The sequence below is a fragment of the Pelophylax lessonae genome, assembly GCF_965119305.1.
Source record: "Pelophylax lessonae genome assembly, chromosome: 1".
Classification (NCBI taxonomy): Eukaryota; Metazoa; Chordata; class Amphibia; order Anura; family Ranidae; genus Pelophylax; species Pelophylax lessonae.
In genome coordinates, this window is record NC_138768.1 from 885,504,653 (window position 1) to 885,648,831 (window position 144,179).

Below are 144,179 nucleotides of genomic sequence, written 5' to 3' on the forward strand. Positions count from 1 at the left end.
TATAGGTGAACTCATATGGTCTAAGTCTTTTGACCCCCGAAGAAGGGTTTTTGCCCGAAATACATAGGGTCTTTCCTTACCATACACTCCTGAGTTCCTTCCAACTTTTTATGAGCCGTGATCTGTATGTAATTTTATATATATGTTTTTGGTCTGTGTGTCTTCACCAATTTTTATGTATAATTAATAAAGTCCTTTTTATGTTTTGAAAAACATTATCATTGTCTTCTTTGGGTGTCCAGTTGCCTACACAATCCCACCTCCATTGGGGGATTCCCTCTTTTCCAAGTTCTTTGCATAAGTGATGCTTGAAAGGAGACTTTGAGAACAGTTTAACATTCTTTCTCCAGAGGTAGATAGGTCTAGAGGGATGTATTTCTTCAATGATTAGTGAAATAGGAGCGTGATCAGACCATCCGATGGAGTGAATCTTAACAGCTGACACCCTGGTTAGGAGCTGTATATCAGTCACAAAAAGGTCAATCCTTGAATATAACTTGTGTGGAGCTGAATAGTATGTGTAGTCTCTCTCTGTAGGATTATGACATCGCCACACATCGTACAAGTCTGCTTTGTGAAGGAAGGGTTGAAGTTGGGTGTGTGTAAAAGGGGACATAGAAGTGGTGTCCAGAGTTCTGTTGGGAACTGCATTGAAGTCACCAGAGAGCAGGAGCATGCCCCATTTTATTTTGTTGATTTTCTTCAAGAGGGAGCGTAGAAAAGGCAGTTGGTGATCATTAGCTACATATAGGTTTGCTATTGTGTAGGAAACATTATTAATGTCACACAGAAGAATAATAAATCTGCAATTAGAGTCCGTTATTAAGTCATGTTTCATAAATGCCACAGAGTTGCTGAAAGCTGTTAAAGTTCCTCTTTTTTTCACCGCTGCGTTTGCTGTAAAAAGATGGGGAAACTTCCTTTGTACACAAGTTGGAGGAGCAGAGGCCTCGAAATGGGTTTCCTGCACACACAAGATATCTCCTTTAAGGGTCAGGGCTTCTTGCCATAATGCCCTTCTTTTAAAGGGGCAGTGCAAGTCATGAGCATTAAGCAAAATAATTTTAAGTCCCATGAAGACTATTGAGACGCTGAAGAGGGGAGTAGCATATATTACAATAGTGTAATGAAAGTCTTACAGTACCTGATCCAGAGCTATGAGAGATCAATTGTATAAACTTTCTGCAGTCAGAGCCTTATTCGTAGAAGAGGACTTGTAGTGCCAAGGGAAGGAAAAGAACATGTCTGAGTAGAGAAAAGAAAATGAACAGTCAAACGAGTAAAAATTTAGAAAAACTTCTCGAGATGCGGGTGTAACCACATTATACCCGGGGGGGGAATTAGTTAGTCCGAGCATAAGTTCCACCAACAAATTTAAACACATCTTCAACAGGGTAACAATTATAGTGAGGAGATTGTCTGTAGATTAGTCGCTCAGCCGGGAACATTTTCCCATAGGGATTGGATGGAGATTTGGCCGGTCGGTGGTCAACCGCAAGTAGGATTCCCCATTGGCGGGCTAAGCGCCTACCTTCATCTACAGATGATACTGTGACAGTTTTGTGTTCCCAGAGTACAAGCAATTTTGCCGGGAACCTCCAGCGGTAAATTATATTGTTCCTGTAAATTTTGGTGAGGTTCACTAACTTTTTCGGGCCAACACAGTGTACTTAGACAGGTCAGCATATCGTATTATGCCAGAATATGGTAGAGGCAGCTTGCTTGGAATATTGCATAAGTTCCTCCTTGACATGATATAAATGGATTTTTGCTATAACATCACAAGGTACATTATTGGGGAGAAATGATGGCTTCGGAAGTCTGTGTGCTCTATCCACTGTTATTTCCCTTTCAGGGATGTCAGGTAATGAGTCAGATATGAGGCACTGAACATAGCTGCGAAGCTCAGAGGGCGGGATGGACTCAACAATCCCCCTGAATTTGACATTATTTCTTCTTGAGCAATCCTCAAGGTCAGCTAACTTCAACTTTAGGGCCTCCATTTCATCAGCAGTCTCATTATGCGCATCCACTAGTTCAAAATTCTGTAGAAAATTCCCCCATCTTATCTTCCACATGCTGCACTCTCTCCCCAACTTCATCCATGTCTGATTTAATCTGTGATATCATAGACATCATATCTCTATGGAGGGACCCCCTCAGTGACACAAGCATATCTTTGAGCATCTTATCAGATAAGGGTTGTCCTACTGTGGGGTCGTCATCAATGCATTCAATAAATTCTCTAGTACTGTCCCTTGAAGAGCCCTTGTCCCCTACATAATAGTGGGTAAGTGAAGTTTTGGCCCTGGATATAACTGGGCTTACCAGCGGTGAGTCTTCACTTGCAGAACACATGTTTTCTTCTGTGTTCGGGTCCCGCGGGGAGCAGCTTGTGGAGGAAGCTCGTGGCGGTCCGGCGCCATCTTGGTGGCTCTGAGCTCTGGCGGAGCCGAAGAAGTCGGACTGGGGCTTTAGTTTCCCCATGAGTGCCTGGGGGTTCCCTCTGCATGGAGGAGGCAAAAGGTGAGTTCAGTCGGGGTCCAATGTTGCTGGAAGTAGCGGTGGGAACTCAGGGGCTTGGGAGCTCTCTCCTCACGTGGCCATACTTCTCGGCTGCCGACTCTGCCCCCCTCTTTTTTTCCTTCTCACTTTCTTTCTTCTTGTTCTTTTTGCCCATACATCCATGTCTCTGCTGTACCATTTTGGTATTTTACAGATATTTCCATTTCCCTGCTACCATTATTACTTGTGATGCAGTTTTTTTTTTTTATATTCCAATATACTTACACACATCTGCTCCAGGGGCACACTTGGATAGTGATAGACGAGCATCTTCTGGGGCAGTTTGCGAACTCGCACAAATGACCCCATTTATTTTAATGGCAGGCGAACATGAAAAACCTCCAGGTCATATTTGCAGCCACAAAATACTTAGTAGCTGTGCACACATAGTCCCACAACATGGACACTGATATACCAGAAGTATTGCTATTGGAAAGTTGCCATACATTTTTTTGCTGGAAAAAAAATAAAAAATTTCTAAATCAGCCAGAACTGACAGCAGCCGGTAAATACATGTCAAATACATATAGGGTCCATTCACACGTCTGTAAAATGGGTCCACATCCGTTCCACAATTTAGCGGAACGTTTACAGACTCATTGATTTTCAATTCCAGTCTGAAAAATTAGGCATTCATAGGATAAAGAAGAAAGTGTCGGCCAGTAAAGGGCCCCAAAAATTAGCCAACAGGCGTTCACCTGACAGCAAAGAACTTGGTTTTCTGTGGCTGGAGGTACATTAGGCATTCACAGGATAAATAAGTGTCGGCCATTACAGGCCCCAAAAATTAGGCATTCAACGGACATAAAAGGCCTTTTATGCTGCTGTTTTTAACTAAGACAGGGACCATGAATTGTTATGGGTGGTGGCTGATATTTGTGGGCTGTCATGAGGAATTTGAATCAAATATGGTCTACTGGTCACATGTGTTGAATTCCTCCGATATCCATGCCTCATTCATTTTTATAAATGTGAGGTAGCCAACACTGTCGTGAGCTAGGCAAGTGCGCTTATCGGTCACAATCCCCCACCCCCCTGCTGCGCTGAAGTCCTTTCGGACAGGACACTGGACGAGGGGCAAGCCAACAGTTCCATTGCAAATTCTGCAAGCTCTGGCCAGAGGTCAAGCCTGCCTACCCAGAGCTGGAGACACCCCTAAATCAGCAACAGGTAAATAAAATTCTAAGACTGACACATAAAACATTGATATCAAGCAGATACCAAGAGATTAATTACAAAATTTTGACCAGATGGTACCGAGTACCAGCTAAACTACATAAAATTGATAGAAAACATCAGGATAGATGCTGGAGATGTGGAGAGGAAGGTGGAACGATGCTGCATATATTTTGGACGTGTGCATCGATGGGGGGTTTCTGGGACGAGGTAGCTCGCTTTACCGAGAATTTAACGTTGACTAAGATACGGGAGGATCCCGTGCTATGCTTACTACATGGCACGAGGAGCTCGGTCAAGAAATACAGGAACTCCTTATTGATGCACCTCCTGAATGCAGCAAAAGCTTGTATACCAGCTTTATGGAGACAAACACACCCACCCACAGTGCAGTTATGGTTTGCCAAAATTAGGAAATATACAGGATGGAAAAGCTAACAGCAGCTCGTTTATGTATGGAGGAGCGATTTAGGGTAAGATGGCAGGCATGGTCCCAATTTACATGCTCGGAGGATTATCTAAGATTGATAAGTTAGAGGGGATGCCGTGAGGAAGGGACGCTCTAGGAGATGGGAAAGGAGATAAAGATAAGGAGGGTGGGGGGAGGGTAGGGGGGTGGATGGGGGGGAGGGTGCTATTTGGGGGGGGGGGGTTTTTTTTTTTTTTTGCTTGTGTCTTTCCCAGACACCCCTCTTCGCTGTGAGCCAGAGGAGGGATCTTTAGGAGGCCTGACGAGTAACGTCAGGAGGGATAGTATGTAATGTATATAAGATGTACATAATGTAATAATGTGTTGGTATGTCTTGGAGGAAGTTAAGTATTGATTTTGTGATATGGAACACGGCTCCTCCCCCCAATATAAAAGGTTAAGGGGGGGTGGGAGGGGGGTTTCACAGGGATATATTTTCACAATTTTTTTTTTTTTTTTTCACTTTCCCTTCTCTGAATGAGAAGAGGGGTCATACATTGTTCACTTATACTCCCTTATGAGGAAGTCTTACAGGATGGAACACGATAGGAATGGGACCCCCTCCTTGTGCTCGGGAAGTATAGGGGGGGGGGGGAAGAGCACGAATATACGGGTATCCTTCCCTCAATATTTTTTTTTTTTTTTTTTTGCACCTAGAGTGCGATCACGAGGTTTGACATGTTTGGCACGGTTTGGGGTGTGGGAAACATAGGGAACACTCTCACGTTTCCTCTGTGTTATGTTTGAAGGAATTTCTACACTGAGGGTGGGGCGTGGTCTTGGGGAAGGATACGTGTGTGGATATATATTTTTATTTTTTTTTCCCTTCTCACTTTGAGTGTGGGCACGAAGGTAGCCTAGTATGTCACGGTTGGGGGAACACATGAACATGCTTTTTGCTCTATGTTTCCTCTGAGCTCTGTCTGGAGGAATTTTTACACTGGGGGGGGGGTTTTGATATAATAGGTGAGATAAATGGGGGGGGGGCAGGAATATGTTTTGGATTGTGAATGTATGTTTGTAAGTAATAATATGTAATGTATTGAAAATAATAAAAACTTTTGAATTAAAAAAAAAGCCTGCCTACCCAGTAGTCCAGGGGTTCATCACTACTCAGAGCGTCCACATCGGCCGTTAATGCGATGCAATCAGGCACCTGTTGGTCTAGGTCTTCCCTGATGCTGGATCTGGAGGACAGCTGTGGATGGGTCGGCTGAAAGAAGGATCTCAAATCAGAAGTGACCAACACATCTTCAAACCGCCCACTTCTTGCAGGCGCTGTTGGGATTGCTATCCGCAACTGACTCTTTTTGAAAAGTTTGGTTCGACCAGAACACCCGAACTTCCCAAAAGTTCGGCCCGGATTTCAGAACCCCATTGGCCCCAGGGACTATTAATCACACAAAAAAGTTCTTAAAAATTGTAATTTTTGATAGAGAGCCAATTATTGAAAAAATATAAAAAAAAACATGAGATTTTGGATTTAGGGTCTGGGAGGTCTAAAAAGTGTACCTGTGAAGTTTCAGCTCTGTAGCATGTCCAGAACCATAAAAAAAAAGATTGTTTGTATTTTGTCACTTATAGAACAGGGATATGGCTCTGCTATTTTCACACCTTGCCGGTTTAGTATCAAGCGTTTTTTTGGGCATTTTTGGGGGGTTATTGGCAGGCATAACATCAGAACTTCTGTGTAGGGGTAAATATACACACATACTTATATGTATATATACCCATACACATATATAGGTGTGAAAGTAGCAGAACACTATACTTGCGCTAATGAAATAATTAACACCAATATGGCTCCGCTCCTATCACACCTATATACTGTATGTGTAAGTGTAAAATACATATAAGTGTGTGTGTATATATATACCCCTATACAGAAGTTCAGATGTTTTGCCTGCCTCCAAAGAACCCAAAAAAATGCCCAAAAAAACGCCTGCGCCAAAAAAAAAAACGCCCAGGTGTGTTTTTGCAGCAGGCGTTTTTTTGGGCATTTTTTTGGGGTCTTTGGAGGCAGGCAAAACATCTGAACTTCTGTATAGGGGTATATATACACACACACTTATATGTATTTTACACTTACACATATATAGGTGTGATAGGAGCGGAGCCATATTGGTGTTAATTATTTCATTAGTGCAAGTATAGTGTTCTGCTCCTTTCACACCTATATATGTGTATGGGTATATATACATATAAGTGTGTGTGTATATATACCCCTATTCAGAAGTTCAGATGTTTTGCCTGCCTCCAAAAAAATGCCCAAAAAAACGCCTGCTCCAAAAAAAAAAAAAAAACGCCCAGGTGTGTTATTGCAGGGTTTTTTTTGGGCATTTTTTTGAGTTCTTTGGAGGCAGGCATGACATCTGAACTTCTGTATAGGGGTATATATACACACCTACACATATATAGGTGTGAAAGTAGCAGAACACTATACTTGCGCTAATGAAATGATTAACACCAATATGGCTCCGCTCCTATCACACCTATATATGTGTAAGTGTAAAATACATATAAGTGTGTGTGTATATATACCCCTATACAGAAGTTCAGATGTTTTGCCTGCCTCCAAAGAACCAAAAAAAATGCCCAAAAAAACCCCTGCAATAACACACCTGGGCGTTTTTTTTTTTTGGCGCAGGCGTTTTTTTGGGCATTTTTTTGGGGTCTTTGGAGGCATGCAAAACATCTGAACTTCTGTATAGCGGTATATATACACACACACTTATATGTATTTTACACTTACACATATATAGGTGTGATAGGAGCGGAGCCATATTGGTGTTAATTATTTAATTAGCGCAAGTATAGTGTTCTGCTCCTTTCACACCTATATATGTGCAGGTGTATATATACAGACATGTGTGTGCATATATACCCCTATACACATGTTCAGATGTCATGCCTGACTCCAAACATGTCCTCAAAAAATCCCTATAAACGCCTGCAGCCAAAAAGCAGGCTGACAGGTGAGAAGCCATATCAGTGCTCTGAATGTGACCTAAGAGAAACGATCTTTTCTCTATTGCGGTCACCCTGATATGGAAGGGTTTGGTCACCCTGCCATAGCAGTCAGAGTTAGTTAACCCTACACTAGATTTTTGCATCTAACTAAAGTAGAAAATAGCACCCTAACTACACTAGATATCCCTTTCCTCACACTAATAAATGCTAAATGACACTTTTGAAGCAAAATTAACAGAACTGCTTCCACTCTCTTCCATGTCCCTGTATTACAATGCTAGGAATTTGGCGGGGGCTATCTTATATACTGGGGGGCATATTCACTAATGATTGGCCTAGGGACCCCCTAGTCACTCCAATCACATTCCTAGCATTCTCCTGCCCCCTCAATTGGCTTTTACTAATGGTTCTGGTACAATCACGGGCTTTAAAAGCCCATTTCCTGTCCCATTGCATTTTGGTCGGTTCTGGTTGCCGAATTCTGAACTTTTTCAGCAAAAAGTTCTAAATTCGGCCGAACCTCGAACAGCCAATGTTCGGGTCGAACCGATGGTTGACCCGAACCGTTCGATCATCCCTGTTTGTGAGTGGAAATTCCTCTGCCAGCGCACTCAAAAGCAGAATGCAGCATTTCTCGAAGCAAGACCTGGAAGTGCTGCATTCTGACAGCCCTCTGTGATGGTGGTAACATTTCCGCCATTTTTGGTTTGTACCAGGGGTCTAAGTATGTTGCCACCCAGTACAGGTCCTTGCCCTTTATGCTTTTATACGGGGGTCCCTCTTATGACACTGGAGCATGAAGGCCCCCTTTCGCACTAAACTGGAAGCGGTGTAGTGGCCTGACTCCTGCTCATCATCCAGGATAATGTCGTCCTCGTTCCCCTCCCCCTATCCACGGACAACACCAGGGATCCCAGAAAGGTTTAAAGCATGCTCTTCTTGCTCCTCCTCCTCATCCACCACCAGCACCATCCTCCTCTGACTCCTCTTCAGACTCCTGTTGTTGACTTGTCTCATATGGAGTAGCCCCCCCTGGGAATTCATCCAGCATCTTCCTGCTCCTGCTCCTCGACGGCTTGATCAATGACACAATGCAATGCACACTCCAGAAAGAAGGAGTAAGGTACGATGTCACTGATGGCGCCCTGGCTGAGACTGACCAGTTTGGTGACCTCATCAAATGCATGCGTCGCCTATAATAGGGGTTACATGTAGGTGAATATCTTATAAAGGTAGCAGCCGGTGATAGCACCAACACATGTGCACTGCGCTCTTATTGGATGACATACCATCCATTCAGAGAGCTGTGTTGTGACCATGACACCCGTGCGCATGCGTGTGAGTTACATCATCATAGTTTGCCCAAACGACTGGAGCCCAAGAACCCAGAGAGAAGACCACAGGAAGATGGAATCCATCTTAGTAGTGACAGCCCACCGCTGGAGAGATCTGTTTTTTTAGGTTAGAAAAATATAATAAGGGGCTCAATCCCCACAGGTACTCTGGCTGTGTGAAGGAGGGGGTTGGGCTGGAGCCGCCTGTCATTGTATGGGGATGCAGCGCCTGTATGAACACAGCCGCAGGCCCTAATTGGACAAGTGTGCAGGTGAGCGCCCACCAAATGCACACTGTCTGTGTTTGGGCCATACACCTGCACCCCCACGCCTGTCAGATTAGGACCTGCAGCTGTGTTCATAGAGGTCCAGGTGGCTGAAGCCACATAAATAAACCCCTGATTCCCACTGTACAGACCACACCACCCATCTGCATGACCCCAACACCCCAACATTTTTATTTTATTTTATAGCTATAATATTTTCTTGGGTGGGGGGGGCTGTCAGGTAGTCTGTACGGGGCCCCGCGATTTCTATCAGCAGCCCTGGATAAATGACTCATAACTCAGAGAGATGGATTCCTGCCATAACAAAGAACGGACTTTTACATATCAAGAAATGTGACAAAGAAATATCCCAAATTCCATTTTCTTGGGAAAGATCTTTATTATTTATTTATTTATTTATTTTGCAGAAAGAAAAACAGCGTAAATCTTTTGTAAATCCTAATAACACTCAGAGCTAAGAATGAAGAATAAAGACATTCCGAAGTGTTGATTGCTGAGCAAATAATTGGTTGAACAATACAGGATTGATAATCTATAATACAAATATGAAATGAAGCCAACAGACGTTCTGAAGAAATGAGGAAATTTCCCGTACAATTGTATGGCACTATGTAGCATGGTATTTCTCCATACACCATATCATCAGATTTCCCCAACCAGCTTCTACATGAGACAAGATGGATTCTGGGAGCTCACCCTTTCATAGGAGGGGGTGCCTTCAGATTGTTGGTTACAAGTGACTCCAAAATGTGTCCCTGTTTTCTCTCGGGTGGGGACTTTAAAGTGATTCTAAAGGCTATCGGTTTTTTTTTTTCAAATATATTTTATTGTGAAAGTTGAACCAAAGGCAAGTACAGTACAGGGTAATCAAGACGTGCAGGTCACAAAGGCAATCAACAATGGAATAAACTACACGTCTTATGTAGGAAGAAGGCTAATATAGAAAGCATAGCAAAACCTGTAACATCCCTAACCTCATGGAAATGTCAGCAAACACAGTGCAAATGACAAAGGCACTAGGCCGTGTCTGGGGCACTTGAAGGTGCGTATGTAAACACTAGGATAGAGGCACCATCTAGGATAACCTTGGTTGCTTTGCAAAAAAAACCATAATTGAAAGCGCATATGGCACAACTGGAGTAGAGAGAGTAAAAAAGAGAGGAGAAAGGAACAGGCAGGAGAGGTTAGACAGAAGGGCCAGAAGGGGTGAGGGAACAGCTCCGTACCGGGCCCCGTGCTCCTCCCAAGGAGGCATCCCGCCTGTATTTAGGAACACAGCAGGGACTTCCCTTTATCAGAGAGGACGAAAAGTATCCCCAAACCTTTTCATATTTATCACGTCTGTGGAGGGCCGTGAGAGACAGGTCCTCCATTTTGTTTATCTCAACTAGTCTCTGCATGCAGTCCCTGATGGTAGGCGACCAAGAAGTTTTCCAATACAATGGAATACAGGACTTCCCTGCACAGAGGACGTGTGGGACAATCGACTTTTTGTATTTTTTCAGCGGTATGCTGGACAGTTGCAAAAGAAAGAACGCTGGCGAATCCGGAACAGCGTGGTCAGTGAGATCCCGTAGCAGGGAGCCTACTGCTGACCAGAAGTCCTGGATCTTAGGGCAGGACCAGAATATGTGGAGAAGGGTACCCCTCTCCTCCTGACAGCGCCAGCAGGTGTCCGAGGTCCCCGGAAACATCCTGCTCAAACGGGACGGTACCCGGTACCATCTCATGAGAAGTTTATAGTTAGATTCCTGTAGTTTGGTACAGGTCGGTGTTTTCAGTGCGATAGTGCAGATGTTCAACTCCTGCGTCGGGGTGAAGGAAATTTAAAGATCCTGTTCCCATCTGGAAAGAAAAAGAGGGGTAAAGTCCTCTTTCGTGGATGCCAGGAGGCAGTAGGTCTGAGATAGCGTGTGTGGCAGTTCCCCATCACCTTCACATAGAACCTCATAAGGGGTCAATTCCCGGTTAAAGAGGTTCGGAGTTGGCAGAGATAGAAGGAAGTGGTGTAGCTGTGCCGCAGTCCAGAAGCTCAGAGCAAAACGACCCGCGGGGTCTATCAGTGCCTCAATGGAGGGCCAGCCTCCAGGGCACAGAAAATGAGATATCACTCTTTGATTGTGACTGGAAGGCCCGATCTGATAAGCCCGGTAGAAAAGCCGGATTCCCCAAAATTGGGAACAGGGGGGAGGTGTCCGTAGAGATGGCAGGATGGGAGAAGAGCGTGGCTACCACAGAGAGGGTGACCCCAATCATAGGGTGGGAAGTAAGAGAGGGTGGACAATGGTCTCTGCACCAAGGGGCACTCCCTAGAGGAAATGTCAATTGTGCCAGTTCCAAGCGCACCCAAAGTTTGCTTGCGGCGTGTCTACGCCAGTCTAGCAGGCGTCCAAGATGGGTCACCTGATAGTATTTATGCACATCAGGCAGGGCCACGCCCCCACATTGCTTGGGCAAGGTCAGGAGTGACCGGGACAACCGTGGCGAGCCCGAAGTCCAGATAAAACGTATAAATAGGAAGTGTAGTTGTTTGAAAAGGGCCAATGGCAATTTGATCGGGAGAGCTTGTAGTAAGTACAACACCTTAGGAAGCACCGACATTTTAAGAAGGTTGCACCTTCCAAACCACAAATGTATGCCGGTCGACCAGGAATCAAGAAGTTGACGCATCGTGACTATCAGCGGAGCGAAGTTAAGGTCGTAGAGTTTCGAGACAGCTGGAGCCATACGGGTGCCCACGTAGGTGAGCGCTACATGGGTCCAGCGGAACGGCAAGGAAGAAGATATGTTGGCGAGTAAGGCTGGCGGGATGACAACCCCCATAGCCTCCGATTTACTGAGATTGATCTTGAGGTTGCCGTAGGTACCGTAAAGTGCCAGCTCCTTAAGGAGATTGGGTGCAGAAACGACAGGGTTGGAGATGGAGAACATCATGTCATCCGTGTATGCGGATACCTTACATTCTACACCACCAACCGCAAGACCTGTGATGTCCGGGTTGGCTCTTAACCTGCAGAGGAAAAGCTCCAGAGAGAGAGCGAAAAGTAAGGGGGAAAGAGGGCATCCTTGCCGTGTGCCATTAGAAATCGAGAAAGGCTCCGAGAGGACTCCGTTGCACTTCACCTGCGCAGTCGGGCCAGAGTACAGGTGCCCAATCCAAGAGAGCATGGTCGAACCGAGACCTACAGACCGCAATGTAGTTGTCATGAACCTCCAGCTGACCCGATCGAAGGCCTTTTCGGCATCCGTATTGAGAAAGACGCAAGGGGTGTTAGACGTCCGTGCAATATGGATGAGGTTTAAGACCTTGGTCATGTTATAGCGGGCTTCCCTGGAAGGAATAAAACCTACCTGATCCAAATGAACCAGGCGAGACATGTACACCAGGCAAACACCTTCAGATCCACGTTCAGCAAAGAGATCGGGCGGTAGCTGGCGCAGAGGGAGGGATCCTTCCCCTCCTTCGGGATGAGGGAAATATGTGCCCGGAGAGAGTCACGTGGGAAGGCAGAATCTCTGGAACCCAAGAGGTTAAGCCAGGCCACCCAGTGGGGGCTGAGAAGGGGGAAAAAAGTCGTATAGTAGGGGAACGTAAAGCCATTGGGTCCCGGGGCCTTACCCACTTTAAAGGAGCCGAGGGCGCCCTGCAGCTCCAGCAGGGAGATTGGAGCTTCCAATTGTTCCCTGTCGTCCAGAGAAAGGCATGGCAATTGCACGGAGGCTATGTAATCCTCCAGGTGCGACGCTGGGGATGACGAGGGAGGTAGGTTGTACAAGGTGGAGAAGAATTTCCGAAAGGGCGCGGCGATCTGCTTCGATAGGGCCATCCGACGTCCTGATGAGGATTGTATGTGGGGGACATAGTTCCCCAACCTCTGAGCCCGAACTGAGGACGCTAATAACCGACCACATTTGTCCCCCGAAAGATAAAACGTTTGGCAAAATCTCTGGAGGTCAGCCTTCGCTTTCATGAAAAGAATGTCGTGCACCTTCTGACGTAGCGTGACGAGTTCCTGTTCCAACTCCCTCGAGAAGGAGCATTTGTGTCTCGTTTCCAAGTCATGAATCTCACCCAGCAGTTGTTCCAGCATCTGCAGGCGTAGCTTCTTAAGTCGGGAAACATGCTTGATAAAGAGTCCACGTATCACCGTCTTGTGTGCCTCCCAAATCATCCCTGGTTCGCAGTCCTCCGGGAGATTCACTCGGAAATACTCCGTGAGTTTGCGTAAGACCTCCGCCTGTACCTCTGTGTTTTGGAGTAGCGAGTCACTCAGACGCCAAACTCTAGTCCCAACCTGTGGTCACGTGGTCAGAGAAGGTGATCGAGTCTATCGTGGTGGACTTCACCGCATGAAGTTGGCGATGAGGCACCAGGAAATAGTCGATGCAGGAATATGTCCTGTGGGGAGGGGAGTAAAAGGAGTAATCCCATTCTCCACCATGTTGAAGCCTCCAGACATCTACCAGCTGCGTGCTGTGAAGGGCTTGGAGAAACTTCTTCCTGATCCCGTGAGGGATCGAGGATGTCCCAGAAGAAGTGTCCACCGTCGGTACCAAGGGGATGTTGAAGTCCCCTCCCATAATTAGCTGGCCGTCTTGAAACGCGGTCAACTTCTCCAGTACACTCACCAGAGGCCTGTCCCTCATTGGGGGCATAGATGCATGCAAAGGTGAGACGGAAAGAGCCCATGGTCCCCTTGAGAAACAGGAAACGGCCCGCTGGGTCTGCCAGAGTTCCCTCACAGTTCCAGGGGACCCTGGCAGACAGGAGAATGGAGACTCCCTTAGACTTCGCTACAGCATTGGTAGCATGATACGTGAGTGGATAGAAACGGTTTTTGAGGAGTGGAAGGCGATCATCTCGAAAGTGGGTCTCCTGAATGAATGCCACGTCAGCTCTGTTGCGGTGTAACTCATTGAGTAGGACCTTCCGCTTTTCGGGGATGTTGAGCCCCTTGGCGTTCAGAGAAACCACGCAGATAGTGTCCATGGCCCAGCACGGAGCGTAAGACACACAGGGGAGGGGAAGGGTAGAAGGGTGGAGGGTAGGGGGGGGAAGAGGGCAGTGGGGAAAGAGCGGTAAGGAAGAAGGGACAAAGAAGGACGGTAGAGTGAAAAGCGAAGGGGGGAAGAGAGGATGAGAGGAGGAAATAAAGATTTAAGAGACATAAAGAGCAGAAAAAACTGCACAGACGTCGGTAGATAATGAGTCCACCGCACGTCAACCTATTGGGGGTCGAGAGTTGGAATGGTACAGCCCAAGCAATAAGAGAAAGCCCGAATCCGGCTGTCCGACCCGCCTTCTTAGAGTCTTAGAGTATAGCTGGAAGACAATGGAGCAGACAAGATATCAACAGTAACAAAGTGGGAAAGGGAACTGGTAGAGGGGTACATGGAGAGAGTACAGGGGCATAAAAAGAACAGTCAAAAACCTCCTAAGGCAAACATTCAATAGGCAATAACATCAATAAAAACAAAGTTAGTGCAAATAAACCTTTCTGGTCACCTCGTAAGCAACCAATGAGAGTTCAGGTGAGTCCGGAGCAGCCTCCCCCCAGCCCCAGCTCACCCATGAACGTCTAGCAGCCCGCTAGGGGAGCACCACCCGACTTAAAAGTACAGGTACGGTCCAGTGAGGCCGGACCACTTGGAGCATCGGGGAATCACCTGTGGTGAGGCACAGAAACCCCCCCCCAAAAAAAAAAAAAAGGTGGGGGGGATGAGGGGGAAGCCTCTTCCCACCGCGGAGGGAAACAACGTCCCGGCTCTAGGTAGTTCGGGTCACCCAAAAGTAAGCAATGGTGAACTAAACTGCACCCCGTTAGACACATCCCAGCATCACCCACACCGGACCCTCCCACACCTCCCCCCCCCACCAGGTAGACATGTAGGAAGCCCAAGAGCACCCCTCCCAGCGCCACCCGGTGAAGCAGGAGCTCAGCAGTACAAAGGTCTTCAATGTCCGAAAGGGTGAGGGGGATAGATCACCTCGCATGCCTGCAGTCATAGTCCGGTTACAATCCCGAGTGGGTGCACAGCGGTTGCTGTATTAATAAGCAGTGAAGGCTAGGCAACCGATAGTATGGACTGCAAACTGGGGACAACGGGGACACCCGGCCACTCTGGAGCAGTCTAGCGGCTAAACACACGGGTGTATGGATTCAAGTCTGCGGCCCGGTCAGTAGGGGGGAGGGGGGGTACCCAACATGCAAACCTGATCTGCGGGGCTGTCCAAGGGGAGCAGTGAAGACACTGGAGGCCCGTTCCTTGAGCTGTAGAGAGCAAAAAACATGGGTAAACAGTTAGGGTTCCCTGGGCACTTCTGGTGCCCGGGGTCTGGAGCCGCGCCGGGCCCGCTGCGGTCGAGGAGATCTGACAAAGCCCCCGGATGTGGGTATCTTGCGGTCCGATGGTCTCGGTAGACGGGCTCTACATCCAAAAAGGCGAAGAGGGCAGGCAACTCAGCTTGGGATCGAAGTGTAAAGGGTGAGTTGGGTTTGCGGAAGGTGAGGGAGAGTGGGTATCCCCACCTACAGGTAACTCCGCTGCGAGGAGCCAGATCCAGGAGGGGCCGGAGCAGAGCCCGACGGTACAGTGGGGCCCTGGATAGGTCCGGAAGCATTTTAAGGGTAGCTCCGTCAAAGTCCAGCGTGCCCATATCCCATGCCTTCCGAATGATGAGTTTACGGTGGGCGAATCTGTGTAAGCGGCAGAGCACGTCCCGCGGCCTGTCCGGATCTGGGGAGCGGGGGCCCAAGGCCCTATGTAGACGGTCAAATTCAAGGTGTGGGGGCAGGGCGTCCCCCAGCAGTTGGGCAAAAATAGCAGACACTGTCGCCGGGAGGTCTTCAGCACCCGTGGCCTCAGGCAGCCCCTTGATCCGGACATTGTTTCGCCTGCTGCAGTCTTCCAGGTCCTCCATGTGGATCTGCATGGCCACAGTCACCTCCTCTTGGGATTTCTGTGCGGCCTCCACCACCGCCAGGCGTCTGTCCATAGTTTGCACCGCTCCCTCCCCCGCCGACACTCGATCAGCCACCCGCTATACCTCCGCCCGAACCTCAGTCACCTCACGGCGGTGAGTCTCCTCTAGGCGGCCCACAATTGCCTCGATGTCGGCTTTGGTCGGCAGGGCACGCAGCAGGGCGCGGAGCTCGGCATCCACCTCCACCCTAGTGAGAAGCTGGGAGGGGCTAGGTCCGGGCACGCAGAAAACAGCAGGTGTGTCCGACAGCGACTCCGAAGCTGCAGAGGAGGCCGGAGATGCCGGGTGAGGGCTCGCTCCCTGAAGCGAGGGAGGACATACGGCCACATCTTGGCTGCAGTGGCGGGAGCCGAGGTTAGCGAGGAGAACTGTTGAATCTCGCCACGTACCGGAGTCCGACGGGGGGTTGTCGAGGTTCCAGCTGTTCCCCTTGTCTTCCTGCGTTTCGCTGACCTCATTCCAGTTGTCTGCAGCAATCGTCGGCTGGGTAAAGGGTGGACAGGCACGGAGCTCGGGGAGAACACAACTTCAGCCGGCCATGTCCAGACCACGCCCCCGGCTATCGTTTTTTTACCTCAATACATTCCCAATAAGGAGAATACAGAAGGTAAAAAAAAAAAACACACTAAAGGTCCCCCCATCCCTAAATATTTACCTGCCTCTTCTGCACAGGCGCCCCCAAAGAGCATTGGTGGGGAACCATAAAAGTAGAGGAAAGGGACCGCTCTGCACAATATCTGTGCACAGATGAGGTACATATAAACCTATTTTTTATTTCAATAAAAAGTCTTTACAACCAAAGGCTTTACTAGAACCTACAGGGCCCCAGGTGTAAGAAATCATAAAGGTCCCCCCTGGCCCCTTCCCTCTGATCCCATGGCCCTTTACTCCCCTCATGGGACCCTTCATTATGGTCCTGCAATGGGCCACCTTCCTGCCGTCTCACAGTGAGGGAATGCCAGAGCCCAGTCGCAACTGCAACCCTGGTCGTCCAGCCACTGGTGACAGAAGTTATTTTTGTTTTTAAACTTTTTACCATTTCATTTTTTTTTTTTTAATATAATTTTATTTTTTTTAAACATTTTATGAGGACCCCCATTGGGGGGCTTTGTTGAAATATCAGGGGTCTAAACAGACTCACTTTTGAGACAGAGAAAAGGAATGAGGGCAGATTCATCAGTCCCTTTCTCTGCAGCCTCAACTGCACAGAATGAATGGACAAGAATAGCTCTGTACAGAGCTCCGTGTTCATTCATAAACTGAAGCATAGTAAACTGTGTTGCTTCAGCAAAAAAGGAATTAAAAAAAAGAAGCTTGGTAATGATCACTGACTCAAAACAAGGAAGGGGGGCGGTAAATGAGACATTTACTGACTCCTTCCCTGCTCTCCCTCCTGACAGATCCCCTGCAGCAGCCGGCAGGAGTTGGGAGGGGGAAATCTGGCAGCATTGCGGGGAAGGTGAGGGGGGACCAGGGAAGGACACAGGAGCCCCAGTAAGAAGGACAGGCATAGGGAGGCAGCCGGAGCGACATGTGAAGGAGCTGATGCCCTACATTTCCCTCCCACAGCTACTGAATGTCTGTGGGAAAGAGAGGAGGGCTTAGCAGCTGCATGGATGGATCAGCTCCTCTACATGCCGCTGCCCCCGCAGCCCTCCTATCTAAGGAGTATAGGGGGGCCAGCTGGAGCAGGGGCCGGGTCACCCTGGCGACCTCTGGGACTCCTGTACATACGCCCCAGTTTACAACCACTTTAAATGTGCAAGATATAGAAATGACATAATTAAAATAGTGTACTATTAATTATACAAAAGATTAAAAAGAGATCCTAAATACCATTTTGAAGACACTCCTTTTATTGGTATCCTGAGTCCCTTTCTCCCTTTCACATATGCAAGTAATCGGTGGCTGATATATATATATATATATATATATATATATATATATATATATATATATATATATATATATATATATATATATATATGTGTGTATATGTATTTTTTTAATTCTTTTTATTGCAAAATTTTTTGGTACAAAACAAAACCTGTGGGGCATACTCCGATTTAAACAAACACAATCACTAACCACTAACACTACCAGTACAAAAACAAGTTGGAGGTCACAACCGTAACCTCCCAAAAGCATACTGCTCAGAGCCCAACAAACAGATAATAAAAATAAGTGTAGTCCTGCCCCCTAGGGAGTGGCTTATTGCATGTGTATCCTCTTCACTTCTTGCACTCTGACCCTGCTCCAGCCCGTCTGACACCATTAGTTCTGTGTGTCATTGTGAATAATTGAGACCACAAGTATTGCAGTGAATAGTAGGGATCCCCTTGCGGTTCACCCATCAGTCGGTTCGCGGCGAACTTTGTTTGTTCGCAGCCCGCCGATTTTGCGAACACATGGCGTTGTTCGCGGCGGCCATATTAGTTTACATTGGGGAGAACTTTGACCTATGACACAGCCGTCAGGTGGAACGGGACAGCCAATTGAAACATTTCAGCACATGGACACACCCCCTACCCTATAAATAGACCTGAGCTAGCAACCATTTCACATTCTGCTTTTTTGTAAGCGTAGGGCGAGGTTTGCTGTGTGCATCAGGGACAGATTGTCAGTGACACAAATGGCTCTGTTAAGGTCCACAAAAGTAATTTCAAGGACTGGTATTTGGTATAAGTGTGCAGTGCACTATATAGGGGTATAATACACTTATAATATACTTTGTAATATAGAAAGCATATTATAGTGTATTTCTATTGTGCACTGTGCAGCATTGTGACTGGTGTGTTGAGCGTTTCTGCAGCAATACTACAAACAGTGACAAAAGCACTTTTAATGTATTATAACTGGTGTGATAGACCAGTGCCCCCCCCCCCCCCCAATACCACATATTGAAACGGGGTGTTATCTGAGTATACTTGAATAAGTGTATTTGGGTCCTGCAACAATATTGCCTTTTGCTGCATTTACTCTGCTACACACAGTGCCAAACTCACTGGCCAATTTTTTGTACAACTGGTGTGATAGACTAGTGGCCCCCCAATACCACAGATTGAAGTGGGGTGTTATTTAACAGTATACTTTTCTAAGAGTGTATTTTAGTCCTGCAAAAATGTGGCCTCTTTTGCTGGGTTAACTGTGCTGCACACAGTGACACCAGTTACTCTCCAATTATTTGTAGAACTGGTGTGATAGACCAGTTGCCCCCCAATACCACAGATTGAAGTGGGGTGTTATATACCTTGTTCCACATATACTGCCCTACTGTGAAGTTTAAAATGTGAAGTTTCAGAAGCTGCGTTTGATTAAGTCAAAGAACGCACCAGACTTGGTTGAGTGGGTCACTCAGCCTTCCTCTTCTGCACCCTCCTCATCCTCTCTATCTGCACCCTCTTCACTCTCTGCTGTGTGCACCCCCAAAGACACCACCACAAACACCACCACCACCACCATATACCCTCTGATTGAGTCACTGGAATTATTTTCCGATCCATTACAACTGACATTTGTGATGCGCAGCCATTGTTGGCATCGGATCAGGAAGAGGAGGTAGCAACAGCCACCAACTCAGCAGTCTGACGACAGTACCCAGATCAGCCCAAGGAGGTTGGTTCCCGCTGTTTCTGCCTACTCCGAGATCTCGAATGTTAGTGGTGGGAAAGGTGATGTGGATGATGACGTGTCTATGGAAGTCCCATGGGTGGCCACAAGAGAGGAAGAGGAGGGGAATTCAGAGGGAGAGATGGACCAGCAGATAGGGAGGAGAGGCATGCGGAACTTACATTGCACAAGAGGTACAAAGCAGATTGCAAATGTATCAGGAGCGAGCCATCAACCATGTACAGTCACATCTGACGCTCCCAGGATGCCAGCACATGGCTCCGCAGTGTGGGCTTTTTTTAATGTGTCTGTTGCTGACAACAGTGTTGCCATCTGCAGCCTCTGCAGTCAACGCATAAGTTGCGGTAAGCCCAAACCTCACCTAGGGACAACCGCCTTAAGAAGGCACCTGAACTCCCATCACCGAGCCCAGTGGGGGCAACACCGTCAGAACCCACAAAGCCACACTCCAGGTTCTCACCGTGCAGCTTCTTCTCCTTCTCCTCTCTCCTCACATTTGTCCTCTACTCCACCTTCCATGATGCTGTCGTCACGTTGTTCTGGAAAAAGGCAGGCTTCTGTGTCCCAAATGTTGGAGAGGAAAAAAATGATGACGCCGGATAACCCTCTTGCCCAACGTTTGCCTGCTGGCTTGTCGGAACTGATAGCCCACCAACTACTACCATATCAACTGGTGGACTTGGAGGCCTTTCTAAAATGTGTGGCCATTGGAACACCACAATAGAAGGTCCCAGGCAGGAAATATTTCTCGCAGAAGGGCATTCCAGAGCTTTATGGTCATGTTCAGTGGCAAGTGAATATATCTCTGCCACACAGTGTTGGTGCCAAGATATATCTGACCACAGACACATGGTCTAGCAAACACGGGCAGGGAAGGTATATCACTTTTACTGACCACTGGGGGAACCTCCTGATGGCTGTCAAGCATGTAACCCGTGGCACCCGTGTAGATTTGGTTGTACCGCCATGGATTGCATACAGGCCTACCTCTTCCTCTCCTCCTCCATCCTCCCTCTCCTCCTCGGCTGACTCCTCCTTTTCCGCTGCTACCGTCTCTTCCACTGCGCCGCCCAAGATCCCTAGAACCTATTCCATATGCCAGGTGAGACATTGCCATGCTGTGCTGCGTCTGTTGTGCCTGTAAGCCAAGAGCAACACTGGTCCTGCACTCATTTCAGCTTTGCGTTCACAGGCAGATCAGTGGCTGACACCGCTCAATTTGACAGTTGGTAAAGTGGTGTGCGACAACGGTGCCAATTTGCTGAGCACGCTGAAACAGGGAAAAATAACACACTTGCCATGCATGGCACACGTCCTGAACTTGGTCGTGCAGCGATTCATTGCCAAATACCCTGGGGTCCAGGACGTCTTGCGGCAGGCCAGGAAAATCTCGGGCCATTTCAGAAGTGCTTACACAGCCATGGCTCATCTTGCTGACATTCAGCAGAGACACAACCTGCCCATCAGGTGTCTTATTTGTGACTGCCCGACGCAATGGAACTCAACGTTGCATATGCTTGATAGGCTGCTCCAGCAGAAATGTGCAGTTAATGAACTCTGCGGCAGGACAGGTTCTGGGGAGTTTGGGTTTTTTTCACCTCTCCAGTGGCTGCTCATGCACAACACATGCATATTTCTGCAGCCATTTGATGAGATCACCAAACTGGTCAGTCACGGCCAGGGCGCCATCAATGACATCGTACCTTATGCCTACTTTCTGGAGCGTGCATTGCATCGTGTCATTGATCAAGCCGTCAAGGAGCAGGAGCAAGGAGATGAGGAAGTCGCAAGGTTGGATGAATTCCCAGGGGGTGCTACTCCATCTGAGACAAGTCAACAACAGGAGTCTGAGGAGGAGTCAGAGGAGGATGGTGCCGGGCAGATGAGGAGGAGCAAGAAGAGCATGCTTTAAACCTTTCTGGGACCCCTGGTGTTATCCATGGATGGGGGGAGGAGAATGAGGACGACATTATCCTGGATGATGAGCTGGAGCCAGGCCACTACACCGCTTCCAGTTTAGAGCGAATGGGGGACCTTCATGCTCCAGTGTTTTAAGGGGGACCCCCATATAAAAAGCATATAGGGCAAGGACCAGTACTGGGTGGCAGCATACTTAGACCCCCGGTACAAACAAAAAATGGCGGAAATGTTACCACCATCACATAAGGCTGTCAGAATGCAGCACTTCCCGGCCTTGCTGCGAGAAATGCTGCATTCTGCTTTTGCGAGCACTGGCAGAGGAATTTCCAGTCGCAGAGAGACATTTGCGGGTAGCAATCCAACAGCGCCTGCAAGAAGAGGGTGGTTTGAAGATGTCTTGGTCACTTCAGATATGAGATCCTTCTTTCAGCCGAACCATCGACATCTGTACTCCGGATACAGCATCAGGGAATGCCTAGACCGTCAGGTGTCTGACTACATTGGGTTAACGGCCGATGCGGACGCTCTGAGGAGTGATGAACCCCTGGACTACTGGGTGGGCAGGCTTGAGCTCTGGCCAGAGCTTGCACATTTGCAATGGAACAGTTTGCTTGAACCCCATCCAGTGTCCTGTCCGAAAGGACGTTCAGCGCCGCAGGGGGAATCGTGACCGATAAGCGCACTCGCCTAGCTCATGACAGTGTAGACTACCTCACATTTATAAAAATGAATGAGGCATGGATCTCTGAGGAATTCAACACATGTGACCAGTAGACCATGTTTCATTGAAATTCCTCATGACAGGCCGCAAATATCCCCCAGACCGCCATCCACCCACAACAATTCCTGGTCCTAGTTTTCGCTAAATACAGCGGCATAAAAGGCATTTCATGTCCATTGAATGCCTAATTTTTGGGGCCTTTCATGGCTGACAATTAATTTTTCTATCAATGCCTAATGTTCCCCCAGCCACAGAATACAACGTTCTAAGCTGTCAGGTAAACCCATGTGGGCTAATTTTTGGGGCCTATACTGGCCGACACTTATTTATCCTGTGAATGCCTAATGTACCTTCAGCCACAGAATACAACATTCTTAGTTGTCAGGTAAACCCATGTGCACTAATTTTTGGGTCTATAGTGGCCGACACTTACTTCTGTATCCTCTGAATGTCTAATGTACCTCCAGCCACAGAATACTACGTTCTTAGCTGTCAGGTAAACCCATGTGGGCTAATTTTTGGGGCCTATACTGGCCGACACTTACTACTTTATCCTGTTAATGCCTAATATTTCAGACTGGAATTGAAAATCAATGGGTCTGTAAACGTTCTGCCAAATTGTTGAATGGATGCGGACCAATTTTACAGATGTTTGAATGGACCCTATATGTATTTGACATGTATTTACCGGCTGATGTCAGTTCTGGCTGATTTAGGAAAAAAAAAAAACATTTTTTTGCTGTAAAAAAAAAAATTAATAAAAATAGTTTAGGGCAAATGTTTCAATTGCAATATTTCTGTTATGACATTGTCCATGTGCTGGGACTATTTGTGCACAGCTAGTAAGTCTTTTGTGGCTGCAAATATGACCTAAATGTTTTTAAAGTTTGCCTCCCATTAAAGTCAACGGGGCCCGCCGCAAACTTGCGGTTTGCAGACATTTGAGAAAATTTGCGGCTGCCGTTCGCGAACCGCCCCAGCCGATGTTCGTCTATCACTAGTGAATAGTCAATTTACTGCCTTTAACTTTTGATGAAAACAAGAATACACAAACAGAATCAGAGAACACAAATGTTGCTACAAAATAGATCCTGAATTCCCAACCAAGAATTTAGGCCTTTTAGTTCAGCACCCAGGATCTAGAACACAGGCCACACATGCATACACAACTAAATGTGTATGTATGCTAGAGGATTGCGTTCAGCAGCAATCTAATACTTTAACAATGTAGTGTAATTTGAGAGTGACACTTGGTAGTTTGGATGCAAAGTAAGAAATACAACAATATTGAAACAACGATCAGAGTGCACTCTGTGTAATGACGGGGGCCCCCTTTATGAGGAATTGCAAGCGTCTCCTGAAGAGTGAGGTCTTCACCGGCAAGGAATTCCCAACAATCCAAGGAAAGTATTTGTAATCCAATAAAGGTAGAATGATGAACTGTATTCCCCAAGTCAATCAATAGTAGTTGTAATGCACAGAGAAGCAAATGTGATAAATCATATATGTCACAACAGGTGAACAGCCTGGACCTGAATAAAGGGCTTAAGGCCTAACCACTTCACACTTTTGTATATCTGCAGTGTCCAGTGGTTTGCTGAGTGTAAGTAGGGCCTTAGGAAAGTACATAGTCTAATGGCACTGCCCTGATTCAGCCTAAGTCTGTGTTTACTAGAGATGTAGATACTTGAAGTTTCTCACCCGAGAGCTCTGCTCTCCTCTCTGACCAGGCCCCGCTCCTCTCAGAGTCTCCATCCGCCTGTGAGCTATCTTCCGCTCGGCCGCGCCACCGAGGCTCCTCAGCCACTTACACCGCCAGTTTCCACAGCAGCTCTTCCCCTTCTGTCCAGTGCACTGTCCTCGAGGCAAGAGAGCTAGATGGAGTCCCACCTCCCTTTATATAGACACTCCCAGCAAGCCCCACGCATCCCATTGCTCCCTGGGAGAAGGGTCTCTCTGTCCCAGCAGTCTAAGATCCTGATTCCTCCCATACTACATCTCCCATAATGCCAAAGTCACTGTCTTTGCAGAACTTTAATAACAATAAACAGCTTGGACAATACCAGCCGGGTGACCCAGCTACATCCTCCCCCCACTTGAACATCTTTGGTCCTCCAAATGTGAGGAGATTCGTCTTTGCAAAATAACAAAAAGAAAATGAAGGCTGACCAATATGAAAAGTCTTAATCAACCATTTAAACTAGCATTATTGTAACTAAAACTGATTAATAAAATCACTATCTAGTAATTTACTGTACACGCTACCAAATAAATCTGGGTCACTCTCACAGAAGGCTAACAAAAAGTCTACAGCCAATTTAATATTGTCAGTGGGCAGAATAGAACTTTCCCCTTGAGAGTCATCAATAGAGGGAAAGATCGATGATATAGACCGTTGTGCGGTAGAAATTTTTTCTTCAGAACTTTCCCCCAAGGTACTATAGGTCAGTCTTTTGGGAATATGAATCTCTCTCCGTAGCCTAGAGGATATTCCACTATCATTCTCAACAACATTTTCCTCTGCCGAAGACTCAGGGTCCATTGACACTTCTTGTCTATCTTCAAAAAATTAAATTTCCTCAGAAGATAAAAATGTTTCAGGGTCTTCAATTGGTTCTAACGGAGGGTCAAGTTGCATATGATGATACCAGTGTACGATCGGCCCAATGGCCCAGGTGGAAAAGATCTTCTCTAGGTCCTAGGGTTGATTAGCAATGGTAAAACAGGGGGTGGGGGGGGCAAAAGCATAGGAGAGGGGACAAAAAACCTACATCACAGAGGTATTAACCAGTATCTGAGTAGGTAAAAGCATCCTGCAATAAGGTCAGCCAATCATCGTTCGGTAGAGAGCAAAGAAAATCCTGCCACTTCGTGGAAAAGCGGGTTGCAGATGTCTTGCGGTTAAAGTCAGTATTGAGCTGGTCATGGCGGAGAAGGCACAGGAGATCCCGTTTGATTTGGGAGATGGAGGGGCATGTCTGAGAGATCCAGTTCTTGAGGATAGCTCTGCGAGCAACTAACAAACATGTTAGTGTCCAACTACGAGAAGTTGGGGTGGAGCGATTTGACCATACCTGCAGCTGTTTGTCCCAATAGCCAAATATCAAGAGCAGTGGGTCTTTGGGGAGATGGAGCAATGTGATCTCGCTGATAAAGGAAATAATTGGTCCCAAAACAAAGAAATAGAGGTGCAGTCCCAGAATCTATGTTTCAACATCGGCCTGGGTGTAGAACAATAGGGACAGGTGCTTGTAGGAGAATCGGTTTTCCCAGATATGAAAGGGATGTAGGCTCTGTGTAGAATTTTCAATTGGGTTTCACGGCAGGTTTCATTTGGAGTCAGTTGAAGGGTTGTTCTATATCCTTGGAAGATTTTGCCCACAATGCCGTCAATGTCAAAGTCCTTGGCCCAGTTACAGGCAGTGGATAAGGCTATGCGAGAAGATGTCAGCTTTAGTAGAGGTACGTAGATGTCCTTGATACTGTATGACCCTTCTTCCATAAGAGGGTTCAAAAGCGGATCACAAAACCTCCATTTGGGGTCACCAGCCACAGATTTAATAAAGCTGAAACACTGCAGTAGAGGGAATAAGTGTGATTCCGGTAGACAAAATTTGGTAAGTATCGACTTAGGAGAACTAGTTTTGCCAGTGTCCAGGTCGCAAAGATCTGAGAAGCGGAGAAGGCCGTTCTGTTCCCAGAGTTTGTAGGCTGGGGAGTCCAAACCTGGGGGAAAGTGAGAGTGAGGCCGGAAGCTGTAGAAGTTTTCTAGTCTCTCTCCAGGGAATGACCGTATCTCTCAACAGGATGGTCTGTCTCAGGTGGGGAAACATATCTTTCCATTTAGTGTGAAGCAGAGCAGCCAATGACAGGGGGTGTGACAATTGGGATTTCAGGGCAAAGTCCGAGAATTTTGAGGATCCGGAGATCCAGTCCACAGTTATCCGTAGCAGACAAGAAAGATTATACAGCCTCACATCTAGTACATGTAGCCCACCCTCGCCCCTGGGAAGAAAGAGCTTCCTTGAAGATATACGGGGTCGTCGTCCCCTCCATATGAATTTGGAGATGGCATTATGTAGCAGTTGAATATCCTTATGTTTAAGTAAAATGGGAATCGTTTCCAAAGGATAAAGGAGGCGGGCAACGCCGACCACTTTAAATAAATTACATCTTCCCAGCAGCGAGAGCGGCAGATCCATCCAACCATCTAATTCCTGTGTGATCCCAGCAAAGACGGGAGGGTAGTTTAAGGAGTAAATTGAGGAGGGGGTCCTACCAATTTTGATACCTAAATATGTTATAAGTGACTTGGCCAGAACGAAAGGAGACTGTTGGGCCCTACGTGGAGTGGAACCACGGCCCAGTGGAAGTATTTCACTCTTGGAGTAATTAATCCGTAGCCCTGAACATAACTGAAACCGATCAAAGACAGATATTACAGTGGGCATATCGGCCGTGGGGTTCCGAGTGAAGATCAGGATGTCATCGGCAAAGAGGGAGGTCCACAGTTCCTTATCACCGATGGGAATCCCGTGGAGGGGGGCCACCTCTAGGAGATACCTGGAGAGGGGTTTAAGTGCCAGATTAAAGAGCAGCGGCGACAGGGGACATCCCTGCCTCGTGCCCTTAAAAAGACGGAATTCATTGGTGAGGGACCCAGCCACCCAGAGCCTGGCCGCTGGAGAAGTGTACATGGCCTCTATGATGTGTTTGAAAGGATCATCAAAATCCATTTCCCTAAGGACCATGGAGAGCCAGTCGAAGGTAACATTATCAAATGCCTTCTCCGCGTCCAGGGAAATGATGGCCAGGTCCAACCCCCCCCCCCCCCCCGATTGCATTGAGGCAAGATTCAGCGCCATAAGCACCTTTCGGATGTTAGAGGCCACCGATCTGCCCTTAGTGAAACCTGACTGTGAGGGATGTAGTAGGGTAGGCATAATACTGACAAGTCTAGTGGCCGGGATCTTGGAAAGGATCTTGACATCTATGTTGAGAAGGGATATGGGTCTATATGAACCTGGTTCGAGGGGATATTTGCCTTTTTTGGTGAGAAGTTTAATAATAGCCTGGTTTCCAGTAGGGAGGTAGGGGCCACCCGACCAAATTGCTGAGTACACTTCAAGTAACGTTGGAGCAAGAACTGTGGAAAGGGTTTTGTAGAACTTCCCAGATAGTCCACCCGGGGCCATATTTGGGGCCAACATTTTGATCGTGTCAGTGATTTCAGGCAGTGATATGGGGGCATTCAGTTGAGCCAGTTGGCCAGGGGAGATCTTGGGTAGGGTAACTCTTGCGAGAAAAGATGTGGCTACCTTCGTGTCAATGGGGTCGGGGGAGTAGAGGGAGGAGTAAAACACCTTACCCGTGGAATCCCTAAGAAAGGTAATATGTGTAGGGCGGTAGGGCGCACTGCACAGTCTTGCCAAAAGCTTACCAGCCTTATTACCAAATCTGTGAAGTGTGGCCAAGAGATGGGCCTTCTTAATAACTTCAACTTTTTCTGACCAAGCGTCAAATTCCTTTTTTTCCGCCGCCCATTCAGACCTAGTGACCAGGGAATCGTGAGATACTAGCCTACGTTGGGCGCTACAAAGCTTCTCACTGGCTTGTTTATAGCTACGGGAGGATGATTTCTTGAAGGCTGCGGCATAGGCTATAATACGGGCAGGAAGATACGCCTTGCCAGCTTCCCAGAAGAGAGTCGGAGTTGAGGTATGGGAGATGTTGTTTGTGGAATATTCTTCCCAGGCTCTGGTTATAAAGGCTTGGAAATCCGCATTATCGCGTAGAAAAGATGGGAAACGCCAAAGAGGAGTAGTAGCTTGTAAGTCAGGGGGATCGAGGGACAGAGAGAGGGGAGTGTCAGGATTCGACCACGCCCACGGCAACTAGCTAACCAAGACGTGATGAATCGTGACTGGGGAGTATAAGGGGTTAACGGAATAAAGAAAATTCCTACTAAGTAATTAGATTGGCTGCAATACTTTCACAGCCTGCACTGCCTTCGGTCACCACTAGAGGGAGACTCCACTCCAATCCAGCTGGCTGACCACACACAGGCAGATACAAATCTTACATACAATCTGATGCACTGTAAGGGTTGGGGAGTAGTCTAGCAATTACCACACACTACTAGGATTCCTCCAGCTATCCTACAAGCCAGAAACCCTGTGTTAATCACTCTTCCCACTGTCCCCACACCCACACACCACAAACGATAGCCTGCCACCACCCAACAGGTTGTCCACAGACTGGTCTGCTGGGACACCACACACACGCAGATCTCCGTCTGGTGTACAATCTGCATGCAATCTGCCAACACACAGTGCAATTGCATACAGATTGGCATGTAGCATATATCAAGCGATTTAGGCACTAAAATGCAAACAATCTCTCTAGAGGTATGAGTCCTAGCTTAGTACACAGAAGTCACTTATTAATTTTATAATTTAATATCCCGAAAGTAGGCAGTGCATAAAAAATATATACAAAACAAAAGCAGTTACAAAAAATACACAAGAGATAAAAAGACACACAAAATAAAAGGGAATAAAACAGAAATAAACTTTACCTAAGCTTATCTCTTTGGCAGAACCATGCCGGAAATCGTGCAGGAACTCCTCAGTTCAGAACTGGCTTCAAGGCAGAAAATGTGCAAATCTCAGATTCCCAATTTATTGGAATATTGATGTGGGCTGGACTTTAGCCCTTAACGAATCAGCCACAAGGGGTTGCCCCCGGCTCAGCCCACCCGAAGTTCTGTGTTCTGAACTGACCAGAGTTGAATTGGCCCAGAATGGCGCTGACCGCTGGGCCAGGGATAGGAGTTCTGACACCAGCGCATCGGTCTGATCGCGACAGTACCAAACACTGCTTGCCTGCCGCAATCAGGCGCCATACAACTGTTTTGTGCAATTCTCCAGGACCCCACCCATGCCACAGACACAAATTTATATGTACTCGTAGCCCCATATGTGAGCCACAAGAAGGAATTATTTTCATCTCTCTGCCACTAATATTTTAACTTTTATGAGAGATAAAATACATTCCTTTGATCTGACAGCTCGCAGACTGTTGGGAGCCTTCGACCGCACCCCAGCGGTTTTCCGCAGCCAAAATGACTAGCAGTCTCCTTTGAAGCTTCCCGGAAGGTGACAATTTTTGTTCAATTGCATGGAAGACCTTAATTGGCAACCAGGTGTCAACTCTATCCCAGAGACCAGCTGTGTCCTTTCAAATGCTACTAACAGGACATGTGTGTAATAATACATTAATTAACCCAAAATGACATTATATCTACAATTCACTACATATTTCTACAGATCACTTCATATTTCATATTTCGCTAACGCAAAGCTATTCCATATCTGATATTTATGTTACATCTCCCCTCTTCTAGATGACGCACAGCTGAGCCTAAACGGGTCAGCTAACGCGTCTACATGGAAGGTTCTGCCTGGCGGGACAGACCATCGGCATTTCCATGATTGCTTCCTTTTCTGTGCTGAATGGTGAAATTGTACTGTTGCAGAACTAGGCTCCAGCGCAACAGTTTCCCATTGTCCCCAGCAGCTCCGTGCAACCAGCTAAGAGGGTTGTGGTCCGTGATCACCGTGAATTCACAGCCATAGAGATAGTGCTGCAACTTTTGTAAAGTCCAAACAATTGCCAAACACTCCTTCTCTATGGTGGCATAGGCCACCTCCCTGGGCAGCAGCTTTCGGCTGAGATACAGAACAGGGTGCTCCTCCCCAGCCGGGTTCACCTGGCTCAGCACAGCCCCTAGGCCATAGGCCTAGGCGTCTGTCTGAACCACAAACCTGCGGCGGAAGTCTGGGGCCTGCAGTATGGGAGCATTGGCCAGAGCCTGTTTAAGACCTGCAAACGCCTGTTCACAGTCTGCTGTCCAGCAAACTTGCTTTGGCAGCTTTTTCTTGGTTAAGTCTGTCAAGGGTTTGGCCAGGGCACTGTAGTTAGGAACAAACTTCCCCGCAGTCCCCAGGAAGGACATGACCTGCTTCTTTGTCTGGGGAATGGGCCAGGAGATGATGGCATCTACCTTCCCGGTTTCAGGCTGGACCATGCCTCCCCCCACTACATGTACCAGATAATGTACCTTTGTCATACCGACCTGACATTTGTTGGGCTTAATCGTCAGCCCGGCTGCGGTGATCTTTTCCAAGACTTTTGTGAGATGTTCTAAGTGTTCCTCCCAAGTTGCACTGAATACCGCAATATCGTCTAGATAGGCCACCGCACAGTGTTCCATCCCTTCCAGCAGACCGTTCACAACCCTTTGGAATGTGGCTGGAGCATTCTTCATACCGAATGGCATAACATTGAATTAGAAGAGACCAAAGGGTGTGATGAAGGCAGACCTCTCTCGAGCCTCAGCGGTCAGGGGGATCTGCCAGTATCCTCGGCTTAGGTCCATGATTGTTAGATAGCGGGCACCAGCCAGCTTGTCCAACAATTCATCGACCCTGGGCATTGGGTAGGCATCAAAAACTGTGATCGCGTTCAGTTTCCGATAGTCTACGCAAAACCTGGTGGTCTGGTCTCGTTTGGGCACTAGCACTGCAGGGGATGCCCAGGCACTCTGAGACTTCCGTATCACCCCTAGAACTAGCATTTCCTTAATCTCTCTTTTAATGTCTACCTGAACCTCAAGGGAGACCCTATATGCTGCCTGCCTAACAGGCTTATGGCTCCCGGTGTCCACATGGGGGACGGCTAGGCTGGTCAGGCCAGGCCGGGAGGTGAAGGTATCCTGATGGGGCTCCAGCACTCTAGCCAGCCCAATTTGTTGCCCTGCAGTCAGTTGGGGGTTGAGTTGCAACTCCCCAAGGTTTTCCGCCTCCTTGGTAGCAGCCAGGAGATCCACCAGTGACTCGGCCCCACCCTCGGATAACAGACTACAGACTGGGAGAGCCCAGGCTGATCTGTCATGGTGCGCCTTCATCATGTTCACGTGGTACACTTTGAGATGCTTACCATGATCATCAAGCCATACGACGTAGGTTACATCGCTCTTTTTCCCATGTACAGTGTATGGTCCCTCCCAGGCAGCTTGCAGCTTGTTCTGCCGCAAGGGAACCAATACCCAAACCTTTTGGCCTACCTCATGCACCCTCTCCCGGGCAGTCTGGTCATACCATTGTTTCTGGGTGGTTTGGGCCTGCGTAAGATTTTCCCGCACCAAGCCCACCAAAGTGTCTATTTTCTCCCGTAGTTTTAGTACGTAGTCCACTACTGAGACTTCTGGACCCACATTCTGCCCCTCCCAGGCCTCTCGGATCAGATCCAGGGGTCCGCGGACCCTTCTCCCATACAGAAGCTCAAAGGGGGAGAATTCGGTCGATGCTTGTGGTACTTCTCAATAGGCAAAGAGCAGGTGGGGCAGATACCTTTCCCAGTCCTTCCCCTGAGATTCCACAAACACTTTAAGCATCTGCTTTAAAGTGCCGTTTTATCTCTCACACAGCCCATTTGTCTGTGGGTGGTAAGGACTGGCCATGATATGCTCCACCTGCATCTTCTGACACAGAGATTCCATCAGGTGAGACATAAACTGCGTGCCGTGATCTGTGAGCATTTCCTGGGGAAAACCGACTTGGGAAAAGATGCTCAACAGCACGTCTGCAACTTTGTCTGCCCAAGTAGAGCTCAGGGCCACCGCCTCTGGGTACCTGGTGGCGTAATCTACTACGGTAAGTATGTAACGTTTCCCTGAACCAACGGGTATAGCTCAGGGCCCTATAAGGTCTACTGCCACCCTCTGGAAGGGCTCCTCAATAATGGGTAAGGGCTTAAGAGGCGCCTTGCTTGTGTCTCCTGTCTTGCCAACACGCTGACACGTGACACAGGACCGGCAATAATTAGCAACATCGGTACCCATATGTGGCCAGTAGAATCTGTGAGCAAGACGGGCCTTAGTTTTTTGTATCCCCAAGTGCCCAGCGAGAGGAATCTCATGAGCAATTCGCAACAGTTGCTACCGGTACTTGTGGGGTACAACCAACTGCCTCTCTGTCACTCTGTCTTCAGATGGCTCACAGGGAACGGCCTCTCTGTACAGTCTGCCCTGTTCCCAGTATACTCGTGCCCTGTCATCCCCAGCCAGCGGTCTGTCAGCCAGACCTCTGAGTTCCTCCAGGCTGCTGTCAGTTTTGACAACCTCAAGGAACTCAGAGCCATCGGCCACAGGTGCCAGAGGGACGACCGTCTGAGGAGGCCTCAGGCCTTCCGGGCCAGTGCCACAAGGGCCCGACCCAGTTGGATCAGCCCCTTCTGCAGACAGTTCCTCTGTAGCAGTGGGCAGTGGCCTGTCTGGGGAAGACTGGTGAGCACTGCGGGTCACCACTGCAGCAGAGGGGAAGTCTGCATTGCACAGATCATGACATTGTACATTATACAATACACCATCACTCTTAGAGTCCACCAAGTCTTTAAGTTCTATTCCAGGCCTTGGCTCTGGAGACCCACTAGGGCTAGGGCTAGGGCCTTGCGCACATTAGCCCCTTGACCCTCCCCAGAGTTCCCAATGTGCACTGAGTCACCCAACAGTACATTGCATGAATCCAGGGCTTCTAGTGAAGATTCGGGTTCCAGGGGGGCTGAATTTGGCTCATAATGGGCTACCAACCCTCCCAGGTCAGTGCCCAATAACACATTTGAGGGAATAGCATCTGTTACCCCCACTTCTCTCATTCCTCTTCCTGCTCCCCAGTCTAGATAAACCCATGCTGTGGCTATGGCTGAGTTGACACCCCCAACACCCTTTACAGTCATAGTCTTACCAGGGATGAGGTCCTCAGGTTTCAGCATTTCAGGGCGCACTAATGTCACTTCAGCTCCACTGTCCCTTAGGCCAGTGGTAACTTTGTCACCTACAGTGACAGGCTGTAGATTATCAGAGAGCCCCCCTGCATTCCTGGAAGCACACAAGACAGCAGGCTCTGTGCTGGTTGGCTTGGTAGAGGGAGCAGCCTTCTTTCTCTCTGGACAGGACATGCTGAGGTGACCAATCTGGTTGCAGACAAAACATTTCCGGGTATTCACACCTGTTGGCTTGGCTCCTGGAGGTCCGAGTGGCTTGGTCCTCTGGCTGTCCCGAGAAGAGGGTACATCTCCTTTCACTCCTTTCCCGCTGGATGCATTGGCCCTCCTGGTGTCTGCCATTCTGTTAGCCGCATAGGTATCGCCTATTTCCGCTGCTTGATCCGCCGTCTTGGGATCTCGGTCCAGCACAAACTGCCGGACCTCAAAAGGACATGTATGTAGGAACTGGTCTTTAATCATTAGCTCCTGCAAGGTGTCAAAGGTGCTTACAGACAGTCCCTTTAGCCACTGCTGGAAAGCAGTGCGCAGACCACAAACAAGGTCACCATAGCTGTCATTAGGACCTCGATGCAATGTCCTGAAACACTTGCGGTACACCTCTGGCGTGAGTTGGTACCGTTTAATAATGGCTTGCTTAATGGCCTCATAGTCCCTTCCTTGACTCTCTGGAAGACTCACAAGCACGTCCAGGGCCTTACCTCTCAACCCTGGTGTGGGGTACTGGGCCCATTGCTCCTTGGGCAGGCAGTACTGACGACAAGTCCTTTCAAGTCCCTGTAAGAAAGTGTCCATATCGCCATCTTTGTCCATGGTTGGGAATTTGTCCAGGGGAATTTTGTGTATTCGATCTTCCTTGGACTCAGCGTTGCCAGCAGGCCTGTTCTGCTGCAGCTGAAGTTTTGCTAGCTCCAGCTGATGCTTATTTGCTGCTTCCTGCTCTGCTTGTCGGCGCCGCAGAATGAACTCAACACGTAATGAGTAGTGTTGAGCGAACACGGACTGTATTATTTGTGTTCGTACCGAATAATTGGATTTTTTGTACCCGAACACGGACACGGACACTTTACTGTATGTTCGGGTAAAAATCCGTGTTCGGTCGTTTTATTTCCGGGTTTTGCATGCTTTGGCGCTCTTTTCATGGCGGGCTTTCAACAGCCAATCAACAATCGTTTAACTGGTGTGCCTTAAGCCATCCCAGCCATGCCTGCAAATGTCTCAGTAGCTGTGATTGGCCGTCTGAAGCATGTGACCAAGTCTTTATAAGTTCGAGGCAGCCGCAGCGGCGTCATTCTGCTGCTTAGATCAGGGACAGAGCACACATCAACGTGCTGGCTGCTGATTAGGGAAAGACAGGCAGGAAAAAAACATTTGTGTCCGGATAGAATTGAGGGACAGGTCGGAGTGTTTAGGCAGGGCGAGTTGTAGGCATTTTAGGGATAGAGTCTGCTGAATTATTGGGTCAGTGTCTTCTACAAAGTACAATCGATATTGCTGTGTGGGGGGTGGGGTCTGCACTCAATCCTGATCTACGATCTCTTCTCAATCCTGTTAGGGAGAGGCTGCTGCTGAATTTTAGGGAAAGTGTGTTCTACAAACTACAATCGATATTGCTGTGTGGGGTGGGATAGGAGATAGGCAGGTGTCAGTGATCCACATCCATTTTTCTGTGTGTGGGCTGCAGTGAACACAATCTTTTTGGGGTGCAGTGAACACAATCTTTGTGGGGTGCAGTGAACAATCTTTTTGGGCTGCAGTGAACACAATCTTTTTGGGGTGCAGTGAACAACATCCTTTTTGGGGTGCAGTGAACAACATCCTTTTTGGGGTGCAGTGAACAAAATCTTTTTGGGGTGCAGTGAACAAAATCCTTTGTGGGGTGCAGTGAACACAATCTTTGTGGGGTACAGTGAACAGAATGTTTGTTGGGTGCAGTGAACACAATATTTGGGGGGTACAGTGAACACAATCTTTTTGGGGTGCAGTGAACAAAATCCTTTTAGGGTCCAGTGAACACAATCTTTGTGGGGTGCAGTGAACACAATCTTTTTGGGGTGCAGTGAACAAAATCCTTTGTGGGGTGCAGTGAACACAATCTTTTTGGGGTGCAGTGAACAAAATCCTTTGTGGGGTGCAGTGAACACAATCTTTTTGGGGTGCAGTGAACCAAATCCTTTGTGGGGTGCAGTGAACACAATCTTTGTGGGGTACAGTGAACAAAATCTTTGTGGGGTGCAGTAAACACAATCTTTGGGGGGTACAGTGAACACAATCTTTTTGGGGTGCAGTGAACAAAATCCTTTTAGGGTGCAGTGAACACAATCTTTTTGGGGTGCAGTGAACCAAATCCTTTGTGGGGTGCAGTGAACACAATCTTTGTGGGGTACAGTGAACAAAATCTTTGTGGGGTGCAGTGAACACAATCTTTGGGGGGTACAGTGAACACAATCTTTTTGGGGTGCAGTGAACAAAATCCTTTTAGGGTGCAGTGAACACAATCTTTGTGGGGTGCAGTGAACAAAATCCTTTTTGGGGTGCAGTGAACACAATCTTTTTGGGGTGCAGTGAACAAAATCCTTAGTGGGGTGCAGTGAACACAATCTTTGTGGGGTGCAGTGAACACAATCTTTTTGGGGTGCAGTGAACAAAATCCTTTTTGGGGTGCAGTGAACAACATCCTTTTTGGGGTGCAGTGAACAAAATCCTTTTTAGGGTGCAGTGAACAACATCCTTTTTGGGGTGCAGTGAACAAAATCCTTTTAGGGTGCAGTGAACACAATCTTTTTGGGGTACAGTGAACAGAATCTTTGTGGGGTGCAGTGAACACAATCTTTAGGGGTACAGTGAACACAATCTTTTTGGGGTGCAGTGAACAAAATCATTTTAGGGTGCAGTGAACACAATCTTTGTGGGGTGCAGTGAACACAATCTTTGTGGGGTGCAGTGAACAAAATCCTTTGTGGGGTGCAGTGAACACAATCTTTGTGGGGTGCAGTGAACACAATCTTTTTGGGGTGCAGTGAACAACATCCTTTTTGGGGTGCAGTGAACACAATATTTTTGGGGTGCAGTGAACAAAATCCTTTGTGGGGTGCAGTGAACACAATCTTTGTGGGGTGCAGTGAACACAATCTTTTTGGGGTGCAGTGAACAAAATCCTTTTTGGGGTGCAGTGAACACAATCTTTTTGGGGTGCAGTGAACAAAATCCTTTGTGGGGTGCAGTGAACACAATCTTTTTGAGGTGCAGTGAACACAATCTTTGTGGGGTGCAGTGAACACAATCTTTTTGGGGTGCAGTGAACAAAATCCTTTGTGGGGTGCAGTGAACACAATCTTTGTGGGGTGCAGTGAACACAATCTTTTTGGGGTGCAGTGAACAAAATCCTTTTTGGGGTGCAGTGAACAACATCCTTTTTGGGGTGCAGTGAACACAATCTTTTTGGGGTGCAGTGAACAAAATCCTTTGTGGGGTGCAGTGAACACAATCTTTGTGGGGTGCAGTGAACACAATCTTTTTGGGGTGCAGTGAACAACATCCATTTTGGGGTGCAGTGAACACAATCTTTTTGGGGTACAGTGAACAAAATCCTTTGTGGGGTGCAGTGAACACAATCTTTGTGGGGTACAGTGAACAGAATCTTTGTGGGGTGCAGTGAACACAATCTTTGGGAGGTACAGTGAACACAATCTTTTTGGGGTGCAGTGAACAAAATCCTTTTAGGGTGCAGTGAACACAATCTTTGTGGGGTGCAGTGAACAAAATCCTTTTTGAGGTGCAGTGAACACAATCTTTGTGGGGTGCAGTGAACACAATCTTTGTGGGGTACAGTGAACACAAACTCATACTTCTGAAGATTTGAGGGTGCTGCCTGTTCCATACTCCTCCTCCTACTGCTCAACCATCCTTTTAGGGGTACAAACAATAGTAATTGGGGCCTAGTGTGGTGGTGTACATGTGAGATACATACACTTTCTTTTTGATCATATTTTCTATTCCGCTATTCAATTAAATCCTTTGGGGATCAATTAAATTTCGTGATAGTCTGTGTCGGTACGTGTGAGATCCACCTTTCCAAGTTTTTGGGGTTCATCTCATACTTCTGAAGATTTGAGGGTGCTGCCTGTTCCATACTCCTCCTCCTACTCATCAACCATCCTTTTAGGGGTACAAACAATAGTAATTGGGGCCTAGTGTGGTGGTGTACGTGTGAGATACATACACTTTCTTTTTGATCATATTTTCTATTCCGCTATTCAATAAAAACCTTTGAGGATCAATTGAATTGCGGGATAGTCTGCGTCGGTACGTGTGAGATCCACCTTTCCAAGTTTTTGAGGTTCATCTAATACTTCTGAAGATTTGAGGGTGCTGTCTGTTCCATACTCCTCCTACTCCTCATCCATCCTTTTAGGGGTAGAAACAATAGTAATTGGGGCCTAGTGTGGTTGTGTACGTGCGAGATACATACACTTTTTTGGATCATATTTCCTATTCCGCTATTCAATAAAAACCTTTCTAGGGCAAGATCTTAAATTACAGAAATATGAGGAGACCGTCAAATAAGGGCCGTGGCCTGGGTCGTGGTGCTGCTGGTAGAGCTCCTGTTGCAAGGAGAGGACGTGGTCAATCTGTGCCAGCTACACGCACAAGTGAAACACCTTCCTCAAGTGTGAGTAGGCGACAGAACCTGCATCAGTATTTGGTAGGGCATCATACACCCCTAGAAGTGATGAGGCCAGAACAAGTGGAGGCGATAGTAGATTGGTTTGCTGCTGACAGTGCCTCCAGTTCCTTCACATTGTCTCCCACCCAGTCTACTGCAGAAAGGTCACAGTTGGCACCTGCAGCCGATGTCCAACCGTCTTTCACCTCACCCCCTTGCAAATCAGGCAAGCAGTCTGAGCCCCAAGCCATACAGCAGTCTCTTCTTCTTTTTGATGACTCTGTCAGCAGGGTTTACCAGGGCCATCCACCTAGCCCTGCCCCAGAAGTGGAAGAGATTGAGTGCAGCGATGCCCAACCACTTATTTCTCAAGATGAGTACATGCAAGGACCATCGCAGCACGTCTCCGATGATGACGAAACGCAGGTGCCAACTGCTGCGGCGTTCAGCATTGTGGAGACCGACAAGGAGGGCAGGGGTGAAGACTGGGTGGAAGATGATGTGGAGGACGATGAGGTCCTCGACCCCACATGGAATGAACGTCATGCAGGTGACCTGAGTAGTTTGGAGGAAGAGGCGGTGGTCGCACAGAGCCACTAGCACAGCAGAAGAGGGAGCAGGGTGCAGAAGCGGAGCGGCCGTGCCCTAGACACTACGCCCGCTACTGCCCAACGCAGCAAGGGAACGAGCGCACCAAAGTCAGCTCAAAGGAGTTCTCTAGCGTGGAAGTTCTTTAGAAAATGTGCTGATGACAGGACACGAGTGGTTTGCACCCTGTGCAATCAGAGCTTGAAGCGAGGCATAAACCTTCTCAACCTGAGCACAACCTGCATGATCAGGCATCTAAGTGCAAAGCACGAGCTGCAGTGGAGTACACACCTTCAAAACCAAGAAACGTCTCTGGCTCATCCTGCTTCCTCTTCTGCTGCAGTCTCGGCCGCTCCAGCCACATCTGTAGTCATACCGGCACCTGCCACCCCGCAAAAAGACGATCTGTCAGCAACACCACCACCTGGGTCACCAACAACCATCTCCACAATGTCCCGTGGAAGCGTTCAGCTTTCCATCTCCCAAACACTTGAGAGGAAGAGGAAGTACCCCCCTACCCATCCACGATCCCTGGCCCTGGATGCCAGCATTTCAAAATTATTGCCCTTTGAAATGCTGTCATTCCGTCTGGTGGAGACGCACAGTTTTAAAAACCTTATGTTGGTGGCTGTCCCACAGTAAGTCGTGCCCAGCCGCCACTACTTTTCCAGGCAAGCCATCCCTTCCCTGCACAACCAAGTGGGGGAAAAAATCAGGTGTGCACTGCGCAACGCCATCTGTGCCAAGGTCCACCTAACTACCGATACATGGACCAGTAAGCACGGTCAGGGGCGTTATATCTCCCTAACGGCACACTGGGTAAATGCAGTGGCGGATGGGCCTGAGGCGGATAGCAATTTGGCGCATGTCCTTCCACCACCGAGGATTGCAGGGCGCTTCAGTTTGCCTCCTGTTCCTAACTCCTCCTACTCCGCTTCCTCATCTTCTACCGCCTCCTCATCCGGACAGCGTAACACCTTCACCACCAACTTCAGCACGGCCAGGGGTAAACGACAGCAGGCAGTTTTACAACTTGCCTGTTTGGGGGACAAACCACACACCGCGCAGGAGTTGTGGAGGAGCATGGAACAGCAGACAAATGAGTGGTTGCTGCCAGCGAGCCTCAAGCCCGGCCTGGTGGTGTGCGATAACGGGCGAAATCTCATAGCAGCTCTGGGCCTAGCCGGTTTGACGCACATCCCTTGCCTGGCGCATGTGCTGAATTTGGTGGTGCAGAGGTTCCTTAAAAACTACCCTGATATGTCAGAGCTGCTGCAGAAAGTGCGGGCCGTTTGTGCGCACTTTCGGCGTTCTCACCCTGCTGCTGCTCGCCTGGCAGCGATGCAGCGTAACTTCGGCCTTCCCGCTCCACCTTGCACATGCTGGAAAGACTGTGCGAGCAGCAGCAGGCCATAGTGGAGTTTCAGCTGCAGCACGCACGCGTGAGTCGCTCTGCGGAACAGCACCACTTCACCACCAATAACTGGGCCTCCATGCGAGACCTGTGTGCCTTGTTGCGCTGTTTTGAGTACTCCACCAACATGGCCAGTGGCATTGACGCCGTTCTCAGCTTAACTATCCCACTTCTATGCCTCCTTGAAAAAACAATTCGGGCGATGATGGAAGAGGATGTGGCACAGGATGAGGAGGAGGAGGAGGATGAAGAGGTAACATTTCCAAGGCTTTCAGGGCAGTCATTTGCAAGGGGCTCCAAGGGTGGGTTCCTGCACACACAAACGCCAGGGACACAATTGTCCAGCAGGGGCACAGTTCTGGAGGATGAGGAGGATGAGGAGGAGGAGGAGCTGGAGGAGGAGATGGAACCATGTTCACAGCAGGGTGGCACCCAGGCCAGCTCATGGCCATCACTGGTGCGTGGCTGGGGGGATACAGAGGACACGGACGATACACCTCCCACAGAGGACAGCCTTTCGTGGCCTCTGGGCAGCCTAGCACACATGAGCGATTACATGCTGCAGTGTCTCCACAACGACCGCCGAGTTGCCCACATTCTAACTTGTGCTGATTACTGGGTGGCCACGCTGCTGGATCACCGTTACAAGGACAACGTACCGTCCTTAATTCACTCACTGGAGCGTGATCGCAAGATGCGCGAGTACAAGCGCACGCTGGTAGACGCCATGCTGCTGGCATTCCCATCTGACAGCGGGGCCGCAGTGGAAGCACAAGGCAGAGGAGGAGGAGGAGGAGGTCGCCAACGCAACCAGGGCACCGCCAGCACCTCAGAAGGCAGGGTTAGCATGGCCGAAATGTGGAAAAGCTTTGTCAGCACGCCACAACAAACAGCAGCACCAGCAGCTCAGATGGAACGTCTTAGCAGGAGGCAGCATTTTACCAACATGGTGGAGCAGTATGTGTGCACACGCCTACATGTAGTGAATGACGGGTCTGCCCCCTTCAACTTCTGGGTCTCCAAATTGGGCACATGGCCTGAGCTTGCCCTTTACGCCTTGGAGGTGCTGGCGTGCCCTGCAGCCAGTGTATTATCTGAACGGGTATTTAGCACGGCTGGGGGTGTTATAACAGACAAGCGCAGCCGCCTGTCCAGAGACAATGTGGACAAGCTCACGTTCATTAAAATGAACCAGGCATGGATCCCACTGGACTTTTCCGTACCTTATGCAGAATAGCAATGGATACCGACCTTACCCACCCATTGTTCCATTTTTGCTCTTTCTCACTCTTTTGGGGTGTACCCTCATTTAAAATTTGTGAAAAGAAGCAGTGTTGGCTACCTCGTCCTCCTCCTCAGGGCCAGATTAACGTAGGGGCTATTGGAGCTGCAGCTCCAGGCCCCTACCTTTTATATAGGCCCCGGGTTGGCCATATTCACTGTTACCGCTCTTCTGTCACTTGTAAACACAGAAGTCTGGCTTCTATGCTCGCTTCCCCAGGCAGCACCCTCAGAACCTCCCCACACAGCGCGAAGGCCGGACAAGGAGGGACAGTTGCCGATGCATGGATGTGTTTATGGGCTTCAGAGACAGCATCCCATGTTGAATTAGGCATGCATGGCTGCACCGTTCCTCCTCTGGGTGCATGCCAAGGCACGGCCCTTAAGGCCCTTCAAAATCCTCAGCACCAAGCCCATGATGCTCTTAATCCGGCCCTGGTCCTCCTCCACCGCCGCTTCCACCTACACCGCCCATAGGTGTGCGCAGCCTATTGCATTAAGGTGTGCACCCCAAAGTTGAAATACACATGCATGTGTTTGCCTACAGGTACATGGCCCCGATACATTACTCTCCCTGCTGGCAAAGAGAAATAGAGCAGAGCAGGTCCGAGGGAGATCTTTCCCATCTCCTCACTGGCAATGCTATGTGCCCTAGGTGATTAGGGTGTGCCCAGGCACACCCGGCACACCCTGTGCGCACGCCTATGTCACCGCCACATCCACCACCACCTCAACCTCCCTCCTACTCCATATGGGCCTCGTCCTTCAGAGATGAAGAAGAACATTGTTTTATTTTTCTGTTTTTTTTTGTTGTTTTAAGTTATTTCCCTATCCACATTTGTTTGCAGAGCACTTGCCATGCTCTTAATTACGTTTTGCTGCCATTTGCAGCACTCTAGCCCTTTCCTTTGGTGTTTTAGAGCCATTTTAGTGCCTTAAAGTTCGGGTCCCCATTGACTTTAATGGGGTTCGGTGTCCGGGAAAAGTTCGGTAAAAGTCCGGGACACGGACCCAGACTTTTTTTTAAAGTTCGGCCGAACCCGTCGAACATGGACATCTAGGTGTCCGCTCAACCCTAGCCTTAAGCCCTTTATTCAGGCCCAGGCTGTTCACCTGTTGTTACATATAGGATTTATTACATTTGCTTCTCTGTGGATTACAACTACTATTGATTGCCTTGGGGAATTTAGTTCATCATCCTACCTTTATTTACAAATACTTTCCTTGGATTGTTGGGAATTCCTTGCCGGTGAAGACAAGTGAGGCCTCACTCTCCAAGAGACGCTTGCAATTCCTCATAAAGGGGGCCCCCGTCATTACACAGAGTGCACTCTGATAGTTATTTCAATATTGTTGTATTGCTTACTTTGCATCAAAGCTACCAAGTGTGGTCACTCTCAAATTACACTAAATTGTTAAAGTATTAGATTGCTGCTGTGTATGCATGTGTGGCCTGTGCTCTAGATCCTGGGTGCTGAATTAAAAGGCCTAAATCCTTGGTTTGGAATTCAGGATCTATTTTGTAGCAACATTCGTGTTCTCTGATTCTGTTTGTGTATTCTTGTTTTCAAGTTAAAGGCAGTCAATTGACTATTCACTGCAATACTTGTGGTGTAAATTAATCACAATAACAGAACTAATAGTGTCAGACGGGCTGGAGCAGGTTCAGAGTGCAAGAAGTGAAGAGGATACCCATGCAATAAGCCACTCCCGGGATATCCAGTGCCAATTCTGCCCTGAGTGCCCCTCCCAGAGGGCCAGTGGCCGTAGAAGCCATGAACCCTCCCCTTGCCCAGTCTTGGGCACTACATCAAGGAGCCAGTTTAGATCAGGCTGTGGTCCTAGAAGTTACAGGATATGAGCACACAGAGACTGAGATCAGACGTTGGGTTCGAGTCCTAACATTGCGGCAAGTGGCCTATATCCTGGATGCACGGGCTGATTACGCCCTGGATGTTGTGCAAGTCCTGGTAGAATGGAAGGGAGAAGTTCCAGATATTTTTCAAACTGACCGGGTGATGCTGGAAGAGACGGTCCCGACTAGAGTTTTGTCCTTTATGAAGAAGAAGGATGAGGACAGTCAGGGGAAATTCCCCTCCCCTCCAGGGAGCCCTCGCCCGGGGCCTAGTTCTGTGAACAAAGTCGGGGACAAAGCTGCTATTCCCCCTGCCTCTTTTTATGCCGACATGAGCAGGTTAGTGAATAGCCTCGTTTTAAGTGGGGCTGCGCAAAACTATCGCAAATTGCACTTTTTTTGTAAGCAGTCGCTCACCCCCGCTGGTGAAGAGAGTTTTGAGAATTGGATGACTCAGGCTACCCAGGCTGTGGATGAATGGAATGTCACAGAGTCTGTGAAAAGGCAGAGGCTGAGTGAAAGCCTAAGGGGCCCTGCAGCTGAGGTGATCCGAAACCTACGGACGGGAAATAGCAACTGTACAGCCAATGACTATCTGAAAGCCCTGTTGGACGTGTTTGGTTGGGTGGAGAGGACCACTGATCTTCTCTACAAGTTCAGTCATAGCAGTAGGGAGAGAAGTTATCAGAATACATTGCAAGTTTAGACAAGATGTTACATAAAATTATCCTGCGGAAGGGTGTCGACCCTAATGCCCCGTACACACGTGCAGATTATCTGCAGACTTTTGTCTGCAGACTTACCTTTTCTATGTAGTGCAAGGGCCTGCCGGATTGCATACAAATTGAAAGTGTTTAGGTTTGACCTCATATTATATGGTTTTGGTAAGTCTGCAGACAAAAGTCTGCAGATAATCTGCACGTGTGTATGGGGCATTAGGATACTGACCGAATACGCCTATATCAAGTATTACAGGGCGCTCTGCCCAATCACCTGATTGCCTTAAAACTGTTACTAAGAGGGGTCAAGGATACTCCCACTTACTCAGAACTCATGCGGGAAGTCCGGGAGGAAGAAGCTTTGCTTGCAGAGAAAAATTACGGGGGGAAAGAGCCGTTAAATAGTGACACGAAAAAAAAAATGTTTTAGCCCAGTTGCTACACGTGGAAAATAGTTTTTCAGATGATGAGAGTGAAACTGAAGTGGAATCAAATCATTCTAAAGAAGTCCCGAGAGGAGGAAAGTTGAGGAGAGTTCACCGTCCACTGACTTAATGCTGCAAGTAGCTCAAGCCCAAACACAAATGTGCCAGACATTGATGCAGGTCATGGAAGCGCAAGGGAAAGTTCCTGAGGTGCGATAGTCACTTAGGGGATTCAATCTTTTCTCCCCTCGGGATAGGGGTGCTTTGCTTGTCAAATGCCCGGAGTGGGTATTTAGTCCTGAGACCATGGACGAGTTATTGAAGGCTATGCAGAAGTTCTTCCTCAACAACAAGGGGGAAAACTTCAGGGGACCTCTGTAGGAGCCAATTGAGAGTCCCGCTAAAAGCCTGAGCTCCAACAGTTATCAGGGTAGTTATGGTCAAAATTAGATGGGATGTGCCTCCCCATCCACCCCCGAGACCTCCATGTTCTGGCTGGGGATCTCCCGAGTTGGGCAGAGAGGCACAGGGGGTCGGTACCTCCACTCCTCTTCAGCAGAAGGAGCTTAGAACACCAAATACGAAGTCTGTCAAGGTGCAAACCATCAAGCTTCCTGTAGGAGCCAAACTTCAGAAGGTGGAAAGCTTCAGTAACAAGGTTCGCTGAAGATTATTCTCACCCCGCAGGGAGGTGGTCCCCATGAGTTTAGTGGGGCCATCCCCAGTGATGCCCCTGCAAATGGAAGGCATTTATACTAAGGTCTTGTTGGATACGGGTGCCCAAATGATCTTGTTGTACAATGACTTTTATTGGAAGCACCTGAAACACATCCCTCTGTGTAAACTAGACGAACTGCAGATCTGGGGTTTAGGGACCCAAAAGTTCCCTTATGATGGGTATATTCCCATGAAGATATCATTCCAGCCAAAACAAGGGGCAAAGATGGAAGCATTTGACACTTTGGCTGTGGTGTGCCCTCGACCCCCAGGTGCTAAACAGAACTCTTTGATAATTGGCACCAACACGGATTTGGTCAGACGGATGCTCATCCCTTTAGTGACTCAAGGGTCTACCGAGGAAGAGGTACATCCTAAGCTAAGGGCAGCTTTCCAGCGAGTCCTGCAGGAGCAGAAGACCCCATTTGAAGAAGTGGGGAAGCCAGGAGAGAGAACCTGCATGAAGGCTGTAGTGAAGTTGTCATGGAATCAGCCAGGGCCTTTTGTGATGGTGGAAGGGGATCTGTTGGCAGAAGATAGTGGGATTGAACTGGTGCCGGAAGTGGTCCTGACCCTGTTCACCTGGCAGTCCCCCTCAAGTGGGGGGGAGCGAGTGAAGACCCAGTTGTCTCATTGGGAGAAGTTATTTTCCAGAAATTATTATGATGTGGGGTGTGCTAAAAGGGCCCAACATCGGATCCGCCTCAGCGAAGACAAGCCCTTTCCATGAGAGAGCTCGAAGAATACCTCTGAGTGACTTAGAAGATCTACGGGAGCAGTTGGCTGAACTGCAGCGGTTGGGTGTTATACTGGAGTCCCGTAGTCCCTATGCTTCCCCCATTGTGGTGGTTCGCAAAAAGAATGGGATCCATCTGGATGTGTATCGACTACCGCACTCTGAACTGTCGAACCATTCCGGATCAATACACCACTCCTCGGATAGAAGATGCTTTGCAGTGTCTGTCAGGAGCCAAATAGTTCAGCGTCTTGGATTTGAAAAGCGGGTATTTTCAAATACCCATGCATCCCGATGATCGAGAGAAGACTGCTTTCATCAATCCTTTAGGCTTTTTCGAGTTCAATCAGATGCCCCGAGGATTGGCGGGGGCCCCGGCGACCTTTCATAGGCTCATGGAGAATACAGTGGGAGACATACACTTAATTTAAGTCTTAGTCTACCTTGATGACATCATCGTCTTCGGGAAGACCTTGGAGGAGCATGAAGCGTGCTTGGAGAAGGTGTTCCAGAGGCTCTCTGAGGAAGGGTTAAAGCTGTCCCTGGAGAAATGTCAATTCTATCAGACCTCTGTCACTTACTTAGGGCATGTGGTGTCTGCTGCTGGGGTATCCACTGATCCGAAGAAGTTGGAAGCTGTTACTACTTGGCTGAGGCCTACCAATGTGACCGAGTTGCAATCCTTTTTGGGTTTTTGTTCTTACCACCAGAGGTTTGTGAAGAACTTCTCCCAGATAGCTGGTCCTCTGAATGAGCTGTTGAAGAGGGAGACCGAAAAAGAAGGGCCGGCCCCTCGGAAGACAGAGGCACTCAGGAAAGGGCCCAGAGGATCCAGAGAGTCCATCCAGGCCCAGTGGGATGTCAAACGTGAACAAGCCTTCTGGAAGTTAAAGGATTACCTCCAGTCTTGGCTTATGCAGATCCAACAAAACTGTATGAGTTGCATGTGGATGCCAGTAGAGATGGCCTAAGAGGGGTGCTATATCACGAAAATGAAGGAAGACTGCGACCCATTGCTTATATCAGTTGTAGTTTATCCCCCTCAGAGAAGAATTACCCCATCCATAAGCTGGAGTTCCTGGCCCTCAAGTGGACTGTAGTGGACAAGCTGAGGGAATACCTCAACGGGGCTTACTTTGTGGTCAAAACTGATAACAACCCCTTGATGTACCTACTGATGCCAAGATAGATGCCACTGGTAGAGTTGAGAGAACACCTGGATGTTCGGCTTTGGCGGGTTCAACCGAACTTGAAAAAAAAGTCCAGGTTTGTGACCCGGACTTAACCCGAACTTTGTCCCAATCCCGAACCCCATTGAAGTCAATGGAGACCCCAATGTGACGGAACCGTCGACCCACACCGTGCTTGTGGTCTTCCGTCAGTATACGGCTTCCTCCAGTCTGGACATATAGAGATATTCCAGCCGCCCCCCATACAAAAACTAGCCTGAACTTAGCTTGTATGTCTCTGAAAGCAACTAACCCCTTTATTAAAACAAGCAGTAGACTTTTATACACTTGAGAAGCATTACAGTCACTACATGAACAATGGCCTGAATATTTACATAAAAGCATCACATAATGAATAGATAACGAGGTACAGCTGACTCATGGCTAATCCCCATCTAGACAAGGTTATCATTCACATGCTAATTAGCTCAGCGTACTTAAGTCAGCCTGGAAGCCCAGACTGCCGGCACCAAAAGTAAAACAGATACAAATACACATATTATAGTGTAAATACTGAGAACCCACAGTAAACAATAGATGATCAAATCAACATGATTTACAATCCATGGAAGACAGGTGTTTGAGCTGATGACATGCATCTGTCACAAGTCTGATCAACTGAGCAGTCCAAACCATCAATTTATCTGTCACATAGTTTTTTTTCAGTCTCAGTGACGGCGAGTACCGTCACATATCTTCCCCCCCAAAGGTAGATGAACCAGGTACCAGACCCCCAACTGGTCTGTGCCTGAGTTCGTCGGGTAACAAGTCCCAAAGAGTCAATCCATCATGGCAACTTCCTTGACAAAGTTCCACATAGCTTGTAAGTTTGTCCCGGCAGGGCGCATGGAGCTCTCATAGCCAATCAGTCTGTTGAAGTCTGGTTTGGGCAGGCCAGACTGGGCTTCTTGGTCACCCTGTGTCCCTAAAAGACACAGGGTGATTTAGACATAAGAAGTGCCTAGGGGGTTGAGAGAGGTATTTCCCAACCTCTCTAAGGTAAGCTGTGTTCCAAGGACCCCCCAACCAAAGTGACTACCGTCACATCTCTCTGCTTCTGGAAGGAGACTAACACAGGAGGGGACCCCAAATGGGTTGACTTTGAAGGTAGTCTGTAGTTCCAGCCCCCCAATGTCTATACCCACACAGTACCCCAAGCAAATTGTCCCAAAGGGAGCATTACTCACCCAACCAACCTCTGCCTCTCTCGCAGAACATACCCGCTGTAGGGAAGAAGCGTGGACTGGCCCTTCTCCCTGGAGTCCTTTCAGAAGACAGGGTGGCTGGGCTCACTCCCTCATGCTGTTGGGGATCTGGGCCGACTGCCCAGCATCCCTGGGGTATACAGGTGGGGATTGTAGTCTCATCCAACTGCTCAGGAAATCCATCCCTTGTGAGTTGAGGGCAGAGGCCAGCAGCACTCTGCTCTGTTGCCAGCACTTCTGCTGGGGACTCCATGTAATCTTCTCCGGCAACCTCTTGTCTCTTCTCCCCCTGCATCCTGATCTGCTGCTGGGGAGTGACCACCACCTTCTCACCCTGGGCCTCCGGGACTGATGCAGGTGTGGGGCAGAGGTCTTGGACCCTCTGTCCAGTTGTCAGCGCTTCTGCTGTAGAAGTTTCTTGTAACTCCACACATGCTGCTGGCCTGAAATCCCATGTCCCTGTCAGAAGTGTAGCAGAAAGGTCAGCTGCCTCTTCTCTCTGGGAAGCTGAAGCTGCTGTTGGTGTTGGGCAGAGCTCAATAGTGCTAGGCCCTGATGCCAGCTGTTCTGCAGGAACATAAACTGAAAAGTCAGTGGCCTTGCACATATCTTGCTGGGTCACCAATTGTTGCATCCAGAGGTCAGCAGCGCTAGGCCTGGATGGTTGCTCATCTGCTGCAGGCTCACTGGGAGCTTCCTCCTCAGCAGAAAAGTCTAATAAATCTCCAGTCTCTGGAATTGCTAAAAGTCCAGGACATGGACTGGTGGCACTTGGGCCCAGTGCCAACACTTTTGTAGGTGATTTATAATCCAAATCATCTTCCAATGGAAAGTCCATTAAATTTGTAATCCGTGGTTGGGGAATGAAGATGGCTTCCTCTTCTCCCATACCTTTATCCAGCGGCTGAACAGATGCATTCCTCCATCCAAGCTCGTCCTGTGCAGAAACACGTTCGTCCAGGTGAGTCAGCACTTGCTGCATCCGCCATAAGACCTCCGCATCCAAAACCGTGGGTGCAGGTGAGCAAAGCACACTATTACTGTGCCACATTGCCGACTCTTCAGTCAGGATTTCTGGACTGTCAGCTGGTACTTCTGGGTATTCCCAGGCAAGGGGAGCCCAGGCCTGGCACTGAGCAGAGTCTAGCAGCTGTCTGTAGGCGATCTCCAGCTCCCATTCCTGATTGGCTAGAAATTCCAAATCTTCCAGTACCCAGTGCACGTCCAAGACATTCAGCATCTGTTCTCTGTATTCTAAGATTTCCTCCAAACGCCACTCCAAATCGCTCCCAAAGTCAGGGTCCTCAGACAGCCTCTCTAATAACAGCCCCAGGCCGCCGTAGCAAAAGCCTTCTGTTGGGCTGCCATCTGCTGTCCATGGGCACACTTGGGTTACATACCAGCGGAGGGCTCTATAGCTCTCATCCAACCGCATCTCCACCTGGACCAGCCTGCTTAACTCAGCTTTCCATTCCTTATGCGGTAGTCTCCCCAAAAACACCATTCGCACTTCGTACTGTGACCAGTACCTTTCCTGTAAGGAGGGGAGGATTTTTCCCTGGTGTCGCTGCTCACAGGCTAGCGCTTCCTCCCAGAGTTCCAATCGGATTGAATCGTGCCATCCCAGCAGGACCTTCTCTGACACCGGTCCCCTGTGCTGTATCCGCATCTCTCGCAACCTCCTTCCGAATTCCTCTTCCATGGCGGCTGATATCTGTACCTCTCCTCTTCTGCTCCCTGGACCTTGGATCCCGGTGGAGGTTTGGATGTTCCAGACTGCAGGAAGCATCCCACCGCTTGCCACCAATGTGACGGAACCGTCGACCCACACCGTGCTTGTGGTCTTCCGTCAGTATACGGCTTCCTCCAGTCTGGACATATAGAGATATTCCAGCCGCCCCCCATACAAAAACTAGCCTGAACTTAGCTTGTATGTCTCTGAAAGCAACTAACCCCTTTATTAAAACAAGCAGTAGACTTTTATACACTTGAGAAGCATTACAGTCACTACATGAACAATGGCCTGAATATTTACATAAAAGCATCACATAATGAATAGATAACGAGGTACAGCTGACTCATGGCTAATCCCCATCTAGACAAGGTTATCATTCACATGCTTATTAGCTCAGCGTACTTAAGTCAGCCTGGAAGCCCAGACTGCCGGCACCAAAAGTAAAACAGATACAAATACACATATTATAGTGTAAATACTGAGAACCCACAGTAAACAATAGATGATCAAATCAACATGATTTACAATCCATGGAAGACAGGTGTTTGAGCTGATGACATGCATCTGTCACAAGTCTGATCAACTGAGCAGTCCAAACCATCAATTTATCTGTCACATATTTTTTTTTCAGTCTCAGTGACAGCGAGTACCGCCACACCCAACTTTTAAACACTAAAATGCCTCTAAAACAAACATGGAAAGGGCTAGAGGGCTGCAAATGGAAGCAAAATCATCTTAAGAGCATGGCAAGTGCTCTGCAAACAAATGTGGATAGGGAAATAACTTAAAATAACAGAAAAAAACTGAAAAATAAAAAATAATCATCTTGAATGATGTAGGAGGAAGACAAGGCCCATATGGAGTAGGATGTTGAGGTGGATATGGCGGTGTAGGTGGAAGCGGCGGCGGCGGTGGAGTAGGAGGACGAGGTAGCGAACACTGGTTTTGGTTTTTAATTAAAAAAAAATGTTTAAATTCGGGTACACTCCAAAAGAGTAAGAAAGATCAAATCCAACAATGTCTGGGTAAGGCCGGTATACATGTCTATTCTGCACAAGGTACGGACAAGTCCTGTGGGATCCATGCCTGGTTCATTTTAATGAACGTGAGCTTGTCCACATTGGCTCTGGACAGGCGGCTGCACTTGTCTGTGATAACGCCCCCAGCCGTGCTAAATACATGTTCAGATAATACACTGGCTGCAGGGCAGGCCAGAACCTCCAAGGCATAAAGGGCAAGCTCAGGCCATGTGCCCAATTTGGAGACCCAGAAGTTGAAGGGGGCAGACCCGTCATTCAGTACGTCTAGGCGTGTGCACACATGCTGCTCCACCATGTTAGTGCTGGGTGGTGGTGCTGCTGGTGGAGCTCCTGTTGCAAGGAGAGGACGTGGTCGATCTGTGCCAGCTACACGCACAAGTGAAACACCTTTCTCAGCTGCGAGTAGGCGACAGAACCTTACAGCAGTATTTGGCAGGGCCTAATGCGCCTCTACAAATGTTGAGGCCAGAACAAGTACAGGCGATAGTAGATTGGGTTGCTGACAGTGCCTCCAGTTCCTTCACATTGTCTCCCACCCAGTCTTCTGCTGAAAGGTCAGAGTTGGCACCTGCAGCCGATGTCCATCAATCTTTCACCTCACCCCCTTGCAAATCAGCCAAGCAGTCTGAGCCCCAAGTCATGCAGCAGTCTCTTCTTTTTGATGACTCTGTTAGCATGGTTTCCCAGGGCCATACACCTAGCCCTGCTCCAGAAGTGGAAGAAATTGAGTGCACCAATGCCCAACCACTTATGTCTCAAGATGAGTACATGGGAGGACCATCGCAGCATGTCTCACATAATGACGAAACATAGGTGTCAACTGCTGCAGAATTCCGAATTGTGGAGACCGACAAGGGTTGCAGGGGTGAAGACTGTGTGGAAAATGATGTGGAGGACGATGAGGTCCTCAACCCCACATGGAATGAACGTCATGCAGGTGACCTGAGTGGTTTGGAGGAAGAGGCGGTGGTCGCACAGAGCCACCAGCACAGCAGAAGAGGGAGCAGGGTGCATAAGCGGAGCGGCTGTGCCCTAGACACTACGCCTGCTACTACCCAACGCAGCAAGGGACCGAGCACACCAAAGCCAGCTCAAAGGAGTTCCCTAGCGTGGCAGTTCTTCAGACAATGTGCTGATGACAGGACAGGAGTGGTTTGAATGCTGTGCAATCAGAGCCTGAAGCAAGGCATAAACCTTCTCAACCTGAGCACAACCTGCATGATCAGGCATCTAAGTGCAAAGCACGAGCAGCAGTGGAGTAGACACCTCAAAAACCAAGAAAGGTCTCTGGCTCCTCCTGCTTCCTCTTCTTCTGCTGCAGTCTGGGCCTCTTCATCCACCTCTGTAGTGACAGTGGCACCTGCCACCCCGCAAACAGAGGATCTGCCAGCGACACCACCACCTTGGTCACCAACAACCATCTCCACAATGTCCCTTGGAAGCGTTCAGCTTTCTATCTCCCAAGCACTGGAGCTGAAGAGGAAGTTCCCCCCTACCCACCTGCGATCCCTGGCCCTGAATGCCAGCACTTAAAAATTCATGGTCTTTGAAATGCTGTCATTCCGTCTGGTGGAGACACAGAGTTTTAAAAGCCTTATGTCGGTGGCTGTCCCACAGTACGTCGTGCCCAGCCGCCACTACTTTTCCAGGCAAGCCATCCCTTCCCTGCACAACCAAGTGGGTGACAAAATCAGGTGTGCACTGCGCAACGCCATATGCGGCAAAGTCCAACTAACTACGGATACGTGGACCAGTAAGCATGGTCAGGGACATTATATCTCCCTAACAGTACACTGGGTAAATGCAGTGGTGGCTGGGCCTGAGGCAGATAGCAGTTTGGCGCATGTCCTTCCACCACCGAGGATTGCAGTGTGCTTCAGTTTGCCTCCTGTTCCTAACTCCTCCTACTCCGCTTCCTCATCCTCTACCGCCTCCTCATCCGTTCAGCGTAACACCTTCACCACCAACTTCAGCACAGCCAGGGGTAAACGACAGCAGGCAGTTTTAAAACTTGCCTGTTTGGGGGAAAAACCACACTCCGTGCAGGAGTTGTGGAGGGGCATTGAACAGCAGACTGATGAGTGGTTGGTGCCTGCCAGTGAGCCTCAAGCCCGGCCTGGTGGTGTGCGATAATAGGAAAAATCTCATAGCAGCTCTGGGCCTAGCCGATTTGACACACATCCCTTGCCTGGTGCATGTAATGAATTTGGTGGTGCAGAGGTTCCTTAAAAATTACCCCGATATGTCAGAGCTGCTGCAGAAAGTGTGGGCCGTCTGTGCGCACTTTCGGCGTTCTCACCCTGCTGCTGCTCGCCTGTCAGCGCTGCAGCGTAACTTCGGCCTTCCCGCTCACCACCTCATATGTGATGTGCCCACAAGGTGGAACGCCACCTTGCACATGCTGGCCATAGTGGAGTTTCAGCTGCAGCACGCATGCATGAGTCGCTCTGCGGAACAGCCCACTACACCACCAACAACTGAGCCGCCATGTGAGACCTGTGTGCCTTGTTGCGCTGTAACATATGCAGACCAGGCCGCAATGTAATTTGTTTTCCTTAAATGGGTGTTTATTGAATAGCGGAATAGAGCAACAGTATCCAATGAGTGTATCTCACAGTAAAATATGCAGACTAAGCCACAATGTAATATTTTTTCCCTAAATGGGTGTTTATTGAACAGGGGGCTAGAATAACAGTATACAACGGGTGTATCTCACACGTACAGATACAGTAGGCTGCAATTTAATATTTTTCCCTAAATGGGTGTTTATTGAATAGCGGACTAGAACAACAGTATCCAATGAGTGTATCTCACACGTACAGATACAGACAAAGCCGCAATTTCATATCTTTCTGTCCCCTAAATGTTTTTTTTTTATTGCAATGCGCAATACAACAGTATGCAATGGGTGTATCTCACTGTAGCATATGCAGACAGGGCCGCAATCAACTGTTTTTGCCCCTAAATGTTTTTTTTATTGCAAGGCGCAATACAACAGTATGCAATGGGTGTATCTCACTGTAACATACGCGGACACGGCCGCAATCAACTGTTTTTGCCCCTAAATGTTTTTTTTTTATTGCAAGGCGCAATACAACAGTATGCAATGGGTGTATGTCACTGTAACATATGCAGACAGGGCCGCAATCAACAGTTTTTGCCCCTAAAAGTTTTTTTTTTTTTTTTTTATTGCAAGGTGCAATACAACAGTATGCAATGGGTGTATCTCACTGTAACATATGCAGACAGGGCCGCAATCAACTGTTTTTGCCCCTAAATGTTTTTTTTTTTATTATTGCAGTGCGCAATACAACAGAATGCAATGGGTGTATCTCACTGTAATGTATGAATGAAAAACTGAAAAAGAATTGTCCCCTTAATTGGTGCTTGTTGAATAGCAGATTAGAACTGCAGTGTCTAAACGCTGTAAGTCACAGTAAAATATGAAAGAAAAAAGTTTTTTTTTCTTTTTAAAATGCAGATTAAGCAGACACATATGCACTGAGGTTGCAGGAAATGCCCGCTACACACCGCACTCCTAACAGGTTGGATACTGTTGTTGTTCTATTCCGCTATTGAATAAAAAAAAAAAACATTTGAATGAAAAACTGAAAAATATATTTTTTTCCCTAAATACTGACAAATAATTATTTTCCCCTTACATTGGTGCTTTTTGAAGAGCAGGTTAGAAAAGCAGTGTCTGTCTAAACACTGTATGTCAAAGTAAAATATGAAGGAATTTTTTTTTCTTTTTTAAATGCAGATTAAGCAGACACATATGCACTGAGCTTGCATTAAATGTGCAGCACCGCACGCCTAACAGACTGATATTTTTTTTTTCTCCTTTCTCCTCCTCACTGGGCTCAGGTCAGGGCATAAAGATCGTGCACTGCACCCCCACACAATACAATCAATGTAGATCGCTGTCTGATTAAAGCAGATTGTTCCTATCTATGCTTTCCCTACAAGCAATCTCTCCAGTCTGGCCCTACAGTAAACTCCTATCTCTCCCTCCGGGCAAAAAGATTGTGCACTGCACCCCACACAATCAAATCAATGTAGATCGCGGTTCGGGTTCGGGTACCGAATACCCAAAAGTCCGGTACGAACACGAACAATACCGTCTGGGTTCGCTCAACCCTAGCCACCGGCCATAGGTGGTTAGCTGCTCTTTCCGAATTTCAGTTCAGTTTGAAGTATCAGCCTGGCAAAGAAAATTTAGATGCCGATGCTTTGTTCAGACGGCCTCGTCCTGCTGAAAACAAAGAACAAGAATGGGCGCATCTTACCTCTGAAGGAGTACAAGCTGCTTGTCAGGGAGTCGAGTATCGCTTGAAGGGAGCCATGGGGGCTGAAGTAGCTGGAGTTTCCCCTTTAGTGGTGCTAAAGTGTTATTGCGACCTGACAAGTGAGAAGCGAAGAACTTCCTCAGTTATCTAAAGAAGATGTGAGGAAAGCACAAAGAGAAGATCCCTTGGGAGCAGTAATACAAAAAGCTTTGAAGGCCAACAATCCTAAACTCTTAGTGGAGAGTCCTGTAGTGGGGGCCAAGGTAGTCCATCGAGATTGGGTCCGGATGAAGCTTAAGGATGGAGTGATCTACCGAGTAAATGCTGTAGAAGAGTCTAATGGAGTGTGTCAGCTATTCCTGCCGGAAAAGTATAGGTTGACTGTCCTTACAGCTTTACATGACTCCCATGTATACTTAGGACCTGACAGGACTTTTCAGTTAGTCAGGGACAGATTCTACTGACCCTTTATGAGGAAAGAAGTGGAGGCCTATTGCCACTCATGTATACGCTGCATCCAGAGGAAAACTTTACCACATCGGGCAGCTGCCATGGGTCATCTACGGAGTCATGGTCCCATTGAGTTGGTGTGTATCGACTTCCGGTGTCTCAAACCTGATTTGGGTGGGCAAAGAAATATTTTGGTAGTGACCGATCATTTCACCTGATATGCTCAGGCTTTTCCAACCAGAGATCAGAAGGCTAATACAGTGGCCAAGGTGTTAGTTGAGAAGTTCTTTGTCCACTATGTGCTGCCACAAAGATTGCATTCTGATCAAGGAAGAGATTTTGAAAGCAAGTTGATAAAAAAAACTGTGTGGGCTGCTGGGTATACAAAAATCCAGAACGACTCCCTATTACCCTCAGGGGGATCCTCTGCTGGAGAGATTCAATAGGACCTTGTTGAATATGCTGGAGACACTACCTCTTGAGAAGAAGCAGAAATGGAGTGAATATGTTCCAGTGCTAATTCATGCCTACAACAGCACTATTAATGACTAACAGCACTATTAATGACTCCACATGGTTCTCCCTATATTTCCTTATGTTTGTTAGGGAAGCTAGACTGCCTGTCGACCTGGCTTCTGGTACCTCTGTGGATCATACCTCGCAGGCTTCGCAGACTTCGTCAGAATTTGAAATTGGCTTACGAGAAGGCGATGGAAGCTTCTGCAGGAATAAGAAGAATTTTGATCTGAAAGTGAGTACAAGACCTGCAGCCGGGTGATAAGGTGCTTCTGAGGAATCTGGGAGTGCCGGGGAAGCACAAGTTGGCTGATCGCTGGCACTCTCAGCCCTTTGGTACCTCTGTGGATCATACCGCGCAGGCTTCCTACAAGAGTTATGTCGACAGACTTCAACGGAATTTGTAATTGGCTTATGAGAAGACGATGGAAGCTTCTGCAGGTAGAGAGCAACGGAATAAGAAGAATTTTGATCTGAAAGTGAGAGTACAAGACCTGCAGCTGGGTGATAAGCTGCTTCTGAGGAATCTGGGAGTGCCGGGGAAGCACAAGTTGGCTTATCGCTGGCACTCTCATCCCTTTGTTATTCCCTGGAAGCTTCCTGGGTTACCCGTCTATCAAATTCATCCTGATGGTAAAGTAGGTCCGCTTAGGACTTGGCACAGGAACCACCTATTGCCTGCAGTCAGGTCGATAAATATTGGGACATCAACACAATTCTAATCTTTTTTTTTCTATACACCACCACAATGGATTTGAAATAAAACAAACAAAATGCACTTTAACTGCAGACTTTCAGCTTTAATTTGAGGGTATTTACATCCAAATCAGGGGAAAGGTGTAGGAATTACAACAGTTTGTATATGTGCCTCCCACTTTTTAAGGGACCTAAAGTAATGGGACTATTGGCTTCTCAGCTGTTCCATGGCCAGGCGTGTGTTATTCCCTCACTATCCCATTTACAAGGAGCAGATAAAAGGCCCAGAGTTAATTTCAAGTGTACTTTTTGCATTTGGGAATCTGTTGCTGTCAACTCTCAATAAGAGATCCAAAGAGCTGTCACTATCAGTGAAGCAAGCCATCATTAGGCTGAAAAAACAAAACAAACCCATCAGAGAGATAGCAAAAACATTAGGTGTGGCCAAATCAACTGTTTGGAACATCCTTAAAAAGAAAGAACGCACCGGTGAGCTCAGCAACACCAAAAGACCGCGGAAAACAACTGTGGTGGATGACCGAAGAATTATTTCCCTGGTGAAGAAAACACCCTTCACAACAGTTGGCCAGATCAAGAACACTCTCCAGGAGGTAGGTGTATGTGTGTCAAAGTCACCAATCAAGAGAAGACTTCACCAGAGTGAATACAGAGGGTTCACCACAAGATGTAAACCATTGGTGAGCCTGAAAAACAGGAAGGCCAGATTAGAGTTTGCCAAACATCTAAAAAAGCCTTCACAGTTCTGGAACAACATCCTATGGACAGATGAGACTAAAATCAACTTGTACCAGAGTGATGGGAAGAGAAGAGTATGGAGAAGGAAAGGAACTGCTCATGATCCAATGTATACCGCTACATGGAACGGTTCCTGGAGAAAACCGACCCGTGTGCTCCTCCCGGGCACTCCGCAAATCTAGCCCGCGGTCGCGGCCCTCACTGCCGGCCCTGCAGATTCTCCACTAATGAAGATATCCTCCATGGCTGCCACTCTGCCTGTACATGGCGACCCGCAAGTAAACCTCATTGCACAAGCGGTGGTTACACTACTCGCCCCCACCATAACAGACTCTGTGGAAAGAGCAGTTGCAGCAGGCATGCAAGACATCAAACGCCAGCTGGGGGGAAATTACACATAGACTCAATGATGCTGAAAGCCGCATCTCTAATATAGAGGATGAGCTCTACCAATCTCATTCCTTTAAACAGGCTCAAGAGAACACTAACCAATTTATTTCACAAAAGTTAGAAAACTTGGAGAACAGGGTGAGGAGGAACAATCTGCGTTTTATTGGGGTCCCGGAAGCTATGGCCCCCTCTGCCATCCCTGCTCTCTGTGCAAAGAAAATTCCAGAGGCTCTGGGCCTGCAAGGTGTGTGTGTAGTAGAGAGGGCACACCGAATGGGTATATATTCCTCAGGCCTCACTTTGCCACGCTCGATCATTGCCAGATACTTAAACTATGCCGATAAAGCGGCCATACTCCAGAAGTTCAGGCAAACCAAGTCCTTCCAGATCGATGGCACCAAAATCCTGATTTTTGCTGACTATTCAGTCGAGGTAGCTAAACGGAGGAAAGCTTTCCAGACCGTGTGCTCGAAACTGCATCATGCACAGATCAAATTCACACTGGCCTACCTGGCTACCCTTTGACTCAAATCTTCCAGCGGTGAACAACTTTTGTTTCAGGATCCGGCGGATGCGGACTCTTTCTTGTGCTCCCTATCAGCTGATGGACAATTTTTTACGGCTTGACCCCATCTGTTCTATCATGTGGTCATGGCCTTGTGTTCTCTTACTGTTGTTGTTCCGCATTACTGCGGGCTGTATATAAGCTCTGGTTCTTTTTGACTGCCTTTTACCTCTTGCTGTCTTTGTGCTGCTAGGGGCTTTCTCGCCTGGGCCTCCCGTTGCTCCTTCACCAAGTTCTGTCGAACCAACGATGTTGTAACTCCTTGTTCCCTTTCCTCCCCTGCTTGGGTCCGTGGCTAAGGTAAAAGCATGCGGAAAAAAGTGAAGTCTCTAGAAGATTATGGTATGCTCCGTTGTGTTTATTATTATTTTGTTATCCTCCACCCTACCCCAATCCTCCCTTGCTCCCCTAGGGTTGCGCACCAGGTCCTCCTCCCACCTGGCTTACCCTACCCACCTACACACACAGTTTCACCCCATCTCCAACTCCAGCTGCTAGGCAACCATTTCCCATGTGGGTCACCACTGCTGCGCCTATATCTCCTATTTCTGAACCCACCCCCATGCGAGTAGTCTCTTGGAACGTTAGGGGCCTGAGATCCCCCATTAAGCATATGAAAGTCCTGCGCCACCTTAAGAGACTTAAAAACGGACATTGCCCTAATCCAGGAATCCCATCTGTCTTTGTCTGACTTCTTTCGCTTAAGAAAGCTTTGGGTGGGGACAGTCCTAGGTTCGGAAGCCCTCGGCCGGAAAGACAGGGTTCTCCTTCTTATCCACAAAAATTTCACCTTTGAGCTGCTTTCCTTGACCACTGACGACAAGGGTCACTACATCTCTGCCCATGTCAAACTCAATGGTAGGGAACTGGTTTTGACCAATGTATATGACCCCAACACCCCTGATCCCTCATTCTACCGCGACCTGACGACTTGCCTCCTTCGACTTCCCCACTCCCCACACCTGATAGGTGGGGACTTTAACTCCACTCTAGATCCCCTTCTGGATATATCCCGTGGCATTCCTTCTACTGCTCGTTCAGGGACTTCAGAACCCACACTGTTACTGACAATCTGCGGTTGACCGATGTTTGGCGCCTATACCATCCTGCTGATAGGGAATATTCCTTTTATTCTCACCCACGCAATTTTTTTACCCGTATAGACTATTTTCTATGCTCAGACACACTTATTCCCAGACTGGAGGACTCAGAGCTACATAACATAGCTATATTGGACCATGCTCCCTGTAACATAAATATAAGATATGGAATAGCTTTGCGTTAGCGAAATATGAAGTGATCTGTAGAAATATGTAGTGAATTGTAGATGTAATGTCATTTTGGGTTAATTAATGTATTATTACACACATGTCCTGTTAGTAGCATTTGAAAGGACACAGCTGGTCTATGGGATAGAGTTGACACCTGGTTGCCAATTAAGGTCCCCCATGCAATTGAACAAAAATTGTCACCTTCTGGGAAGCTTCAAAGGAGAATGCTAGTCATTTTGGCTGCGGAAAACCGCTGGGGTGCGGTCGATGCCTCCCAACAGTCTGCGAGCTGTCAGATCAAAGGAATGTATTTTATCTTTCATAAAAGTTAAAATATTAGTGGCAGAGAGATGAAAATAATTCCTTCTTGTGGCCCACATATGGGGCTACGAGTACATGTAAATTTGTGTCTGTGGCATGGGTGGGGTCCTGGAGAATTGCACAAAACCGTTGTATGGCGCCTGATTGCGGCAGGCAAGCAGTGTTTGGTACTGTCGCGATCAGACCGATGCGCCGGTGTCAGAACTCCTATCCCTGGCCCAGCGGTCAGCGCCATTCTGGGCCAATTCAACTCTGGTCAGTTCAGAACACAGAACTTCGGATGGGCTGAGCTGTGGGCAACCCCTTGTGGCTGATTCGTTAAGGGCTAAAGTCCAGCCCACATCAATATTCCAATAAATTGGGAATCTGAGATTTGCACATTGTTCTGCCTTGAAGCCAGTTCTGAACTGAGGAGTTCCTGCATGTTTTCCGGTATGCTTCTGCCAAAGAGATAAGCTTAGGTAAAGTTTATTTCTGTTTTATTCCCTTTTATTTTCATAGCAAATTGCCAATTGTGTGTCTACTTATCTTTTGTGTATTTTTTGTAACTGCTTTTGTTTTGTATATATTTTTTATGCACTACCCACTTTCGGGATATTAAATTATAAAATGAATAAGTGACTTCTGTGTACTAAGCTAGGAATCATACCTCTAGAGAGATTGTTTGCATTTTAGTGCCTAAATCGCTTGATATACGCTACATGCCAATCTGTATGCAATTGCACTGTGTGTTGGCAGATTGCATGCAGATTGTACACCAGACGGAGATCTGCGTGTGTGTGGTGTCCCAGCAGACCAGTCTGCGAACAAACTGTTGGGTGGTGGCAGGCTATCGTTTGTGGTGTGTGGGTGTGGGGACAGTGGGAAGAGTGATTAACACAGGGGTTCTGGCTTGTAGGATAGCTGGAGGAATCCTAGTAGTGTGTGATAATTGCTAGACTGCTCCCCAACCCTTAGAGTGCATCAGATTGTATGTAAGATTTGTATCTGCCTGTTTGTGGTCAGCCAGCTGGATTGGAGTGGAGTCTCCCTCTAGTGGTGACCGAAGGCAGTGCAGGCTGTGAAAGTACTGCAGCCAATCTAATTACTTAGTAGGAATTTTCTTTATTCTGTTATCCCCTTATACTCCCCAGTCACGATTCATCACGTCTTGGTTAGCTAGTCGCCGTGGGCGTGGTCAAATCCTGACAGATTGGCGGCAGCGAGCAGGATCTGCTTAGTACATTAGTGCATGGTTTATTCGTTTAACTCATGTCCTAAAGGTTGGAAGCTTGTTAGAAGCAACTGACCTACAGAAGCTCACTCAGTGCATAATTTTTGTTTTGTTGAAGACACACTTGGCTATTTGCTCCCCTCTTGTTTTTCTTTTCTATCTTTTATTTGGGCAAAGACGGTGATCAGCTACCTAAAGCAAAGCCGAGATGACCTGCTGAATCTGTGTGAGACCAGAGGCATCCCGACCACACGGGGCCAGACGATAGATCAGATGATATGCGCCCTGGCCGAGAAAGACAAGGAGGAGCGAGCCTCTGCTATGGGGTCATCGGATGGGACTCATGACGCCCCAGAGGAGCAGCAGTCCTCCCCACCAGCTGATGTTGACAACGGTGATGTCCAGGAGGACCAACGAGAGGTCCAGTCATCATCCTTGGAGGCTGATTTACAACTGCTAGGCCCAGTCAGTGACTCATTACTAGGGTTGAGCGGACACCTAGATGTCCGTGTTCGACGGGTTCGGCCGAACTTTAAAAAAAAGTCCGGGTCCGTGTCCCGGACTTTTACCAAACTTTTCCCGGACACCGAACCCCATTAAAGTCAATGGGGACCCGAACTTTAAGGCACTAAAATGGCTCTAAAACACCAAAGGAAAGGGCTAGAGTGCTGCAAATGGCAGCAAAATGTAATTAAGAGCATGGCAAGTGCTCTGCAAACAAATGTGGATAGGGAAATAACTTAAAACAACGTAAAAAACCAGAAAAAGAAAACAATGTTCTTCTTCATCTCTGAAGGACGAGGCCCATATGGAGTAGGAGGGAGGTTGAGGTGGTGGTGGATGTGGCGGTGACATAGGCATGCGCACAGGGTGTGCCGGGTGTGCCTGGGCACACCCTAATCACCTAGGGCACATAGCATTGCCAGTGAGGAGATGGGAAAGATCTCCCTCGGACCTGCTCTGCTCTATTTCTCTTTGCCAGCAGGGAGAGTAATGTATCGGGGCCATGTACCTGTAGGCAAACACATGCATGTGTATTTCAACTTTGGGGTGCACACCTTAATGCAATAGGCTGCGCACACCTATGGGCGGTGTAGGTGGAAGCGGCGGTGGAGGAGGACCAGGGCCGGATTAAGAGCATCATGGGCTTGGTGCTGAGGATTTTGAAGGGCCTTAAGGGCCGTGCCTTGGCATGCACCCAGAGGAGGAAGGGTGCAGCCATGCATGCCTAATTCAACATGGGATGCTGTCTCTGAAGCCCATAAACACATCCATGCATCGGCAACTGTCCCTCCTTGTCCAGCCTTCGCGCTGTGTGGGGAGGCTCTGAGGGTGCTTCCTGGGGAAGCGAGCATAGAAGCCAGACTTCTGTGTTTACAAGTGACAGAAGAGCGGTAACAGTGAATATGGCCAACCCGGGGCCTATATAAAAGGTAGGGGCCTGGAGCTGCAGCTCCAATAGCCCCTACGTTAATCTGGCCCTGAGGAGGAGGACGAGGTAGCCAACACTGCTTCTTTTCACAAATTTTAAATGAGGGTACACCCCAAAAGAGTGAGAAAGAGCAAAAATGGAACAATGGGTGGGTAAGGTCGGTATCCATTGCTATTCTGCATAAGGTACGAAAAAGTCCCGTGGGATCCATGCCTGGTTCATTTTAATGAACGTGAGCTTGTCCACATTGTCTCTGGACAGGCGGCTGCGCTTGTCTGTTATAACACCCCCAGCCGTGCTAAATACCCGTTCAGATAATACACTGGCTGCAGGGCACGCCAGCACCTCCAAGGCGTAAAGGGCAAGCTCAGGCCATGTGCCCAATTTGGAGACCCAGAAGTTGAAGGGGGCAGACCCGTCATTCACTACATGTAGGCGTGTGCACACATACTGCTCCACCATGTTGGTAAAATGCTGCCTCCTGCTAAGACGTTCCATCTGAGCTGCTGGTGCTGCTGTTTGTTGTGGCGTGCTCACAAAGCTTTTCCACATTTCGGCCATGCTAACCCTGCCTTCTGAGGTGCTGGCGGTGCCCTGGTTGCGTTGGCGACCTCCTCCTCCTCCTCCTCTGCCTTGTGCTTCCACTGCGGCCCCGCTGTCAGATGGGAATGCCAGAAGCATGGCGTCTACCAGCGTGCGCTTGTACTCGCACATCTTGCGATCGCGCTCCAGTGAGTGAATTAAGGACGGTACGTTGTCCTTGTAACGGGGATCCAGCAGCGTGGCCACCCAGTAATCAGCACAAGTTAGAATGTGGGCAACTCGGCGGTCGTTGTGGAGACACTGCAACATGTAATCGCTCATGTGTGCCAGGCTGCCCAGAGGCAACGAAAGGCTGTCCTCTGTGGGAGGTGTATCGTCCGTGTCCTCTGTATCCCCCCAGCCACGCACCAGTGATGGCCATGAGCTGGCCTGGGTGCCACCCTGCTGTGAACATGGTTCCATCTCCTCCTCCAGCTCCTCCTCCTCCTCATCCTCCAGAACTGTGCCCCTGCTGGACAATTGTGTCCCTGGCGTTTGTGTGTGCAGGAACCCACCCTCGGAGCCCCTTGCGAATGACTGCCCTGAAAGCCTTGGAAATGTTACCTCTTCATCCTCCTCCTCCTCCTCATCCTGTGCCACATCCTCTTCCATCATCGCCCGAATTGTTTTTTCAAGGAGGCATAGAAGTGGGATAGTTAAGCTGAGAACGGCGTCATTGCCACTGGCCATGTTGGTGGAGTACTCAAAACAGCGCAACAAGGCACACAGGTCTCGCATGGAGGCCCAGTTATTGGTGGTGAAGTGGTGCTGTTCCGCAGAGCGACTCACGCGTGCGTGCTGCAGCTGAAACTCCACTATGGCCTGCTGCTGCTCGCACAGTCTTTCCAGCATGTGCAAGGTGGAGTTCCACCTTGTGGGCACGTCACATATGAGGCGGTGAGCGGGAAGGCCGAAGTTACGCTGCAGCGCTGCCAGGCGAGCAGCAGCAGGGTGAGAACGCCGAAAGTGCGCACAAACGGCCCGCACTTTCTGCAGCAGCTCTGACACATTGGGGTAGTTTTTAAGGAACCTCTGCACCACCAAATTCAGCACATGCGCCAGGCAAGGGATGTGCGTCAAACCGGCTAGGCCCAGAGCTGCTATGAGATTTCGCCCGTTATCGCACACCACCAGGCCGGGCTTGAGGCTCGCTGGCAGCAACCACTCATTTGTCTGCTGTTCCATGCTCCTCCACAACTCCTGCACGGTGTGTGGTTTGTCCCCCAAACAGGCAAGTTGTAAAACTGCCTGCTGTCGTTTACCCCTGGCCGTGCTGAAGTTGGTGGTGAAGGTGTTACGCTGTCCGGATGAGGAGGCGGTAGAGGATGAGGAAGCGGAGTAGAAGGAGTTAGGAACAGGAGGCAAACTGAAGCGCCCTGCAATCCTCGGTGGTGGAAGGACATGCGCCAAATTGCTATCCGCCTCAGGCCCATCCGCCACTGCATTTACCCAGTGTGCCGTTAGGGAGATATAACGCCCCTGACCGTGCTTACTGGTCCACGTATCGGTAGTTAGGTGGACCTTGGCACAGATGACGTTGCGCAGTGCACACCTGATTTTTTCCCCCACTTGGTTGTGCAGGGAAGGGATGGCTTGCCTGTTAAAGTAGTGGCGGCTGGGCACGACGTACTGTGGGACATCCACCGACATAAGGTTTTTAAAACTGTGCGTCTCCACCAGACGGAATGACAGCATTTCAAAGGCCAATAATTTTGAAATGCTGGCATTCAGGGCCAGGGATCGCGGGTGGGTAGGGGGGTACTTCCTCTTCCTCTCAAGTGTTTGGGAGATGGAAAGCTGAACGCTTCCATGGGACATTGTGGAGATGGTTGTTGGTGACCCAGGTGGTGGTGTTGCTGACAGATCGTCTGTTTGCGGGGTGGCAGGTGCCGGTATGACTACAGATGTGGCTGGAGCGGCCGAGACTGCAGCAAAAGAGGAAGCAGGATGAGCCAGAGACGTTTCTTGGTTTTGAAGGTGTGTACTCCACTGCAGCTCGTGCTTTGCACTTAGATGCCTGATCATGCAGGTTGTGCTCAGGTTGAGAAGGTTTATGCCTCGTTTCAAGCTCTGATTGCACAGGGTGCAAACCACTCGTGTCCTGTCATCAGCACATTTTCTAAAGAACTTCCACGCTAGAGAACTCCTTTGAGCTGACTTTGGTGCGCTCGTTCCCTTGCTGCGTTGGGAAGTAGCGGGCGTAGTGTCTAGGGCACGGCCGCTCCGCTTCTGCACCCTGCTCCCTCTTCTGCTGTGCTGGTGGCTCTGTGCGACCACCGCCTCTTCCTCCAAACTACTCAGGTCACCTGCATGACGTTCATTCCATGTGGGGTCGAGGACCTCATCGTCCTCCACATCATCTTCCACCCAGTCTTCACCCCTGCCCTCCTTGTCGGTCTCCACAATGCTGAACGCCGCAGCAGTTGGCACCTGCGTTTCGTCATCATCGGAGACGTGCTGCGATGGTCCTTGCATGTACTCATCTTGAGAAATAAGTGGATGGGCATCGCTGCACTCAATCTCTTCCACTTCTGGGGCAGGGCTAGGTGGATGGCCCTGGGAAACCCTGCTGACAGAGTCATCAAAAAGAAGAAGAGACTGCTGTATGGCTTGGGGCTCAGACTGCTTGCCTGATTTTCAAGGGGGTGAGGTGAAAGACGGTTGGACATCGGCTGCAGGTGCCAACTGTGACCTTTCTGCAGTAGACTGTGTGGGAGACAATGTGAAGGAACTGGAGGCACTGTCAGCAGCAAACCAATCAACTATCGCCTCCACTTGTTCTGGCCTCATCACTTCTAGGGGCGTATGATGCCCTACCAAATACTGATGCAGGTTCTGTCGCCTACTCACACTTGAGGAAGGTGTTTCACTTGTGCGTGTAGCTGGCACAGATCGACCACGTCCTCTCCTTGCAACAGGAGCTCTACCAGCAGCACCACGACCCAGGCCACGGCCCTTATTTGACGGTCTCCTCATATTTCTGTAATTTAAGATTTTGCCCTAGAAAGGTTTTTATTGAATAGCGGAATAGGAAATATGATCCAAAAAAGTGTATGTATCTCGCACGTACAAAACCACACTAGGCCCCAATTACTATTGTTTCTACCCCTAAAAGGATGGATGAGGAGTAGGAGGAGTATGGAACAGACAGCACCCTCAAATCTTCAGAAGTATGAGATGAACCTCAAAAACTTGGAAAGGTGGATCTCACACGTACCGACACAGACTATCCCGCAATTCAATTGATCCTCAAATGTTTTTATTGAATAGCGGAATAGGAAATATGATCAAAAAAAGTGTATGTATCTCGCACGTACACCACCACACTAGGCCCCAATTACTATTGTTTGTACCCCTAAAAGGATGGATGAGGAGTAGGAGGAGGAGTATGGAACAGGCAGCACCCTCAAATCTTCAGAAGTATGAGATGAACCCCAAAAACTTGGAAAGGTGGATCTCACACGTACCGACAGACTATCACGCAATTTAATTGATCCCCAAAGGTTTTTATTGAATAGCGGAATAGAAAATATGATCAAAAAGAAAGTGTATGTATCTCACACGTACACCACCACACTAGGCCCCAATTACTATTGTTTGTACCCCTAAAAGGATGGTTGAGCAGTAGGAGGAGGAGTATGGAACAGGCAGCACCCTCAAATCTTCAGAAGTATGAGATTGTGTTCACTGCACCTCAAAAAGGATTTTGTTCACTGCACCCCACAAAGATTGTGTTCACTGCACCCTAAAAGGATTTTGTTCACTGCACCCCAAAAAGATTGTGTTCACTGTACCCCCCAAAGATTTTGTTCACTGCACCCCACAAAGATTCTGTTCACTGTACCCCACAAAGATTGTGTTCACTGCACCCCACAAAGGATTTTGTTCACTGCACCCCAAAAAAGATTGTGTTCACTGCACCCCACAAAGATTGTGTTCACTGCACCCCACAAAGGATTTTGTTCACTGCACCCCAAAAAGATTGTGTTCACTGCACCCCAAAAAGGATTTTGTTCACTGCACCCCAAAAAGATTGTGTTCACTGCACCCCAAAAAGGATGTTGTTCACTGCACCCCAAAAATCATTTTGTTCACTGCACCCCAAAAAGATTGTGTTCACTGCACCCCACAAAGATTGTGTTCACTGCACCCCACAAAGGATTTTGTTCACTGCACCCCAAAAAGATTGTGTTCACTGCACCCCACAAAGATTGTGTTCACTGCACCCCACAAAGGATTTTGTTCACTGCACCCCAAAAAGATTGTGTTCACTGCACCCCAACAAGGATGTTGTTCACTGCACCCCAAAAAGGATTTGTTCACTGCACCCCAAAAAGATTGTGTTCAATGCACCCCACAAAGATTGTGTTCACTGCACCCCACAAAGATTGTGTTCACTGCACCCTAAAAGGATTTTGTTCACTGCACCCCAAAAAGATTGTGTTCACTGTACCCCCCAAAGATTGTGTTCACTGCACCCCACAAAGATTCTGTTCACTGTACCCCACAAAGATTGTGTTCACTGCACCCTAAAAGGATTTTGTTCACTGCACCCCAAAAAGGATGTTGTTCACTGCACCCCAAAAAGGATTTTGTTCACTGCACCCCAAAAAGGATGTTGTTCACTGCACCCCAAAAATGATTTTGTTCACTGCACCCCAAAAATATTGTGTTCACTGCACCCCACAAAGAATGTGTTCACTGCACCCCACAAAGGATTTTGTTCACTGCACCCCAAAAAGGATGTTGTTCACTGCACCCCAAAAATGATTTTGTTCACTGCACCCCAAAAATATTGTGTTCACTGCACCCCACAAAGAATGTGTTCACTGCACCCCACAAAGGATTTTGTTCACTGCACCCCAAAAAGATTGTGTTCACTGCACCCCAAAAAGGATTTTGTTCACTGCACCCCACAAAGATTGTGTTCACTGCACCCTAAAAGGATTTTGTTCACTGCACCCCAAAAAGATTGTGTTCACTGTACCCCCCAAAGATTGTGTTCACTGCAGCCCACAAAGATTCTCTTCACTGTACCCCACAAAGATTGTGTTCACTGCACCCCACAAAGGATTTTGTTCACTGCACCCCAAAAAGATTGCGTTCACTGCACCCCAAAAAGGATGTTGTTCACTGCACCCCAAAAAGGATTTTGTTCACTGCACCCCAAAAAGATTGTGTTCACTGCACCCCACAAAGATTGTGTTCACTGCACCCCACAAAGGATTTTGTTCACTGCACCCCAAAAAGATTGTGTTCAATGCACCCCACAAAGATTGTGTTCACTGCACCCCACAAAGGATTTTGTTCACTGCACCCCAAAAAGATTGCGTTCACTGCACCCCAAAAAGGATTTTGTTCACTGCACCCCACAAAGATTGTGTTCACTTCACCCTAAAAGGATTTTGTTCACTGCACCCCAAAAAGATTGTGTTCACTGTACCCCCCCAAAGATTGTGTTCACTGCACCCCACAAAGATTCTGTTCACTGTACCCCACAAAGATTGTGTTCACTGCACCCCACAAAGGATTTTGTTCACTGCACCCCAAAAAGATTGTGTTCACTGCACCCCAAAAAGATTGTGTTCACTGCACCCCAAAAAGATTGTGTTCACTGCAGCCCACACACAGAAAAATGGATGTGGATCACTGACACCTGCCTATCTCCTATCCCACACCACACAGCAATATCGATTGTAGTTTGTAGAACACAGTTTCCCTAAAATTCAGCAGCAGCAGCCTCTCCCTAACAGGATTGAGAAGAGATCGTAGATCAGGATTGAGTGCAGAGTCACCCCACCCCCCACACAGCAATATCGATTGTACTTTGTAGAAGACACTGACCCTATAATTCAGCAGACTCTATCCCTAAAATGCCTACAACTCGCCCTGCCTAAACACTCCGACCTGTCCCTCAATTCTATCCGGACACAAATGTTTTTTTCCTGCCTGTCTTTCCCTAATCAGCAGCCAGCACGTTGATGTGTGCTCTGTCCCTGATCTAAGCAGCAGAATGAAGCCGCAGCGGCTGCCTTGAACTTATAAAGACTTGGTCACATGCTTCAGACGGCCAATCACAGCTACTGAGACATTTGCAGGCATGGCTGGGATGGCTTAAGGCACACCTGTTAAACGATTGTTGATTGGCTGTTGAAAGCCCGCCATGAAAAGAGCGCCAAAGCATGCAAAACCCGGAAAAAAAACGACCGAACACGGATTTTTACCTGAACATACAGTAAAGTGTCCGTGTCCGTGTTCGGGTACAAAAAATCCAATTATTCGGTACGAACACAAATAATACAGTCCGTGTTCGCTCAACACTACTTAAGGCCTAACTCACCCACTTCGCACTTTTGTATATCTGCAGTGTCCAGTGGTTTGCTGAGTGTCAGTAGGGCCTTAGGAAAGTACACAGTCTAATGGCACTGCCCTGATTCAGCCCAAGTCTGTGTTTACTAGAGATGTAGATACTGGAAGTTTCTCACCCGAGAGCTCCACACTCCTTTCTGACCAGGCCCCGCTCCTCTCAGAGTCCGCCTGTCAGGTATCTTCAACTCGGCCGCTCAATTTTCGTGAGCGGGGACAACTTCTTTCTATTGAGAGCCGTTTGCTGGGATATATTGGTGTAGAGGGATATAACCGCAAATTCATCCGGCACCACCGGGTTATGCTTGGCCGCCGCCATGACCCTCTCCTTTACGTGATAGTAGTGAATACTAAGGATGATCGAACTTTTGAAAAGTTCGGCTCGGCCAGAACATCCGAACTTCCCGAAAGTTCGGCCCGGATTTCAGAACCCCATTGAAATCAATGGGACCCGAACTTTGGTAATCAAAAAACACCATTTTTAAGCCCTAAAACCCAATAAATGCCCCTAAAAAGTGCCTAGGGTTCTGGGTCATGCCCCAGGGACCATTAATCACACAAAAAAAGTTCTTAAAAATTGTCATTTTTAAAAGAGAGCCAATTATTGGAAAAAAAAAAATGAGATTTTGGATTTAGTGTCTGGGGGTCTAAAAAGTGTACCTGTGAAGTTTCAGCTCTGTAGCATGTCCAGAACCAGAAGAAAAAAAAGATAATTTTTCAGTAGAACAGGGATGTGGGACCCTCCTTTTACACCTATATGATCTTTTTTTTCTGGTTCTGGACATGCTACAGAGATGAAACTTCACAGGTACACCTTTTAGACCCCCAGACACAAAATCACACAAAAAAAAGTTCTTAAAAATTGTCATTTTTGATAAAAAAGCCAATTATTGAAAAAAATAAAAAAAAGAGAGATTTTTGGATTTTTATTGTATCTGGGGGGTCTAAAAAGTGTACATGTGAAGTTTCAGCTCTGTAGCATGTCCAGAACCAGAAAAAAAAAAGATTGTTTGTATTAGAACACTTTCAGCACAGGAGGTTGGCTTCTCGGTTTCCACACCTTGCCGGTTTAATAGCAGGCATTTTTTTGTGTTCTTTGCAGTCAGGAAAAACATCTGAACTTGTGTATAGTGGTACTGTGCACAAGTTCAGATGTTTTGCCTGCCTCCAAAAACCCCCAAAAAATGCCAGCAAAAACACACCTGGGCATTTTTTTTTTTTTTGACGCTAGCGTTTTTTTTGGCATTTTTTTGGGTTCTTTTGAGGCAGGCAAAACATCTGAACTTGTGTATAGTGGTATATATACACACATACATATATTTATATACACACCTAGACAAATATAGGTGTGATAGTAGCAGAAATATATTACTGTAAATGATTTCATTAGCGCAAGCATATATTTCTGCTACTATCACACCTATATATGTCTAGGGGTATATATACAGACATATATGTGTATATATACCCCCTATACACATGTTCAGATGTCATGTCTGACATCAAACATGTCCTCAAAAAAGCACTGGCAGTGGCAAGCCCTGCAGCATAAAAAATGCTTGGCTGGTGAGAAGCCATACTCCTGTGCCGAAGCAACTCAGAGAAATGATCATTTCTCTATAGCGGTCACCCTGCTATAATGTAATGTTATTGCGCCTAGAGCGGTCTTCCAAGTCCGCAAGCTTGTACTGGAGGCGCTGCATCTCGCTTTCTTGGTCAGTGTAGGCATCAACAAGGTCGTTATGAGCAGTGTACAGATCCGCCATTTTGGTCTCCAGATGCTGTATCCTGTCATCATGTATTTGCACAGTATCATGAAGTGGAGAAAACATGGTGGCAAGCTCACTAAACAGCGTGCTTTTCATGGATAGGAACATTTTTTTCATAGTGGCCTCAGAAACAGCCTGGTCTGTGGCTGGAAAGGCATCTATTGGTATGCCTGGCTTAGCTTGAAGTAAGGCTTGGTAGGCCGCAACATGAGCTCCAGGGGGGGGCTTCCCCCTCATGCCGGCGGTATTTTGTCTTGGTGGGGCTGCCTGTAGTAGGGGACAAGGGGGGAGAGGTCTCATCCAGGGCACTCTGGGGGGGTCCCAAGTCACCAGCAGACAGGGCAGTGTCGGATGGCTTACCTCCTGAGGAGCGCGGGAAGCCGATCCCGGGGCCAGCGCCATCTTGCCTTCCCCTGTGAGGAGCCGCCGGAAAGAAGTCCGTGAGCCGCTGCGGCGACTTGTTGCTCCTACGCTGCTTAGACATGACCGGGAACAATCGGCGGGAGTCCCTGGAGGCTGCGGGTAAGTTGTGGACGAAGAAGCGCGCTTCGCACCATTGCTGAGAGCCACTATGTGGAGGGATGGCAGGGAGCTCTCACACTAAGCGGCCATTAGCATCGCCGGCCGGACACGCCCCCCCTGAAACTTAGCCTTTAGGTTGTCAAATGTTGTCAGGATGCTGTCATCACTGATGTCTGCTAAGGTCTTAATGCCCCTATTAGCTCACAAGACGGGATCCGGAATAGACAGGAACTCCACCAAGTGTGGGTTGAACCACAGTGGGGTATCCGAGACCAGTGGGCCTGTCTCCGATCAGATGCGACTATCGTGAGAGTCCAAACTCTCACCACCGCCCACATAGCCAGAGTTAAGGGGGGATATGATGCCTTCAGACCCCTATATAGAGTGTTACGAAGTGTTTAGTAGGAACCCTCATGGACCACAGAGGAGTTGGTAGCATCAGAGATGAGCCAGTTATGGGCATGTCCTGGCATAGCTGCTATATAATATGAGTAAAAATCAGGGCAAGCCAGTCCCCCCTGTGTCATAAGTCTGCTGAAAATTTTCTTGCTAAATCTGGCAGGATGCGGGGACCATAGGAAAGTTGTTACAACGGAGTCCAATTGGGTAAAGTTAGATTTCGGGATCCAAATCGGGGAATGCCTAAGAATATAAAGTAGGACCGGGAGAATTTTCATTTTCAGTAAGTTAATTTTCCCAATAAGTGACAATGGGAGATGAGACCACGCCTTCAAGCGTTGTCTACACAACTGCAGTTTAGGTTGTAGATTGAGTTTGATGAAATCCTTGGTTTCAGAGGAGATATGAATACCGAGATACTTAATAGTGTGTGCTAGTTTTAGCTGGGAGGAGGATTCCCAGAGTGCGGCAGCCCCTGCGTCTACAGGTTAAGACTAGGGACTTGTCCCAGTTAGTGTGTAATTCCAAGATGGTCGCAAACTGTGCCATGATCGGCAGCGAGTCAGCTAGGGAAGGATCAGGGTCCACCAAAAAAAGGATGAGATCGTCCCCATAAAGTGACAGTGGGGCCTACACAAAACCCCTCCACCCCCGGCGCCCTCTGAAATACCTCGGCCAATGGTTCCATAGCAAGCGCAAACAGGCATAACAGGCAACCCTGTCTTGTTCCCTTTTTAATTGCAAAAGGAGGCGAGAGCCTTCCGTTCAATCTAATACAAGCCGATGAAACACAGGACCGAACCCAAAAACCTCCAGTAGCTTCATCAGATAGCTCGTTCGCACAGTTTCAAAGGCTTTTTCAATGTCAAAAGACATCAAAACCCTCAAAGCACTATCGGGCGGCGGGAGTTGAAGATGTGTAAGAACTCTCTGGATATTCACATCGGTTGATATACCAGGCATAAACCCCGTTTGGTCCGTGTGTATCAACGATGGCAGCACCCCCATCAACCTTGTAGCTAGAATCTTGGTAAGTATCTTGAGATCATAATTCAATAATGATATGGGTCTATACGAGGAGCAGCTAGTTAAATCTTTGCCCGGTTTAGGCAAAAGAACTATATGTGCCTGGTACATGCTATCAGGGAGCTGCTCGGCCTCTAAACACTGAGAGAATAAGTGCTGTAACCTAGGAACCAACAATTCTGAATACGTTTTGTACCAATCCCCAGGCAAGCCATCCGGCCCCCGTGATTTGTTACAGGGGAGTGGCTGATCTTTTTAATACATTTCTCTATCTGCTTCTGCAGGAGATTGAGGCAATAAATGCACAGGACAGAATAGCCCAGTAGGACATGGATGTCCCCATTATAAAAATGTATAGCTTCACAAACCATAAAATGAAAACTCATTCAGCGCTACAATCAGCAAAATGGAATAAAAGCTGCTGAACACCGGTAAAGGTCAAATCTATCAAAACCCAGATGAAACATAAAATACAAAAGGGGTGCAGCGCTACAGTAGAAAGTATGAACTCAGACTGTATAATTGTGAAAAGGTCCTGACTGAACAATTAAATCACAAATACTGTGCAAGCTAAAAATAAAGAAGAGTCCTTTAAATGTCACAAATCCAAGCCATAAGATCAAGGAAAACCCGTGCTGTAAAGGATGAAACAGATGCACCTCTTCATAAGTGACTCCATCACCAGAGTGTGTGCTAGCCTCTCACCTCAATGCTCAGACCTCTAGGGTCATAACGCAGTGTGTTTTCAAACACCTGATGGGCTCCCAATCTGCTCAGCTTTGCCTCCAACCTCCAACCTCAGACCGATCATATAGTAAGAGATTCCAACATAGAGGGGGGGACAAAAGGACATCTAGTGCTCTCCGTATATATAACAATTTATTGAATAAAAAATATTGCACTTACAAGCATGGCACTATCCTAGTGCAAAACGAACAGCATAAGTGTACAACAGCACAGCCAGCTGGCCGCTCGGTGTGCGATCCCTTCGGAGCGTCGCGGGTGACGTCACAGCTCCTCCCCCGTACGCGTTGCGTCAGTGGGTGTGACTTCTTCAGCGGGGTACGTGGAGGGCGGCACCCGCACGCTATTTATAGATGCTGCTAAGCAACCGGACCAATCGTTCCAGAGCGGAACAGGAAGCTCTCAGGTTTCCATTTTGGAATAGGGAAAGAGAACTAGCTCTACTTCCTGATGACTCCGGAGCTAACAAAAACTCATATTTACAGACCGGAAACAGGGGAAAAGACACGGTTCAGTTCCTCTCTGTCTCTGTCGATGTAATTAGGAGCTAGTGAATATACTATTGCACTTCGTGAATGCTAGGGGCACAAAACCTTTAACAGGACATAAAGTGACAATGCATAGTGCATAATATAATACCTAAAAGTTTTCAAAAAATTCTTTTATACAAAAACTCTTTTTTTCTTTCAAAAGTCTTTTTAAAAAAAGTCTCTTTGAAAAAATGGCAAATGTTAAATAAGATAGTAAATACAATTCTAAAATCTTTTCATAAAAGCTAAAAAAGACGTGTAACCGCGATGCTCCGTATGGATCTTACAAACACATATATATATAAAAAACATAAAAAACATAACAGAAAAAACATCTAAAAATCAGCAATAATCATCTATTGGAAATAAAACAATTAAGATCAAATTCTACATTTAACCCCCCTGGTACTAAAACTTTAGTCTGGTAAATCCAGAATGATTCTCTTCGACTTAGTTGCCTAGTAAAGTTACCTCCCCTCCAATGCCTGGTAGTTTTCTCAATCCCCCAAAACTTTAATCCAGTAGGGTCACAGTGATGGTATCTTTTAAAGTGTTTGGGGACATTGTGCTTATCCTTTCCCTGTCTGATTCTGTTCATATGCTCTCCTACTCGAACATGCAATGCTCTCGTGGTTCTGCCCACGTATTGATATCCGCATTTGCATTCGAGCATATAAACGACACCTTTGGTCTCACATGTGATGAAATCCCTCAAAACATGCACTTCCTGTGTGGCTGTAGCTAAAAATTCCTTCCTTCTTTTGATGTTACCTTTTGAGGTTTTGCATGCAGCACATCTTCCACAGGCGTAAAAACCTTTCATAGATGGAAAGAGCCTATTATCAGATTTAATGGGGGGATCCAGAACCCCTGGTGCCAGCCGATCTCTCAGGGTTGGCGCCCTCCGGTAGACAAATTTAGGTTTTGATGGAAGGGTCGGGCCCAATACCCTGTCTTGTTGTAGGATGGGCCAATACTTGGCTACTATATTTTCAAACTTCTTGTACTGGACATTGTAGTCCAGCACAAAGCAAAATTCATTACTGGTAGCCATTTTTTTAGAGGGCATAAGAGTGGTTTCTCGTTCAATCTCACTCACTTTAGATAGTTCCTTCTCTATGTGTTCTGGAGCATAACCTTTTTCTAAAAACCTAGAGGCTAATATTTTGGACTGTGAGCGAAAGTCTTCTTCCTGAGAACAGTTTCGTTTCATCCTTAAAAACTGCCCTCTGGGGATATTACATAACCATAGATTATGGTGGCAACTTCCTGTCGGTATATAGGAGTTACGATCAGTGGGTTTGAAGTAGGTACGAGTTTTTAGACACCCATCATTTTTGAAAATCTCCAAATCCAAGAATATAATGCTTTCGGTGTTTACATTCCAAGTTAGTTCAATGTTCCTATTGTTGGAACTAAGATGGTTCATGAATTGCTGCAGACTGGTCATATCTCCTCTCCAAACTAGGAGGAGATCGTCGATGAAACGACGATAACAACTCAGCTGGGGAGGACGGTTTGTGAAGATCACCTCCTCCTCCCAGTGTGACATAAATAAATTTGCCACACTGGGAGCAAAACGTCCTCCCATAGCAACTCCTTTCACTTGTAGAAAATATTCTCGGTTGTACCAAAAATAATTTTTTAGTAAACAGAAGTCTAAACATTCGACAAGGAACTTACGATGTTTAGAGGTCAAATCTGACTTACTTAGGGCCCACTTCACAGAACTCAAAGCATCTTCATGATTTATGATGGTGTAGAGCGACCCTACGTCAGCAGTTACCAATATACTTTCTGAAGTTCCCGTTAGGTCCCCAAGAAGCTGGATTACATGTTTAGTGTCCTTGAGGTATGCGGATGTACCACATACCAAAGGCTGCAGATAATGGTCGATATACTGACCTAACCTTGCCGTTATAGAATCTATGCCGTTTACAATTGGACGGCCGGGTGGACACGTTTGATTCTTGTGGATTTTAGGGAGAAAATAAATTATAGGGGTCCTGCAAAATAAGGGGTTGAGATACTGGGCTTCCTTAGAGCTCAAAATTCCAGATTTCTCCCCTTTGTTGATCAAAACTCCCAGTTCTTTTTTAAACCTGATCATAGGGTTACCTGACAAGAGAGAGTAGGTATTCCTGTCACTAAGGAGCCTCTGCATCTCTTGACGGTAGTAGGTCCCACTCATTACTACCAAGGCACCTCCCTTATCAGCCGGGCGGATCACTAGATCTTTCCTGCCCTCTAGCAGTTTAATACCCTTTTTGATTTGTTGAGGATCATTTGCTCTCCTGATCCTAAGTGAGTCCAAATCACGGCTTACCATATTTTTGAACACTTCAATGTTCTTAGTGTCCACATTAGGGGGATTAAACACTGATTTATTCCGTAATTTGGAATGGTGTGAGACTCTAACCTCTCCCCTATCAGGATATGGATTTGTTAAAAAATGTTTTTTGATACTTAGTGTTCTAGCAAATTTTTGAAGATTGACATAGGTGTCGAACTTATTCATATTCTTAGTTGGTGCGAATTTTAGTCCCTTGTCCAAAACTCTGATCTCATCATCTGTAAGAGTGACACCGCTAAGATTGAATATCCCGGTTCCTATCGGGATTTTGGTTTTTTGTACCCTTCTACCTCCTCTGCATCCTCTTTTTTTCTTTTCTTTTGATTTTCCGTCCCGTTTAACAATGGATACGGGGGCTGCTGAGGAGGATAATAGGGGCTGATTCCCAATGGAGTTGACGGGTCTAGTTGAGGGTCCCTCCAGGGGGTCCTCTGTATCCCTAAAAAATGGGGGTCCTCCCCTTGATTTTGTAATGGTTGGAACCTATTTTCCGTTGGGATAGGGCGATCCCCTAATGGGTACGCACCTCTCTGTCCCCTACGTCCTCTAGGTCCCCCTCGATGCCCCCTATTGTGATAGGGGACAGTTTGCCACTCAAGGTTGGGTTGGTGATAATTATCACCACTCCAATTCTCCCTGGATGAGGGACGGTGATAAGGTTTTTGGCCCCCCCCTCTTCCTCGGCCTCTCCCTCTTTTGTTTCCCCGACCTCTTCCTCTGTGTGGAGGCCCTCCTAATGAGGGAAATTGTGATTGAGGAGTCCCACAATCCTGAGTGGGTACGTCCTCATTCATTGAGGTGCTGGAAACTGCTTCAGGGGCTGCTGAGGACAGAAGGTTTACTTGCCACCTATACACCATTTTGTTGCTAAAATCTCCTATATCCCTAAGGAATTTTTTCTTTTTCTTTTCCTGAGCCTCCTTATCCCATTTGATGAGTTTGGTTTTGAGTTCTTCTGATAATTTTATGAACTCTGGCTTATCCTTCTCTTTTTCTATAGAGGTTTTGATGGCCTCTATTTGGGTCTCAAGAGCCTTCATCTTCCTCTGTTTCCGTGTTAACAGAAAAGTGAGGAGCTCAAGACCCTTTGTAGTGAAGAATTCATTCCATTCTGTGTATGATTCCTCATCTAAAAGCCCATCATTTGGTGGGATATCCCAACGCAAACGACGCGGGATTATTTTAGAGGAGATATACTGTTGGAATGAAACCACATCCCACCAAGCTTTAATCTTTTTTTCAAATAAGTGTCCTAACTTTTTGAAATAATGGGAAAGGTTGCTCGGTTCTTTGGATATAAGTGTGCGTGTAAACACATCATCTAATGCAATCTCACGCACCTCAATATATTGAAAAACATCCATTCTGTAAGATTAGCAGCCAAATGTATATAGACTTGCTACAGAAAATATAAAATGAAAACTCATTCAGCGCTACAATCAGCAAAATGGAATAAAAGCTGCTGAACACCGGTAAAGGTCAAATCTATCAAAACCCAGATGAAACATAAAATACAAAAGGGGTGCAGCGCTACAGTAGAAAGTATGAACTCAGACTGTATAATTGTGAAAAGGTCCTGACTGAACAATTAAATCACAAATACTGTGCAAGCTAAAAATAAAGAAGAGTCCTTTAAATGTCACAAATCCAAGCCATAAGATCAAGGAAAACCCGTGCTGTAAAGGATGAAACAGATGCACCTCTTCATAAGTGACTCCATCACCAGAGTGTGTGCTAGCCTCTCACCTCAATGCTCAGACCTCTAGGGTCATAACGCAGTGTGTTTTCAAACACCTGATGGGCTCCCAATCTGCTCAGCTTTGCCTCCAACCTCCAACCTCAGACCGATCATATAGTAAGAGATTCCAACATAGAGGGGGGGACAAAAGGACATCTAGTGCTCTCCGTATATATAACAATTTATTGAATAAAAAATATTGCACTTACAAGCATGGCACTATCCTAGTGCAAAACGAACAGCATAAGTGTACAACAGCACAGCCAGCTGGCCGCTCGGTGTGCGATCCCTTCGGAGCGTCGCGGGTGACGTCACAGCTCCTCCCCCGTACGCGTTGCGTCAGTGGGTGTGACTTCTTCTTCTTTTTATATATATATGTGTTTGTAAGATCCATACGGAGCATCGCGGTTACACGTCTTTTTTAGCTTTTATGAAAAGATTTTAGAATTGTATTTACTATCTTATTTAACATTTGCCATTTTTTCAAAGAGACTTTTTTTAAAAAGACTTTTGAAAGAAAAAAAGAGTTTTTGTATAAAAGAATTTTTTGAAAACTTTTAGGTATTATATTATGCACTATGCATTGTCACTTTATGTCCTGTTAAAGGTTTTGTGCCCCTAGCATTCACGAAGTGCAATAGTATATTCACTAGCTCCTAATTACATCGACAGAGACAGAGAGGAACTGAACCGTGTCTTTTCCCCTGTTTCCGGTCTGTAAATATGAGTTTTTGTTAGCTCCGGAGTCATCAGGAAGTAGAGCTAGTTCTCTTTCCCTATTCCAAAATGGAAACCTGAGAGCTTCCTGTTCCGCTCTGGAACGATTGGTCCGGTTGCTTAGCAGCATCTATAAATAGCGTGCGGGTGCCGCCCTCCACGTACCCCGCTGAAGAAGTCACACCCACTGACGCAACGCGTACGGGGGAGGAGCTGTGACGTCACCCGCGACGCTCCGAAGGGATCGCACACCGAGCGGCCAGCTGGCTGTGCTGTTGTACACTTATGCTGTTCGTTTTGCACTAGGATAGTGCCATGCTTGTAAGTGCAATATTTTTTATTCAATAAATTGTTATATATACGGAGAGCACTAGATGTCCTTTTGTCCCCCCCTCTATGTTGGAATCTCTTACTATATGATCGGTCTGAGGTTGGAGGTTGGAGGCAAAGCTGAGCAGATTGGGAGCCCATCAGGTGTTTGAAAACACACTGCGTTATGACCCTAGAGGTCTGAGCATTGAGGTGAGAGGCTAGCACACACTCTGGTGATGGAGTCACTTATGAAGAGGTGCATCTGTTTCATCCTTTACAGCACGGGTTTTCCTTGATCTTATGGCTTGGATTTGTGACATTTAAAGGACTCTTCTTTATTTTTAGCTTGCACAGTATTTGTGATTTAATTGTTCAGTCAGGACCTTTTCACAATTATACAGTCTGAGTTCATACTTTCTACTGTAGCGCTGCACCCCTTTTGTATTTTATGTTTCATCTGGGTTTTGATAGATTTGACCTTTACCGGTGTTCAGCAGCTTTTATTCCATTTTGCTGATTGTAGCGCTGAATGAGTTTTCATTTTATATTTTCTGTAGCAAGTCTATATACATTTGGCTGCTAATCTTACAGAATGGATGTTTTTCAATATATTGAGGTGCGTGAGATTGCATTAGATGATGTGTTTACACGCACACTTATATCCAAAGAACCGAGCAACCTTTCCCATTATTTCAAAAAGTTAGGACACTTATTTGAAAAAAAGATTAAAGCTTGGTGGGATGTGGTTTCATTCCAACAGTATATCTCCTCTAAAATAATCCCGCGTCGTTTGCGTTGGGATATCCCACCAAATGATGGGCCTTTAGATGAGGAATCATACACAGAATGGAATGAATTCTTCACTACAAAGGGTCTTGAGCTCCTCACTTTTCTGTTAACACGGAAACAGAGGAAGATGAAGGCTCTTGAGACCCAAATAGAGGCCATCAAAACCTCTATAGAAAAAGAGAAGGATAAGCCAGAGTTCATAAAATTATCAGAAGAACTCAAAACCAAACTCATCAAATGGGATAAGGAGGCTCAGGAAAAGAAAAAGAAAAAATTCCTTAGGGATATAGGAGATTTTAGCAACAAAATGGTGTATAGGTGGCAAGTAAACCTTCTGTCCTCAGCAGCCCCTGAAGCAGTTTCCAGCACCTCAATGAATGAGGACGTACCCACTCAGGATTGTGGGACTCCTCAATCACAATTTCCCTCATTAGGAGGGCCTCCACCCAGAGGAAGAGGTCGGGGAAACAAAAGAGGGAGAGGCCGAGGAAGAGGGGGGGGCCAAAAACCTTATCACCGTCCCTCATCCAGGGAGAATTGGAGTGGTGATAATTATCACCAACCCAACCTTGAGTGGCAAACTGTCCCCTATCACAATAGGGGGCATCGAGGGGGACCTAGAGGACGTAGGGGACAGAGAGGTGCGTACCCATTAGGGGATCGCCCTATCCCAACGGAAAATAGGTTCCAACCATTACAAAATCAAGGGGAGGACCCCCATTTTTTAGGGATACAGAGGACCCCCTGGAGGGACCCTCAACTAGACCCGTCAACTCCATTGGGAATCAGCCCCTATTATCCTCCTCAGCAGCCCCCGTATCCATTGTTAAACGGGACGGAAAATCAAAAGAAAAGAAAAAAAGAGGATGCAGAGGAGGTAGAAGGGTACAAAAAACCAAAATCCCGATAGGAACCGGGATATTCAATCTTAGCGGTGTCACTCTTACAGATGATGAGATCAGAGTTTTGGACAAGGGACTAAAATTCGCACCAACTAAGAATATGAATAAGTTCGACACCTATGTCAATCTTCAAAAATTTGCTAGAACACTAAGTATCAAAAAACATTTTTTAACAAATCCATATCCTGATAGGGGAGAGGTTAGAGTCTCACACCATTCCAAATTACGGAATAAATCAGTGTTTAATCCCCCTAATGTGGACACTAAGAACATTGAAGTGTTCAAAAATATGGTAAGCCGTGATTTGGACTCACTTAGGATCAGGAGAGCAAATGATCCTCAACAAATCAAAAAGGGTATTAAACTGCTAGAGGGCAGGAAAGATCTAGTGATCCGCCCGGCTGATAAGGGAGGTGCCTTGGTAGTAATGAGTGGGACCTACTACCGTCAAGAGATGCAGAGGCTCCTTAGTGACAGGAATACCTACTCTCTCTTGTCAGGTAACCCTATGATCAGGTTTAAAAAAGAACTGGGAGTTTTGATCAACAAAGGGGAGAAATCTGGAATTTTGAGCTCTAAGGAAGCCCAGTATCTCAACCCCTTATTTTGCAGGACCCCTATAATTTATTTTCTCCCTAAAATCCACAAGAATCAAACGTGTCCACCCGGCCGTCCAATTGTAAACGGCATAGATTCTATAACGGCAAGGTTAGGTCAGTATATCGACCATTATCTGCAGCCTTTGGTATGTGGTACATCCGCATACCTCAAGGACACTAAACATGTAATCCAGCTTCTTGGGGACCTAACGGGAACTTCAGAAAGTATATTGGTAACTGCTGACGTAGGGTCGCTCTACACCATCATAAATCATGAAGATGCTTTGAGTTCTGTGAAGTGGGCCCTAAGTAAGTCAGATTTGACCTCTAAACATCGTAAGTTCCTTGTCGAATGTTTAGACTTCTGTTTACTAAAAAATTATTTTTGGTACAACCGAGAATATTTTCTACAAGTGAAAGGAGTTGCTATGGGAGGACGTTTTGCTCCCAGTGTGGCAAATTTATTTATGTCACACTGGGAGGAGGAGGTGATCTTCACAAACCGTCCTCCCCAGCTGAGTTGTTATCGTCGTTTCATCGACGATCTCCTCCTAGTTTGGAGAGGAGATATGACCAGTCTGCAGCAATTCATGAACCATCTTAGTTCCAACAATAGGAACATTGAACTAACTTGGAATGTAAACACCGAAAGCATTATATTCTTGGATTTGGAGATTTTCAAAAATGATGGGTGTCTAAAAACTCGTACCTACTTCAAACCCACTGATCGTAACTCCTATATACCGACAGGAAGTTGCCACCATAATCTATGGTTATGTAATATCCCCAGAGGGCAGTTTTTAAGGATGAAACGAAACTGTTCTCAGGAAGAAGACTTTCGCTCACAGTCCAAAATATTAGCCTCTAGGTTTTTAGAAAAAGGTTATGCTCCAGAACACATAGAGAAGGAACTATCTAAAGTGAGTGAGATTGAACGAGAAACCACTCTTATGCCCTCTAAAAAAATGGCTACCAGTAATGAATTTTGCTTTGTGCTGGACTACAATGTCCAGTACAAGAAGTTTGAAAATATAGTAGCCAAGTATTGGCCCATCCTACAACAAGACAGGGTATTGGGCCCGACCCTTCCATCAAAACCTAAATTTGTCTACCGGAGGGCGCCAACCCTGAGAGATCGGCTGGCACCAGGGGTTCTGGATCCCCCCATTAAATCTGATAATAGGCTCTTTCCATCTATGAAAGGTTTTTACGCCTGTGGAAGATGTGCTGCATGCAAAACCTCAAAAGGTAACATCAAAAGAAGGAAGGAATTTTTAGCTACAGCCACACAGGAAGTGCATGTTTTGAGGGATTTCATCACATGTGAGACCAAAGGTGTCGTTTATATGCTCGAATGCAAATGCGGATATCAATACGTGGGCAGAACCACGAGAGCATTGCATGTTCGAGTAGGAGAGCATATGAACAGAATCAGACAGGGAAAGGATAAGCACAATGTCCCCAAACACTTTAAAAGATACCATCACTGTGACCCTACTGGATTAAAGTTTTGGGGGATTGAGAAAACTACCAGGCATTGGAGGGGAGGTAACTTTACTAGGCAACTAAGTCGAAGAGAATCATTCTGGATTTACCAGACTAAAGTTTTAGTACCAGGGGGGTTAAATGTAGAATTTGATCTTAATTGTTTTATTTCCAATAGATGATTATTGCTGATTTTTAGATGTTTTTTCTGTTATGTTTTTTATGTTTTTTATATATATATGTGTTTGTAAGATCCATACGGAGCATCGCGGTTACACGTCTTTTTTAGCTTTTATGAAAAGATTTTAGAATTGTATTTACTATCTTATTTAACATTTGCCATTTTTTCAAAGAGACTTTTTTTAAAAAGACTTTTGAAAGAAAAAAAGAGTTTTTGTATAAAAGAATTTTTTGAAAACTTTTAGGTATTATATTATGCACTATGCATTGTCACTTTATGTCCTGTTAAAGGTTTTGTGCCCCTAGCATTCACGAAGTGCAATAGTATATTCACTAGCTCCTAATTACATCGACAGAGACAGAGAGGAACTGAACCGTGTCTTTTCCCCTGTTTCCGGTCTGTAAATATGAGTTTTTGTTAGCTCCGGAGTCATCAGGAAGTAGAGCTAGTTCTCTTTCCCTATTCCAAAATGGAAACCTGAGAGCTTCCTGTTCCGCTCTGGAACGATTGGTCCGGTTGCTTAGCAGCATCTATAAATAGCGTGCGGGTGCCGCCCTCCACGTACCCCGCTGAAGAAGTCACACCCACTGACGCAACGCGTACGGGGGAGGAGCTGTGACGTCACCCGCGACGCTCCGAAGGGATCGCACACCGAGCGGCCAGCTGGCTGTGCTGTTGTACACTTATGCTGTTCGTTTTGCACTAGGATAGTGCCATGCTTGTAAGTGCAATATTTTTTATTCAATAAATTGTTATATATACGGAGAGCACTAGATGTCCTTTTGTCCCCCCCTCTATGTTGGAATCTCTTACTATATGATCGGTCTGAGGTTGGAGGTTGGAGGCAAAGCTGAGCAGATTGGGAGCCCATCAGGTGTTTGAAAACACACTGCGTTATGACCCTAGAGGTCTGAGCATTGAGGTGAGAGGCTAGCACACACTCTGGTGATGGAGTCACTTATGAAGAGGTGCATCTGTTTCATCCTTTACAGCACGGGTTTTCCTTGATCTTATGGCTTGGATTTGTGACATTTAAAGGACTCTTCTTTATTTTTAGCTTGCACAGTATTTGTGATTTAATTGTTCAGTCAGGACCTTTTCACAATTATACAGTCTGAGTTCATACTTTTAGCTTCACAAACCAGCCTCACAATTCCATCGTCAAGCTATCTTTTACATATAGCCTCCAGATATGGGTGACCACTTTTCAAAGAGGTACCCTTATCATGGAACTAGAAACAAATCCTCATGACAATCAGAGGTGTTGACAGGTCTTTGTGCTCCTTTAATTGTTGTCCCTTCTGTAGTGATATAAAGGGTGGAGACAGTGGGCCCAATTCACTATAACGCCATGCTGGTGTACGTGCGTACTTATAGTTTCTACGGCGGAAGCGCCGTAGAATTATTCCTAACCGAGTTCAGTATAGTGTGCAGAAAAACGTAATCGCAAACACGAATTCACTACCGTGAGATCAGGACATTGTCCGCAAAAAGGGAGATACGGAGTTCCCGAGGCCCAACCAAAATACCATGTAGAGGCGCAACCTCCTGGCCGCAGGAGAGGTATACATGGCCTTGACAATGTGCGTAAAGGGCCCAGTAAAGCCGAAAGCAGTTAGAACCATGGAGAGCCAATCAAAATCCACATTGTCAAAGGCTTTCTCCGCATCCTGGGTTATGATCGCCAGGTCTTCCTCCGAGCATATTCTAGCTTGTTCCAGGGCCAGGAGGACCTTCCGAAGGTTTGAGGCGGCCATTCTGCCCTCGGTAAATCCGGATTGCGCCGGATGTATCAAAGAAGGCATAATCTGGGCAAGCCGGGATGCCATGTTTTTGGAGAGGATCGTAACATCCAAATTTAAAAGGGATATCCGCCTATATGAACTGGGCTCGAGGGGGTCCTTCCCTTTCTTTGCAAGAAGTTTTATTATGGCCTGGGGGAATAGGAACCTCCAGACCAGATGGCCGAGTAGACCTTCAGCAGGGTAGGTCCTATGACCCTCTGAATTTCTGGGAGGGTCACTGGAGCATTTAACATTTCCAATTGTGCTAAGTAGATTTTGGGGAGAGTTACATTGTCAAGGAAAAAGCAGGCCTGGGTAGCGTCAAAGGGGTCAGGGGAATACAGGGAGGCGTAGAACTTACGCATAATAGTCTTCACTCCTTGCGAAGTGGAGTCCACCATGCCCGACGGATCTCTGAGGGAAGCAATAAGAGTGGGTTTATACAGGGCCCCGCACAGTCCCGCCAGTAATTTACCCGCCTTATTTCCAAACTTATGTAGTGTACCTGAGAAATTAGCGCTACACCTTTCCGCCCATGTGTCAAAGGCTTTTTTGGTCATGGCCCACTCCTGCCTATTGGCAGAAGACTCTGAGGACAGCAGCGTGTGTTGGGCTATGCGCAGAGGTTCACTGGCTTGAAGATAACTTTTGGATGCTGTTTTTTTATATGCTGAGGCATAGGATATTATCTTTCCGCACAGGAAAGCCTTACGGGCTTCCCAGAATAGATTGGGATCGGAAACGTGAGACACGTTGTCCGCAGAATATTCAGCCCATGCCCGGGCAAAAATAGCTTGGAAGTCAGAGTTATTATGCAAATATCCGGGGAATCTCCATAGATGAGACTCAGCTTGCCTATCAGGGGCTCCAATGTTAAGCAGATAGGGGCATGATCGGAAATGACAATGTCATGAATTTCCGGGTCCTCAATTCTATGAATGACAGCTTCAGAGCAAAAGAAGTAATCAATTCTCGTGAAGTCATTATGAGGGTGGGAAAAAAAGGTATATTCCCTATTAATGGGATGGTGAAGACGCCAAACATCCGTGAGGTTTAGGGAGTCTACAGTGTTAGCTAGAGGGGGTCAGGACAGGGGCGTTGGTGTGAGTGCTCTTTGACCTAGTCAAGGATTTGTCCAGTAACGGGTCCATAAGGGAATTAAAATCACCGACGATTAAATGTGGAGTGTTCGGGAATTGAAGAAGGTGAGCTGAGAGTTCCCTAGAGAAGGATTGATCAGGAGTATTGGGGGCATAAACATTAGTCAATATCAGTTCCCTATTATTACATTTTAAATGAGCCGATATATATTGGCCATTAACGTCAGAGGAAAGGGACACAATTTCGCATGACAGGCGTTTGTGAATCAGGATCAGGACTCTGGCTTTGCACCTCACCGCCGCCGATCCAAGAACCGTACCCACCCACAGTTTCTTCATATGGGAAAAATCGGCTAAGGGCAGGTGAGATTCCTGGATCAGAGAAATGTCTGATTTTAGTCTTTTAAGGTGTCTTAGAACTTTCATCCTTTTGATAGGAGACCTAAGGCCCTTGACATTCCAGGAAAGAATCTTCATGGAGGGTCATGGGGGGCGAGTTGTGAAGCTGGGATAGAAAGTGTAACATACCCAAGTATGGCAGGAAGATAAGATGCTGAATATGAAGTTGCTGCAGGTGCGTGTTCGAAAGTGTCGATGTTGGGGGACCATAATGGGACATGTTCTAACCATGGAACCAGAGGGGGAGGGGAGGGATTAGTAACCCTAAACAAAAGAAAACAGAATCAACAAAGAACATTTTACTTTTCAATAGTTTTTATTGAATATTTATCATATAACAAATAACAGACAAACAGAAAAAAAAAATAGCAATGGTGAGTATACCATGGTACAGGGTAGTTTCCAAAAGTGTAAAATCAGAACCAGAAACAAGTAAACAACATTTGCATATTCAACAATAGGGAACAAAATAATTACTTTGAGTCCACGTTGACCAGTCTTTGCGGAATTTTGGGCCTCTATGGATAGAGAATACATATGCCTTTTCTAGAGAATATTGAACATTAATCTGTCTAATAACCTCCAAGTGTGATGGAGCAATGAATTGTTTCCAATAACGTGCTATAATGGTTCTAGCCGCTATCAGCACATGTACTACTACCGTTCTCATTTGGTGCGGTATTAGGTCAATGCTCATGTTAAGAAGGGCCAAGGCAGGATTAGGTTTCGTCAATATGCTGGTAACAGTAGAATTAATCTCAAATACCTTTCCCCAAAAGCTGGTCAAGCCTTTACACATCCAAAAGATATGGAGAATGGTACCAACTTGGTCACAATTTCTCCAGCATAAGGGATTCTGGGTTTCATATATTTTAGACAAGCGGTATGGTGTTAAATACCATTGGGTAAGGACCTTCTGTGCCTGTTCCCAGTGGGAAACACACCGGGTTGGCTTGTAAGAAGATCGGACAGCCAGTTTCCACTCTGCTTCTATGGGGGTTATCTTAAGGTCCTTTTCCCATGCAATCATGTGCAGTGTTTTGCGGAATGTGTTTTTTTGTCCAAAGGAGTTGTAAAACACGGAGATGCGTATGGTGTAAAGGGTTGTAGAGGAATAGCCAAATTGACGAAGGTATGTGCAACTTGGGTTGGGGAAATTTGCGGAGGAAACTGGAAATGCTATTATAAGGAAAGATGGCCTGCGGAGATAGTTGGAATTCTTGTTGAAGGGCCGAAAACGGTTTAATCTTGTCTCCTTGGTACAGCTGTGCTATTTTGTATATGCCTGCAGAGGTGAATTTGGAGATGTTGACACAGGGGAGGAGGGTTCTAAAGACTGTAATCGGTATTTGAGCTGGGACGGTTAATGGTGATCGGGGAGGTTGGGTAAGGAGATGCCTCCATGAGATTAATGTCGCTTGGGTCGGTAAGGGAAGATAGTGTAGGGGGATCTGTCTCCAATTGTCTGCAAACAACAGTGTGCCGAGGTCTTCCACTCTAGATAGTGTGGATTTAATCTGGATCCACTGGAGATTGAGGTGATTTGAGAACCAGTGTTGTAGCGGTGCCAAGCGAGATGCATGATAATAGTCTAGAATGTCAGGGATACCGATGCCACCCACCGATTTGTGCCTTACCAAGTGTGCATATGCACATCTCGCTCTTTTTTTTTGCCAGATAAATGTGCGTAAGACTCTTTCAAGGGTCGTGATATATTTACGGGGTATTGTTGCTGGAAGCGTACGAAATATGTAAAGAATTTTGGGGAGACATACCATTTTGAATGCCGCAATTCTGCCAGTCCACGACAATTCAGTAGATTTGAGCTTGGTTATGTGCTTGGATATATCCGAAATAAGGGGTGTTATATTGGAGGCAATTAGGCCAGCAGTGGGAAAGGTTAGGTTGATTCCTAAGTAGTGTAAGGGTGAAGATGACCATATGTATGGTAAAGCGGATTTTAAGTGGGAACTGGTGGTCTTGTTTAAGCCCATGTTTAGGACGACAGATTTGCTGAAATTTACTTTGTAGTACGAAATACTACTAAAGGTTTGTAGAATGTCGTTGGCTGCGGGGAGTGAGACGACCGGGTTAGTGAGACTGAGAATTATGTCATCTGCAAACAGTGTGATAACATGATGTGACCGAGGAAATGTAAAGCCAGAGATCAGAGGATGTTGTCTGAGAGCCGCTGCTAGGGGTTTAATTAATAGATTAAATATGAGGGGCAACAAAGGGCATCCTTGGCGGGTGCAATTTGTTATAGGAAAGGGTTTGGAGAGGATCCCGGCTGATAAAACTTTGGCCGATGGGGAGGAGTATAGGGTAAGTATGGCAGATAGAATCGGACCAGAGAAGCCAAATCTTTGCAATACTGCTTTCATATACCCCCAGTGGACGCGGTCAAACGCCTTCTCTGCATCTATAGACAGAAGCAGAGAAGGCGCTTTAGTACGTTCCGCATGGTGAATCAAGTTTACCACTCTTCTAGTGGTGTCTGTGGCTTGTTTTCCCTTGATAAAGCCCATCTGGTCTTCTGCTATCAACGTAGGGAGAACTAAAGCAAATCTGTTTGCAATGAGTTTGGCGGACACTTTGACATCATTGTTTAGCAAGGAGATAGGCCTGAAATTAGCTGGTGTCGTCGGGGGTTTACCGGGTTTAGGGAGGGTAATAATTAGCCTGAAGCATCTCAGGAGGTAGGGTGTCGGTGGTGATGGCTGTGGAAAAGAGCTGAAGCATATGTGGTGCTAATTTATGTTGCATAGTGCAGTAATACTTGATCGTCAAACCGTCGGGGCCAGGCGATTTGCATTGGGGCAGAGCTTTTAGCGTTTTTGTTAGCTCGGATAATGTAAATGGTTCGTTAAGTTGTGTCAATGAATCCACGGAAAGTGCCGGCAAGTTGAGTTGCCGAAGGAAGTTGTGAATATCTGCTTCTATAGGTTGGGGGGTATGTGAGTCTTCATTCAGGTTATACAGAGAACTATAATACAGTAGTCCGCAAACGCATCTGCAAATTTGCAATTTTTTGGGGGTCGGTTAGTTTGGTATTCGTGTGTGGATGGGAAATGGAATCAATTTTGGATGTCAGTCTTTTTGCTTTCAACCTGGAAGCCAAGAACTTGCCTGCTTTGTTGTGGGATGAGTAGTATCGTAAGCGGAGGCGAGCAAGTAGTTTGTCATGTTGTTCCGTTAGTATTCTACGCAGATCCGAACGAAGCGACTTGAGCTTAGATGCATTAGCGGCGGATGGGGCAGATTTATTGAGATCATCTAGGGAATGAATGTCATTAATAAGGCCGTGTATTTTAGTTAGGCGCGTCTTTTTGAGGCGGGACCCCAGTTGAATCAGAATGCCCCTAATGAACGCCTTGTGTGTATTCCACATAGTGGTTGGGGACATTCCAGGAGTGGCATTCGGGGCAAAGAATTCCTGCAATTGGGATTGCAGGTATTTGAGTGACTCCAGATCGGAAAGGATGGCATTGTTGCAGCGCCATACAAATGATGAGGGGGTAGCAGGGTTAGTGGACAGGGATAGGAGCACCGCAGCGTGATCAGACCATGTGATGGGCGATATGGATGTGTCAAGCACTAAGGGCAATGTAGCAGAGTCTACGAAAAACATATCAATCCTAGTATATGTTTTATGGCAGGGGGATAAGAAAGAATAGTCCCGCTCATCTGCGTTTTGGTAACACTCCACATCATGGAGCCCCTCGGAATGTGCTAGGGTGCCAAGAGAAGGCAGTTTCGATTCACCCCTAGAAGAGGAGTCCATGACATGGTTCATCACCAAATTGAAATCACTGCACATGATCAATTTTCCCACTTTCAATTTATCAACCTTCACACAGAGTTTACGTTAGAACCTGAACTGGTGCTTATTAGGAGCATAGACGTTAACTATTGTATATGGACAGTTATCAATAACACAAACAATGATAATATACCGGCCCTCCGAGTCCTGCACCAACTTGGAGTAGGCGAAGGACACAGAGGAGCCGAAAGCCAGCATCACACCCCTTTTCTTCTCTGTGGAAGAGGCCTGAAAAATATGTGGATAGTCCGGATGTGAGCAACGGGGGATGTGGCCTTGTTTAAAGTGAGCAGAGGCGACTGCTTCCTGCCACATAGAATAACGCTTGACGGGGTGGTTAAGCCCCTTAACGTTCAGGGATAGAAGTTGTAAGGGCATGGCAGTCTAAAACAGAGAATGACATGGGTGCGTGGAGTATTATACATACTGTCAATGTGTAGTTCCTCACATGAGAAGCCTTGAAGTACGGAATAAAACTCCTGACAGCAATTTAAATGTGGTAAAAGGTAGACAGAAGAGAGTACCTGAGGGACCAGTATACGTGGATCACTGGATAGACAATTATCCCGTCCCAGCAGGGACAAGAAGATACCATGCAGATCATCATTCTGGTGAAGAAGTTGTTGATTGTTCGAGCCATAGGCGACGAAGGGTTCCAATCCATGGAGTAGTGGCCATAACTGTGAAGAAGTGGCAAAAACAAAACTGACAAACAAAAAACAAAAAAGGAGCACCAAAGGGTAAAAAAAACTTGGTCTGGTATGACCAGGTGCGCAACTGGTGTTGCAAAGACAGTGGGGTCGGGAGCACGGTGGCAGGTGCTAATCTAACAAGGTGTGAACAGATACAGATACACCCAGCGAGGGTGAAAAGAAGCGCTGTTACTTGTGTTGGGAAGTAGATCTAGAAGATCTTGACACGACATGCCAGTCAGGTTGGACATGCTGGATCATTGGTGTGGTGTTTGCGCGGTGGGTGTCCTGAGGGTCTGGTACGATTCCCCATTGACAGAGCATGCAAATCCCTTGGTCTATTTTAGTGATATGGGATGTGGTGCCTTGGTGTGTCACACAGAGCCGCGCCGGGTATTTCCACTTGCAGATGATTTTATGGCTACGGAGGGCCTTGGTGATAGAGTTGAGATTGTGCCTTTGCTGTAAAGTGTACTGGGAATAGTCTGGAAGGACTTGTAATGTTTCAGCTTGGTCAGGGAGGCGGTCTCTGCGCCTAAATGTTTCTAGAATTTTCTCTTTGGCCTGAAAAAAGTGTACTCTGAGCAGCACATCACGGGGTATTTCCTGTGGGAGGAAGGAGGGCTTGGGAATGCGGTGAATCCGATCTATTGTTACATCCGCATTAGTGAGTTCTAGGACTGCTTTCTGAAACAAGTCTCTCACAAATGAGGGCAATTGGTTAGGCTGGACAGATTCTGGGATGCCACGGATCTTAAGATTGTTGCATATGGATCTGTCTTCCAGATCTGCTAATTTGGCTTGGATTTTGTGGATGTCGTCTTGTTGGGATGTATGAGAATCCACTAGTACATTATATGAGGTGGTAAATTCCTCCATTCTATCTTCAAGTGTGTGGACGCGATCCCCTAGGCCGTGTAATTCTTTTTGGCAGTATGATTTTGATGCAGCAATATTAGCTTGCATCGAGGAGTTTAACATGGACATCATCTCTTTAAGGGTGGTGTCTGACACTGGTTGCCCTGTTGTGGTAATGGAGGCGAATGGGTCTGGAGGAGGGACATAGGCCCAGGCAGTGGCACATGTATTTGAGTTGTTGCTCACCTCCATGTCTGGGTTGTCAGGGGCTGTGTGACTGTCATCCCAGCGAGGCCTCGATTTGGCAGGGCTCTGCGTGGAGGGTGTTGAAGGTGTGGAGTCTCAAGGGCGAGTTGACCGCATCTGAAGAGAGGATTCGTGCTGTTCGGGATCCGCCGCCGTGTCCTCTGATGCTGTATGCGCGGCCGCCACTAGAGGACGAACACGCTGTGGGAGAGGCTGGACGTCTGTGTCATTTTGGCGAAGTCCGTCATTAGCCGGTCGGAAGAATTCCGACAATTTGCGGACGACGGGGGCCTCGGTCTTCCACCTCGTCATGGTGGATGTTCCCCTACTTGCGCCGGTTGTCTATAAGTGTGAGCAGCGGCTGTGGCAGGCTGTGGAGCTTGGGTTCGCTGGCTGTAATCTGGAGCTTAGAATCTATGCGGCCATCTTAGTTGGCGGTCGCCACGCCCCCCCAACAAAGAAAAATTTGAGAAGAAACAAGAAGCATTGTGGACTTCGCTTTTTTCCGGATGCTGTAATTGTGGGAGGTGGCAAAGCCCTTGGCACAGACTCAAGCAGGCCTGGGTACGTAGCTACCCGAATCACCACGACAGGAGGCAAGTCAACGTGCCGGTAGGCCCCTGAGAAGGTTTCCCAAGTCCTCCACAGTGCCAGCATGTCACAACCAATAACAAGGCCAAAGGCCAGTATATACTACTAGTACAACTGAAAATAAAAAATCGTGTGCCACAACAGTGCGGTAAGTGTACCCACCAAGGTGGGCACCTCGTGGGCAGACCACGGTGCATAAGAAAAGAACCAGGTAGGAAAGGGTTAGTACCTCGTACATCTTCACGGTACCCCAGTAAGAGGAGAGTCAACATCCAATGGTGGAGGATGGTCAGCGATGAGGGTTAGAGCGATGTCCACCGACCACGTCAGAGTATTTCTGCCGTTTAGGAGAGTCCTTGCGAGGACTCCTTTGAACTAGGGGGCGCGGGACTGAAGTTGGTTTGGAAGCCAAGGGGCCAATTCCATCCACATGGAGGGAGCACAGGAAAGACTCCGCTTACGATGGATTCTGAAAGGACAGCTGATCGCCGGAAGGTGATCTTAGTCGAAGGGTTGCCGGGTATGCCAATGTGAATTTGATCTGTGCTTGGTGAAGCTTGGAGCATACAGTCTGGAAAGCCTTTCTCTTTTTAGCCACTTTGACCGAGTAGTCGGCAAAGATCCGTATTTTTATTCCATCGATCTGGAAGGATTTGGATTGTCTGAATCTTTGAAGAATTGATGATTTCTCGGCGTAGTTCAGATATTTTGCTATAATCGGTCACGGGGGGGACTGTTCGGAGGAGTGTATCCCCATGTGGTGGGCCTGTTCAACTACGCATATGCCTTGGAGGCCCAAGGCCTCAGGGATTTTCTTGGCGCATAGGTCAGGAAATGCCGATGGCGGCATGGATTCCAGCACCCCAATGAACCGGAGGTTGCTCCTGCGAGCTCTATTTTCCAGATCCTCCAGTTTTTGCAATATAAATTGGTTGGTCTTGTCCTGAGACTGTTCAAAACTCTGAGATTGGTATATCTGCTCTTTCATACTGGCTACCTGTGTTTCTACCTCCTGCAGCCTATGGGAGTGATCACCTAGTTGTTTTATGATGTCCTGCATGCCTGTAGTGACAACAGTCTGCACTGCTGCAGTAATTGTAGGGGACAGTTCCGCCACTACGGCGTGTGCTATATGATCCGACTGTGGGTCCCCAAGGGATGGCACTGCGGTGGCCGGAGAAGCGGCAGTGTCCATAAGAGAAGCGTCCGCCTCTCCAGGCGGGAGGGCCGAGACCGCGGCCTCAATTAGTGGTGGACCCGGCGGAGCACGCGGGCCGCTTTTTTCCAGGAACTTGTCCAAGGATAGGCTTGTGACAGGCAGCGAGAGTACCTGGAGGTGTGGGAGAGTGCCGCTGGTCCTGAGAAGACGATCGGAGGGTTTTGTAGGCAGATTTTCAGTCCTGACGCGGGAGCCGAGGGGAGTTGCGCCTACAGCATTCGGTGCCGGAACCAGAAGTCCGCCTTGGGATTCTTAGGCAGGCGTTTTAGTGAATTTGGAAATTTGTGAATGTTAAAATCGCATACGCGACTGTAAAAATAGGCGTAAGATATATATAAAAGCAAATGTCATCCATTGATTCAAATTGTACAACTCTGTTATTTACACAAAAACATACATTTTATTTTTGGTATGAATTGTTGAATTCCTAAAGACAATTGTCCTTGCTGTGTAGAAAATATATACAAAGTATATTCCCTGCGCCAAGTATAAGGTAGCCAATAAATATGAAGAAATGAAAAAGTATTATATTAATATAAAATAGGTGAAAATAGCTAAAAATAAGCAGCTGCTGTAAAAATTGAATAAAATGCCAAGGAATGGTCTTTATTAAAAAAGGCCAAATACAGCGCTTGCTATTTTAATACCAACTAAGATTCTGTAAATTACCAATAAAAATTAACCTGTGCTAGTAAAGTGCCAATGTGTCTCCATAAATACCACTTAAACAATAAATCATATTAAATAGCATAAAATTGAGTGTGATCAAATATTAAAGGACATTGAAATGAAAGTGATTAATATTCTGGTATACATAAGTGACTGTGACTAAAATAAATGCATTATTCAACAGTAAAGTATATATATAAAAAAGTCCGACTTCCGGTTCCGGCGCCCATGTAGAAGGCAGCGCGGGACATCGGCTCCAGGACAAACCGGCTAAATAGCCTGCAAATTCGCCCATCCGCACCCGCTTTTGCTGCCATCTGCCTGCCAGTGACCCGGGGACCCGATCGCTATGGATCGATTTCTCCACCACGGCGGTGCTCCGCCGGCGGCCCAAATCAAGCCCGCGGCTTCAAGTGCGGCCTACACCGAGGAAGACATGGCGGACGCCGCCCCCCCCTCCGGCGCCTCAAACGCAGCCACACCAGACCACTACATCCATCCCCGAGGCACAGATATCCTCCCTGGCACAGGCTGTGGCCACCCTGCTGTCCCCCACGATCAAAGACGCTGTGGACAAAGCCATCTCTGAGGGGATCGCTCAGATAAAGAAGGAGATAGGAGAACATGCACATCGGCTGACAGAAATAGAACACAGAATGTCTGACCTTGAAGACGAGCTCCAGGGATCCTTTGCCATGGACCAGCAGGCCAGGCAGACTCAGAGGTATCTCCTAGATAAAGTGGACGATCTGGAGAACAGATCTAGGAGAAATAACCTCCGGATCATAGGACTGCCAGAGACCTATGGAGCAGAAACTCTGTGTGACTTAGCCTCTGCGCGCCTTCCTGCGGCTCTGGGGATCCAGACGCCATGCTCTGTAGAACTCGCTCACCGCCTGGGGGCTCCTTCCAACGACAGACGCACCCGAGGTCGATCATCATGCGGTACCTGAATTACATGGACCGGCAGAATATTCTGAAATCTTTCCGCAACTCCAAGGCCCTGCAAGTCGACGGCCATAAGCTGCTGATATTTGCAGATTACTCCCAGGAGGTTTCCCGCCGCAGGAAGGCCTTCCAACCGATTTGCCAGGCCTTGTTCCACAAATCTATAAAGTTTACACTGGCGTACCCAGCCATACTTCGCCTAGCGGACCTCTCCGGAGAGCAGAAATCCTTCTCTGTACCTGACGAGGCCTACCACTTTCTGCAACGCCACTACAACCTCGCCCTGGACCCTCCGTCTACACCATCACCCCAACGCCCCCAGGGGGCTAGGGGACAGCAGAGCCCCAGAAAGGATCCCGCAAAGAAACAACGGGTCTCTTACCGCCACAGACCACGCTGATGGACTACCTGACGCCAGACTGATAACTACCAACTATGCCTCAACTAACTCGTTCTGTGCTTATCCTGTGCTTCCCGATGACAGTACCCCAGATTGGTACTTGGTAACTATACGTGTTTAATATGGTTACGTACAACTGTCATTTTCTTTGTTCTTTTCCCAGTTACATTAGGATGATTCATTGCCAATGCATTATGACTGTTATGGCTGTTTGACCCCTTACGGGTTTCTTTATTGCTTATGTCTATGGTTGCCATTTAAGTGCATCGGCCCGACCCGCCTGCATGGGCTATACCGCGCACGCAGGTTGCCGCCATTATGTAGCTTTTCCTCTCCAGTGCTGTGCGACCCTGTGACAATGTCGCGGTTGCTTTAAGCAGCATCCTTCAAATACTACACACTGACCATCAGTGGCGGGGGCATACTACACTGGACCTGGTAACGCTGTCCGATGCGTGAGCGCATTTACATGAGGAAAAAAGTGAAGTTCTACATGTATATCTCATGTTCCTGGTTCACCCTTTGGCCCACGTTGGGCCTACCCCACTACCTTTATCCATTCCCTTGGCATCTACCTCCTGTTATCGTCCGTTGTCCACGTTATTCGGCCAGGCAGGCATCCCACCACGAGGCATAATACCAGGGGCACTCCCACCTATAGTCCTTAATCATCACGAGTTACCACTCTCGTGGGACCCTCCATGAGTGTCATATCTTGGAATGTTAAGGGACTTAGATCACCTAACAAGAGGATGGCAGTTCTCAGACACTTGAAGCGTTTGAAAGCTGACATTGCGATTTTACAGGAAACGCACTTGGAAGCGAAGGACTTCCATCGTATGCGCAAATTGTGGGTGGGACAGGTTTATGGTTCTCCGGCAGTGAAGGGCAAAGCAGGTGTCCTCATACTTGTCCATAAGAACTTGCAGGTTACCCTCAAACACACGGTATCCGACGCGGAGGGACGCATAGTGGTACTACACTTAGACACGGGGCAACGGGAATGGGCAATAGCGAGTGTCTACGCTCCGAATACACCCTCACCGCCGTTCTTTCAGTCGTTGACCCAGACATTGGCACCCTTCCTCCATCTACCGTTTCTAGTAGCGGGAGACTTCAACCAACTTATGGACCCGGCGGAGGACAGATCCCTCGCTGCAAGGGGCCTCCGGAACCCAAATTCACGTCCTTCCTCGTTGCTGCGGGAATTTGCGGACAACATACAACTCTCCGATGTGTGGTGACTACACAACCCTGATGGCAGAGAATAATCCTTTTATTCTCACCCCCACCAGACGCTCTCCAGAATCTATTACATCCTTGCGAATCCTAATATACTCGCTTATGTGACATCTCCCCTCATACATGACATAGCGATATCTGATCACGCTCCAGTCTCAGTTGGCATCACCCTTTATAACTCCACTCCTGCTGCGAAATGTTGGCAATTTCCCTCATACCTCGCTAAGGACCCGGGGGTCTCCTCCCTCGTCAAAGCGGTCTGGGCAGAATTTATCGCACAAAACAAATCTTCCTCGATATCCCCCACCCTTCTTTGGGAGACAGGGAAAGCAGTGCTAAGAGGTCGCCTTATATCTTATGCCGCGGCATATAAGAAGACACTCTCCAAAACTTTTGAGACGGCCAGCTCCTCACTGAGAGCGGCCCAGGCTGCACTTCACAGCCGCAACTCCCGTGAAAACATAGACCGTTGGCGATCTGCAAAGGCAGTCTTTGATGAGTGGGCCGAGAAGAGGGAACAGCTATATAGATCCCACCAGGAATGGAAGTTCCATTGCTATGGAAACAAGCCGGGAAAGCTCTTGGCCTCCATGTGCCGAGGTCCCTTTACTCCTACTCATGTGTCCGCTCTTAGAGACACTGACGGCCACCTAGTAAATGACCCAAAAGACATCAATAGGGTATTTGCTCAATTCTATCAAAACTTATACAGCCATGAACCTATGGACGAGAAAATGGCCTCGGAATGGCTATCCAGGGTCGGCCTCCCAACTCTAACACCGGACCAACTATCTCAGCTTAATGCCCCTTTGACTTTGGCAGAATTGACCAAAACCATCAAGTCACTAACACCAGGGAAATCACCTGGCCCCGAAGGGTACACGCCAGACTTTTATAAGCTTGCAATGGATCCGGTGGCACCGACACTGCTGTCTGTCTTTAACCACATACTAGATGGCCATCCCTACCTCCCTACGGGCAGTCAAGCTCACATCAAATTGATATATAAAAAAGGTAAGGACCCACTAGACCCAGGCTCTTATAGGCCGATTTCATTACTCAATGTAGATTCCAAATTGTTATCCAAATTGATGGCCGACAGGTTGGCATCCATAATTCCTACTCTCGTCCACCCCTCACAGGCTGGGTTCATGAAGGGTAGATCAGCGACATCTAACATTAGGAAAGTACTTCTTGCATTGGAAAGGGCTAAATCAGACCCGGGCACAGACACAGCGATCATAACCCTCGATGCCGAAAAGGCATTTGATAACATGAATATCCAATGGTTGGATCATGTGCTTATTCAGTTGGGCTTCTCTGGTAAATTTCTCCACCTAATCCGCACGATGTACGCGTCCCCGGCGGCACAAGTGGTGATAGCAGGACATATGTCTCCGTCTTTTCGCCTTTTCAAAGGGACGAGCTAGGGGTGCCCGCTTTCCCCACTTTTGTTCAACTTGGCGCTGGAACCGCTGTCCAGGGCCCTTCTGACACATCCAGACTTGCATGGTATTGGGGTGGGCACCGAAGAGCTTCGTATTGCAATGTTTGCTGATGACGTCCTTATATTCACATCGGCACCGGGCCAAGATATACCCACAATACAATCCATATTTGCTGACTACCGTCTGTGCTCGGGTCTGCGCATCAACTTTACCAAGAGCAAAATCCTACCCCTCAACACGACACGCACCCCGTCGTGGGCAACCTCCTCGACTCTTCGTATAGCAACATCACACATAACTTTCCTTGGGGTCAAAATAGGCCGATTTCCCTCCTCAATTTACCACCTAAATTTTACGCCGGTCCTCGATAAAATGATAGCTGAAATGAAAACATGGGCCAAATTACCGCTGTCCTTCTTCGGTAGATGTCACCTTTACAAAATGACTACCTTTCCGAAATTATTGTATCCGCTGCAAACCATTCCCTTGCTTTTAAAACACACTGATGTCACTAGACTACATAAAGCGCTCTCCACCTTCCTATGGAAGGGGAAGAGACCTCGCATCTCACTCATCAAACTATACCTGCCAAAAAGTGAGGGGGGAGTGGATCTTCCTAACACCAGAATGTACAACATAGTGTGCCTCTTGAGGGGATGCCTAGATTGGCTCAACCAGGAATCGCGATACACCAACTGGTCGCTGGAGACGCAGATGGCGGCCCCTTGTGATCTAATAGCGCTGCTGCACTGTGGGACAGGGGATATCCCGCAGCCCCTTCGCAATAATATCTTGATAAGAGACACGGTGGCGGCATGGCGAGAAGTGCGGAAGAAGCTGGGGACCCCCCAGCGGCTGTCAAAGTATCTACCCATATACCTCCACCCCGGGTTCCCACAGGCGCAGCAGCACTCAGTTTATGAAATGTGGTCATCTAAGGGGATCAAACGGTTCTCCCAACTATTTGATGTGAACACGGGCAGACCGTTGGCTTTCGCCAGCTTTGCGGAAACCTACGGCCTTCCTCACGGTCATTACCTCTACTTTAGACAATGTATACGTTATGTTTCAGGCCTATGTCATACCCCCTCACAACGTTTTTGCTCAACCCTTATGGACGCTTGGATACAACAGGGTAAGCACAGGATATCACAGCTGTACAAGCCTCTAAATCAGGAACTCATGAAGGGGACTTCGGCTTCCCTAGCCAAATCTTGGAACAAAGCACTTAACTCCCCTGGCGCACATCGGAAGATCTTACAGGGTTACACCATCACCCGTATGTATGTTTCCAACGAATTCTGGAGGGAGCAACAATATAAAATTCTACATGGAGCATACCTCCCGCACATTCGGTGGTCTACTGACGTCGCCCACCACTTTTGTACTTTATGCAAGGAACGTTTCCCTTCTCTTCTACACAAGTTATGGTCATGTACCCACATATCATCTTTCTGGGATAAAGTGATTAGATATGTTGCTAAACTGACAGGGGTACTACACCCCCAGGATATATACCCTCTACTTTTCAACTGTTTGGACAAGAACTCTACCTCTTTGTCTCAGTCTCATTGGAAGCTTTTATCCCTACACAAACCTTGGATAGTGACCTGTCTGATGTCGGCCCGCAGGCTGATACTCCGTCATTGGCTTTCGGACTCTGCCCCCACAATCTCAGAACTGTCCACTGCCATATCCACACTGAAAACCACGGAATCTGTGGGCCTCTCCATCAACCCACGTCTGTCTCACGCAAAGTTTGACAGCAAATGGAACTGTCTATCCTCCACCCGCCCCATGAGAGCTGAAGGCCACTCAGCTCCCGTCTTTATTTGATCTAAGATCTCACCACTACTGACTCAGTGGACTACAACGCACCGGTGAAATGCACTAACCCCAGCTGAGTTTCCCCTATTTAGTATGATTATGCCTTAGCCTTCTTCTACTGCCTCACTGTATGTATAAGACTGTTTCGGTGACAACGGGCTCTTCTGAGCTCTCATGACTGGGCTGCTCGACTACGGTAGACAGCCCTGTCCCAGACAACTGGCATCTGCAGATACGATCCCATACCAATACTTAAGGTGATGCCTAACACCTACCCCCCCCCCCCTCCCTACTCTATGTCTTTCCTTGACACCACGATGTACATCGTACGATTTTCTGTAAAGCCCCCCCACCCAGAGTTAAACAAAACACCCTTGGCTTTGCGGAAAATTGATCTTGCGATTCTACCCAAGAAATTCTTTGCGACCTGCAATGACACTTGGCAGAGCGCGTTGTCACCTGTATTATGCCATTTGAAACACTTTCTGCTCCACTTCTCACAGTTTTGTTCCCTGTAATGCTTTGAGTTTCAATAAAATATTGTTTAAAAAAAAAAAAAAAAAAAGTCCAATAATAGATCATGATTGATGCTCAGGCAGTTATTGTCCTCAGTGGGTGTTTATCCAAAAAAAGTGCAAGTGCTCTGGCTTGATCGTTCAAAGTGCTTCTTCCAAAATTGAATAAGATGGATCACTTACCAGATGACGTGGGTCTTATGTGTCGTATGACACTAAGACCTTTCAGGCTTTAGTGGCCCCCTGAGCCAAGTGGCTTTTTTCCTTGTAGGTGGTCCTGTGGGCTAGTAATGGCTCCTCTTAAAGAAGAACTTCATTAAAATAGTCAGAGACTGCATAGCAACCAGCAACAGACCAATAAGGATCAAAAGCCTCTATGTTATTGCCTTTCAGTTGTCTCTCCACATCTCTGGTTATTAGATACAGCATATTCAATTTTGGAACAAGCACTTTGAACGATCAAGCCAGAGCACTTGCACTTTTTTTGGATAAACACCCACTGAGGACAATAACTGCCTGAGCATCAATCACAATCTATTATTGGACTTTTTTATATATATACTTTACTGTTGAATAATGTATTTATTTTAGTCACAGTCACTTATGTATACCAGAATATTAATCACTGTCATTTCAATGTCCTTTAATATTTAATCACACTCAATTTTATGCTATTTAATACGATTTATTGTTTAAGTGGTATTTATGGAGACACATTGGCACTTTACTAGCACAGGTTAATTTTTATTGGTAATTTACAGAATCTTAGTTGGTATTAAAATAGCAAGCGCTGTATTTGGCCTTTTTTTATAAAGACCATTCCTTGGCAATTGTCCTTGCTGGTTTTTTATTTTGCTTCTTATTCCTTTTTATTTTAAACAATGCGTTTAATCTGTAATGTTTTCATGTTTTTTTGCAACAGATATTATTCTCTCTCGCTCTCTACTAGTGATGAGCTGAACACCCCCCCCCCCGTTCGGTTTGAACAAACTAACCCTATTGAAGTCTATGGGACTCGAACCTCAAAAATCAAAGGGCCTCATTTTGAAGGATTAAATGCAAGTTATTGCCCCAAAAAAGTGTATGGGGGTCCAGGTCCCGACCTGGGGAGCATGTAGCAAAGAAGAAAAAGTGTTTAAAACAATTGTTTTTAAAGGAGCAGTGATTTACTGATTTACTGATTTTATTGAGGCTTAAAGTGAAACTATGAAAATGAAAAAATCCTTCAAATATCGTGCCTGGGGGTCCCCTGAATGTGCCTGTAAAATAGCGCATCTCTACGATGTATGTAGCCTGCTGCAGCTATACTGACATTTCTAAACAAAAAATGTCATATACAAATATACATACAATAATACAAATAATGCAGCGCTAAAGGACATATAAAACCATGCATGTAATATTGTGAATAAATAATAGTCCCAAATAACAGCACTCCAGAAAGTTAAAAACACTCCAGAAGATAAGAAGCCGTAAGACCATGCAAGGAGGAAGGGGTGACTTAAAGGAAGGAATCAGCACACTTCACACCCCAGGTGCAATAGGGATCTCCTTACTAGAAAACTATGACCACTAAATGATAGGTGGTCAAAGCAGACATCTAATCATAAAGACAGGAGAAGCTGCATGGGATCCATGGTATTAACAGCACCAATAACCATTCCTCAGATATTCCCGGTAACACTCCATGAAGAGAGTAGCAGTCATATACAAAGGAAAGAACATGCTCCAATAGTGCATTAAAAGTTGACAGTTTTATTAAAACATATAGCTCATTACACTCACATTTGGGAAATGATCATCAGGCATTCAGATTCAAACAAACAGCTGTAGAGCATCGCCGTGGCATTCCTGTGGGCTCTGTTCAGCGCCGACCCGGCTTCCTGGGAAGGGAGAAGGCGTCCTCCAATGGCAAGCAGGGGGCGTTATGCCGTCACCATCGTAGACCAGGCCTACTAGTTTCGTCATAAATGACGTCATCGGGTTGGTCACGACGTGCAGCTTCTCCTGTTTTTATGATTAGATGTCTGCTTTGACCACCTATCATTTAGTGGTCATAGTTTTCTAGTAAGGAGATCCCTATTGCACCTGGGGTGTGAAGTGTGCTGATTTCTTCCTTTAAGTCACCCCTTCCTCCTTGCATGGTCTTACGGCTTCTTATCTTCTGGAGTGCTGTTATTTGGGACTATTATTTATTTATTTATTCACAATATTACTTGCATGGTTTTATATGACCTTTAGCGCTGCACTATTTGCATTATTTAATTCTCTGGAAGTTTGTATTTTTCCGAGTGTCAGCAGCTCCCCTCAATAGCGCAGTGTTACATTTTGTCCAAATATCCATACAAGTTTCAAATCACATGTACTTGTCATACAGGTGGAGAAAAATTGGGCCTTGGTTGTTGGTAGTGCCTGAACACCGCAACCCCTCGCAGTTACTCTTGCTGGGCGCAGGAATGGTACCTGCTGGTAAAAAATCCATATAAATTTGAAATTGGCAAAGATCAAGTGTTGTATGTGTTCTTATCGGTGATCTAGTGGAGGTGCTGTGCTGTCATCTGACCTGGCCAAGGTTACATATTTACATAGTTTGTGAGGTTGAAAAAAGACATCAGTCCATCCAGTTCAACCTATGATGTGTGAGTGTGTTTGCTGTTAACCGTACATTGTATACCCCTGTATGTTGTACATTGTATACCCCTGTATGTTGTACATTGTATACCCCTGTATGTTGTACATTGTATACCCCTGTATGTTGTACATTGTATACCCCTGTAAGTTGTACATTGTATACCCCTGTATGTTGTACATTGTATACCCCTGTATGTTGTACATTGTATACCCCTGTATGTTGTACATTGTATTCCCCTGTATGTTGTGGTCTTTAAGGTGCCCATCTTATAGTTTTTTGAAACTATCAATGCTCCCTGCTGATACCACTGCTTGTGGAAGAGAATTCCACATCCTTACCACTCTGACAGTAAAGAACCCCTCACGTATTTTAAGGTTAAACCGTTTTTCCTCTAGTTTTATTTAGTGGCCCCGTGTCTTATTGTATTCCCTTTCTCTGAATAGTTTGTTCCTTATGCTAGGGTCACCAGTACAGTATTTGTACATTGATATCATATCCCCCCTCAATCGTCTCTTCTCCAGAGAGAATAGGTTCAGTGCTTGTAGTCTTTCCTCATAGCTGATGTCCTCCATTCCCCTAATTATTTTTGTTGCCCTTCTCTGGACTCTCTCCAATTCCAGCACATCCTTCCTGAGGACCGGTGCCCAGAACTGGACAGCATACTCCAGATGTGGCCGGACCAGAGTCTTGTAGAGTGGGAGAATAATCTCTTTATTTCTGGAGTGAATCCCCTTTTTTATACATCCCAGTATTCTGTTGGCTTTGCTTGCAGAGGCTTGGCATTGCATGCCACTGCCAAGCCTGTTGTCTACCAGTACCCCCAAGTCCTTTTCCATCCTAGGCTCACCCAGAGGTTCCCTCCTAGTGAGTAGCTTGCTTTCTGGTTTCTGACGCCCAAGTGCATTACTTTACATTTTTCAACATTAAACCTCATCTGCCATGTAGTTGCCCACCCCGTTATTTTGTTCAGGTCCGCTTGTAAGGTTTCCACATCCTGCATAGAAGATATTGGCATGCTTAGTTTAGTATCATCCGCAAATACTGAGATTGTACTAGATATCCCCTCCTCTAGATCATTTATGAATAAATTAAACAGGATTGGTCCCAGGACAGAACCCTGGGGGACCCCACTTTCCACACCCGCCCAATCCGAGTACTCTCCATTAATCACCACCCTCTGTACTCTCCCCTGGAGCCAGTTCTCTATCCAGGTACTCACCCTATGGTCCATACCTACCTTCCTTAGTTTGTACAATAAGCGTTTGTGGGGAACGGTGTCAAAGGCCTTTGCAAAGTCCAGATACACCACATCCACAGGCCTTCCTTTATCCAGATACACCACATCCATAGGCGGCTCTCTAATTAGGCAAATTAGGCGGTCGCCTAAGGCCTCGCACCTACAGGGGCCTCAAGGCCTGTGGCGGAGCGACAAAATTTAGAACGGCGCAGTCAGAGAAATCTCCCAAGTAAAAGATTGTTTTAAATCCTCGGATATAAAAGTTGCAGCAATGTGCTGCAGTCCCTTCACTGCGGGTGCCAGGTGTCTGTTGTCCGCTGACACTTACCCTGCCTTTTCTGCCTGGGGATTGGCCGTCTGATCATGTAATCCTAAGATGTGAAGGAATCGGTGGGCGTGTACCTGTCCTGCATCAGTAGGAAGTGACTGCCCGGTCAGCTCACTCTGCTATCATCGGTTGTTGCTCTGGGAGGAGAGCTCTGCCCTGGCCCAGGAAAATACAGGTAACCAGGCTCCGAACTTGTCACTCTGCAGGCTGGTCATAGATTTGTGGTGTCTAATACGCAAAGGGGGTGAGTAGCCCCAGGGAAGTTGGAAGAGTCTTAGAATGGTTGGTGGAGGAGGAGGAGAAGAAGAAGGCCCTAGTGGCTAGGGGCGGAGAGGGGGGCTGGAAGAGAAGGAGAGGGCCCCTGGGTGGCTAGGGGAAAAGGAGAGGGCCCCTGGGTGGCTAGGGGAAAAGGAGAGGGCACCTGGGTGGCTAGGGGAAAAGGAGAGGGCCCCTGGGTGGCTAGGGGAAAAGGAGAGGGCCCCTGGGTGGCTAGGGGAAAAGGATAGGGCCCCTGGGTGGCTAGGGGAAAAGGATAGGGCCCCTGGGTGGCTAGGGAAAGAGGAAAGGGCCCCTGGGTGGCTGAAGGAGAAGGAGAGGGCGCCTGGGTGGCTGAGGGAGAAGGATAGGGCCCCTGGGTGGTTGAGGGAGAAGGAGCGGGCCCCTGGGTGGCTGAGGGAGGAGGAGAGGGCTCCTGGGTGGCTGGGGGAGAATGAGATGGCCCCTGGGTGGCTGAGGGAGAAGGAGATGGCCCTTGGGTGGCTGAGGGAGGAGGAGAGGGCTCCTGGGTGGCTGGGGGAGAATGAGATGGCCCCTGGGTGGCTGAGGGAGAAGGAGATGGCCCTTGGGTGGCTGGGGGAGAAGGAGATGGCTCCTGGGTGGCTGGGGGAGAAGGAGATGGCCCCTGGGTGGCTGAGGGAGAAGGAGATGGCCCTTGGGTGGCTGGGGGAGAAGGAGATGGCCCTTGGGTGGCTGAGGGAGAAGGAGATGGCCCTTGGGTGGCTGGGGGAGAAGGAGATGGCTCCTGGGTGGCTGGAGGAGAAGGAGATGGCCCTTGGGTGGCTGGGGGAGAAGGACATGGCCCCTGGGTGGCTGGGGGAGAAGGACATGGCCCCTGGGTGGCTGGGGGAGAAGGAGAGGGCCCCTGGGTGGCTCGGGAGAAGGAGAGTGCCCCTGGGTGGCTCGGGGAGGAGAGGGCCCCTGGGTGGCTGTAGGAGGAGAAGGACATGGCCCCTGGGTGGCTGGAGGAGAAGGACAGGGCCCTTGGGTGGCTGGAGGAGAAGGAGAGGGCCAGTGGGTGGCTGGAGGAGGAGAAGGAGAGGGCCCCTGGGTGGCTGGAGGAAAAGGAGAGGGGCCCCTGGGTGGCTGGGGAAGAAGGAGGGGGCCAGTGGGTGGCTGGGGGAGAAGGAAAGGGCCAGTGGGTGGCTGGGGGAGAAGGAGAGGGCCCCTGGTTGGCTGGGGGAGGAGGAGAGGCCCCCCGTGACGCCAGAGTCAGTTGCCAGGAAAGAGAGTGGAAAGAGAGTGGAGCAGAGCCAGTCCTGCATATCTGACATCAAAGCCAAACATGGTAGAGCTGGAGCCCTTTGCCCTACACAATGACAGCACCCGAGGTAGAAGGTGAGGGGTAGCGGGGCTGTGACATTATATAGCATATGTACATTATTGGTAGTTTTGGTTGGAGTTGTCCTTTAGATGTTTAACTCTGTTGTTTTTTTCCCCCCAGCTGTGAGGGACTGAGGAATGACAGCCCACTATGAGGGACTTATAGTGCCCTAGAATGTGGAGGACTGAGGAATCCTCAGTCCCTCGCAGAGGGCACTACAAGTTCCAGAATAGCAGGCTGCCATGCCTTAGTCCCCACAGAGGGCACTACAAGTCTTAGCATAGCAGGCAGTAGTTCCTCAGTCCCCTACAGAGAGCAGTACAAGTCCAAGCATAGCAGGCTTCCATTCCTCAGGGAGGAATGGCAGTGCACTATGCTGGAATTTACAGTGCCCTCTGTGGGGACTCAGGTATGGCAGCCTTCTGCAGTAGGACTTGTAGTGCCCTAGACTGTGGCGGACTGAGGAAGGGAAGTGTAAGGGGGTCTCTGGAAACTCTGATTCAAGGGGGAGCTTTGGTGACCACAGAGTTCCCTTTTACACCAGAGTCCCCAGCTTTCCCCTTCAAATCAGGGTTCCCAGAACTCTCCTTACATCAGAGTCTCCAGCATTCCCCCTTAAATCAGGGTTCCCAGAACTCCTCTTACATCAGGGTCTTCAGTGTTCCCTCTTACAGTCTAAGGGGGAAACTCTGGAGACTCTGATGTAAAGGGGGCTCTATGAAATTTGATTTAAGAGGCGGACTCTAATGTTAAGAGGAATTCTGTGGACTCTGATGTAAGGAGGAGATGCTGGGGGGAATCTGATTTAAAGGAAAACTCTTATGTAAGGGGGGAAACTGAACTCTGATGTAAGGAGGGACTCAGGGAATCATGACCTATAGGAAATTCTGGGGACTGTGATGTAAGAGCATATATATATATATATATATATATATATATATATATATATATATATATACATACATACATACATACTTGATGTTTAAGGCTCTTAATATATGCAATTTATACAGTTATTTTTTATCGCTTGAATTATTTTCCCATTATGGGCGTGAGCGGGGCCTCATGTCCAAGTTTTGCCTTAGGCCTCACAAAGCCTAGAGCCGCCTCTGACCACATCCATAGGCCTTCCTTTATCTAGATACACCTGGTCTACAGGCCTTCCTTTATCTAGATACACCACATCCACAGGCCTTCCTTTATCTAGATACACCACGTCTACAGGCCTTCCTTTATCTAGATACACCACATCCACTGGCCTTCCTTTATCCAGATACACCACATCCACAGGCCTTCCTTTATCTAGATACACCACATCCATAGACCTTCCTTTATCCAGATACACCACATCCATAGGCCTTCCTTTATCTAGATACACCACATCCACAGGCCTTCCTTTATCTAGATACACCACATCCATAGACCTTCCTTTATCTAGACACACCACATCCACTGGGCTTCCTTTATATAGATACACCAGGTCTACAGGCCTTCCTTTATCTAGATACACCACATCCATAGGCCTTCCTTTATCTAGATACACCACATCCACAGGCCTTCCTTTATCTAGATACACCACATCCATAGACCTTCCTTTATCCAAATACACCACATCCATAGGCCTTCCTTTATCTAGATACACCACATCCACAGGCCTTCCTTTATCTAGATACACCACATCCATAGACCTTCCTTTATCTAGACACACCACATCCACTGGGCTTCCTTTATATAGATACACCAGGTCTACAGGCCTTCCTTTATCTAGATACACCACATCCATAGGCCTTCCTTTATCTAGATACACCACATCCACAGGCCTTCCTTTATCTAGATACACCACGTCTACAGGCCTTCCTTTATCTAGATACACCACATCCACTGGCCTTCCTTTATCCAGATACACCACATCCACAGGCCTTCCTTTATCTAGATACACCACATCCATAGACCTTCCTTTATCCAGATACACCACATCCATAGGCCTTCCTTTATCTAGATACACCACATCCACAGGCCTTCCTTTATCTAGATACACCACATCCATAGACCTTCCTTTATCTAGACACACCACATCCACTGGGCTTCCTTTATATAGATACACCAGGTCTACAGGCCTTCCTTTATCTAGATACACCACATCCATAGGCCTTCCTTTATCTAGCTACACCACATCCATAGACCTTCCTTTATCCAAATACACCACATCCATAGGCCTTCCTTTATCTAGATACACCACATCCACAGGCCTTCCTTTATCTAGATACACCACGTCCACAGGCCTTCCTTTATCTAGCTACACCACATCCATAGACCTTCCTTTATCTAGATACACCAGGTCTACAGGCCTTCCTTTATCTAGATACACCACATCCACTGACATTCCTTTATCTAGATACACCAGGTCTACAGGTCTTCCTTTATCTAGATACACCACATCCATAGACCTTCCTTTATCTAGATACACCACATCCACAGGCCTTCCTTTATCTAGATACACCACATCCACAGGCCTTCCTTTATCTAGATGGCAGCTCACTTCATTGTAGAAGGTTAATAGATTGGTTTAGTCGCTGTCGTCACTTTCCATACCTGATGACAAATTTTACCACAAATCGCTATCGCTCAGTTCTTCAAGTAACTCAGTTTCGCTGTCGCTGTTTTCCCGTACGTCTAAAAGCGCTTTTGCGCAAAAAGAACGCTTTTTGGACGCCGTGGTCATTCTCAATTTTCCAGGCACAAAGAACTGGAAAAGCACAGGCAGGGCACTGGAAAAGTCACCAGGTGAAATCCTGTGGTGAAATGGGATGATACAGTGTAATCTGTTAGGATCACAGCTTTGTATCATCTCATTTGGTGTATTTACACTTTTGAATTTGCTGCCGGTTCAACCCCCTGCGTTGCAATGCTCGCAGGGAAGGGAACCGGAAGGCAGGTACCGGCATCTGCTGAGCACAGAGCGGGAGGACAGCGGGAGGACAGCAGGGGAAGGTGAGTCTTAAAATGTAAAACAACAGATTTCTATGCAAAACAATGTACCACTTTTCGCACAGAAATCTGGACATAATCAGACCGCCAGGGAGGTTAATATACAGACATACCCCTCCCCATCCAAAGTCTGCGAAAGAGACACCAGAATGTATCAAAAAAATCTCTCATTTTGTTTTGAGTGCATTACATTGTGGCCTCATTATACAGACTGGCTCCCCAAGCCGTTGTTTACAAAATAAAGAAAGCTTTCAGGGAAAATGTTAGTTGTTTGACTTATAAATGTCAGTTTTGCTGCAGCAGGAGCTATACAAGGTACAGATGTGCCACTTTACAGGCAGACTAATGGGACCCCCCAGGCACTAAATTTAATGGAATTTACATTGTTATTGTTTCACTTTAAGCATGGTTAAATCACTGCTTATTTAAAAATGATCTTTTTAATAAATCTTTTTTCATTAATACATATCCCCCAGGGCATTTCCCAGACTGCTATACCCTTTGTTACCCCAATATCTTGTATATAAGCAAGTTTTCCAATTCAGGTCCCATAGACTTTAATGGGAAAGTTCTAGCGCAAACTGAACCGGGGGGTGTTCGGCCCATCTCTACTGTCTACATAGCGACCCAAGCACATTAAAGTGCTGGCAGTGGGGAAGCCTTCCCCATGGTTCTCAGGCTCTCCTGCTCTTCCTGGGAGCCAGGCTCTACAAACAAATTATTTCAGGTTGGCGAGTGGGGGAAGACTGGTGTTTCTGGTTTCAGAGCTGTCCTTCCTCAGCTGCTGTGGCTAGGGAAACAGATAACCAAGCATAATCAGCAGAGTTGGGTGAACAGTTCAGGCTGATGTTGGCTGGAACATCACCTGTTCATCCATTCGGTGAACACCCGAATCTAAGGGGCATTCGGCGGGATGTTCGCCATGCCGAATGCCCCACAATGCACTGCTCGCTGCACAGTGCATTCTAAGCCCTGATTGGGCATAGCTTTGCCCAGTCAGGGCACTGTGAATAGATTGTTGTTAAGGAGTAGGCAGAGAAGCCAGCCGCAGCATCCTTAACAACGGATGAGTCATCAGCTGTCAATAGGCTTCCCCATTGACAGTTGAATGACAAAAAAAAACATTGCAATATAAATGTGTTTAAAAAAATGGCATGGGGGTCCCCACCCCTCAATCTGTACCAGATGTTCTTTGTGTCTGGTATGAATTTTAAGGGGAATCCCATGCCAAAATTAAAATAAAATGTCATGGGGTCCCACCAAAATCCATACCAGACCCTTATCTGAGCATGCAGCCTGGCAGGCCAGGAAAGAGGGGGATGGGCAAACGCCCCCCTCCTGAACCACAGCAGGCCACATCATCTTAACATGGGGGAGTGCTTTGGGGCCCAAAGCACCTTATCCTTATGTTGATGGGGACAAGGGCCTCTTCCCGACAACCTTGGGTGGTGGTTACAAGGGTCTGTGGGCTGGGGGCTTATCGGAATCTGGAACCCCCCTTTAACAAAGGGGACCCCAGAACCCAGCCCCCCATGTGAATGAGTATGAGGTACATAGTATCCCTGCCCATTCACCAAAAAAGTGTAAAAATAAATAAAGTTAGGAGGCAATTTTTTACAATTCCTCTATTAAAAATAAAAAAACAATGTCCCCCAGCCTGGGGCGGTTTGCCTTTGTTGCAGGCGGAGCATTTTTTTTTCTTTTTCAGGACAGTGGTGGTGGTGTGTGTGACGATACCCACCGTCACTGGGGGTGGGAGACAGATACTTAATGGTTTGGATTGCTTCAAGTGGGACAGTAATATTTGTCAACAATATATCTCAAAGAATATATGAAGACTCTAGGCCTAGCTGCCTATTGTCAATAAGTCTTCACTCAGTCACACTCCTAGCAGATAATATCATCAGCTCAATTACCTGTCTTCCACACCTCATGATTATTCTGATTTACTCGGTTTTTAGACTTCTAATAATGTGTATTCTATGTACTTAGGAGCAGACAGGCTGATACTGGGGTCTCTTGCCATTGTCTGTATAATAAGGTGTTCTGTTTTTATATTTAGGATAATGTGTCATTTTGTATTTTGTTTTAGCTTTGTTGCAAGGCAGTCTTGTCATCCCAGTCTGTTTTAAGTATAGTGAGTAGGGATGAGCAAACACGGACTGTATTGTTCGGGATTGTACCAGACTTTTGGGTGTTCGGTACCCGGACACGGACCCAAACATTTTACTGTATGTTCGGGATACAGTCCGTTGTTCGGTAATTTCATTTCATGTTTTGCCATGGTTTTAATGTTTTGGCGCGGTTTTAATGGCGCAGTTTCAATAGCTGCAGGGCAGCCAATCAACAAGCGTTTAACTAGTGTGCCCTTAGAAGCCATCACAGCCATGCCTACTAATGGCATGGCTGTGATTGGCCAGTGCAGCATGTGACCCAGACTCTATATAAGCTGGAGTCACATAGCGCCACGTGTCACTCTGCTCTAACTATACTAGGGAGAGGTTCCTGATACTGCTGAGGGAGAGATAGGAGACTATTGGAGGGTCAGGCTGGAGATTGCTTTCAGGGAAAGAATAGGAGAATCTTCTTTAATCAGACAGCGATCTACATCAATTGTATTGTGTGGGGGTGCAGTGCACAATCTTTTTGCCCTGACCTGAGCCCAGTGAGAAGGAGGGAGAAAAAAACAAAAACTTTTATCAGTCTGTTAGGCATGCGGCGTGTAGCGGCCATGTAATGCAAGCTCAGTGCATATGTGTCTGCTTAATCTGGATTTTAAAAAAAAAAGTTTTTTCCTTCATATTTTACTGTGACTTACAGTGTTTAGACACTGCTGTTCTAATCTTCTATTCAAAAAGCATAAATTCAAGGGGAAAATAATTATTTTTCAGTTTTTATGGAAAAATCATTATTTTTCAGTTTTTCATTCAAATGTGTTTTTATTCAATAGCGGAATAGAACAACAACAGTATCCAACCTGTTAGGTGGGCGGCGCACGGCGCGCGGCGTGTAGCGGCCATGTAATTCAAGCTCAGTGCATATGTGTCTGCTTAATCTGCATTAAAAAAAAAAAAAAAACTTTTTTCCTTCATATTTTACTGTGACTTACAGCGTTTAGACATTGCAGTTCTAATCTGCTATTCAAAAGCACCAATTTAAAAGGGAAATTTTTTTTTTTCATTTTTTCCTTTATATGTTACTGTGAGATAAAGCCTTTAGACACTGCTGTGTTCTAATCTGCTCTTCAAAAATCACCAATTAAAGGGAAAAATATTTTTTTTTTCATTCATATGTTACTATGAGATACAACCGTTGGATACTGTTGTTCTATTCCGCTATTAAATAAACACCCATTTAGAGGAAAAAAATTAAATTGAAGCCTAGTCTGTATCTGTACATGTGAGATACACCCTTTTAGATACTGTTGTTCTATTCTGCTGTTCAATAAACACCCATTTAGGGGAAAATTTATCATTTTGCAGTGTTTGCAAAATGTAAGATACACACTTTAAATTTGTTTGGCAATTCTTCTTCCACCACCGAGGGTTCCTGCACCCACAAACGCCAGGTACAGAATTGTCCAGCAAGGGCACAGTTCTGGAGGATGACGAGGTGGAGGATGAGGAGGAGATGGAGGAGGCGGAACCATGTTCACAGCAGGGTGGCACCCAGATAACTGATAACAACAGATACTACACTTGATCTTAGCCAAAAGGTTGAGAAGCGATGCTGGTGACATTCCCACCTGACAGCGGGGGCACAGGCGAAGGCAGAGGAGGAGGAGGTCGCCAACGCAGCCAGGGCACCGCCAGGGCACCGCCAGCACCTCAGAAGGCAGGGTTAGCATGTATGAAATGTGGAAAAGCTTTGTTGGCACGCCACAACAACGAGGACCACCAGCTGTTTTATTTTTTAAGCCCCTGGTGTGTGAACACACTCAGACTATCACCCGATGGGTGCATAAAAAAGTGCACACCAAAAAAATGAAACACAAAAATTGCACAGGGTGTACACATGGTCCCTGACCCTGATCCCCCAGGGGGCAAGGCTCCTGACAGGGACTGGGGTACTTACATTGGCTAACCTGGCCGAAACCAGGCAGCCCCATTCTTTAGGAGGTCTGCTGAAACAGACCACCCCAAGTACTAGGTGGGGCTCACCTAGAGAGACCCCATAAGAGAGGGCGAACCAAGCCAGAAGGCCACATCCACCCCCTCCCAAGACTTTCAGGGACAGGCCCAAGGACCTACACCCTACTAATCACACTGTGCAAAATAAAGTGTACCGCCACAATAAAAAACACAAAACATGAGACACACAGCAAATAAAGGTGGGGAAAGGGATAGTTGAGAAGTGCAAGGTTAGTGCCAAGTTGCAATACTATGGCAGGCCCTTTGGCCAGGAATAAAAAAATCCTCTGGTCCTGACTCCTGACCAAAAGGCCCAGCCCTAGACACAGGTGTGAAAAATGTGTGTAGGAAGTGCAGTGTCCTTGGTGCCATACTCATAGTGTTGCCATCCACCGTGAATTATGGCACCCCTGGACTGCCACTCCAGGGGCACATACACCACAGGCTTTTCAGAATCCCGTCCCTGCCAAGACCAGTGCAGCCCCGTCCCTACCAGAAGGCCTCAGAACTTAGGCAGCTTTGGGAGAGCCCAGCCCACAACCAGGAACACATACCTTTTCCAAGGCCAGACTCATCCCAGAAGGGGGAAAAAAGCCTCCTCCCCCCCCCCCCCCGCTGCCATCACCGTTCCTTACCATATACCATATATAGTTCCTTACCGTTCCTTACGCACTATACACGTACTGAATGACGGGTCTGCCCCCTTCAACTTCTGGGTCTCAAAATTGGGCACATGGCCTGAGCTTGCTCTTTACGCCTTGGGAGGTGCTGGCCTGCCCTGCCCCCAGTGTATTATCTGAACGTGTATTTAGCACGGCTGGGGGCGTTATCACAGACAAGCGCAGCCGCCTGTCCAGAGCCAATGTGGACAAGCTCACGTTCATTAAAATGAACCAGGCATGCATCAAACAGGACTTTTCCGTACCTTGTGCAGAATAGAGATGTATATCGGCCTTACCCAGCCATTGTTGTATTTGATCTTTCTAACTCTTTTGGGGTGTACCCTAATTTTAAAAACAATAAAATTAAAAACCAAAACCAGTGTTGTCTACCTCGTCCTCCTCCTCCACCACCGCCGAATCCACCTACACCGCCACATCCACTGCCACCTCAACCTCCCTCCTACTCCATATGGGCCTCGTCCTCCTAGATCAAGATGATTATTTTTTATTTTTATGTATTTTATGTTATTTTAAGTTATTTCCCTATCCACATTTGTTTGCAGAGCACTTGCCATGCTCTTAAGAAGATTTTGCTGCCATTTGCAGCCCTCTAGCCCTTTCCATGTTTGTTTTAGAGCCATTTTAGTGCTCAAAAGTTCGGGTTACCATTGACTTCATTGGGGTTCGGGGTAAAGTTTGGGTTAAGTCCGGGTCACGAACCCGGACTTTTTATTTCAAGTTCGGCCGGATCCGCCTAACCCGGACATCCAGGTGTTCGCTCAACTCTAATAGTGAGGTAATTAGCATGTGAATGATAATCTTGTCTAGAAAGGATTAGCCATTAATAAGCTGTACCTCGTTAACTAATCATTGTGTGATGTTTTGGGTAAATATTCGGGTCATTGTTCATGTAGTGACTGACATACTTCTCAAGTGTATAAAAGTCAGTTTCTTGTTCAATAAAGGGGTTGATGTTTTCAGACACATACAAGCTAAGTTCAGGCTAGTTTTTGTATGTAGTGCAGCTGGAATATATATCTATGTACTGGACTGTAGGAAGCCGTATACTGACGGAAGCCCACAAGTACAGTGTGGGTCGGTTGTTCCGTTACAGCGTGCATCGTAATTGATGATAAATCTACATCAGGGGACATTGTTTTGTTTTTTTTTTTTAATAATGGAATTGTCAAAAAATGGCCTTCTGTCTTTATTTATTTCTACACTTTTTTGGTGAATTGGTAGTACTACTATGAAACCCATACTCATTCACATGGGGGGGGGGGGGGCTGGATACTGAGTACAGCCCAGGGTTGTCAGGAATAGGCTCTTGTCCCCATCAACATGGGAACAAGGTGCTTTGGTGTGAGGTGGGCAGAGCCCCCCTGCCCCACAGCACCCCCCCATGTTGGGGGCATGTGGCCTGGTATGGTTCAGGATGCAGGTGCTCACTCGTCCCATCTTTCCTGACCTGGCAGGGATGCATGCTCAGATAAGGGTCTGGTATGGATTTTGGGGGGACCCAACATTGTTTTTTTTATAATTTTGGTGTTGGCCTCCCCTGATAATCCATACTAGACCCAAAGAGCCTGATATAGACTGGGAGGGTACCCCACACAGTTTTTTCAACTTTGACTTTTTATTTCAGATACAAGAAAATGTAGACATTGAACAGAGCGTCAGATATATCTCATGAATATTTAATGAGTGCAACACTGAAGAATGTTACAGGTCTCATTATGTGCAATTTGTTAATGCTGCTATGTAAGAACAATTTAAGTATTGCTTTCCACATGTCTTAGGTTACATTTTATAAGGTGGAAGAAATTCAACTCTTTTTTATACCCTCCTACTGTAAAATGTTCTTAGAATTCTATTGTACACTGTAAAAACAACCCCTCCTTTCCAGGCAACTTTCCTTTAACATTTGAACAAAAGAACGGTACAGAATTGACTCTTCAGCGGGCCATGTAAAAGGTGTAAAATATTTATTATGTTCTGGTTACCTAAATAAGGGTCTGTTTTAGATGTTAATGTGGACCCCCAAGCAAAACAAAAACATGGGGTTCCCCCCAAATCATAAAAGGCCCCTTAGGTCCCTTGCAAATTCTATACCAAACCCCTTGGGTGGAATCCAAGGGGGAACTCCAAAAAATACACAGCAAACCTTTATTTGAGCATTCACCCTGACAGGCCAGGAAAGGAAGGGGACCAGCATGCTTTTCTTCTTCCTGACCCATACCAGGCTACATGTTCTCAACATGGCAAAGCACACTGTCTCCATGTTGACCAGGATAGGGGCATCTTCCACACAATCCTGGCCCAGCAGACAGGAGGCTTATCTTGGTGTGTGAGAGGCAAGAAAGCTTCCTGGTCGCAGCTAGCGCCCAGTGCATAGCTTCCAACTGTCCCTGATTTCAAGGGACTGTCTCTGATTTGGAACAAAGTCCCTCTGTCCCTCTTTGATCCTCATTTGTCCCTCATTTTACTTGCAATAATTTTTATTGTGTTTACATAAGAACAAACAATGAAATAAGGAGAAGAACAATAACATAGTCTATGTAACTGAATGACAAGCAGCATAAGGTTTGAGGTACGCATACATCAGCTAACAGTCACACAGTAGAAATGAAGCATCCGTAATGAAATACAGTTTGATTGTAGTAGCGATGCCCATACCATCCAGGCACCCCAGCTGGGAACAAACTGTGCCACGGGGAGGATGACAGCATAGCCAGCATCTAATTAGCATGCATCAAAATGTTATTAAAGCATAGAGGTAAATCAATGGGGCTTAGAAAGTAGAACAAGAGAAATAGGATAGAAGGGGTGAAAGGTGGGTAAAAGGTAAAGGAATCTCCACAATAGTGGGAGGCAAAGGGGGAAAAGAGAAAGAGAAGAACGACAAGAAGGTCACGTCAGAGGTTCCCATCAGCAGGTGTCAAGTGGCCCGGGTAAAGGGGAATGTTAGAATATATTGCCCACGGCTCCCAAACTGCTGCAAAAATGTGTTCCCTGTCAAGCAAAATGCCCGCTAACTTCTCCTGAGACATAATCCAGGAGATTTTTCGTTTTGCCGCAGTGAGGGAAATAGTGTCTCGCTTCCAGGATCTAGCGAGTGTCATCTTGGCACCAAGAAGGATAAAAAAGAGCAATCTGGACATGTGTTTGGGGGCGTGAGCAGTAGGATAATTAAGTAAAGCTATCTTGGGGTCCTGTGGGATAGCCAGACCAGAAATCTTCCTCAAAAGGTGGAAGATCTTATTCCAGAAGGACCTGATATGAGGACAGGACCACCAGGTATGATACATAGAGCCCATCATCCCACAATTACGGAAGCATAATGGGGAGGTATTAGGAAACATCGCAGCCAATCTGGTCGGGACTCTATACCATCTGGTAAGAACTTTTACATTGGCTTCTATCAGGGAGATATTCAAGACGCCTTTAAATGAGCGGCGAAAACATTGTGTCCAAGTATCCAATGGGAGCGACTCGCCTAGGTCAGATTCCCAGGAAATCGCATATGAGGGTTTGACCCTAGTCGATGCCAGGGAGGCGTAGATGATGGAAATGCCACCTCTCTGATCCAGTATGTTAGAGCACCAATTCTCATATGGGGTGAGTGTGGGGGAGTCAGGTTTGGTCAGCCAAATGGAGTGGAGAAAGTGAAGAATCTGTGAGTGTCGGAATAATTCTGAAGGGGGCATCTTCAAGATCTTCTTACAGTGCCCTAAATTGAGGGGACCTAATCTGTTGAAGAAATGTCCAATTCTGAATAAACCCTTGTTGAGCCACCATTTAAAGGCCTTTATATCCATCCCAGGAGGGAAGTCGGGGTTGTTAAATAAATGAGTTAGAGGTTTCAAATCTGATGTGATCGCGGGGAGCTTATATAACGCGTCGCAAAGAGATACAGAGTGAGATAACGTCGGGGCAAGAATAGGAGGTCTGTGTTTAGGTTTACACCATAGAAGATAGTCGATTGTGTGGCGAGGAACTGCCTGCCGCTCAATATGAACCCAATTAGGTTTAGGACCCCTAGCATAAACCATAGATATTTGTGAAAGCTGTGAGGCCTGGTAGTACCACCACAGACAGGGAAGGCCCGAGCCGCCGTCCTCTTTCCTGCGAAACAAGATGGATTTAGGGCAACGATGCCCTTTGTTGCCCCAAACATAGCGAACAATTTTGGACTGTAATTTAGATAGTTGCGATTTAGTAAGAGGGATGGGAAGTGATAATTGCGCGGATAATTGACCGAGTAAAGTTTATCAATGGAGTTCGGAAGTTTAACGCCAAGGTAAGGAATGAAATGAGAGTTCCATTGGAAGGGGAAGTAAGACCGAAGGTTATCTAGGAGAAGGGGGGGGGGCAGAAATGTTCAGTGCGGTAGATTTGGGAATATTGACCTGGAGGCCCAAAATCTGACCAAATTCCTGAAAAAGTTTGAGAATGTTAGGAGTGGAAATAAGTGGAGAGGTAACAAACAATAAAAGGTCATCGGCAAATAAGGCACATTTATGTTCACGGGACCCACAAGAAACCCCTTTAATGTCTGGATGATTCCGGATGGAAATAGCCAGAGTTTCAATCGTGATAGCAAAGATTATTGGGGAAAGCGGACAGCCTTGTCTAGTACCTTTGCAAATAGGGAACAGCAACGAGTATTGGCCTGCTATCCTTATCTGGGCTGAGGGAGTGGAGTATAGGGAGCGGAGCAATCCCTGGAAATTGGGGCCGAAACCCCATCTCTTCAGAACTTCAAATATATAGGGCCACAAGACTGAGTCGAAGGCTTTACAAAGGTCAATTGAAAGGAGATAACCTTCCTGTTTGGTATTTCCAGACCATTGAGAATTCAGTAGGGAGATAATATCTATTGCCCGTCGTATCTGATCCGTGCCTTGGCGACCAGGTATAAAGCCCGCCTGATCCATATGGATATAGCTGGCAATAAAGGAGGACATTCTGTTAGCTAATACTTTGGTAAGAATCTTGAGGTCGTTGTTAATTAAGGAGATGGGGCGATAGTTAGCAACATCGCTCGAGTCTTTGCCTGGTTTTGGAATAAGCGAGTTCAGGTCGGGGCCCAAGTCGTGGCCATCACGGAGTGAATTGAAAAAACGAGCCATATATGGGGCGAGGATGGTGCCAAATTTTTTATAATATAGGTTGGGGAAGCCGTCAGGTCCAGGGGCTGAGGTAAGATTCAGGGATTTAAAGACTGTCTGTATTTCGTCCACAGAGATAGGTTTCTCCATGAAGTTGGAATGTTCCGCGGTTAAGGAAGGGAGATCAACATTGTTCAAAATGCCGTCTAGGTTTGTGGGAGTCGTGTCAGGGGCCGAGTAGAGTTTGGAATAGAAGTCTAAGCTAGTGAGAGAGTCTGCCGAGGGGTTAGCTTTATGTTGTTTAGAGGCAGCGAGAAAAGCACTAGTCAAGGCAGCTACGTGCTGCTTGCGTTCACGCTTGAGCTGAGAGGATATTAGGATGAGTTTCCCCCCGGATCGTCGGCTTATGAGCAGCCCACAGGGATTCGGGTGAGATATCTTCCGTATCATTGTTACTAAAGTACTCTAGTAAAGAGTTAGTGATGAGTGTACATCGAGCGGGATCATTCAGGATGGTGTCATTAAGGCGCCATCGGAACATTCGGCCAGAAAGTGGTGCTCTAGTGAGAATAAGTTGAACCATCGCGTGGCCCAAGAGCGCAGTCTCCCTAATTTTAGATTTCAATGCTAGAGGAATCATGGATGTCTTGATGAAAATGTGGTCAATTCTGGAGTAGATGCGATGTGGGGCCGAATAATGTGTATAGTCTTTAGTTTTCGGATTAAGTTCCCTCCAAATATCCGCGAGATCAGAGGAGGTGGAAGAAAGGTGAAAGAAAGGAAATAGCCAGAGTTTCAATCGTGATAGCAAAGATTATTGGGGAAAGCGGACAGCCTTGTCTAGTACCTTTGCAAATAGGGAACAGCAACGAGTATTGGCCTGCTATCCTTATCTGGGCTGAGGGAGTGGAGTATAGGGAGCGGAGCAATCCCTGGAAATTGGGGCCGAAACCCCATCTCTTCAGAACTTCAAATATATAGGGCCACAAGACTGAGTCGAAGGCTTTACAAAGGTCAATTGAAAGGAGATAACCTTCCTGTTTGGTATTTCCAGACCATTGAGAATTCAGTAGGGAGATAATATCTATTGCCCGTCGTATCTGATCCGTGCCTTGGCGACCAGGTATAAAGCCCGCCTGATCCATATGGATATAGCTGGCAATAAAGGAGGACATTCTGTTAGCTAATACTTTGGTAAGAATCTTGAGGTCGTTGTTAATTAAGGAGATGGGGCGATAGTTAGCAACATCGCTCGAGTCTTTGCCTGGTTTTGGAATAAGCGAGTTCAGGTCGGGGCCCAAGTCGTGGCCATCACGGAGTGAATTGAAAAAACGAGCCATATATGGGGCGAGGATGGTGCCAAATTTTTTATAATATAGGTTGGGGAAGCCGTCAGGTCCAGGGGCTGAGGTAAGATTCAGGGATTTAAAGACTGTCTGTATTTCGTCCACAGAGATAGGTTTCTCCATGAAGTTGGAATGTTCCGCGGTTAAGGAAGGGAGATCAACATTGTTCAAAATGCCGTCTAGGTTTGTGGGAGTCGTGTCAGGGGCCGAGTAGAGTTTGGAATAGAAGTCTAAGCTAGTGAGAGAGTCTGCCGAGGGGTTAGCTTTATGTTGTTTAGAGGCAGCGAGAAAAGCACTAGTCAAGGCAGCTACGTGCTGCTTGCGTTCACGCTTGAGCTGAGAGGATATTAGGATGAGTTTCCCCCCGGATCGTCGGCTTATGAGCAGCCCACAGGGATTCGGGTGAGATATCTTCCGTATCATTGTTACTAAAGTACTCTAGTAAAGAGTTAGTGATGAGTGTACATCGAGCGGGATCATTCAGGATGGTGTCATTAAGGCGCCATCGGAACATTCGGCCAGAAAGTGGTGCTCTAGTGAGAATAAGTTGAACCATCGCGTGGCCCAAGAGCGCAGTCTCCCTAATTTTAGATTTCAATGCTAGAGGAATCATGGATGTCTTGATGAAAATGTGGTCAATTCTGGAGTAGATGCGATGTGGGGCCGAATAATGTGTATAGTCTTTAGTTTTCGGATTAAGTTCCCTCCAAATATCCGCGAGATCAGAGGAGTATAGGGAGCGAGCTATTGTGGTGCTTTGTTTGGGCAGGCGTTTAATTCGGGAGGTACCTGGCTGGGAATGATCTACAGAGTGATCAAGGGCGATATTGAAATCTCCGCCCAAAACCACGAAACCATCAAAAAGGGGCGTGAGCTTGTGAAGCATAGCGGCAAAAAATTTTGCCTGTCCCTTATTCGGAGCATAATAGGATACAAAAGTATAGGTAGCGTTGTCTATGATGCCAGTTACAAGAATATAGCGACCGTCAGGATCAACAACTGTTTTGGTCAATGAAAAAGCTATGTGTCTGGAATTGCAGACAGCCACTCCTTTCGTTTTGTTATCAGCATTGGCTAAAAAGAATTTATCATATTTGTGGTGTAGGAAAGAGGGAAGATAGCTTTTGGGGAAATGTGTTTCGCAACATCTATGCGCTGGGAGTGGTATAGCTGAAAAGAGTTTCCAACGTTTGACGGGTGAATTAAGACCCTGAGTGTTGTGAGAGGTTATTGATAGATGGGGAGGTGTAAGCGTGGCAGCCATACTGGATCAGAGAGGGGAATCGCCCCCCAAAGCGCTGGAAGACTTACCAAGGACAAGGAGTGTTGGGTTCCAAGTGTAGAGATCAGCTGGTCTGTGCTTCAGCAAGATGGGACTACGTGCAGAAAGGGAACGTCGTCGGTGACAAGTGGGACCGCTTGCGGAGCAAGGTAAGAGAGAGAAAGAACATGAGAGGGGGTAAAGAAATAACATGCTGTATAAGTTGTTGGTACCTCAGGCCAGTGGGAAAATGGGACTTTTAAGGCAAGTATGGAAATACGATAAAGTACAAGCAAAATCGCTAATAATAGTAAAATGATATTTAATCCTTAAAACATAAGTACAGTGAAGTACAGTTGCGTGAAAGGGTTATAGACCCTTGTGAAGGTGTGTAGTAGATGGAAGATTAGTGACACGTGGTAAATGGTGACTTTTTAGGGGTATATCTCTGTCATTCCCTGCTGTTAAGCTTGGGTTGCTTTGATCAGAGATGTCTACTATATCCTACGCGTTTCGGCCCTTTAAGGAGCCTTTTTCAAGGTTGCTGGTCACCATTTCTGTTAATAAAATACAGATATGGTATTAAATATTTATAGGTTTCACCACTTTTATTAAATATAAATTGTGGTGAGTTTATTCAAAATAGTACATACATATTGTTTTCTTTAAATCCTTGTATGTTGAGGTGGCTCCCTCTTTAGCACAGCGGGAACCTATGCGGTTTCCTGAAAAATATATATGGAGTTCAACTGCAGGGTTTGTATTAGTGTTATTTGATTCTATAAGTGTGCTTATTTTGGACTTACATATTAGGCCATGTTTCATATTGCCTGTGGGTCTCCCTTAGTGGCTAATTTTGGTTCCGGTGTAAATGAAAACCGGTCCTTTTCAAGGAAGTTCTTGTGCCTATGAGTAGTGCAATTCTATGTAAAACAGGTATATGTGGTTCAAAAAATTAAATGGATGTAGTACAGTATATAAAACGTTTTTGGAGGAGTGGGTGTTGTTACCTTAAATCTTATGTTGTTGCAGCGGTGGAGTCCTTTAAGGTTAGTCTCCAACCAGATCGCACTTTAAAAGAGGGAAATCTCCTTCATTAGTGTGTTACCTTTATGAGGTTTCTGTGTTTAAAGCAGATGTATCTGGAGTTTGAAACTTACATTTGTTTTGCAGGTGTGCCGCTCTTGGTCCTCTCTCATCCCCATTCAGTTGGGGAATGAGAAAGGTAGTGGTTCCCCGGCCTTTTTATCAGACTCGCGCATGCGCAGTAAGCGCCGCACGTCTGAAGCCTGATCGCACACAACTGGTGTGTGTCTCTGGTGCGCCTGCGTCAATAGCAGAGTGCGCTTCCAGTTTCCACCACTGTTGCTCACTGGCGCGGCCGCCGACACGGAGAGGACACAGATTTCAGACTTGCAAGTCTGATGGACCGATGTCGCTGGCTATTGGGCTGTGCCTGTGAAGTGCCCCTAGAAAGGAAAGGGGGGGATCCTCCTAGGGGCTTACCGTGCCGGGTGTGCTAGAGTTTGGGAGAATTCTCATGCAAGGATTTGTACATGACATAAGTACATGGTAATCAGAAAAAGAAAGAAAAAAACAAAAAAACATTTTGTATATTTTAATTGAGTTCTTAATAGCAGTATAGTTGGTGGTCAGGTTAAAGGGGAAGGAGGGGGATTTTCCGGTTGTATCCATATTGGGAAGGAGTGAGGATGGTCTGTCTGAACGGTTTTTCTATATGTAGGCTTTAAGGTATGAAAATTCTGGGAGGCAGGAGATTTTTTCTTCTCTCCTCCAATCATTTTTATATTTTTGTTACTTTGTGCAGTCATTTGTCAGGGTTTTTTGGAGATCATGTTCATTCTAGTCTCCATGTGATGTTCTTTTTAAAAAAAGATGGTTGGACAAGTTTTTTTGTGAATGGATTTGGTCCTGAAAAATTGTATCGTGGAGGATGGTTGTAGGCTTCGGGTGTGCCAATGATTGCTTCATTGTGTTCTATCCCCTCTTGGTGAGGTTGAGTAATGTTCTTGAACAAGAGTTTTGGTGAATGGATTTTCCAAAAATATCTCTTGTCATTTTTTGTTTTTTGGTGAATGTTTTTCTAATCAGTTTTTCCTGAAGAAAAACCTTCTAGGAATGGGGCATAACTTTCAGCTTCATTTAGGCCAGGAAAGGTGGTTGCGTTGAGACGTTTAATCCATCTCATCTCTAGTTGAAGCAGGGTTTTGTTCCAGTCGTCCCCCCTCCTTGGGATGTGGATCCGTTCCAGGGCCATAAAGGATATTTTTGGCATCTTATTGGCGTGTTTATAGGCCACGTGTCGACCCAGAGGTAGATGGAAGTTACACATTTCCATTGAATTTACGTGTTTGTCAATTCTCTTCCCAAATTCCTGTCTTGTCTTACCTATATAAAATGCATTACACTCGCATCTCATCATATATACCACGCCTTTTGTCCGGCAATTGGTAAAATGTTTGGGTTCGAATGTTTCTCCGTTTGGTAGAGTGGTTTTTGTGCATTTTCTTATAACTTTGCATTGGTCGCATGACCCGCATGGGTACGTCCCTTTTGTCTTGCATGGGTCTTTGCGTGTGCCCTCCTTAAACTCGCTATGGACTAGTCCTTGTTTGATAGATCCTGTTTTTCTATATGTGATTGGCGGGTGGTCAGTAAGAAAGTCCTTCACAGTTGGGTCCTCCTTCAGGATTGCCCAATGTTTTTCCAAGATGGCTTTTATTTTTTTGTGTTCGTTGGTATATCTTAAAATGATTCGCGTTTTTTGGTCCTGTTGTTTGGGGTCCTGTGGTGGTTTTTTGAATAGTAACTCCTGTCTTTCCTTTAAGTTGGTCTTGTTGTAGGCCTTTCTAAGTGAGGTTTTGGTGTAGCCTCTTTCCATCAGTCTTAAGGTGAGTGCATTCGCTTCTTTTTTGTATTTTTCTGGGTTTGTACAGTTTCTTTTAATCCTCAGGTATTGACTGTAGGGTATTGCTTTTTTTAGTGATGATGGGTGGAAGCTCGTGGCGTGCAGGATTGAGTTACCTGCGGTTTCCTTTCTGTAGAGTGTGGTTTGTATACGTCCATCATATTCCTTGTAGATCCATGTGTCAAGAAATGGTACTTTCTTGTCACTGTAATTTAAGGTGAAATACATATTGTATGTGTTATTGTTTAATGCATTTTTTAGATCTTTGATTTGGTTCTCTGGTCCTGTCCACACTATCAGAATATCGTCTATATAGCACTGCCATAAGAGGATGTTATCAGTTAGCCATGCATTTTCTTCTTTTATGAGGAAGTCTTCTTCCCACTCTCCCAGATATAAATTGGCATAGTTGGGGGCACAGCTTGTGCCCATCGCCACCCCGCAGGTTTGAAGGTAATATCGGCCATCGAATGTGAAGAAATTCTGATTTAGGATGAATTCAAGCATGGTAATTATAAAAGTATCTCGATCTCTATAACACCTCACTTTTCTATATTTACCCACGGTAGTTGATTAGCAGGACTACTGTCTCACCACACTTCATCACACACAAGTGGAATCATATAGTGATCTCTTCCTAACTGTATGCTCAAGGGCAGTAACAACAGAGAGGAATCAGATCAACAAACTCCACTGTGTACAAATCCAAGACAATCATTTTATTTTAACTAAATAAATATAGTTGTCTGTGGATTACAAAGGATAAAGACAAAATGGAGGAGGAAACAAACGGAAATCTAATTGGCAACGAGTGGGAAAGTCTCATGACGGGGATTCAAAAAGACTTTCAAGGTAATGAACAGCAAAATTCCGATGTTACGGCACTTTTCAACACACTACAGAGACACCTCGAACGAAAATCAGCCTTGTACTGGCACATCAAATCATTCCAACGCTACATAAAGGAAAATATTAACCCGGTGGGACTTAGAATACAAATCTTCCCCACCATGGACAATATCACTCTACAAATGAAAAAAGACTGGGAGACCATACTCAACGAATGCTCAAAAAAACTGATGATACTCCTACAAAGTGAGTACGAGAGACAACTCAAAAACCTAGATGAAGAGATAAAAGAGATATATGATCAGTTGACTCCTCTTAAACCACTCCCGCTATACTCGGAACAAGAAAAAAAGCTAAAAACACACATCGAACAACATAGTTTGGATATTCTAAGGAAAAAAGAAAAAAAGTACTGGCGTGATAAGAATGCCTTTGGCCAAAATAGGGCATATCACTGGAACAATAACAAAAATCAGAGGAATAAATCACTGTTTGGACAAAAAAAGAACCCACAAAACCACAATTCTTCGGACTCATCGTCCTACACATCAGGAACTGAAGCAAACCCTCAGAGGAGAAGATCCCCTAAAAATAGAGAACAAAGGGAAACCCAATATGAAACAGAAAGATCAAATGAAGACCCACAAAACACGGATGAGGACAATGGAATCACAGAACAGAACACACAGGAGATGGAAAGGTTGGGAGACAAGGATTTCGGGCACTAAATTTTCATAAAATTGCTTTTTATTAAACAAACACTTTAAAAAACATCTAGTGATACAAGCAGATGAGAAAAATCTACATTGAACATAAGACCAGAAAACGGTCGACAGTATGAGATATAATATTACATGAGGTACTAGACCTTCATATAGTATGGGAACAGTTGTGTACAGAACAAGTTGTATTATGCATACATCTAATGTGATATACTTCAAAGCAGACAGAACCTGCCGGCGGGCACCTCGATGCTCAGGGTGCCAGTCAGCAGGGTCGGCTGAAGTTTACAGTAAACACATGGTATACATTACTCATGACAGTTTGCTCAACATGTTTCGCCTTCTCGGTGAAAGCTTCGTCTGGAGCTTAATAATTGTTTTGTCTGTATAAAAACATAAGTAATTTTGAGGAGACAAAATGTATTATTTAATACATATTCCATAAATGAGAATAATGCATTTTATATGTGATATACAATGTCAATGTAAAAGAAAACGCATTTAACACATATGATATTACTGTTCTAGCCAGCAGGGGGGGGGGGCCCGGTGGGAAGGCAAGAGGACAGCCATTGGGACACATGTGGGGACACACACCGTATGAAATAGGTAACACTATTTTTTAGACATCAGTATATATAAATGATAAAGAAAACATATCTGTATAGGATATGAACATACCTGTACAGTGTATATTCTGAACTTTTTTTTGGTACTGTAACGAGGAGGACTAAAAGATGGTCACTGAGCTCATAAATGGGGGAGCCGATGTTCACAAGGAGTATAAATACAAACGCTCCTGTATGTTTGTATCTGGGTTGGATATAGAAAGTGCGCTAGTTATAATATGTCAAACCATTATCGGTAGGAAATAGCCACACCCGGTGCATGTTGATACACAGATAGGTGAAGATAGAGTTGTTTGTATATAAAGAAGAAACCCATTGAAGAAAGATGCATGGACATATACCAATCAAGGGGAGGGAGCTTCTACTTTATGTTTTCATGTACCGCAGTAATTAAAGATTTTTATGAGAAGAGTTCTAAAAGGGTAATTAACTAGGCATAAACCGCTTGTATGGTCCTAGATCTCCATACAAGCAAAACATAGGGTATTTGATTCTTTCATGTGAGGTACATCATTATTCGGCCTTGAGTGTATAATGGATTAGAAAGATTGCTTTTGGTACCGCTTTTCTCTCAATGAGCCCAGCGATGGTAGTCCATGCATGTTTCAAGACAGTTTAAAAATAACCAATAACTACATGCGAGTGTATTGGGGGCTCTAATAATTGAACATGCTCACCGGTCCTGCGGAATACTTTGTTTAGATAGGGATAATTAGACCTGCCTTGTAAGTGGCAGACACTATTGGATTGAGAAAGGATTAAAGACAAAGTTGTAAGTAAAATAGTGTGCATAATCCAAGAGATAGCAAAGATATAAGTTTGTCGGCTTACCCTGTTGAGCCAAATTCCGTCATAGATGTCCTCCCCGGATGGGGAACCGCCGCCATACTCGGACGCTTGTATGGCGCCCTTTTATGGCGTGGGTCCCGGGCGGTTCGTCAAAACGACGTCACCACCCCGGCCACACCCCCCGGATATGACGATGCGGCGTAGGCGGAAGTGACTCCGCTGCGGCCACTCGTAGAGCTCCGAGAGGGTAGGTCAGACTCTCAGAGCTGACAGGCTCCGGAAAGTCTGATCTGGTGCCACAGGAAACGATGCTCCTAGGAGCGGAAGTCCACTGTGGCTTAGCAGGCCGCACATGTATCACCGGATTGGCTACAAAATCTAGCGTCCCACAGCGCCCCCGGAGGTTACTAGCATGGCACACTTGAATACAAAGCATCTGCAAACACATGATAACAGAAATACATTGATCTGAATAATAATTACAGAAAAAAATATACATAGTTAGATATCAATAGTTAACAAAGAGTGGTAAGAACAAGAAGAACCAAGAATATAATGATATATTATATTCTAAAAAAAGAAAAAAAGGAAAAACAGAAATGGGGAAAATATGTTAATAAGGGAAAAAAAGGAAATAATAATAATGATATATCTAGCACCCAGGCAGTTTGGTGCTTAAAAAATGGAAGGACTGGAGCCGTTAGGCCCAAAAATTGAGGACAATACCCTCAGTAGCTTTTGAACATATGAAGAACTGAATTTGGAAATTATAATTCTCCAGAACAAAATCACATAAATATCGAAGAGGCATGGAGTCAGCACATGGACATTCATTGGGCTCCATATGATGCGATATTGATTCCTCTAATGATTATCAAAAGACAAATAGGGGTAAAAGGCAAGGAGGGAGGGGGGGGGGGAAAGGAAAAAGGGGGTGGAAAGATGATTACGCCATGCAAGCAGACACCCGTCCTACCCTCCACAGATAACAAACAGTAAAGAAGGCAGAAAAAAGTTTTATCTGAAATCATTAAGAAATGCACGATTTATAAAAATGATTTGTAAGATTGGGTTTCATTCAAACCCGGTCTAGCAGTGGCATTGAGACGTTCAATCCAGATGGTTTCCCTCTGGAGAATTCTTTTGTCCCAGTTGCCCCCTCGTGGGTCCTGGGGGATCACATCCAGGACATAAAAACGTGCTTTTTTTGGGTTGAATCTGTGGTAGAGGTCTAGGTGCCTGCTCACGGGCGTGACCATCTTTCCTCCCTCTGATATGTATATATGGTCATTTATCCTCTGACGGAGCTCTCTAATTGTTTTCCCAACATAGAACATGCCACATGTACAGTGCATGAGATACACCAATCCACGAGTGTCGCAGTTGGCGCGAAAGGTAGGGGAAAAATCTTCCCCATTGGGTAGAACAAAATGGGAACCCTCCTTAACCCATGGACACATGGCACAACCACGGCATCTATACGTACCCCTATTAGTTGTTTTAGAATTTTTTATGGGTTGGTAGTGGCTAGCTGTTAATTGATCTCGTAATGATCTAGTACGTTTAAATACAATTTGTGGGTATTGCCCCACATATTTGCTCGTGATTGGATCATGACTGAGTAAATGCCAGTGTCGTCCAAGGATGTTTCGGAGTATATTCTGGTGGCTTGAAAACTTAGTTATGAGTTTCACCGTGGGTTGTGTATCTCGGTCTTTAACTCTAAAAATTAGGCTATTCCGATCTTGTGAGAAGGCTCTATTATATGCTGTACGTAAAAGGCGTTTACTGTAGCCACGGGCTTTTAAGCGTTCACGTAGTGAATTGGCTTGGATTTTGAAATCTCTATCGGTTGTGCAGTTACGCCGAAGGCGTGCGTATTGGGCATAAGGAATACTGCGTATTAGTGCCGCTGGATGGGCACTTGACGCATGCAATATTACATTACCAGATGTTGGTTTGCGGTAAAGGTTCGTGGTCAGTTGGCCATTTTCATGCTTCAATACCGTTAGATCAAGGAAATTAACTTTTGAAACGTCTACAGTACTTGTGAATTTTAGATTGAAATTATTAATGTTTAACGCCTGAACAAAATCATCAAATAACTGTCTGGAGCCTGTCCAAACTACAAACACATAGTCTATGTAACGATACCAAACCGCCACATGTGTAAAAAACTTTAATAGAGTCTCATCTGATGTAATGTGTCGTTCCCACCCCCCTAGGTACAAGTTGGCGTAGGCCGGGGCACAACAGGTGCCCATGGCCACGCCCTGCACCTGGAGGTAGTGGGACCCATTGAAAGTAAACCAGTTGTGCTGCAGGATGAACAGGAGTAATTTCAAAAGAAATTCACAGAAAGGCCATGTATGGTGGTTCTGTTCATAGAGGAAGGTACGTACTATCCCGACGCCCTGCTCGTGAGGGATGCTCGAGTAGAGAGCCTCTACATCCAAAGTCACGAGCAAGGCGTCGGGAGGAACGACCATATCCTCAATCGTTTTTAGAAATTCAAGTGTATCCTTGACATAGGACGGTAAACGAACAACATGGGGTAATAAAAAGAAGTCTATCAGACGGCTAGCATTTTCTGTTAAGCTTCCAATGCCTGATATAATAGGCCTTCCTGGGGGCGTTGTCAAATTTTTATGGGTTTTAGGGAGGGAATAGAATGTAGCTTGTCTAGGGAACTTATTGTTCAGATAGTCGTAACAATCCTTGTCAATTAAAGCTGATTGGTAGGCACATCCAATTATGTCCAAGTATTGAGCCTGATATCTCTTCGTAGCTAACAGGGAAATCTTTTTGTACCAATTCTTGTTTGTAAGAATATCTGTACACATTTTTTCATACCCTACCTGGGTCATTAGTACTAGGTTACCACCCTTGTCCGAGGGCTTGATAACAAGGTCCGTGTGGTTTTTCAATTTATTTATTGTTTGTATTTGTTGCTTGGATAAATTGTTTTGTGTAGGTGGAAGTTCACAGTTTTTTATTTCTCCTATAACCGATGTTAGAAAGGCCCAAATATTTGGATTTATGGTTAAATCTGGAAAACTATTTGATTTAGGTTTAAAAGGAATTTGTCTCTCGTTATGAGAGGTGCTAGGTGGAGGTTGGCTGGAGGATTGGGATTCCGAGGGATCCCCTTCCTCCAGTAGCAGGATTAGGTCCCGTAGAGCACGGAATTCTTGCATTGTGTAATTTTTTATTTTTTCAGAGATTTCTTTATCTTGTGCAGTTCGTTTACGTTCAGGATCATAAATATGTTTGTACGTTAGGTTCCTAGCAAACATATAAATGTCTTTTATTGTGTCATATTTGTCCAACGAAGCTGATGGACAGAAGGTGAGGCCCAGTTCTAACACCTTCCACCTTCCACCTCTTGTGAGGATAGTTGATAGGGAGTGAGGTTGATGATAGAAAATTTTAAGTGGGTAGATTGAGTGTCGTGTTCAATTGAAAATTTGAGGTTTGTGCCTGTGATGCCGAAAAATGAGAGTCCAGGGTCGTTTGTCTTTGTGTACCTACATAAGGTGTGATAGTTGAGAGTGTACTGGTCAGCGGGGCGAGTGAACTTGCTCCTAAGGATGAGGTGTGAGGGTTGGGTGGTCCAACAGGTGAAGGAGTGACGGGGTTAGTAGTGGATGGCTCTAGCATTTGTATAGCTTGGAGGGCCAAACCACCAAGATATGGGTCTTGGGTGTCCAGGGCCTCATGTGTTGTGATATTATTTAGTTTAGATGTGGGTCCAACAGGACCAGATCCAGATATGGGGGGCTGGAACTTGGACCCTTCATCTGGTCGTTTTTTAGAGCGTGGTGTGTACGTGCCATTTTCTTGTGGACCACGCTTTCGTGTGGTTGGGTCAGTTTTGGGTCTTGTATCCTGATTAGATCTTGCCGATACTTTAGATCGGTCAGATTGCATGGAGATTGAAGATGAATCCGATTCCCAATCGGTTTCTTTATGTCCTGAATTAGATGGATGGCCGCGAGGGCCACGTGGATAGCGAGATCGTCTAGGACCATTAGGTCCTGGCCATCGATACGCATATCCTTCTGTGAATGCCATTTTGTCTTTAAGAAATTTAGTTTGTTTTTTACATATAATCTCTTTATTTAATTTGATTCCATAGTCCTTTACCTCTTTCCACCTAGATTCATACTGTGTATGTTTTTTTAGGCCTTCATGTTTAGTATATAAGGAGGAAAGTTCTGCATCTAAAGTGGCCAAGTCAAGTCTATACTGGGACACCAAAAGCTGACATAGGTCTGTACTGCATTTTGTTAGGATGCGTTCCCAAAGTGTCTTAAATTCATTTGATACATTGTCAAATGACGGGAAAAGATGGATACGTAAGCCCATAGGGCATACATTCGCTTGAATATATTTTATAAAGAATTCAATGTGCCAGTATAGGTTTGACTTTCTTTTGATTAATTTTTTGACTGTGCCTATATATTGATTTAGACTAATATCATCTTTGGCTGGGATATTGCATGAGGACTCGATCTCACTCATGAGACCCGTCCAAGCATTACCCACAAACTCCATGATGTCCTAGATATTGTCTCTTATTCAATTTGCACATCAATTGCCTATAGCCCGTATATTTATATATTTGGTGTTACCAAACACATCAGAGAAGAGGGGGAAGAAAAGGGGACAGAAAAAAACAACAAAAGGGGAAAACCAACCAAGAACCCAATAAACGACTTTCGATGAGAGAGGGCCAATGACCCAAGAGGGGATAATTAATTGAAAACTGTTGTTGCGAGGGGTGTCTTCAATCCTTCCATATCATGATAATGTACTTATATAAGCATATATCAAGTTAATATTAGTTAGTTATTCCATTATAGTATTGCTGCTTGCCATTATCCCAAATGGCTGGTGCTTCCACCTCAATGTCAAAATTTCCAAAAACACATGACTCACCAGACACATATAAAATGCATTATTCTCATTTATGGAATATGTATTAAATAATACATTTTGTCTCCTCAAAATTACTTATGTTTTTATACAGACAAAACAATTATTAAGCTCCAGACGAAGCTTTCACCGAGAAGGCGAAACATGTTGAGCAAACTGTCATGAGTAATGTATACCATGTGTTTACTGTAAACTTCAGCCGACCCTGCTGACTGGCACCCTGAGCATCGAGGTGCCCGCCGGCAGGTTCTGTCTGCTTTGAAGTATATCACATTAGATGTATGCATAATACAACTTGTTCTGTACACAACTGTTCCCATACTATATGAAGGTCTAGTACCTCATGTAATATTATATCTCATACTGTCGACCGTTTTCTGGTCTTATGTTCAATGTAGATTTTTCTCATCTGCTTGTATCACTAGATGTTTTTTAAAGTGTTTGTTTAATAAAAAGCAATTTTATGAAAATTTAGTGCCCGAAATCCTTGTCTCCCAACCTTTCCATATCCAATGATTTAAATGTAGGATAGGGGCCTCTTCAGGTGACATATATAATGACCCAGACTGCTGCTGTCTGGTGAGTCATGTGTTTTTGGAAATTTAGAACACACACACACACAGGAGACTGAGGAGACCAACCCTCCAGCGAAGCTTCACAAAATCTTCACAAGATCTCAATGCGAAAATCAAAGACTGCAACCCCAAAGCAAACAGGGGCCTTTTTTAGGAAAGGTGCGGAAACAGACGAAAGAAAAATAATGCACGAAAAAGTAAACACACAACCTAACAAAGAAACCATCACGATAATCAACCTTTCCTCACATACACTAACTAAAGAACAATCGGAAGTCCTCACATTAGGACTTTCCTTCTGTCCCAACAAACCGGTAGATAAATTTGAGGCTATAAAGGATGTTAACCTTTTTGCAAGGAACTTACTACAAAAAATTATGTACAACAAGAAACCCGAGACAATAGAACCTCAAACATCACTATCGGCGGTAGAATACAGGGCTATACGGGACCTAAACCTCCTCCTGGAAGAAGGGGGATTAGAATGTTGGACCGACAGCGATGAGGAAGAAACAACAACTCCTACCAATACCAACAAGGCAGCAGTTGAAAAAATTAATGCACAGTTTAAGAAAAAATCACACAAATTCCCGTCGATCAACCAGAACCCTGCTATAGCCCTGTTCGTCAGGGAAACCACAAAAGACCTTGAAAAAATGACCAAGACAAAAAACCAACAAAATTTAACCAAAACCCAAAGGAAAGCACTAAGAGAATTACAAGACAACGAACACATAACCATCAAACCCGCAGACAAAGGGGGGAATGTTGTCGTGATGGACAACATAAAGTATAAAGATATGTGTGAAAAAATTCTAAGTAACCAGAAATGCTACAAACAAATCATGCCGATCATGATTGAACAATATAAAGAGGAATTTTATGCCAAAGTTGATAAAGCTGGAAATGAAGGAATCATCTCTTCCACATTATGGAACTACATCCGATCAAGACATCCAAAGACACCAACATTTTATTCACTCCCAAAGATTCACAAAAATCCAACCGACCCACCCGGAAGACCAATAGTATCGGGGAATGGCAATATCACCGAAGCCATAAGCAAAGTGATTGACGCCTATCTAAAACCACACGTCTCAAAACTGACCTCCTACACTAGAGACACGATGCACCTGTTACAAATCGTAAACGGCATGACCATCCCCGGTGATTCTTTTCTCATCACTGTGGATGTCGAGGCATTATACAACAACATACCTCACAACAAAGGACTTAAAACTATAAAGAACGCTCTCAACCAGTCAAGCCCAGAAGATGAAAAATGTAATACTTTTATAATTACCATGCTTGAATTCATCCTAAATCGGAATTTCTTCACATTCGATGGCCGATATTACCTTCAAACCTGCGGGGTGGCGATGGGCACAAGCTGTGCCCCCACCTATGCCAATTTATATCTGGGAGAGTGGGAAGAAGACTTCCTCATAAAAGAAGAAAATGCATGGCTAACTGATAACATCCTCTTATGGCAGCGCTATATAGACAATATTCTGATAGTGTGGACAGGACCAGAGAACCAAATCAAAGATCTAAAAAATGCATTAAACAATAACACATACAATATGTATTTCACCTTAAATTACAGTGACAAGAAAGTACCATTTCTTGACACATGGATCTACAAGGAATATGATGGACGTATACAAACCACACTCTACAGAAAGGAAACCGCAGGTAACTCAATCCTGCACGCCACGAGCTTCCACCCATCATCACTAAAAAAAGCAATACCCTACAGTCAATACCTGAGGATTAAAAGAAACTGTACAAACCCAGAAAAATACAAAAAAGAAGCGAATGCACTCACCTTAAGACTGATGGAAAGAGGCTACACCAAAACCTCACTTAGAAAGGCCTACAACAAGACCAACTTAAAGGAAAGACAGGAGTTACTATTCAAAAAACCACCACAGGACCCCAAACAACAGGACCAAAAAACGCGAATCATTTTAAGATATACCAACGAACACAAAAAAATAAAAGCCATCTTGGAAAAACATTGGGCAATCCTGAAGGAGGACCCAACTGTGAAGGACTTTCTTACTGACCACCCGCCAATCACATATAGAAAAACAGGATCTATCAAACAAGGACTAGTCCATAGCGAGTTTAAGGAGGGCACACGCAAAGACCCATGCAAGACAAAAGGGACGTACCCATGCGGGTCATGCGACCAATGCAAAGTTATAAGAAAATGCACAAAAACCACTCTACCAAACGGAGAAACATTCGAACCCAAACATTTTACCAATTGCCGGACAAAAGGCGTGGTATATATGATGAGATGCGAGTGTAATGCATTTTATATAGGTAAGACAAGACAGGAATTTGGGAAGAGAATTGACAAACACGTAAATTCAATGGAAATGTGTAACTTCCATCTACCTCTGGGTCGACACGTGGCCTATAAACACGCCAATAAGATGCCAAAAATATCCTTTATGGCCCTGGAACGGATCCACATCCCAAGGAGGGGGGACGACTGGAACAAAACCCTGCTTCAACTAGAGATGAGATGGATTAAACGTCTCAACGCAACCACCTTTCCTGGCCTAAATGAAGCTGAAAGTTATGCCCCATTCCTAGAAGGTTTTTCTTCAGGAAAAACTGATTAGAAAAACATTCACCAAAAAACAAAAAATGACAAGAGATATTTTTGGAAAATCCATTCACCAAAACTCTTGTTCAAGAACATTACTCAACCTCACCAAGAGGGGATAGAACACAATGAAGCAATCATTGGCACACCCGAAGCCTACAACCATCCTCCACGATACAATTTTTCAGGACCAAATCCATTCACAAAAAAACTTGTACAACCATCTTTTTTTAAAAAGAACATCACATGGAGACTAGAATGAACATGATCTCCAAAAAACCCTGACAAATGACTGCACAAAGTAACAAAAATATAAAAATGATTGGAGGAGAGAAGAAAAAATCTCCTGCCTCCCAGAATTTTCATACCTTAAAGCCTACATATAGAAAAAACCATTCAGACAGACCATCCTCACTCCTTCCCAATATGGATACAACCGGAAAATCCCCCTCCTTCCCCTTTAACCTGACCACCAACTATACTGCTATTAAGAACTCAATTAAAATATATAAAATGTTTTTTTGTTTTTTTCTTTCTTTTTCTGATTACCATGTACTTATGTCATGTACAAATCCTTGCATGAGAATTCTCCCAAACTCTAGCACACCCGGCACGGTAAGCCCCTAGGAGGATCCCCCCCTTTCCTTTCTAGGGGCACTTCACAGGCACAGCCCAATAGCCAGCGACATCGGTCCATCAGACTTGCAAGTCTGAAATCTGTGTCCTCTCCGTGTCGGCGGCCGCGCCAGTGAGCAACAGTGGTGGAAACTGGAAGCGCACTCTGCTATTGACGCAGGCGCACCAGAGACACACACCAGTTGTGTGCGATCAGGCTTCAGACGTGCGGCGCTTACTGCGCATGCGCGAGTCTGATAAAAAGGCCGGGGAACCACTACCTTTCTCATTCCCCAACTGAATGGGGATGAGAGAGGACCAAGAGCGGCACACCTGCAAAACAAATGTAAGTTTCAAACTCCAGATACATCTGCTTTAAACACAGAAACCTCATAAAGGTAACACACTAATGAAGGAGATTTCCCTCTTTTAAAGTGCGATCTGGTTGGAGACTAACCTTAAAGGACTCCACCGCTGCAACAACATAAGATTTAAGGTAACAACACCCACTCCTCCAAAAACGTTTTATATACTGTACTACATCCATTTAATTTTTTGAACCACATATACCTGTTTTACATAGAATTGCACTACTCATAGGCACAAGAACTTCCTTGAAAAGGACCGGTTTTCATTTACACCGGAACCAAAATTAGCCACTAAGGGAGACCCACAGGCAATATGAAACATGGCCTAATATGTAAGTCCAAAATAAGCACACTTATAGAATCAAATAACACTAATACAAACCCTGCAGTTGAACTCCATATATATTTTTCAGGAAACCGCATAGGTTCCCGCTGTGCTAAAGAGGGAGCCACCTCAACATACAAGGATTTAAAGAAAACAATATGTATGTACTATTTTGAATAAACTCACCACAATTTATATTTAATAAAAGTGGTGAAACCTATAAATATTTAATACCATATCTGTATTTTATTAACAGAAATGGTGACCAGCAACCTTGAAAAAGGCTCCTTAAAGGGCCGAAACGCGTAGGATATAGGAGACATCTCTGATCAAAGCAACCCAAGCTTAACAGCAGGGAATGACAGAGATATACCCCTAAAAAGTCACCATTTACCACGTGTCACTAATCTTCCATCTACTACACACCTTCACAAGGGTCTATAACCCTTTCACGCAACTGTACTTCACTGTACTTATGTTTTAAGGATTAAATATCATTTTACTATTATTAGCGATTTTGCTTGTACTTTATCGTATTTCCATACTTGCCTTAAAAGTCCCATTTTCCCACTGGCCTGAGGTACCAACAACTTATACAACACTTAACCAGGGACGACGGCAAACCCGACTATACATAGGGTCATAGAGATCAAAAACCCCTTCTACAAAGAAATGACATGCAGAAGAGGGTGCGTAACAATTCCCATAGACAGTAGCTGTCATAATTAAAATGAAGGCATAAAACATGAAAGACTTGAACAAAAATACATACACAGACAAAAAGAAAAAGGAAGAACGAGTTCCACAAGCCCATCTGAGCTCGAGAAGTCGCTTCCGATCCCCTCCGGGGGCACCCAGCCAGGGCTCCCGACGAGGAAAACATTAAACTGTCCACCAAGAGTAGAAAGCAATATCCACTCAGAGACAGGGTGAGGCGCAATATAACCACCTCAGCCACATTGTAGGAGCTAGTGTGAGAGGGAGGGTAAAAAATGAACCTCCCCCCCCCCATCAAACAATCGGTAGGAACTTAAAAAGCAATTCAATAAACAGAGTATCCATAACAAGTTGGTGCTAGAAAAAAGAGAAAACCGAAGATCAGGAAACAGCATATGAGAACATCAAGCTGGCATCGGAGTATGGACCCCCCCATCCGGAGCCAAAGTAGGGTGGACCGGAAAGGAGGAGAGGGCAGGGGGAGAACAGGGAGAGGGCTAGGAGAGGGGGAGGAAGAGGAGGGAAGCCAGGGGGGAAAGGGGGAGGGAAAACCATGTGGGGGAGGGGTGATGGGACCGCTCCATGAGAAGAATGTCCCCAAATATCTGGGAATAAGTGGTGTCCACATCCAGTGTCACTCAGCAGAAAAAAAAAACAAATGGATAAAATCAGGATCCCAAAAAACAGGCCGTAAGGCCCGTGGAAAAAGGCCATGATGGCCAAGGAAGAAAAAGGAGGCAGAGCAGAGGACCGCCCATAGAGTTTTGTTTAAGGTGGTCTGGCTTCTCTAGAACGCTTGGACTGTTGCTTGGTCCACAATGGAGTTAGAGGGTTGGGAGGAGAAGGGGCGTTTGGAGCCAGATGGGCCTCTGTGTTGACTCGGCGGTAGCTGATCATGGGAGATGAGGCCCAATTGGAGTAGAATCCTTTCACCATCCGGGAAGGAGGAAAAACCATAGGACTTGTTGCGGTAAGAAAAGTTCAGTCTGAAAGGAAACGACCAGCGATAGGTAATATTCTTTTGGGTAAGAGCTAAAAGCAGCGGTTTAAGAGATCTTCGCTTCTGAATGGTGTAGGGGGATAAATCCGCGAAAACCTGGATCTGGGCACCTTGTGTGGAAAGCTGGTCCGCATTGCGTGTAAGTCTCATGACCTCCTCCTTGACAGAAAAGAAGTGAGGCTTAACAACAATGTCCCGAGGAAGGCCATCAGCGCGTGGTGACTGGCGGGCTCTATGGGCCCTGTCCAATTCCAGGCGGTTATCAGTGATATCTGGAATGAGCTCCTTTAAGAATGTGCGAACAGCGGATTGAACATCCTTAATGGATTCAGGGAGCCCCCTGATGCAAAAGTTATAGCGTCTAGATCTATTTTCTAAATCATCAAGTTTAGCTGTGGCAATATCAAGCTGTTCTTGTAATTCCTGGATGCGGGATGAGTTCTGATTCATCCTGGCTATGGTCTGGTCAGTCTTCTGTTCCACTAAATCAATCCTGGATCCCAGGTGGAGGATATCCTGGTGGATAGAGGTGGTAATCTGTGTGGCAGAATGTGCTAGTCCCCTCTCCAGCATCTTAGAGAAGGAAGCCATCAGGGAGGCAAAATCAGTGGGGCAGGGGAAAATATCCTGTGTAGCAGCTCCGTGGGTGTCAGGGCTGTGGGAACAGTCTCCCATAGGGGATAGTGCAAAGTCTCCCAGGGTTCTCTCCAGAAGGGACTCAGTGGATGCAGGGGAGGGATAGGGCTGATTCCCCAGTACTCACTGTGGTGAGGAGAGGCGTGCAGTGGAGGGGGTCTGCTTGGTCCTGATCTGCGATGGATTCAGCCACTTCTTCTACAGTTCCCGCGCTGCGGGGATGTGGCGCCACCATGTTGAAGCCTCCAGGGGTCCGCAGGCCAGGCTCTATTTGGGACATTATGTCCCTCCGCGTCAGCATGCCAGTCATCCGGGCCGGCGCAGCGGGGTTCCGGTAACCGCTGACAGTGCGGGGGCAGCGATCCGAGCTGTAAAGGGTGCCTACCAGGGCTGATATGGCTGAGGTGGCGCGGAGTCCCGAGATAAAGCGGCCATCTCGGAACAGACGCGCATGCGCCCCCCCCCCCCACACAGTTCTTTTTTTTTTATTTTGCCATGGGCTTCCCCTTAAAATCCATGCTAGATCCGAAGAGCCTGGTATGGATTGGGGGTGATCCCCATGCTGTTTTTTTTTTTTAACATTTTTCTATTGCCAGAAATGGAATTGTATTGCCTGCAATTTACAGTGCATTGCGAAAGTATTCACCCCCCTTAGACTTTTCAACCTTTTGCCACATTTTAGGCTTCAAACATAAAGATATAAACTGTAATTTTTTGTAAAGAATCAAAAACAAGTGGGACACAATCATGAAGTGGAAGGAAATTGATTGGATATTTCAAACTTTGTTAACAAATAAAAAACTGAAAAATTGGGCGTGCAAAATTATTCAGCCCCTTTACTTTCAGTGCAGCAAACTCTCTCCAGAAGTTCAGTGAGGATCTCGAAGGCCCCGTTCACACTGGGGCGATCCGACTTCCAGGGGCGACCTCCTGTCCCTGGTAACCACAAAGAGTTTTGGCTAGGATTCGGATCTCCCCCTAGAGGAGGCTGGAATACTACCATGCAGCAGCGGTGAGCTGGCCATAACCAAGGGGTTACTAATACTATTTGCTTGAAGGAATTGTTTTTATGTAAGCATATTGGATTTGGGGGATTTACTTTGGAGTGGTTTGTTCAATAAATGTTGAAACGGTATCACACTATTGTGCCCCCATCTTTATTTCCATGACACCATCTGATCCTTAATTGGAGTACGCATGTGGAGGTCATCTGGTATTGACGGAGATATCCAAGGGTGTCAAGGGTCCAAGCAACCAATGCTTACAGGCGTGTCTTTATAGTGTTTCTGGTGAGTGTCCACTCTTTGGGGGTCACGTTTGGTGTGGTGAAGGTTGGAACCTGATTACATACATCAAAACACCGGGAATCACTAATATATGAACTGTCTGGCTGTTTTATGAACATTTGATCAAGTTTAAAGACAGTTTTTTCTTTTACTCAGTTTTGAGGACTATATGATCTTCTATATATGTTTGATATATTGAGCGCTGCTGGGTGCGATTAAGTGCTGGACTATACCATTTTAAGTATTCTTCACAGTATTTTTTTACATCCTTTACATAGATTGGTTTTACTACAGCGGCTGCGATCAGCAAATTTTATGTGGTTTTATTACATCTTATATCTATTGTGTGTTTTTTTCCCTTTTAATAAGGAGCGCTGGGCGAGTGTTTGGAATCTTGTTTTTAGTTTCAACCACTTTTATATTAATAAAACAAAATCTACAATGGAATGATTCACAAATAAACATATCCAGGTGTTAGAATGGCCAAGTCAAAGTCCAGACCTGAATCCAATCGAGAATCTGTGGAAAGAACTGAAAACTGCTTTTCACAAACGCTCTCCATCCAACCTCACTGAGCTCGAGCTGTTTTGCAAGGAGGAATGGGCAAAAATTTCAGTCTCTGGATGTGAAAAACTGATAGAGACATACCCCAAGCGACTACAAAGTGGCGCTACAAAGTATTAACTTAAGGGGGCTGAATAATTTTGCACGCCCAATTTTTCAGTTTTTTATTTGTTAAAAAAGTTTGAAATATCCAATAAATTTCATTCCACTTCATGATTGTGTCCCACTTGTTGTTGATTCTTCACAAAAAAATTACAGTTTTATATCTTTATGTTTGAAGCCTGAAATGTGGCAAAAGGTCGAAAAGTTCAAGGGGGCCGAATACTTTCGCAATGCACTGTATATGTCATTTTGTTTTCTTCATAAATTTCAGTTTTGCTGCAGCAGGTTCTATACACGGTACAGATGCATCACTTTCCAGGCAGACTAAGGGAACAACCCCCCCCCCCCCCTACAGGCACTTTATTTAAAATAATTTTTAATTTTATTGTTTCACTTTAAGCATAATTAAAATCACTGCTCCTGTAAAAACTATCTTTAAAAAAAAAAATTGCATTAATACTTGTCCCCAGGGCACTACCCGGGCCCCTATACCCTTTTTATAGCCAATAACTTGCATACAAGCCTTCAAAATGGGGACTATTGATTTTTTTAAGTTTGGGTCCTATAGACTTTATTAGGGTCCAAACTTTTTACATGTTCAGAAGTCCTGGTGAGAACCAAACAGGGGGTATTTGGCCCATCTCTACTACTGTGTCTTGCCTGATCCCTGTCCGTGACATTATCAATGTGTGCCCATTTAATAAGTGATTGATCTATATTAATGATTCATAACACACTGATATGTATTCCTGGCAAACCAGATATCAGAATTTTACAGAAATGTAATTAAGAATAGACACAATTTCCAGCTTCTTAGGGAAACATTTCAAAGTTTATGAGGCAGAAAGAAAATATTATAAATCCTTTACTGACAATGACTCAGAACTAAGACTAAGGCAAGAAAATAAAGAAAAAACATCTGAATTGTTGATAGATTTATTGATATATAGATACATAATACCATGATAGTTTGATAGTTGATACAGATATGAAAATGAGCCAACAGACATTCTGAAGAAATGATGAAACTCCCCATAAAATGAGTCAGTGTGATTTCAGCACGGAGGCTTCTCTATAAATTCCCCATCAGACAAGAAGAAAACTCAAACCAACCTGCAGAGAAATTTCTGTTCCCATCATCTGATCTTCACATAGAACTGGAAGATGAAAACTCTACAGCTGTTCTCCCTCCCAGATTTCCAGGGAGTTTCTGTGACTATAAAGCAAGACAATCCTGACCTAAGTTCTATTGAATTCCTGAAGAGAGCCCAATCTCTCAAAGTCTCTGGAGATCCATGGATTGTCTTCAGTGAAGTCGATTTTAAAGGGAACTTAAGATACTTCAAATCCGGCGACTACCCCTCAATCAAAAGAATTGAGAACAAAATCAGCTCTGTGAGACATGTGAAGGGCGGTCTGTATCCAGAGATTACGCTGTATGAGCACATCAACTATGGCGGCAAAATTTTAACCCTGGAAAAGGATGCAGAGTCCTTTAAAACATATGGATTTGACAACAGGGTTTCATCACATGAAGTGGTCAGTGGAGCCTGGATCCTGTATTCTGACGAGCATTACATAGGGGATCAGATGGTCGCCGTGGCAGGAGATACAATTCCAGAATATCACCAATTTGGCTGGGATGATAAAGTAAACTCAATGAAGCCTTTGCCATTTGAAGAGGCTGAGGCAGCTCCCAAGTGAGATGTGGTGGACTGTCCTTCTCCACCATTGTACCATGAAATCCCAGGCTGTGTGCTGTTCTCTGCATTGCCTTCTATTCTGCTGATTTCTGCTTTTATACACGGCCTGCCTGTTACAGAGAGCCCAGATTCCAGTTACACCAATTCTGGTGTGGTGAAGACACCCAGAGAACACCAATCCTGATCTGATGAAGACCCCCAGAGAACACCAATCCTGATCTGATGAAGACCTCCAGATATCACCAATCCTGATCTGATGAAGACCTTCAGATATCACCAATCCTGATCTGATGAAGACCCCCAGAGAACACCAATCCTGATCTGATGAAGA